The sequence below is a fragment of the Taurulus bubalis genome (assembly GCF_910589615.1).
Source record: "Taurulus bubalis genome assembly, chromosome: 10".
NCBI classification, from domain to species: Eukaryota; Metazoa; Chordata; class Actinopteri; order Perciformes; family Cottidae; genus Taurulus; species Taurulus bubalis.
The window spans coordinates 2,687,313-2,802,312 of NC_136598.1; the positions used below are offsets into that span (position 1 = coordinate 2,687,313).

A 115,000-nucleotide genomic window follows, 5' to 3' on the forward strand; every position below is an offset into this window, starting at 1 on the left:
AGGAGACCCTACTTTATGTTTTTAGCCTCCTATAGTTTAAAAAAAAAAAAAAAAAAAAAAAAAAAAAGTCACATGACTAGGCTTGAAATCCGCCAGACGGAGGTTCAAACCAAACCGTCTGGAGGCATTTCCCTCGGTGGACTTAACTTAGCTGTAGCGACCCAGCTAACTACCTGTCGAGCTAGTAAACGAATAAGCTAGTTAGCTAGTTAGCTAGTTGAAGCGCAGACATTAGCGTTATTCAACATGAGCTGCCTCAAGTGAGAAGAGCTCGGCTAAGTGGCACACTGCAGTTTCAGCCCAACAACAACACAAGTGATCACACATTGGAGGCGGTTTGCACAACTGTTTTGCCAAATAACGTCGCTGTCATAGCAGCCCATCCCTCTTCTTTAGCCAACGCTAGCCCCTCGCGCGCCGCTCTGGGGAGAACGTCACGCCAAACTGTCCAAAACATCTGACCGTTTCTACGTGACCTTGCTTATAACAGAAGACAGGCGCCTCGTAACATATCAGTCAGCTCCATTTCCACATTGCCAGAATAAATAACCCAATTCGGGATAGACAGAATCCACACAACGACGTAGTTACACGTCATTTGTGCTGTAATTGTCGTTACTAGAAAACGCTTCCTGCTGCAACCCGACGTGCATTTTGTGGAAGGAACCTGGAGAAAATATACAGTTAGCCATTGTTAAACTTAACATGTACTTAAATGCCGTAAGGGTTTCCGACATCTTGTTATGCCGAATTGATTAGTATATCCTGACGGTTCCACGGAGCCAGCGTGTTATTATTTTGAAAGACGTCTCCCTTTTCCAACATCCATGACCAGTAAAACCTCTACATTTTAATGAGAAGTCAGGACGCTCACCTCGAATGCACCGGCCTAGCCTGAGAGCTGACAGCTAGCTAAGCTAGCGCAACTGAGGTGAATTTAGCCCGTTGCTTTTCGGCTTACCTCTCTTGACTGCCTCGTCATACGACAGGAATCCAATCCTCGACTCTTTGGCCCCCATGCTCCCCTCATTTCATTGCGATGTGGAGAAATGACCGTTGTGTACGGAGTTGATCCAAATAGTTTGTCGCCTTATCCGTTTATTGTGGAATGGGTTACTGGTGTGTGTGTGGTGAACGGGTGAACGTTTTCAGCGACGCCTCCATTCTGTCACGTGACCTGACTCTACAGGTCAGTTGATCAGCTCCTCCAGACGCGTGTAAACACACTCAGCATGGCGGACAGAAACGCCTTTTTATCAACAGCAATACTTCATGAAGTGCTTCCCCTCTTTCTAGCAAATTACAAAATATGCATTTAACTCATAATGCGCAGTCACGTCAGGCTGTCAAATATGTGTGCGTATCTGTGAAGTCGAGGTTGTTGAGCCTACTCGCCACCTTGTGGCTGCCCTGCGCAGTGTTGCCAACTCAGCAAGGAAAGTCGCTATTGGCTGTCCTAAAAGTCGCTAAATGGCGTCATCGTTTAATTTGCATAATTGTAATGGAAGCTGTGGGAGAAAGGAATATAGTGATATAGCATTTTTACTGGCTGTCAGGCGCTCGACTGCTGCAATGATGAATCTTTGAAGTCTCTCAAACTGAATCAGTTTTTGAAGAAACACCTTTACCAGATTCTGAGAAGCATATATGAGCTTCACCAACACTGTTAAACACCTGAAGTTTAATTCTGACCTCTTGTCCTTCAGGTATTCATGGCTGATGAAAGATGATGATGATGATGATGAGGATGAATGAAGGACTTTGGCAGGTGAGTGAGACTGAAGCTAGAAGGAACTGTCAAATTAGATGGGCCATAAATGATGATTTTAATTTTTCTTCAGGTTGTTCTGCAAAGTGCATAATGGTGAGTAAAACATGGGCTTTATTTGAGTTGCCTAGTGTTGAGGTATAAACGTGATGACCTACAAGCACATACCTGATTAAAGTGATGTCAGCCTAAAACTGATTACTCCTTGTTGATTCAATACAGTTTTATATAGTTGGACTCATGGTATGTTTGCCCCTCCCCCTCTAACTTTAAATAGTGCATGTCGTCATAATGCAGTTTCAATGATGATGGTACTAGCTCACTTTGAACCAATGTGAAACGACAAACTTCTGAGAAACTGCGTTTTCATTTTTGATACCAGTTTAACTTGCCCTCTGGATTGTATTTTGAGTTGAATCAATCTGATTCTGTGTTGCTCTCATCCAGATAACTTGTGTATCCTGTTAGAAGTCAATGTAGGTATAGCTTTTGTGCAGTATATTCATTTCATCTTTAACCAACAGATGATTCATTGACTGCTTTGGCATCTTATTACCGCCTTAGTCTGAAAATTCATGACTGATTGGTACCCCTCTGATCTCACTAGACATAATGATGTAGTTGTTCATAAGCACACCAAATGTTGTAATTGTAAATAAATTGCAACGTGTTAAAAGTCGTCCCGTACTGTGTAACAAGCTTTGATTCACTGACTGGCATTATTTATATATTTTTCTCATCGGTTTTCCCATGGTCTCACTCGTCTGCTCACTGTCAGTCGATGTTGGTGAGTAATAAAACAATGTAGTTTAATTTTTAAGATGTTGAAGTTTTAATTTACTTGACAAATATGTTAAACATAAGTAGTAGACTAACAAGAGTCACTTGTTGCAGGATTGGTGACGCTGTCTTACTCGCAAGGTTGGGAAACCGCAGAGTCGCCTCCAACTGCTGCAGGTAAATGAGAACATAGAGTGATGTTTCTGGGATTGTGGACATGATGATGTCCTCAGATTCAGTCAAGGGATTGGCCATTTATCTTACTCCTCCAGTCAGCATCCCCTCCTGTTGACCCTGTATGGCACCGATAACCCTGACTTGTCCTCCAGGTGTAAAGTGACCTGCGGATGTTGGATGGAGCGCTAGCTGTGAGGGCACGACTGAGAATGTTTTCCTGATCTAATCCCAGAAGCTAAATCCTACAATTCTGTCTTGAAATGTGTATAACAGTCAAAATGTGGGTTATGTATTGAAGTTTGAACTGTATATTAGTTTGTGATGGACTAGTCTATGTACTCTTATTGTAGATCTAATTTTCAAAGATGTTAGTGAGCACTAGAACGAACATGTCAAAACATTTAAATGAAAGTAACTTTTTTAAATGTTGTATACATGTTGTGACTGGTATCCACCATGCTCGCAAGACGAAATGATTTTGTATTGCGTTCCCATTTTAAGAAGTGTCTTGTGCTTATGATCTCATCAGAGTCCAGCTGGATCTGCTGCCTACTGCTTTGGGGTATGAATGTATAACATAAGCTTTAATATTTTCATCTAGAAGTGATGAGTTTCTTATTACCGCCTCAGTCTGAAAATGCATGACTGATGGGTACCCTCTGATCCTAATATGACTTTACGATTGTGGTTTAACTTTATGCACCTTGTTTCTAAAATGTTGTCCTTCTTTGCAGTTTCCGGCCAGAACTTTGAAGCCTTCTTAAGAGTTGGTCATCTCCTGCTGCAGGGGAAGTGATTTAGTTTGTACATTGAACAGTTTTGTTGATTTGTTATCTGCTTTCTTGACTTGCATTTTGCAGTAACTGGAAAAAAATAATAATAAAAGTTTGCTTTCAATCAATTTGGTGGCGTAAAACAAGGTGCTAGAGGCAACTGTAAAGTTATAAAATGGTTGTCTAAATCTAAAACTGCAAACTGCAAATGGTCATCAGCTCTTCATCTCTCGTATCACTCCTATAACATGGGGCTGTTTAGTGAACCGGTCTTGAGGCAAAGCATAATCTTACAGGGTGCGTACAGTCATGGAACACATGGAAAGTCATGGAATTTTAAAATGGTTATTTCCAGTCGTGGAAAAGTCCTTGAACAAAATAGAATCCCAAAAGTTTTGGATGTCTTAAATGTTATTCATTTACGCTGAGTTTGAAATAATCAATGTGCTTTTAAGAGATAGACGCTCAAAATATAAGCAGGGCCTGCTTATATTTTGGATATATACAAATCTAAGGATCTGTTTTTATAGCTGTTTAAAATATTGTGAAATTGTAAATAGCATTATGACATTTAAGCAGACTTTGAATTCACTTTTCTCCAAAACTGTACAGTAATATCTGGAGGCCATGCACATGGGCATAGCAGAACAGTACTGCAGTGGAATTTCAAAATACAGATCTAAGGATCTGTTTTTATAGTTGTTTGAATATTGTGAAATTTAGCTGGCCTCCGTACCGTAACACCTTGAATAGAGGTGCATTTAGAATGGCAACTGAGGCTCACTCGGCGGATGTGGGCTCACTTGACCGCAGTGGCAAATTTGTAGTTGGTGATTCTGGGCGATACACAATAAATTTAATTGAATTGAATATATGTATATATTGTAGCGACCCTGTACTGGTGCCTGGCAGTGGGGAGGGGTCGCTCGATCACCTCTCGCGCTCTCCGGCCAATCATGGGGGGCAGTGTGCATGATGGTCAGGTTGCGGCCCTGTGATTGGTGGAGCAAAGCGGAGGCGGGGTGTTGACCTGTCGGGGAAACGGGACTGTCAAGTGTGTGAGACGAGTAGTTAAGTAGCAACGGTGCTTGTTAGCTGTTCTGTAGCTTCGGTGTGGATATACATATATATGAGTTCGAATCCCGTAAATTGAATTTATTCATATATTTTTTCTCTTATTTTTTCGTGTACTATAGAGTTAATTTACGTGACAGATATTTGCACAAAACAGACTCCACAGTCATTATGTGTTATTTGTAACAACTTTATTTCAAAGGAAAGGCAATTTGCTGACTTCCTGTTTCAACACATAAACAACAAGCGACGTTTCCACTCGCGTGGATTATTTCCCAGAAAAGACTCAACAACGTCTAGTCCGGTATGTTTTGACCAGAGACTTTAGACGAGAAGGTTAGACGTTGAACTGCAGAATTAAACAATGCGGCATTCACGAGGACAGCTACGTGTTCTCGTGCTATTCTCAACATCTGCTGTAACGACGACAACAGGAGATGCGTTCGGCCGAAAGTCGCCAGTTAACATGGCCGCCTGTTAATCCGTAACACCGGACATGTCGTCCTGCGAGGCGGGTTGCATCATCTTCCTTCCCCGGGATGAGGCGACGCTGCACGGCTCACAACTGGCACAGAGATGGGACTCCAAATTCTGCTGTACTGGCCCAATATTATCGGTGAGAAGCATTTGGTAACAACTTGAAGGACTTGTGTCTTGTGTTTGTCATTGTGACGATAGATAGATAGATAAGATAGATAGATAAGATAGATAGATACTTTATTTATCCCCGATAAGCAAGCAATTTACATATGAGACACAAAAAATATCAGGAATGCAAAATACACAACAAAATAAAACAGTAAAGCGTACTAATTTAGGAAATGAAACAATAACGAAAGTAAAAAATGCAAAGTATGTGCAGTGTATATGAAGTGTATAAAGAATGTACAGTGACTAACTAGACAACAAAAGCGGTGCAAGGGCTGTTGTTGATGAGTTAATTGACGGAGGATCTGGCCAGGGGTGACTTATTGTAAAGAACTTACTAAAGAGACCAGACCCACTGCTAGAATAGTATCGTATAGTAATGGTACAGTATAGTAGTATCTGTTTACATGGTGTTGGTAGAACATTGACGCTGACAGTCGCTGTATTCATTCGTATGACCTTTGCTCAGGTGACGTGAGGACAAGTCCTCTGACCTGAGGACTTCTCTCACCGGTGTTACGGATTAACAGGCGACCAAGTTAGCTGGCGACTTTCGGCCGAACGCGTCTCCTGTTGTTGTCGTTACAGCAGATGTTGAGAATAGCAAGACGTTGAATGGTCTGATATTAAACAGCTGTCTATTAGTTTGAGAAAGCAGGATATTGTAAAGCGCTCCAGGTCACGTCAACATGCTCCATGGAGTCGCAGTTGGTCGCAAGTTGATCTGGTGGCTCTCTGCTGTTTAAATGTGACTGCTGACTGTGTTGTACATGATTTGATTGTAAATCCACAAGAAAATCCACTATATCTATCGTGTCGTAGTGGTAATGCCACTGACCTGTGATCTTTTCCACCCAATGATATGAGTTTGAATCCCGTTAATTTAACGTATATCTTTTGTCTCTTCTTTTTTCGTGTACTATAGAGTTAATTTACGTGACAGATATTTTCACAAAACAGACTCCACAGTCATTATGTGTTGGGACGCGTGGATTATTTCCCAGAAAAGACTCAACAACGTCTAGTCCGGTATGTTTTGACCAGAGACTTTAGACGAGAAGGTTAGACGTTGAACTGCAGAACTAAACAATGCGGCATTCACGAGGACAGCTACGTGTTCTCGTGCTATTCTCAACATCTGCTGTAACGACGACAACAGGAGATGCGTTCGGCCGAAAGTCGCCAGTTAACATGGTCGCCTCTTAATCCGTAACACCGGCCGTCCTTTCTTGTTTGTCTCTTTCAGGATACTTTAGGATCGGCCTTGTGATGGCTGCATGGGCTTCTAGTGAGACACCAGCCCTCTTTGTCCCTCTGTACTCAACCCACATAGCACTGGATGGTAAAGGCCTTGACTCTCTTGACAGCTTCATACTGGTTTATTTATGCAACAGGACATCCCAGTAGACCACCCGCTAATTGTACAGGAAACAGACAAATAGAAGCACAGGTTTAACTAAGAACATCAAATTAATTAATTACACCTGTGCTTTACTTGCAATGACAACTTAAGAAGAAGAAAGAAACAGACATTTTGACATGTCACGGTAGAAAAAGCCGGTGAAACAGCCTATTATGCTGCTGGTAGATGATGTTTTGCGCCAAGGCAGTGTAATGACATTAATCACAGCCACACACCATGTAGGTCTCTGATACTGTGCATGCTGACTCATAGATCACAGTATGTCATTTATCAAGTTGCATCCTGTGATATCATTTAAAAGATGGGCAATCAGGTCGTCCATCTGATTGATGAAAGGTGCTACTGATGACCTGCTAGTAATGGTACTGAATGAGTGGAGTGGAGAGCAGAGTCTAAGGTTTGCCATGTAGATTACAGTTGCATCCTGTTTCGAAAACCCCCCAAAAGCCCCTCAGGAGGAACAGTTGCCGAGTGCGCAGGACGTGATGGTTGTGTCTGCAACATGTGGCGATGTCTTCTGTGCAGGAGTGGATGGCTGGATGGCCCGGAAGCTGGGCCTGACCTCCAGGTTTGGAGCCTGGCTGGACGTGGTGGTGGACAACCTGGGCAGAGGTATGCTGTGGAGTCTGCTGTTTGAGGTGCGTTGGCTGCAGAGCACTCAACACAACCACACACGGGGGATACGCATGTGCACACCAAGGGCTCACATCAGGCTGGCAGCTTCCTACATGGTTATCATAGAAGGAATATTTTCAAATGAGCCTCCCTCTTTGATTTACAGCAGCTACACATGAAATGATTGCATCCAGCTGGCACAAAAGGAGCCTCATATTTACTGAGAAATGAAATGTTTCTATGTACCCTCGCTCAGTGGGGTTGGCTGGTGTCGGCTGTGGAGTGGTGTGTGTTTGTGTGTAACCACAACGCCCGAGGTGACCGCTGGAAGAACAGTTTCACCAGCAGCCCCAGGTTCATCCGAGCCGCCATGGCGAACGGTAACAAGTCTCTGTCACTTGGAATCACGTTTGTGTCGATAAGATTCACCACAAGATTTGAACTAGAGCTGTGTGTCTGGTGCCGTCAGGGTTTCGGACACCTCTTGGCACCTGGGTGGTGAGCGGGCTGCACGGCCTCCCCCTGTGGCTCTATGGGTGCCGCTGGGGATTCCTGACCCACTGGCTGCGCCTGCCTACCTGGATCCAGGTTGTGGGGACCCTGCTGCTGGCTGCGGGCCGCCTTATGGCTCTGTCAGCAGAGGTAGAGAAAAACTTTTAATCAGCGTAAACGCCATGGTTATGTTGCAGTAATAATTTCATATTTAATAATGTTATCTCTGCAGATATGGTGTATATGGATACACATCAAACTCCTCACCAATGACGAGCCGGAGGAGAAGAAGAACTGAAAGCCACTCAGCTGCACATTGCTGATGTCATTGCTGCACCTTTTTATATTACCGCTGGCCGGAGCTCACACGTGGCTTCATCCCAATAAACACTGATTTAAAGGGGAAATGAGCCACAGTGAGACTTTTTTGTTTTGACAGAGTGAGTGTCAGCAGTCAAGTTAGAAAAATCTTGCACTAAACAATTTCTGTTTGTGGTAAGAGTATTTGTGATTGCTGTAATTTACTGTGAGGATGAACAACACATGAGGTGGTTATGAAATGTGAAGGTTGATTAGAGGTCTACCTAAGGTCTACCAGACAGAATATTTTATAAGGTTGTCAAAGTTCGACTGTAATTGTTTTCAATTTGTTTGTTTTATTATGTTTCTGGAGGAGAACCGATGCCTGCAATAAAATGCTGAAAGCCCGTCCTAATAAGTGTGGTCCTTGTCCACTGCCTACTGTACAATACGACACATTCAGGAAGTGTACCACTAGGTTGGTTGGGTTGAACGCTATCGTCTGAAACAGTGTAACGGACTGATGACATGTAATGTCATATAAATGTTATTGTGTTTACAGGAAGAAGTTGTTCTCGATGAGAAGACTGGTTTTTGCATTTACCGAGTTCAGGAGGTCAGTGAAGGTCTCATGACCTGAGAAGCTGTCAGCTTCCTCACCAAGGGTCCCTACAGTTTCACTGTATGCTCTAGCAGAGATTCCTGTTAATGGAGACCCCAAGGCAACATAAAATACAGTCTATTTTCAGACTAGTGGGAAGAAAGAAAAACGTGCTTTGTTAAATTGACTGTAGATTTCTATATAAAGCCTAATTTGCATATTTAAACATATTTCAGAAAACTAGTAAAAAAAAGTTTCATAGTGATATAAATCACATCATCTTTTTTTTTTTACCCTGTTCACCTGAAGTGTCTTGCCAAATGTTTAGAACAGGGTTCGTACGGTGATGGAAAACCTGGAAAAGTCTTTGAATTTTAAAGTGGTTATTTCCAGGCTTGGAAAAGTCCTTGAAATAAATAAAATCACCTAAGTTTTGGAAAAGTCATGGAAATGTGTTATATTCATGTGTTCATGTCATTCATTTACGCAGAGTTTGAAATAATGAATATGCTTTTTAAAGAAAGACGCTCAAAATATAAGCAGTCGTACATACAGGCATCTATATAAATGTTTATTCTTTTAATCAAACTATTGTCTCTCATTCATTTGTGTCATTTAAGGTTTACTGTATGCTTTGTATTCTCATTGTTAGTTTAAATACTACATTTACTCACTTTTTCATGTTTACACCCAGATTTCACATGGCAATTTGGTTTAAAGTCATGGAAATCCATTTGTCAACATGTTTATGAACCCTGTTGGAATTTAATTTTGAGAGAACAGCAGTTAAATCTCCAGCTCCCGTCCACATTGTGAAGCTATTCCCAGAGGGGGCTGTTCAGGGACCGTCAGGAATACCAACTGTGGTATTAAACCCATTTAACACGGCGTACCATCAACTGCTCTTTACATCTACAACGTTTGTTTGGCCAAGTGTCGTTGAACTGGGGCGTGAATTAACTCACGTTGAAAGGTGCGAACACAAGAGAAAGATGCACGTGGCGTTTGTGATCAATGATATACGTTTTAATGTTTTTGCAGCCAACAGTGAAGCAGTAACAGGACGACAGTGAAACATCCCCCCATCAGTCCTCTGACGTGTGGAGAAGACCACAGCTTTATTGAACATCTTTAACTTTGTCCATTTTTCCCAAAAAGCCCACAATGGCATTTCCTTTCAGATATCAGTATATCACCATGGCGACAGTGGGTATTGTCTCCTACATTCCACCGGACTGCTCCTTTTTCAGCGTTCGTGAGAAAATTAAAAAAAAAAAAAAAAGTAAAACAGCCTTAAAACACTTAAACAAATCACATTTCTGTATCCACTCTTTTTTCTTTTCCTGTTGGCCAAACAGAGAGCGTAACGGTGACATTTGACATACTGACAGGTACGCTGGAGCAATGTTTCCTGTTCAAATCGGTGAAAAAGGAGACTTTTCTCTTCCTTTCACGCTCGGCACATAGAGAAATCCACGCACATGATGCAGAAATCACTCGCCGTTGGCTCCAAAACAGTAGCCCTATTAGACCAGAATGCAATGCAACAGGTCGGAGCATGACCTTGGATTAAAAGCAGTCAAAGTGACTGGAGAGAACAAAATGAACCCGAGGATGGATTATGATGTCTGACAGTGGTGAGAGTATCTGAGGGTTTGTGGTGATTGTTCACGTCGACGGGCCAGAAGACATGTGTTGACCTTTAGTCACAAGCCAAGCTGTTCTGGAAATCCTCCCAAATCTAATCTGTCATCCGAGGATGGAACTTCTTGGAAGTAGATACAGACTGCAGGGAACATTCATTTCCACCTTTGTCCTGGAAACGTTTTTTTTCACCCCCCCAGAGAGAGGGAGCGCTTGTTGAGGCCGAAGCACCGAGAGTGTAGCTGAGCGTCCTTTTAAGGGGGAGCTAAGGCTGGACCTCCTCAGCTAGAGACACTCACATCACTGCTAGAGGGAGACATCCGAGAGCACTGAAGCAACAGCAAGGCAAAGATCCTTTCTTCATTCACTTCGAGGAAAAAGAAAACCGGTGGGAGACTGAACGAAGGCGACGCGTTTTCCATGAGTGTTGCAGAAATTAAGTTGAAAGCCGGACAACGTTTCCCATCAGAGGAAATCTCAATTCATCCATGACGACTCCGTGACTATTCATTCTGCTTTTTAACTTACCTGTGATGGTATTTAGCCATGCAAATATTACTTGTTTCTGTTTTCCCACGGTTTAGATATATCCATCTCTGACACGTCTGCCTCCACCCACTGACAACAAACGGGAATGGGATTTCATTTGTAGTGTTCTACGTGTCCCTGCTACTGCAGTTTTCTGAGGAACTATTTCTTTCAGTCCGATTTGGATTCAAAACTATCTGCAAGGACAGATACCACAACAGCAGGGATGCTTAAACTGTGGATCTGGACCCACATCGGGGGTCACCAAAGTGGGAAGAACACTACAGAAATGTTCCACCTTTCTAAATACTGTGTGGTTTTCACTTCTACAGGCCCAACTTGGTAACGTGTAAACTTTTGGTCAAGTGATCCGATCGTTTCAAAGTGCTACATTTAGACAAGCACCGGCGTGTGAAGCGTCTGCCAGCAAAGACTCGTGGTCATGGACATGAGTCCTTACAAACAGACACAAACTGGTGCTACTGGTTGTGTTCAGGGTGATCTCTCCCAGTGGTTCCTTGTGATAGCAGACTAGCACCCTGACGACACAACGGATAAGATTCTGGACAGCAACGATCCGGGTGGTCAGGCTGATGGAAAAACATCTGGGACTGGGCACTAACAGGATATTTGACAGGAGAGGAGAGGAAAGGCCAGATGCACAGGTCAACAGGCTGGCAACACATGCACACACCCACATATACAACATTGGTCCCCAGTGTAGTGCCCATAAGGGTAGAATAGTTTATTTAGCACTTAAGAGTACGGGTCCGTCTACAGACAGATAACTGCAAGCTGGTGTAAGGCTGGTAATCATCAGTGGAGCACTTGGGAACCCAGAGTTCTATCTGTGTGTGCACACACACACAAACACGCACACACACGCACACACACACACACACACACACCCCTCAACATTACCAAAGGGAGGCTCCTGCGCCTCTGTACATGTAGCATCTTCCTCTTTTCACTCCTATCAAGTCCCTTGTTGAAAGTAAAAGTGTTGAGCCGTTCCTCCAGGTCAGAGAAGCAGATACAGAGGACTACATCCACATACTATTTTGCATACACACTGTTGGCATTTTAATTATTGTAGGTACTAAGCTGGAAACAGATTTAAAAAAAAAAAAGAAAAAGATGAAATATATATTGAAAACAAGACCTGTGTGTGTGTGTGTGTGTGTGTGTGTGTGTGTGTGTGTGTGTGTGTGTGTGTGTGTGTGTGTGTCAATACACCCACTGGTTGAACACATTCCACGGTTTGTAATCTCTCTCCCAACAAGCAGCTCAAAACAGGAGTTCTCTCAGGGTCCACTTTCATTTCTTTGCAAAGAGATAAAAAAAAATAAAAAGTGTACAATCGGCTGTATTGTTTTACTGTACAAGTGTCAAAAATATGACATTTTTCTTCTGATCCATCAAGCGATGATGCTGATGGATGTGGGTTCAAGGTTTTTCACAGATGACGTTGGGGGAGCAGCTACTGTGGAGTCCGTAGCCCTGGAGAAACAGGGTTTGGGTCTGTGACACGTCTCGTGGAATTCATAGCTACACGGGTTCACATACAAAAGCAGGAACAAAAACAAAAACTCCTCCGATTCCAAAAAGAAAAAGGCGAGCGAGAGAAGAGAAGAGGAGAGATCATTTGTTGGTTGGGGGTTGTCCCGCCCCCCCCACGCTCGCTCAGTCACATGTCCTCTTCCTCTCAGAGAAATGCAACAGTCCGCACTGTGGGGTGAAACTGCATCCAGTCTGGAGTTGTATCTTGAGGGTTTTAAATGTCGATGAGGTTTGATAACGGTGTCTCTACTTTCTTTTTTTCTTGCTAAATGTGTGTGTGTGTGTGTGTGTGTGTGTGTGTGTGTGTGTGTGTGTGTCGGTGTGTTCTGGTATCTGCAGAGACTATGCAGCCAACTGAAATCGCCGGTGATGCTTGAATTTACTGTGCATGTCTAATAACTGTGTGCGACTGAAGCATCACATTTGGGCTCAGTACGTGTCCTCACCGCTAAAGCCCACGCGTCTCCCCCCTCTCTTCCCTCATAAAAATCAGCCGAGACAGGGACGGGTGGGGCCTAGGCTCTGAGCCAATAGGAAAGCTTGTACCACCTCCTGGGTCTGCTGGGGCGTAGTGTTGACATCCTCCAGGGCATCCGCCACGGCAAACTGCCGGTCCCTCAGCCGGTTCCAGTTGGACAGCACGTTGTGGTACTCAAACACCTTCTCGTAGTTTCCCACAGAGTTGTAGAGCTTGATCAGGCCTCGGTAGTCGTACTCCAGCCCACTGTAACCCTCTCCAAACAGCTTCTTACCTGTGAAGACACAAGCAAAATCACACACACACCATCATTCTAGAGCGCTTATTTGATCAGTCCAACGATGATCAGTTGTCAACTCTTCTGATAATCCCGAAGCTGTAATCAAGCGGCAACCTCAGAAACGAAGCAAACGCAGAAATGCAAAGAAATGGCAGTTCCCCAAATGGCCACTTGAGGCTGGCTCTAAAAGACCACCATGTTAAAAATGGCAAACTTTACAGCAAAAATAAACATCCCAGCCTGGTACAAAAAAAGGTTTTGGGCTCGATAGCCGAGTTCTCCTTTCATAACAACTGGACAGGGGGTTAATAATTACACAACTCACCCATTTAAATTAAATTGAGGCTCAAATTTAAGCATCATTTTGGGGCAATTCCATTGGCATTAACTAACTATTAAGTCCTACATACTGTGAATTTTGTAGTTGGCTTCCAGTAGCAGAGGTGAAATGCTGACCCATATTTGTGTGGAGCATGTATTACACATTGCACTGTAAGTCCAGTTTTGGCAAAACATTTTAAACATTTAATTATTTGAACTTGCCAAATGTTTTTTTTTAACTTTTTAAACTTTTTTCTGCTGATGCCAAACAGGAAGCCCCACCGTGGGCTATTCAGCCCTGGGCAGACATGACGCATCAGAGGCGAGTGTCAAGAGAGAAGCAGACTGAGCTGGTTCAGAACTCGATGTGCTCATGGGAGCAGGAAGAAAAACACTGGCCGTTTCTCAATCAGCGTTCTTCTCTGTACTTGTGTTCTCGTGGACTCGTGAAACGTCATCAGTCGCGGCCCAAGTACTGTTCCAATTCAAAAGTCCGCTTCTCGCCAAGAACGGTGAAAATGCCCGGATGTGACTTGATCCGCCCATTTTACCGGGGATGCATCAGAGCAGACTTGAGCGTTCTTGAGAGAGCCAATATCCCAGAATGCATTTCGAACCAGCAAACGGGGAACAATGACGGATGAGAAAACTCATAACTGAAAGTTGACATTCTCTGAATACTACCGTTGTTGAGTCACAAAATGTAATTTTAGGATGTTTTCAGGCGAGAAGTTAGTTGTTTAAGCATCAAATCTGTGGTCGCTTTCTCAAGAATCGGCCGACTTAAAAAGATACGCCGACGGGTTGAGGTCCTGCTCGCGGGACCGTGAGCCCCGCAGCACCGGGCCGTCAGCGCTCTGCTGCCCGCCGAGAGCAGCCTGATCTCGGCTGGACTTTTTGAAATGATCCGCTGGCTCCGATGTCTCCGTATCGATTAAACATGAGATATAATTCTGTTTCGAGGATTTAACAAGCAATCATTATTATTTATTCACAGTCACATTAAATCAGTTTGACTGAGGGAAAGGTTAAGGTTTATAACTTAAGATTTTAATTTAACTTTTACTTTGAACTACAGCGGTGTCTTATTACTTTTGACCGAATTGTTTGCAATTATATGTGTATGTATGTATATATATATATATATATATATATATATATATATATATATATATATATATATATATATATATATATATATATATATATATATATATATATATAATACATATTTATACACATATAATATATACAATTATGTGTATCTATATAAGTATTATATAAAATACATATTTATAAACACAATATAAATACAATGAGATGTGTATCTCTGTGTGTGTGTGTGTATATATACAAACATAATAGTATGTGTATATATATATATATATATATATATACACACACACACACACACACACACAATATATATACAATGACATGTGTATGTCTGTGAAACCAGTACAAAAAAAGCAGGGTTATCATATTTTGTTTGACTGTGAAAATACTTTACAGTGAAGAATCAGAGTAACCATGACAACAACAGCTGAGGTGGTGACGTCATCAAGTCAACTGCTGTTCCAATTGCAGAAAGACCGTCCTGTGTTCTCCTGTCCTTGAGAGTCTGGACTCCCAAGTCCAGACTCCAAAAGTTCACAAGTCCGTACTTGTGTACTTGGGTATTGAGAAACGGCCTCTGTTTACCAGCCTGATTCACAGAGCTAGATTAGAGAGCTATCCAGCTATCCATGAGCTTAACCCAGGCTTTGTGGTATCTATAAGTAGGCTTGTTTTTCACCATGATAACCTGTGCTGAATGTCTAACCGGCTCCGAGGTTCCCTTCATAGGATCGGATAAGACATATTCAGCAGCTCCCTGGGGATCTACGGTATGGTTTCTACGGTGGAGGGAGGAAGTAAGAACTGAAATGACCCTGTGTCTGACCGATAGCGATGGAGCGCAGGTAGAGCCTCTCTGCGTCTTCATACTGATTCATGTCGTAGTTGTAGAGGGAGGCCAGGTGACCCACAGACAGGGCCACCTCGTAGTCCTCGTGGCCCAGAAGCTGCTCCTTGATCTGGATGGCTTTGATGTGCATCTCCTCGGCCTCCTGGTTACACAAAACACACAAAGATCAAGGGAAAAATAAAAAAGGGTTTGCTTCTTGTGCAATTTAAGCTGATGTTGTTGCCAACAGAGCAGCAGAGGGCGGACTGCATGTGCACCGTGGTGTTGTGAACCCTGTGGGGAGACGCAGAGACTATAACCAGGTCAGAGCGGAAGAGCTGCGAGTAAGGGAGGTTCGTTGGTGCTGTATAAGTCACCTGGCTCCAAATCAGCCAAGAGCTAAATTCAAGTGCAATAGCTGGGTTTTATAACACAATATGTACAATTCTAATACTTACTTGCACTAAAATATCAAGATTTGAACCAGAATCCTTCAACAACACTACTAAACACCCAGATACATTGGTTTTGAGCCAAACAAATATTGGTTAGTAGTTGAGTTAGTCTTTAATGCCTAAATATTACGGTGAAAAATCCTGCGGGAATTGGTTTGGACACACAGGTACACAGAAACAAACACACAACATCTTAATCTCCATCCACCTTGAACTTCCTCATGGACTGGTACAGTCGTCCAAGGTTGCCATAGTGTTTGGCCGTCTGGACGTTGAACTCTCCGAAGGCCTTCTTTGCCAGCTGCAGTGAGGAGAGGTGAAGGTCGTGAGCCTCCTGAAGGAGGCGCTCTTCTGTCTCCTTATTGTGGCAGTCAATGGCGATTTCCTCCAGAATAAGAGCTGAGGGAAATAAAGGATGATGAAGCACATATTAGATAAATAGTGGAGCCACAGCGCTGTGTCATTTTGTTTACCATCCACCCTTTTAACTTCACGGTTACCTTCCCAATTCCTTAAAGAGCAACATTAAACTAGATATATATATATATATACACATATATACACACACACACACACACATTAAATGCACATGTGTTGCACTGATTGACAGAAGAGCTATTAAAGAGTTAAACGCATTAAATCAGATGGACTGCACATATGAACTGCCTTCGCGATCCAACAACTTATGGAAAAAGAGCAGAGAGCTAAAGTAGCGGGGGAGTTAGAGACTATTAACCGGGTTTCCTCTCTCTCTCGTGACGCGGCGCTGTCTTTAATGCTCTCCGGCTTCAGTCCAAAAGTCTAAATGTTTTGAAAAACTGATCGATGTATTTAGGCAATAAAAAATAAATAAAAAGTGGCTTTAAATCATATTTTTTGGCGTTCAGACTTTCGCAATCCCCGGTGAAAAATCACAAAGGAAGGCCCTGTATTAACGGGGTGGTCCATCAGCAATCCAACAGCACCATGCAATTACATTTATATACAACCACAGTGACACGAAATCCTATTTTCCCCATGAAATATGACGCAGACATTCAAAGGTTCATTTGAGTGAAGCCCTACACTGAACACACAGTCTGCTGCTATTGGGCTTGAGTTGATGACCTTAAGATATGAGCATATACTTGTCTGCCAAGCGGGTTTATGAACGTTTAATTGTCAATTATTTTGTGTTATTAATTAATTTCCAATAATAAATACACACACGCTTGCATAAAAAGGAAGAATATTTGTCCACTCCCATGTATTCCCAATAAGAATATAAAATACTTGACAAAACATTTTGAACAGATAAAGATGAACTGCAACTAATGTGTGCTGAACTATGGATAATCCTGCGATTAGATATTTCAATCCTTTGGGACATTCCATGATCCTGGTTTTAAGATAAGACTGCCTGGTATTCCCCACTGTGCCCTCCACACAGTGGGCAGAAGCCCAGTGTCTCCAGGAAACGGGCCTTACCTTTGACTCGCTTGGAGGAGGCCAGCAGCAGATGGTCCTCAGGCAGAATATGAGTTATGATGTCTATGGCACGTTCCGCATGGAATCTGAGGGACAAACTGCAGCTGAACCAAACATTTCATGAAACTTAAAACGTGACTGGAAACTGTATTTTATTCAGGAAAAACACTTCCAAGAAAGTAAAGTGTTTCCCATGAGGAAAGTTGTTTTGGCGCTCACATCGGGGTCAACATTTAATCAGGGACTTCGTATACAGGAAACTGAATCGGTTCAAACACACAGAGAAACACTATTGCCATCATCTGTCGCTGTGTCTAAAGGGAACATTTTGCTTTTATAACATTTGAAAATGGCCCACGTCCAGAGCATGCAGCCTAATAAACATAAATCCCATACAGGGACTAAGAGGGCACAGAACGAGTCATGTTCTTGTGCTGCATCTAGTTCAGAGTTAGGAAGAGTTACTGTACTCACAGAGCGTTGTCAAATTTCCCAGAGCTATACTGGTGCACATACGAGGAGTAGGCCAGGTCTTCATGGGCTGTGGCGACGTGGATGTTCTTCCCTCCGAACACAGACTGTCGGATGTCCAGCGCCGTCTGGGGTTTGCACACAAAGAAATAACTTTTCATTGTACTGTACATCAAAAAAAAGAAGGACTGAACGAATATAGACGAGCCAGCCCGTCTACTCACCTGGTAAATAGCAACGGATTGGCAAATGTTGTCTACATTTAATAAGTAAAATCCATAATCTAGCAGCGTATCGGAGTACTTCGGATGCTTGTGCCCAAAATGTTCTCTGTGAGACACAAAAACACGACATCAGAACTCATGATGAGGAAAAGAACAAGAATAGTGTGGAGTCTGCAGAAGACACAGCAGGTTACCTCGCTAGAAACACTGCGTGTTTGATCAGCTGCTCAGCTTTTCTGAACTCCCTCTTGACCACGCAGGCCTACAGCGGAAAGAAGAGGCATTTCTTTACCACATTGCTGTCCAAGACAGAATAACTCAATAATATCTTGGAATATAAAAGAACATAGACCTTGGAGGCTTGCCGGAGGACATCAACCACTACTTTGACAGGCAGCCCTGGACTAATTTCCTTCATAGCCTCTATACACCATCGGTATGCCTGAAAAAAGCAGGTAAAAGATACAGGTTTTACACTGAATTCATGTGTGTGTGTGGAGCATATCACAGGGTTCATACACATTTTGACCAATGGATTTCCATGACTTTAAACCAAATTTCTATGACCAAACATTTAGTGAAATCTGGGTGTAAACAGTAAAAAGTGAGTAAATGTAGTATTTAAACTAACAATGAGAATACAAAGCATACAGTAAACCTTAAATGACACAAATGAATGAGACAATAGTTTGATTAAAAGAATAAACATTTATATAGATGCCTGTATGTATGCCTGCTTATATTTTGAGCGTCTTTCTTTAAAAAGCATATTAATCATTTCCAACTCAGCGTAAATGAACGTCATGAACGCATGAATATAACAAATTTCCATAACCTTTCCAAAACCTTTGAGACTTTTCCAAGCCTGGAAATAACCATTTTAAAATTCCATGACTTTTCCAGGTTTTCCATGAGCGTATGAACACTGATAACAACACCACTCACACTCGATAATTCAAACCATGTAAATTAGAAGCACTTGCCCTAAGCAACACATACAAGAGCTAGCTTTGTCCCAGTCATCGGGGGTCAGACATACATACCTCGTCATAGTGGCTTTTGGCGAAGAGCAAGGCACAAAGCTCGCCATACAGCGCTGCCTTGTTGGCCAGGTGGCCATGTTTGGCTAGTTTGTCCATGTAAGACTGAGCGAGCTTGAAGGTTTCCTCCCCCAGGTGGTACTTACAGTTGCCGTTGCGGACATGAAGCAGCCTGTGCACACAGCAGAGGGACACTTAGGTACTGGATGTCAACATAAATATAAAACACTTTTGAGGAGCGACACCCACCCAAACAATATTGTACTTTTTACTCCACTACTTCTCAGAGGTAAATATTGTACTGATTTGTTCTCACACAGCTGCCTCTCTAGGAGTTGCTGGATGCCACCATTGGAATATTGATATGACTTCTGCATTACTGAATGGGAAGGCCATGGGACGGATACCATTCTCACACACACACACACACACACACACACACACACACACACACACACACACACACACACACACACACACACACACACACACACACACACACACACACACACACACAATTTACTTTGCCAAAACAAAAGAAAGAGCCAGCAACAGCAGTTGCACGGGTCGAGGTTGCACCACTAAATAGGACAAACGTGGAGGAGAGATGGCAGAAGTGAAGGAATCTGCCGTTTAGGGATTACTGGGTGTTTGGCTATCGAAAGCTTAACGAACCCACCAAACGGACATCCCGAGTCTTGGGTGAGAGAATTCCTGGGAGATACAAGCAGACACAAGACGTCCAGAGCTTCAGAGACTGACCTGACGCAGCATTCCACCGCCCGGAAGCAGTGGAGGACCTCACTGTGGAGCGTGCACAGCTGCAGGCATGACAGAAACACTTTCTCTGCATCTCCATACCAGCCTGCGTCCGACAAGAAGCCCCCTACAATCAAGAGGCATCAGATTAATCCCACCGCCTTCAAATCAGAAGGGAAATAGATTCAGCATCACCTGTGGTCACTGGTGGCTATATATGCTCAGTATTAAAAGTATTATTTGAAATACTCCATTCAAAATACACCTTACAGTGCAAACTATGTGGAGAAGCAACACATCTTCAGAGAAACTAATTTCTAGAGCAGGATCACCAACCACACATCTAGTGTATCATTATGAGAACAGAGCACTAACAGATGTCCCACTGCCTCGTCTTCTGGAGACGAATGACGACAGATTCCACAACATCAAAGATTAGAAACCCTCCCTAGAACACTGTGCCGGCTTTGGATAAATGCACAGGTCTAGGGCATATTTTTTTTCATATCATCAGCAATTATATGAGGAGGCACGGTTTTATTATATGTAACGTCTTAAGTAGAATAGACTTGACATTTCCCCAACAGTGCATCATGCGTCGTCATAATAAATGTGGAACAATTGAATATATTTGAAGACACCCGATGTATTTTTCACCGGAGTTATAATAACATCAGTGAATGGAAGGAAGGGCTTCTAGAGATGCACTCGTGCAATTCTCTTGGCAAGTTCACATTTGGGATATTTACGATAGCCTGGGAGAAAAATTCTGTGCGTGTGTGCACGACGCAAAACCCTCATGTACATCTGACCAGTAAAAAATGAATGTATAACCCTGCTGCAGATCTTATGACCACCACTGTTGGAGATCGTGTATGAGACACAGCAGTGACATCGGCTGTCCCCTTCCCAAACCATTTACCCAGCACGAAGCCAAACTGGATGGCCTTCTCTTTGACATGGGCGTCCGACTCTGCGATGTAGGAGCAGCGACGGCTGAAGGAGTTTGCCAGAACCGAGGCCACTTTCACACCGTGGTCCATGAGCGCTTGAAAGCAGTGGTGCAGGAGGTGTCTGCAGTGGAGAAGACCAAAGAATGGGCCGTGTCAGTGGAAGGCATAACTATAAATGGTCATGTGTTGCTTGTTACATTTAACTATTTCACTTAGAAAAGAAACAACTCAGTAGTGTGAACAGACGGCACAAACATCTGGCTGATGAGTGCATAACAATGCTGAGGACGGCTGCCCTGCTGCTCTCATTAAGCCATCGGTGAAGGTTGAAAGCAAGAACACAGCACACATTACATTGTGAAAAGAGCATCAATAATGTACCTTCACCTGAAGGGTCACCTTATTGTGCACAGTGCGTTACATTTTACCCCGCTCCTATAGCAGTGTGACATTTGTTGACTTTCACAAACCCCTTTTCCTCCAGACTGAATGGCAGCAGAGTGTGATACAGAACTTAAAATGGCTTCGTTAAACTCATGGGCAACTGGCACTTAATGGGTTTGATAAAAACAGCTACGTGAAAGTAGGTCAGGTGAGCGATGGACTGGGGAGAATGAAACATAAGAAAGCCCACGTGGACAAAAGTTCAGTTTGGATGATCAATGTCTCAGAATGTATTCTTCCAAATGAATAATCATATGAGCTAAACTGAAGATACTGGAGATTATCATTCAATTCAGTTTATTTTATACAGCCCAACATCACAAATACAAGTCATCAAGTAATGAGCTGATTTTCCTCTCGATAATCGTTCCGTCTATAAAATGAAAATAGTGAAACATTACAATTCTTCAAATATCTTGTTTTGTCCAAATAAGTCATAAACCTAAGAGGCATTCAGCTTAACATCATTTAAGACAAGGAAAAGCAGAGAATCCTGACATTTGAGAAGCTACATTTTTCTTTTGCTATTTGTATAACTTTTTCTTTTGTAGTATTTTGTGTTTATTGCTTTGCTTGTAATTGGGCAACACAGTGTTTGTGCGGTTATACCACCAGAAAGTTTTAGGCAGCAATAGCCAGGATTTATTTGTTTGCTTGTTTTTTTGAGAAGAAAGAAAATCCTGACAAACACAGAAACTTGCATGTACACTGACATTTGGCCAGCTTATACCCATGATGCATCAGTGGCCCTTTGATTTAAGTTTGATTTAGATTGTTCTGACAAATGGCCACCACAAGACATGCTTGTCAACAGTGGTTTTGGTAATGTCCATACACCAAACCGTACCCACTATTTAATAAATACAGCACATAGAGCAAAAGGTGCTCTGTTAACTATCTTGTCAACACCATCTTGTTAGGACGTCCGATGGCCGAGTGAAAACGGTGCCATCTTTCAGGCACAGCTTGGTCCCATAATATTCTTACCTTTTGTCTGAAGCCCGCAGTACTTTAGCAAACACCTCCAGCTCACAGAACTCTCCCCCCAGCTGGCAGAGCCGGCCCTGCTGGTAAAGCTGAGGGACAATAATACATCCGTTAACTTTTCCATCAGGAGCACAGTGATGAGTCGACAGTTAACCGATTAGTAGCATGTGAGGTGGAGAGGTGCAGAATGTCCCGTCTGAAACTCGGGCATGCACTCTCATCTCAGGTGGCTCAGGTCCCTATAAAACTGACATGGATCCATTATGCTATGACAGGAAAATTGTAAACAATAAGATATTAATGGGATACTATAATTATTGCATTGGAACGAGTGTCAGTGCCAATGTAAATGACCATCCCTTCAGTAATTGTTTCATCCTGTTGTGCGTTTGCGTCTATAAGGCAACAGGCACCGGTGATCGGCACATCTGTAGTCAAAGTGTCACTTAGCATGGTATGTTTAAGGGTTATTTAAAGTATTTGTACAGGTGGACTTCTGCTGAAGACTGACTGCTGCTCCACAATCTCCTGAACATGCTTTGAATATTTGCCACCAAAAAACCCACATATTTCCATAAAGAGCAGAAGAGTTCTAGAGTAATGAAGTCTTTTGCTGGCCAGTATGATGGAAGGTTCTCCAGCGTAACCCTTTTGATTTCTCAGTTGCTTTCAGTCACGTGTACTCAGAGACCCGACTACTGTGGTTTTGTCTAGCGGCAAGAGGCCATCCAGGTTCCTGCACAAGGACTCAGCCTTGGACCCAAGACTGAAGACACATGTGTCAGATGCAGCGTGGAGCAGACGAGAGGAGGAGCTGTGAGCCTCATGATATTGGTCATCTTTTACTCCTCCTCCATTGGAGATCAATGTCTAAAACTGCCACTTTCTATTGAATTCAGGGCAAAGGTGAAATGACCCCTGGCCCCCGCAGATGCAACAGGAGCTTGAAGAGACACCGGGTGACTATGGTGACGACTTATCGACTGAAGACACTGGTAGAAACAGATGTAGACATCCTGTTGTTGTAAAACCAGTTTGAGCGTAAAAATGCCAACATGTGGAATCATCACACCAATAACTTTAGGGGAAACCACATTTTAGTTAATTGGTTTATTTTATGTGATAAAACTGACATTCGTCTTTGGATTTTTGTGTTTTTATACTGTAATTGAATAATATTTTAAAGTTAAAAAAATATACAGTTACAGTTACAGTTTAAAATTACTGTAGATAGACTGTGCATTCTTTTGTTACCACCCAGAGACTAACCTGGAAGGTACTTGTTTTAATGTATTGAAAGACAATATCTCTGTTTTCCCATGGTTTAATATATTAACAATACTATATTGTATATTATAGTAATTCAATTCATTTTAACTGTGAAACCTGATTTGTATTTTTACTGTTTACTACATGGTATTTTGTAGTAAACCTAGTTAACAGTGCTTTGACCTTTGTGTGACCGTTGTCTGAGAGAAACAATAGTTCAATCCACTGTAGGAAAAGATTTCCCTTTGGTTTTCCTCTTGCTACCTAAATGTTACCAACGTTAGAGGGTAGTATCGTCACGGCACAGCGCCATTGGGAGTGGTTAAAAAAAGACAGTTTCAGGTCACTTTGTTTGCTGCAAGTTCTCGAAAAACCTGTTCCAGGAATAAATGATGTGTATCTAGCTGTGTCAGTAGACATCATACATGAGCAGAATAGGAAAGTAGATGTCGGTACAGTTATCTATCCGAGGGCTGAAGAAACAGATCAGCTTCCATCTGTGAAGTTTTTGATCTCAGTATTTCTAATTATGGCTCGAAAGCAGACGTGTAGACCTCTTACTTCAATGTGGCATTCAATTAAACGTGGAGGACAAATATTCATGTCTTCAAAGTAACAATATATTTTTGTTTAGTGTTATTTATCTGGTGGCAAAATGACACCTCATTGCTCGTCTTAACATTTAAAAGGCTACTTCAAAAGAAGCGGGTCAGAGCAGACCAGTATACGTTCACTTTACAGGACGACGCTGCCACACGTCATGGACCGTTTAGCGAGCTAACGGTTACCGTCCATGATGGCGCTGCTGTCAACAGACACGACCGAGACGCGGACGGACACACTAGCAGTCTCGTGCTTTAGTCAAATGGACGGCGGTGTGAGCGGACGGTCAGCTAGCTTAGACCCCAAACAACACACCAGCGCGAGGTCCGCCGACAGCTAGCCGAGCTAACGTTAGCAGCTAGCGGCGGATGACACGAACCCGTCGGAGCCTCGCGGCTGTCAGACACGCAGCTCGCCTGCTCGGCCTCACCTTGTAGTAGACATCGAACTGGATGTTTTCCGGGAGCGAGCGGATGTCCCTTCTTGAGCGGCTGTAGTTGTCCACAACGGCCGAGATAGCGGTGTTGTACAGTGTTTCTGGGATCCATTCGAGCTCCACCGCAGCCATGTTGTTTTCCCTCTCCAGTGAAGAAATCCCAGCAGCTACAGCCTTCCCCGACTCGCCCTACATTCGCTCCCTCGCCGCGATGAAGGCAGACACCACTCGCTTCGGCGCGAGGCCACGTGGAAAGTGTGCTGTCGCCAATTTACCGACACGATTCTAAACCCGCTGTTTCATCTCCATCTTTCTGCCTCACCTCCAGTTAGTCGTCGACCCTACAGCAGTTCCGCTCGCCCGTCCCGACGCTGACGCAGTGACGTAATCGTGCAATTGATGCAATATGCTCGCGAGTGCTGTGGGCTGAAGCTGAGGAAACAGACACATTCGAGGAGAAAGGCATCCACACAACAAGAACACATCACATGGGTTCCTCTGTAGTTCAGCATGTCGTTATTTGAGTGTATGTGTATTTTACTGTCGTTCTGTGATTGATCTGGTGTAGATGCAATCATACTCCAATTAAAGCTGGGAGTTGGTCAGTAGTGACAACAATGTGTCACAATCCAAATACTCACTCACTTTTGGAGATTCAAGTAATATAAAAGACAACGGAGGGTTAGACCAAGATCATGGTACTGGTAAGCTGAAAATGTGTTATACTGATCTAAATGTACTTTTTTATAAAACGCACATTTACGGTCCTAGTTCTGAGGCAAAATGATTTATCTAAAACCAGAGTTATAGACCAATTTAGTCAAGTCCTGTCCAAGTCAAGGCCAAACTGAGTCCTGCTCAGGCAACAGTGTCCAGCAACAGTGTCGATCTAAAAACAATAATGTTTCTCTCTAATATCAAACCAATAAGTGCATATTATTTAGGTTTGAGGACCATTACAGTCAAACCTTAGATTCATTAATAAACATTGGATTTGATCCAGCAGCTACACCCCAAACATGCCTCCTAAAACAAGGAACTATCGATCAATAAAGGTGAAACATAGTGTTAACACTTTAGTGTTTTCCCCTTTCCTTCCTGGGATACATGCCATATGTAGTACACAATTTGATTCATTTATATGTTTATTATCATATGAGTCCATTATTCCTTGTGAGGCAGACTCAATAGCACACAATATTAAGGAGAGAAAGAGATAAAGAGCGCCTCAGTTACTGCAGTTCACAAATGACATTTGATGATGTTCCACGGTGGCGAAGGGAGGAACGAATGGGAAGAGAGGATGATCAACCTGTCATGGGATTATTATGTTTTTGCTTCATCCTCTCATATCTCACTCTGGGCTCTCTTCCTATTCGTTCCTCCCTTTGCCACCAGGGCGCGTGGAACATCATCAAATGTCATTTGTGAACTGCTGTAACTGTGACACTCTTTATCTCTATTTCTCTCTCTCTCTCTCTCTCTCTCTCTCTCTCTCTCTCTCTCTCTCTCTTTAATGTGGTCGAAAGGTTTGATGGAGAAGGAGGAGTTTAACAAATGACTCCGCTCAAACTCACAAATATATAGATCATGTACACGGTGTGCTGTAGATCATGCATGTGGAATATTTGGATCGAGTATCACATCACTTTGTCGTAACTGTGAAGGCGGACACAGTACTGGTGCTGTGGAGCGTAAAGAGTAAAAGAGTCCCTTGCTGAGGCGGTGAGGAAGACTGGACTGAAACTGGTTGACAAGCGGGGTGTGGCAAGGAGAAAATGTGGGATAAGTGTTGTGCAACAAGCTGAAAAGGTGTTGAAGGAGCAATGGAAACCGGTGAGGTTCAAAGGTCAAAGCAGCTGTCCATCATCTGGATTTGAGAGGTGTAAGATTGGAGGAAGTAAGAGATGAGTTAAGTGCAGGCTAGTCAAGAAACACAATGTATTGGGTAATATTATTAGCAATCCTCCAGTGGAACACAAGCAGCATGATTGCTAATGGCCAGGATTTCTGTTCATACACAGTTAAAAGTAAAAGAAAAAAATAGACCTTTGTATCCAGGAGTCACGGTTAAAACTGAGTTTATGTGTCGTAATAAATGGGCATGTGTCTATCTGAAAGGGACTGGGACGATGGGGCAGGAGTGTTTTTTATCACCCTATAGAGTCATCGATACTAGAACTGAGATGGAGTGTGGTTACAGAAGAAGAAAGAAGCTGCTGGTTATGCAGAAAGTTAAGGGATAAATACATAGAAGGGCTAAACAGAGGGAGCACTGGGTGGTGTGGAGACTTTAAAGCACATAAAACATTATGTGGGGAGTGATTAAACACATGCTGGTTCCAAGTAGTGGAAGGATTGTTGGATGGGAATCATGTAGTTTGCATTGATGATGACATAAACACAAGAGTAGAGGTAAATACAGGCGTGGGACTGCCATGTGCATCAAGAAGGGACTATAGGGACCATTATCCAGTATAGAGTAAATACATACAGCACCAGTACAGGCACCAGTACATTGTAATGGGACAGGGATGAGAAGAAACTGGACCAAAAAGGATGATGTGAACATTTCCAACAGACACCACATGCATTTGAAAGAGTTTGAATATACAAAAATTGGCAGCAGCAGAATAAAGGTTAAAAACAAGAGGAGCATGAGGATATGGCTGACCGCTTCAAAATACCATGTCTTTACATTGTTTCAGAGTAAAAAATAACCAAATTCTGTAGGAAGGTCAACAGGACTCAGTAATGAACTTTGGGGCCTTGTGGTGAACAGGCTTCTGCCTGACACAACAGATGGAAAGCAGAAGTGACCCTATATTCTGACCTGTATTCAGATAACTGGATGCAAGAAGTTCAGATGTTTAGACAAGATTAGATCTCTCCGTGACTCAGGAGGCCCCAGAATCTAGACTGCAGGATTCTCTGAGGGTTCAGGGTCATACATTAGAATAGGGAGAGAGGTTTGGTTCTGCAATGTTAAAGGTTAAGGTTTGTTCCGTGTGTTTTAATTTCCTTAATATAATATAGTGATGCATAGGGTGGAATAGAGTGTGTCTGCTAGAGACCGTGATCCACCTTGCAGTACAGCATATTGAGAAGATACTCTTGACATATCAATGCTTGGCACGTTTTAATGTGTAACCTGAAAAGGTTAAAATTCTTGTGTTTCTTCAAATAACCTTTGTATTAAAGGGATGTTAAAATGTTCATTTATTTTCTGTACAACCATGTGTGAGGACTGTAAAGATGAGCGAACACGAGGCTGGTAAAACTGCAGTGTTAAAAAAGGCAGGAAAAGTGGGGGCTTCAAGAAAGCTCATTTCCCTCAGCACCTCTGTTAGGGGGGTCAAGAGGTCAGATATATTACCAGAATCATGAGTTTTATTGAGTTGCGTTTGGGCGAGTTAGGTGAATAGTCGTAGCAATACGTAGGTTTAGTTGAATCAATTAATTTCTCCGCACTTTCAGTAGAGCCTCAGTTCTCTGAGCATTCTCTGCGCACCTGTCACCTGTCGGGCCGTTCAAGCCTCTCTCTCTACCTCTTTCAAATTAAAGCATTGAAAGTAAATTAAATAAAGGGTTAACTTGTAGGACTAACACTTTCACTACAATGATAAAGAGCACCAGCAAACTGTTTAACAGCATCAAGAAGGGACCATTATCCAGTATAGAGTAAATACATACAGCACCAGTACATTGTAATGGAGCAGCGATGAGAAGAAACTGGACCAAAGAGGATGATGTGAACATTTCCAACAGACACCATGGATTCGAACAAGTTTAAATATACGGAAATTGGCAGCAGCAGAATAAAGGTTAAAAACAGGAGAACGAGGATTTGGGTGTCAAATGAGAGGGAAGAATCAAAACGCAACATCAGAAGTGCCGTATTCAAACAAAAGCACTGAAATCCAAAGGCACGTCCTCAGCATGAGAACATTGTGGGATGTCACAATCACTTCAGAGCAAACACAGCAGAAGAAATGCCACAGTAGTCACTTTACTTCAGAAAGCTTTTTATTTAAATAGGTTCATTTCCAGAGAAGTATTTTTCACATTTACACTGTACACATGCACTTTTAGGCCGTTAGCACAGCCATCTGAATCAGGGACGTGAGTAAATGAGTACACCAACATTTATGTGAAACAAAAACAAAACAGAGAAAAACATGAACGTCATACAGGGATCCCGAGCAAAGTAACAGACTTTATTGACAGAGGAGGTGTCGAGTATAAACATTATCGCTCCTTTAATATTTTTGAAGCAAACCACAATGCTGCTAATTCCTGTTAATTGCACTTAGCTAATTGACAATACATGATCACGTAACATGGTCTTACAAAGATTGAGACATCATTCGTATACCTTACATTATTTTCCGAGGAGCGATTAGGAGCGAGGAGGGGCAGTGAGGAGAATAGAAGAGGAACAACATGGAAAGGGACGAGGGAGCAGGATGGACTTGGGACGTAGGGACCGACATGCTTGAGGTGGTCCAACAACCCAACACGACCAGAGCTGGCAGCACAACACAATCCTGCAAACTGGTAGTAAACACCAGCTTTAGTGTCGACCCCTCAGGGTCAGAGGAAGTCTACCTCCCAGAGGAGTGATGTGCCTGGAACAGACACAGCACTACCTGATGTGTGACCTGGTGGAGCTGGCTCAGGGGAGGGGATGACACCAAAAAAATAACTCAACTGTAATGCTTCATTACAAATTCCAACATTGTAATATGATGAAGAGAATGGATCTGTCCCTTAAAATGCATTGTGTAATTAAAACCTTAAAACCTTTGCAGGGATGTGTCATAATTATGCATACTTTCAGAGATTAAAAGTGCAACCAACACTTATCACATAGATTTATATATCAGTATACACAATGCAGTAGCTTACGGGTTTGGGACTGTAGCAGCACCTTCAGTTCATATTCAAGACAAATCTCCAGTGATTAAATAAAATGAGGAGGATAAAAGTACATACACATGTTTAAACCCAGGGTGTGCACACAATGGTATACGGAGAGCGTGAAAGCTGTTGTGGAGCTCATCTTAATACTCATGTTTTATCATCGAACAATAAAAGAATGTACAAAAATATATATTTGTTTTACATGGACACTACGAATTACTTTATACTCAACTGTAAAATGCATAATAATTGCACCGGCATTATTAATCATACGTATTTCTTACAACGGTTACCAGTAAGAGGAACCATTAAGACACCTTTAAATCGGCATTTCAGGAAGGAATTATTTTTGTGTGTGAAAATGAGCACTCCTTACGTTTTCATGTGTGTATCGTCGAAGACGAGTCTCTCCACAATCTTCACAGCAAGGCTGGTTTGCACTGGGAGAATGTGTGGGACACTTTGCAAACATAAGGAACAGAAATGCCACTGGAGACATGGTGGACTGTGGAAGGCAGCAGGTTTATGTGTGTGTGTGTGTGTTTCAGCACACACACACCGTGGTCTTGTTATGCTGCTGGAGAATGGGCGAGACGCTATTGGACTCCTTCTGTTTCTTCTCTGTGTTGTGTTGGACCAGCGGCAGCCTGTCAGCAGTCCTGCGCTGGGCCTTCTTAGCCGTCTGGCCTGATGGGGACCCGTCAGTAGTTCTTTTGCTGCCGACTGTCCTGCCGCTGACTGTCCTGCCAGTGGGACTGGACTGACTGGGCAACTCAGCGCCACCGTTTGGACCCAGTGGAGTCAGAGTGAACAGGTCAGACAGATCCATGTGGTACAGGCTGTTGCTCCCCGACAGTCCGTCCCGTCGCTCCAAGGCAGGGAGGCGCTCACACATGGCGGAGGGAGAGTCTTCCTCCAGAGACCGCTGCAGGAGAACAAGTGAGATTACAAACGGTGAGGACAAACTGCAGCACTAAAATAGAAATAAAAGGAGAGGATTCTTCTTCGTCAATAGTCACAATACCACACAGCTATTCACGTCTACTTAAACTGGAAAAACACTTGTGGTTTGAACAATAGGGTTAAGAATAGTATAGGACACAACGCCTGTGTGTGTGTGTGTGTGTGTCAATGTGTTATGTTACAGTTGTTACACAACACCTGTTCAGCCCTAACCCTCGGGGAAAAAGCCCACCTAAAATAACATACCCAAGATGCATCATGAATAGTTCCTTAAGTATAAGGCTTATATGCATATTTCTCTTTTGAAAGGTAAGAAGCTAAATAATATGAATCCATTGTAAGAAAACATATTTCTATGACCACACCTGAGTAAATGGAGATGCAGAACAAAAGGAAGGAATTAGAGTCTTATCCTAACCTCGCATATAATCTACATTTCAAAGGCAGCATCACCATTTTGAATAAAGATCTATGGATAATGAGGCAAGTGAATGTCCTCTACTACTCTTTCCTATGACTGGGACTTTAAATTTGATTAAAATATACTAAAATACACCATTTATGAAGATACAATCAGGTGGTCTCCGAGTTTTGGCAAAGTTTACTGCTTACATGTCAACTGTTCCTGGGAATCTGATTTCAAAACACTATTGATTTCCAGATAGCGCTGTAGAAAATAACACAAATCTTCCAGAAACCTTGAAATAGTAATAAACACAATATTCATATATGACTGAGGAGCTCCATGCTACACAGGCACATACACAGTGCTTTATGAGGTGTCCACAGACTCAGAACGATTGCAGGCTTGTTGGAGCAGGCGCTCCGGTACAGACACCAGCTGGCCGCGAACAACCAGGGCAAGTGAGGCCAACTTGAATGAGGCACTTGGTTCTCACTAAACCACTAATACTGCACTACATTACATTTAGTGATGCATTTTCTAGTGCAGAGTGAAAGAGGGGCCTTACTTCTGTTCAAGATGGAGCTTTCAATTTCCAATGCTGGAGAGTAAAATGAATAATAATTCATCATATCTTAATGGCATATGTATGTGGGAATAAAATCTGAATCCGCAATGTAACCAGGAACATCGTTACACATGTTTAAGTGCACCATAATAGATCTATAGCTGGTTGGAGCCCTTTTAGTGTGGGGGCCACAGGCCTACCTTCCCAAACAATAAGGTCAGGCCCTGGAGGTTTCCCCTCCGATGTTTCTGACCATAATCAGAAGTGTCTTGGGTGTGTTTTTGGGTATATTGGATTTACTGATTTGGGAGCCCCAGGAAAGCCCCGTTTAGCTTTACTTTTCACCCGTTCGATAAAAGGCAACGCAACCCCACAAAGCTGTATGTAGGAATTCAACACGTTCTCAACTTATTATTGAAAATTAACTGATTATTGAAAATAAATCGGAACCCTCTCTCAAAAAAATGCTTACATTTTGTTATAATCCCAAATAATATCTCAATATCCCATACATTAGAGACGGCAAGTGGTGTAGAATTGTAATTGCATTTTCGTTCATTGAATTATCCCTCCTCTCTTACCGTAGTTAGTTACTTTGTTTCTGATTCTACTGAGAGGACATGCTGCAGCTACTTTTCACTCTCACGGTTTGGTAGTCTTTGAAGGTCTAAGTCTGTAAGTATTTATATATGTTGCATGTAAATATCTTCTACAATATATTCTCTGTGCGTTTACTGTTTTGGTATAACCTTTCTATTGTAGCAATATATGCTAGTCGCGATTAGCATCTCTCTATTAACATCAATGTTAAAACTAGCTTAGACGATAACTAGTCAGCCGAGTCTCGTGTTGATGGCTACTTACCTTATCTGGCATAATGGCTTCATGCTGAATCATAGCTTAATATTCACTTATATGGACAGTTTGTAAGGTCTTTTCATGTTATGTTTCCACAGTTTTACAAAAACAAGAAAGATCCTCACTAAAAACCCTCTACTCTGGATTCCTGGGTCTTTATTTCATGGATCTGCTGCTAGCTATCAGCTAAAGTAACGTGCAAAAGCAAGAGCCGAATACTGTGGTTTCATAATCTTGGGAACTTTTGGGTGCAAATAAAATTTGTTGTCGTCCTGCCCTCACCTGAAGGAGAGGAGTGTCAGCACGAGATATGGAGGTGGGAGGACACTGGGACACCTTGGCTAAGTCCAGCAGCACCTCCTCATGGTGCAGCACGTCCTGGGAGGACCCCGGCTCCTGCAAGGCGATAACGATGGCACTGGTGTTGTCAGCACGCAGCATGCGCTGGCGCCACCGCAACAGAGCATGGCTGACCAGCTGCCGGGCACTCGATACCCCGCATGGTGCCTGCAGCATGGAAGGCTGTTATTAAACTGACACAGTCTGGCATGAGGTTGACTATTACTCTGTTATATTAGCATTCAAATATCAGTATTATAGAGCTTTTGGATCATATTTACTTGGCTAGCCCTTTAATCTACAACAGACTACAAACCGGTTGGCTAGGAAAGGACTGCATGCATCTAGAATGATCCCAAATGATAACAGCTAAAGAGTAAGCAGCAGTTACAGAAACAGGTCTTTGCTGCTGTAGCTCCTCACTCACCATCGCCTCATCATTGTTCTGGCACATGGAGACCGCCTCTTGAGGTGGCACCATGTTCCACAGACCATCACTGCCCAGGATGATGTAGCGGTGTTTTCTGGAGTCAAGGGTCACCACACTAGTGTCTGGCTCTGGGGAAACCACAAACTCCCCACTGTAGAAGTCGTAGCTCCACAGATCACCTGTGTAAGAGAGGAGAAACGTAGCTGTTTGAACATACAGTCTCCATGATGACTGCTGGTGGTGGCCTTTCCTCTCTTTTACGAGTTTAAACATTCTGCATAAAAGCCAGCTTGCTTTCCAAGAAGGCACTTACATAAAACTATGCTGCAAAGCGTTTGATCAACAGGATGAAAGAGAGCTTTCACCAGATTTGTTTTATGAATGCGATTAAATCAAAGTGGCCATTTCTTCTCTGACTCTAGCAATCAATCCCTATTTTCCTGAATAAATAAGTCATTTAAACTAGATTGAAACATAATGGTTATTGATCACTGGGGTCCAAAACTCTGGAATGATTTACACTCCTTTGTCAAAACTCTCTGAATTCTCTTACATCCCTGATGATAACCGATAGCTCCTTGTTACAAGACAAGATATAAAAACAACAATATCATTCCAGTCATTCATTCTTGCTGCCTTGCAAACAGTTTTTTTCCTGAGATGGCCTTGATAGTCACTTATCCTACCTAGAGCTCGGGCTACAGCCAAGAATGGGATCTGGTCAATGACAGTGCTCCGACGGACTGGGCCGTTGTGACTCAGCCGTGGCCTCTTCCAGACAACCCGGTTCACTCCAGATTTTTTGATAACACTGTTAGCAGATAGATAGAGAAGAGAATGGGTGAGAGAAGCCACTGATTGAGTAAAGTATCCAGACAGTTCACAAAGGCAGTTTTAGAGATTATGCGTGGGGACTACACTATGCTGTCAGCTGGGTAGAATGAGCTAAAGCTAATGCAGTGTGGTTTCATCTCTACTGTAAATCCCAACTTCATGAAGGTTACAATGTTCAGTTCTTGTTCAAATTGGGTTTGGGAGGTGTTTGTTTGACTGTTTTTGAGGAATTTTCCACTTCCCCTTCCGATTGGAGAGGTTTAGAATTGAAGCAGTTTAGTTCAAACTGGGCTGAAACGAAATTGAGTTAATCGTGCTGCTGGAAAGTTAATCCTGGTTGGTGCAATTTACCCCGAGGCATTCTGGATGCTGTGGATAATGACAATTGACTAATACACCAAAAGGCTGGAAAAATTCAAACTTTGTTCCGCTCTAATACATCTTAACTTGATTGCAGGAAACTGGAGGGGCAAGTAGGAATATACAAAATAAAACTAGCAGTGCTGAAAGTAGTGTCTTCCAAAATGTGTCAAAAATATCACACTAATGTGTCTGATGAAAAAATAAATTTGTACATTTCCACAATCTCCATTCCATTTTCCTACGACGGTACTAATATAAATCAAAGAAATAAAAGCTTTCCCTCATTGCCTGTTAGCTTATATAGCATATGTAATATTTATATATAGCATATAATGTGTATCGAGCAATAATCTGGCAGGCCGACAACTGTTAATGATGTTTTTCTCCTCCAAAATGTAGAGTTAGCCATAACCACGTGGATAAATGATCTATCCTGTATTCATTTCAAAATCAAATGAAATAAAGGGAAGGGCCTGTCTTATGCTCCCAATAATAGATAGATAGAAGTATACTTTATTTATCCCCAAGGGGAAATAAGTCTGTCACAGTAGCAAGCAACTTACATAGAAAACACAAATATCAGGGATGCAAAATACTCAATATAATACACACAACAAAACCGTATTCATTTAGGAAATTAAACAAAGAAAGTACAAAAATGCAAAGTATATGAAGTGCATAAAGAATGTACAGTGACTAACTAGACAACAAAAGCGGTGCAAAGGCTGTTGATGTTGAGTCAATTGACGGTGTGAGTTATTATAAAGTCTAATGAGTCTCTTGGAGAAAGTGCTACGCTGTCCCTGCAGTAGGTGGTGGAGAGGGTGGTCCGGGTTATCCAAGGGACAATACTTTAATCAGTGTCCTCCTCTCCACCACCTGTTCCGGATACACTTCTGCTTGCAGCCCATGATGAGGGAGAGCCTATAGACTTTGCAGACATGTTGCTGCTACACGTTCTGCCTTCACCAATTACACTACGTGCAAATCTACAATGACAAATCAATCATGGTCACTCATGTGGTCGGGATTTTACTTAACGTGTAGAGGTGAAGTGGGATAAACTAATATCCATGTATACCAAATATGATTGACGTTACATTCCATGGGCCTACTGCCCAGGCCTAAGGTGTTAGGCCTGGGCAGTAGGGCCATGCACGCTGACATTCCCATTAACATGACGACAACCTGTCTTGTTGTCTAAATCTTGTTATGTTATGCAGTAAAGCTGCATTACAGCTGAGCAGTTAAAGCACAACTATAAACCCCTTTTAAAGCATGCCATGTCAGCATTAAAGCATGGTTGTTGTCAAGCCAGCCAGGCTCCAATCACTACAACAACATCTTATCAGTAGACATGTTAACCGACAGCATAAAGGACATTGTCCTCGAAGCAGATAACACTTTGATATGCTGTTGCGTAAAAGAGGTTACAATTGCCTTTTTGTTTTAAATGGAGTCTGGTGGGGGTCGTGGGAATGAATAAGCTATTACTAAGTGGCTCAGTGCTGAGCAGGGTCAACCTTCAATCAGAGGATCGGCGGTTTGATCCCCGGCTACGCTAGCCCATGTCTATGTGTCCTCTTAAGACACGTAACCCCAAGTTGCTCCCGTAGCTGTGCCTATGGTGTGTGAATGTTGTATGAATGTTAGATACTCCTGATGGGCAAATAGCACCTCAGCCCCTCCCATCAGTGTATGAATGGGTGAATGATGTCATGTAGTGTTAAAAGGGCCTTCAGTGATCGGAAAACTAGAAAAGCGCTAGTACAGGTCCATTTACTTAACTAGCATTGGTCTTGTTCCAGGAAAATAACCCTACTTTTACCCTGAATTTCCACCATCTGCTACAGTGTGTGCTTCATCAACTTACAACTGTGGTTTACCGTCACAGCAAATTATCAACAATTTGCTTCAAATCAGAACCCTTATTGCAGCTAAATCCTAAAAGGACTCTCCAACTGAAAGGTTTGTTTTGGTTATGTGTCCTGAAGAATGCTGTGGCGGCCTGGCTGCAAAAACACCCTTTCTAATGTTAGTACTGCGTAAAGGCTGGGCGATTTGTTGGTTACGCCTTACCTTCCTCCCAGACCTTCAATACGCTCCCTCTCTCTGGGGAGTTCAGGTTTGTGGTCTTGTGTGACTTCCACGGCTCTGATGAACGGGTCTGAAGGGTCATCCTGGACCCCTAGAACCACTGCTGAGTCCCCGACGTGAGCCACATACATGCGGTTTCCGCGGATGAACACCACGCTGGCTGTAGTGCCCGATGTGCTGGGAAGGCCTGTGAGTGTCTTTGGCCATTCAGCTGAGAGGATGAAAGAGAGAACATGTACTGCGCGCGCATATATATATATATTTTTAATCTTCACTGCTTATTAACGGTGTGTTGCATATGTTTCTCAAGTAAGTGGAACCACACATAACAGCACAGCAGAATGATGGGCAGAGAATAAATGCTCCTAAAAACGACTTTGCATTTATTTATTGCTAATAATCAAAATGGTAGGAACTGATTAATTGTACCGAATCGGCCATAGATTTAAGTTTAGTATGAGAGGTATGCACTTACAATTGTGTGCTGTCATGTGGGCTACAGACAGTGAGTGTTGACAGCGTTGTGTGACCAGCTGTAACGCACCATGACATGCCCAGGCATATGCAGGGTGCTCTCTCTGTGTGACGTAACTAGCACACACCGGCTCCGTCATGATTTAATAGGTTTTCTAATGGGTAATAACAAGATATGCGTGTGCAACTAAAATAAACAATATCCACAATATATGTGGATTATGAATATACTATATATATATATATATATATATATATATATATATATATATATATATATATATATATATATATAGTCCGAGAAAACAATAAAATATTGTCCGACTTCTGGGTGGTTTCCGGTATCCGCTGTGGCGGGCTTTGTTTGGAGCCATGGCTAACTGCTAACCTCGTTAGCTCGGCTGCTAAAACTATCCCTCCTCCACCAGTGTACATTTTAAATGGCAACACGCGGAAGCAAAGGGTTAAAGTTAGCCGAATTAGATTTAGATGGGCATTTTTGTAAATGCACGGTCAAAAGGACAACGACTTTAATGAGCCAGGAGAATATTCTGGCAAATTCGGCTTTCGCGTCTGAGCCAGTAACGCGCGAGCAAGTAACGTGAACAGTTAACAACTTTTAGGATGTAACGCGAGGCCACAGACTAACTTGGAGATGGTGGAGATGTTCTTTCTGCTCGGACCGAGGGAGAGGCACGCACAGACAGCGCGTGGCGGCTTATGTCACGAGCTGGTTAACTTACGTAGCTTCTTCCACATCGCGTGATGGCAGGCTATAAATCCCTTTCGTAGAGCAGCGCAGACCTCCATGTCACAGTCCGACCAGAACCCCCGCTGCTTCTTGATAAACTCCCACAGATAGTCTCGCGCAAACTGCGCAGCCTCGCGACCCCCGTGCCCGTCGAACACCGCGAAGAACGCGACGGAGCGGCGGGAATGAGTCTCCGGGCTCGGCTGGGCTCGCGCCGGGCTCTGACCTCCCGGTGAAGTCGTTTCCACTAATATACACTGGTCCTCCGTCCGCACAGGCTCACGCGACGCATCAGAAACCTGCTGCGACCCAACGGGTTCAGCAGTCAGCTCCGGATGCGCGTCCGCAGCCAAAGAGCGGGACGGACAGTCTCCCCCGCGGGTCTCTTCTGGCTCACCCGACGTCGCCTCGTCTTCTCCCGGCTCGGGCTCTACGATGACTTCGGTCACATCTTCCATGTATTTCCTGCCTCCTTGGTCGGTAAAAACACTCACTCGCATCAATAATGCGTTTTCCATAGCGCCAGAAATAAGTCGCTCTCCGATTTGTTGGGCAATGTTAGCATATAAAATACCTGGAGAGCTGAGTTTATTGCTGCCTTTGTTTATGTTCGAGCGTAGTAGGCACGCTCAAACGCGTTGACGTCACGATCTGTCTTCTTCTAGCACGTCGACGTGGCAGCGCCCACGCAGCTGTTGCCCTCTAGTGGTGGAGGAACAGACCAAATCCACCACAGTTCAAGATCAGAAGGAGATCAAATAAATTGAGAACTACTTGGATATGAAAGAGCCACCGTGGGAACAATTCAAAAGAAGACTTGAGATAGATGGAAAACTGGAGGGCCTTGGAAAAAGGACTGAATGCTTATTCATCAATAAAACGCAAGGAGTTTTGTAGCAAATGGTTGCTACAACAGGGATTATTTTGCATTTACAAATAATGTATTCAGGATTACGACTTGTGCTGCAGGAATTGAGACACAAAACATAGATTTTAGTGATCCAGAGTCTTGGGTACTGCCAGAATCAATCCTGCTAGTACTCAACAGTGTATATCAAGCAGGGGCAGTGACCAACATACATATTAGTGAGCATGGAAGTAAAGGACAAGGAATAATAGGGCTGCTTGACTTCTTGAGAGACAATGGTTACATAAAAAAGTGATCTAGTATGAAGATGGCGCAGTAATAGTTGAGCTCCAGAAGGGGGCAGCAGTGCAACACAACGGATGCCGACTGCCGTTTACACCAACGAAGAAGAAGGTACTCTCAGAGCGGGAAAGATGATGCGGAGAGAATGAACTCATGGAGTTTGTGGTCTCACAGCCGGCTGTCAGAGTACCGTGTACTAGGTTAACAATGGCGTCCTTTTAATAGCAGCGGGTCCGAGTCACGGGGACACGTAGCATTAAGCTAATTCTGGCTAAACACTCAGTAATGCAGTTAACGCCAGCAAACACGTGACTCCTAACTCTCGGGTAGGTGACGTCTCACACAGACAGCACAACAGGGACACGTAACGTGTTGGTGGAAGTAACGTAACGGGTGTGACGTTAGCTGACAGCAGGACGCGTCTCCGTGGAGCACGGACACGAGCATGGCTGCAGCCCCAGTAGAGTACACCATTGGCGGGGTGAAGATCCACTTCCCCTGCAAGGCGTACCCGTCCCAGCTGGCTATGATGAACTCGGTGAGTAACACCACCACCACTGGAGAGGCCCTGCTTCAAACGGGTTATAAGGAAGTACTCGGTCGTCCCCTGACTACTAATGACGTATTACGGCGTAAGGAAGTAATTGACATAGTTATGGGACACATAAATAATTTGATCAATTACACCTGTATTTACCCTGCTATGACATTTGAAGTGGGCTGCTGTGAAAATGGGCCTTTTGTAACAGCATCCTTCCTTCCATTAGTTATATTTATAACTACGTAATATAATATACACATAATGCACACAAGCTGTTCACCTCCCCTCTGCAAGGCGCTACAGAGCAAAACCCACCAGACACAGAAACAGCTTATTTCCACTAGCCGTCACTCTGATGAACAATTATTCACTCCTCCATCTGCACGATCTGCACTTTTTTAACTACTGTTGTCTTTAATGTCTTTTTTAGATTGATCTTGTATATTGTGTATAAGTACGAAGAGCAAAATGAAACCAGAGTCAAATTCCATGTATGTGTCAACACACATGGCCATTAAAGCTGATTCTGATTCCAATATTATTAGGGTATGGTGCATACCCTAAAAGTATGTATGGAAAAGTGAAAATATCCTGGATAAAAAAACAGTTGTACTTAAAATGGTTTGTGCCTGTACCTTGTCTGCAGATCGTCCGAGGACTGAACAACGGGGAGCACTGCTTGCTGGAGAGTCCCACGGGAAGTGGAAAGAGCTTGGCTCTGCTTTGCTCCGCTCTGGGCTGGCAGAGGGCTCAGTGGGGTATGTCTGCTCTAACCGAGATCCAAGAAACCAAACTATTGTATCGGCAAGTAGGCCTGTCCTCAAACTAAATGTTGAACCCTCACCAAGTGTCACTTGGATGTTTTCATGTTGGGATGTTTTTTTTCCATTTAGGTTTTCATCAATTACGACATATGAACTGAAGCCAGATGATCTATGTTTTACAATATTTCTCTAGTGATGTGAGGCTAGATTATACTTGAATTTATGTTATTGTAATGGTTTGATATAATTTGTGTTTTCCTAGTTTGTTAACCAAGTCCACATTGCAAATATGTTGTTTTTTATGACCTTCTTGTTTGCAAATGGTTTCAGATTTTGCTGACATGGCCTACACCGTGTACCGGCTGAGAACCAATGTCACTGATAGCTATATCTGTGTTTCAACGTGTGATGACAGATAAACTCAAAGAGGAAGGAAGCCTTTTGGAGGACAAGAGCCAGTCGGATAAAACCTGTGGCGACGATAAGAAGTCCGATGTCACCACGCCCTGTCAGTGTGTGTGCCACAGCAAAGTCAGCAGTACCGCAGCAAACAGCCAAGCAGCAGCCACACCTGCTGTTGTGGACCTCACAGTGTCACCCTGCAAAGAGTTGACACCGCTGCTGCTTCCAGCACCTGAACAGAGTAAGACTTATTCAGCCCTTAGTTTCATTCATGGGGGCATTTAAAACATGCATAACTGTTTTATTACCTCCCCTACAACACAGTAATACTTGGTTATTTCAAATAGAGGAAAATTATAATTTTTATTTTGTTCATATTTTATATTTCTAGTTTAAATTTGATCAATTTGTGAAGATTTCTTCATGTTTTTTTTCATCGCGGTTAAAATACAATCCTCATGACGCCCACTGCAATAAGGGGCTGTAACGATACAAAGAAGTCGCGGTTCTGGAAAGACAAAAAAGAGCAAATGCAAAAAAAAATACTTATTTTCAACAGACAGATGTGTAAGTATAAAAGGCCGACACTATCCCCTACCTGAGGTACCACTCCGCCCGCTGGTTACTTTGGTGAACGACGGAACATTTAAAACACTTCTGCATTACACTGGACGCCCACTGAACAAACTATTTCCCAAAAGGCAACGGGTCACAGTAGCCTATGAAACTAATAAAACATCTCTGATGCTATAGAATTGAAGTAGAACAATACAAAATAAAATGTGTACATTAGGTGGAGTATTGATTGGCACATCTGGATAATCCTGTCAACTCTGCATTAGTGTGTTTTATGTGTTCATTAACAAACACAATGGTAGAGCAACGCAGACACACTTTCCTTGTCTTACACACAACTTTGTCTGTTGCTGTTCTAGCTGACTGTTTCTGTTCCTGCGTTGTTGATCCAACTGGACATAGTACAGGCACGGAGACAACAAAATGCACAACGACAAAACTATTGTAATTCTTTTATTTTGTCTCAAGCAGGCTTGATTGAGCTGAGCTTTCAATCAGCTGAATTGACCAGTGATGTATTTTTGGCATTAAGCAGTGGATTTTAGTCTTGTACCTTTTAAGGAATATATTTCTTCTGGTTTTCAGTCTTACCATCAAATTAAGAGCACAGAAGCAGAACTAATGCACACACTGATGCAGCATCAATGCCGTTATGCCTCTTAAATGCATCAAAGCAGCCATGGATTTCCTTAAATTCTGTACTTTAGTAGAAGTGGCATCCAGTATTGCAGGGTTTCATAACTTTTGTGGCAGCACATTATCTGCAACAGCAATGTCTGTGTTTTGACCCATCCAGTGAATTAAATACCAGATAAGTGAAAGTTATTAATGTAACAGTTCTGTTTGTACAGTATGCTAATGGGTCTATTGTCCGCCCACAGAGCTAAACGTAGATGAGATTCAACTGAGGACTAGCTCATTTCTGTGACTGTATAATCTAATATTGTACTTGCTGTGTTTCAGTGCCATCACCTGAGGAGTTGCTGCCCAAGAAACAGTCTCTTGCCTCTCGCCTGTCGCAGAAGTGTCAGTCCAGCTCAAGCCCAGTCCAGGACCACGACGATGACGATGACTTTAAAACAGAAGACAGGAAGCGCTTTCGCACTCCCCGACCGGTAGCGTAGAAGCTGTTGTACATTCATACTGAATGTAGTGGGTGAAGATGTATCTTTTTTTTGGGCCTTATGACTTAAAACAAAGGATTATCAATATCTGCAGTGGTTTGATGATTGTTGTATTGTAAGTACTATAATTGGTAACTCACAGTACACTACTGGCAAGAGTGTGTGGCCTATCATGCATTCTATCATGGTGTTGAGTCAGAAACCCTGACAAGCTCCCTGCAAATCTAACTTTTAGCGATGTCCCAATCCCGTTATGTTGCCGCTGATACAGATGGTTGATTAGCTAATACAGATCTTTATTTGTTGTTGTTATGTCTTATTATAGCAGCTGATACACAAGGCTTCCTAAAAAATTATTTCAACCGTCTCAAAGTTAGTGAAAATAGTAAAAAAACTAACCTAAGTGCTATTTTACTTGGTTACTGCCATCTATGTTCTTTTTGCAAAATATTACCATTTAAAAGAATTACCATTCTAACAATAGCTTTGTTGCTGACAATCCAACATTGTGTTTCCCTGATACAAACAGAGCATTGTTCTCTGCAGTAGGGATGTTAATCATGAATTGTTCACCCGTGCTATTAGTTGAACAGTTCAAAGAAATATATTTAAATAAAACTAAGCCACACACACACACACACCCCCCAGTAACATTCCTGCTAACTTCAGTTTCACCGTCACACATGCTCTTCCTCTCTAGACCGGACACCTAACGTTACGCCAGACTCTCAATCACTCACTCTCTCTCAACGTGATGTTGCCATTGTGGTATCAGTGTAGTTCTGTGAGTATGAGCACATGAACACAGTATTGGGCCCTAATTAGGAAATGCAAGATTGTATTTTTATTTATTAAACATAACAACCTTTGCAATAGTAGTTGTAATGATATATTATGATGCTGTTAGGAGGTTTATCAGGTCATGATTCCCTCTCTAATATCTGTTTTTTATTGATGTTAAAACATCTTCAAACAACTGTTTTTATTCTAGTTTCTCGCCAAAAACTACATTTCCCAAAATGATCCCCTCTCCCGCCCTCCATTAATCTTTCTTCAAAATAATATGTATTGAGAATAAGAAAGCTGTCTTGTGAAGTAGTCAAAACGGGCTGTTACTGGCTGAGTGATTGTTGAGTAATGTGCGGCTCAGTGGAGTAAAGTCTCTGTGCTTGTTTCCCAGCAGCGCAAAAGGCAGCGTCTGGACCAGGGAGTCACTTTCATTGACGATGAGCTGGAAATGAGTTCGACCACGGAGCCAAGCGCCCAAGCGGCGGGTCTGTCCTCTTCGTGCTGCGTGAGTTACACCAATAATATTGCTTTACTGATACAAGGGGCAATCTTTCAGAAGATATTTTGACATGTGACGAGGTGGTTAGTTTCAATTAAAATATATATATGTATATATATCTATATATATATATATATGTATATGTTTTTGTACTTGTGTGTCTGTGGCTAATCTCACATTCTCCTATGGGTCAGATCCGTCTCAATATACAATTCAGTATCACCATGCCAATCTTGTCACATCATCAGGTAGTGACAAATGTCTTTTGGCACTGTTGGGTAGCTATCGTTGCCTCGGATGCAGTGATGCAGAAATATTTTTTATTGAAAAGACATTTGAGGCATAATGCATGTTTGCAAGAAGTTAATCTGTTCTCATTTGTTTGGTCTGTTAAAGAGTGCTACACTCATCAGTCATCTTTTCCATGAAACACAAAAGGTTGCGTCAGTACTAAAAAGATCCATAGTGGGAGGGTTTCTCTGAAGCCAATTTTTGACATGTAGCCATAAAAATGGCGGTCAATATCCCTTTTCCAGTTCAGGCTCCAAATACTGAGAGAGAAATGAAAACCTCAATACCAAAGCCTAGTGTTGCTTCCATTAACTGTCCCATTCTCTACCAAAGCAGCTGAATGCATCGGTAGTACCAACATCACATGGTCCACCTCTGCTGACCCACACTGTGAAAGTGATGTATTTTACAAATATTAATTACTAATGGGAAACATTTACTATCTGTATATTCAATACAAACATATTATCTATATATTGATCTTGACAGACCGTCCATGGTATACACAGGTGTACCTCGTTTTGTTAATGATGACTCGGTTCTTTAAATCAGTGGTTTCAGAGATGAACCCCATGCAAAATATTTTTTGTACACAGCGCTGTGCCATCAGTGTCTGATTTAATATAGAATATTTACAATGCAGTTTATGGACATACACCTATATTTTGTTGAATATTTATTATATAACAATTTTTAAAGGATTTTTGAATGGATGCACATTTTAAATGGATTTAAAAAAAAATCTCACGTACCCCCTGGAGTGCCTCCACGTATCCCCATTTGACAACCACTGTCTCAGCAAAGCCGTTCCTGTGAGGCAGCATGCACAACATTCAGGGTAAACCGGACACCTCAGTGGAATGCAGTCAGCATTAAAGTCAATACCTACACCTGTGCTTTTCTTGTAGTGTCAGTAGATCTGCGGTGAAAAAGGTCCAATGTGTGCTGGCTCGCTGGTAGAGTTTACCAAGACATTAAAACAGAACGAAGCCATCCTTATTATCATAAGTGATGTGTGTGCTGGTCCTTTGATGAAATGTTAAAATGTCTGTTGTGAAAGAATAAGAATAACTATTTATTAATACAGTCTGTTGCTCCCTGTCAGTGTCATAAATGATCCATAGAAACACAGCTTGGTTCATCTCCTCATGTTGTTGATGGAGTGGTGTGTAGTCCAGCTTGTTTTGGACCACTTTATTTTATGGTTTCAGTGTTAACATTCACTAACACCACTGGGTGGCGGTATACTCCACCAAATTGACAAAGGCTGTGGTTAAAGTTTCAAAAATGTATGCCTTAAAACGGAATAATTTTGAACATTGCAGATTATTCATGTTTTCACAAATGGCTATGTTTGACTTAACGTAACACACATTATATAAATGCAAGGTGTGTGTGTGTGTGTGTGTGTGTGTGTGTGTGTGTGTGTGTGTGTGTGTGTGTGTGTGTGTGTGTGTGCGCGCAACTTTGTAAGGACCAATTTGATTTTAGACCTTCAGAATGAGGACATTTGGGCAGGTCGTCTTTTCTTCAAAGGCCTGGTTGAGATTTCAGACTTGGTTTCAGACAGGTTTGTATTTGGTTTAGGTTCGGGTTGGGCTCAGGTATTTAGTTGTGATGATTAAAGTTAGAGTATATTAAGTCTATATCATTGAAACCTCCTAGTGATAATGACATTTCTTGCTTCATCCGACCTTCAGTCAAAACACCGTCAGTTTACTAGCGTGTATAGCAATGAACTGGTAATGTTTTGCACACCGTAACTGTCAAAATAGACACTGATTTATTTTCGGGGGTCCTCAATGAATTGACTAGTTGTTTCAGCTCTAGGTTTATTATAGGACTTTTTATTCGATCACATTGGTTTTAGTTAAGTGGAGCTAATGAACTGACAGAGTATTTTGAAGCTGCATTTCCACAGTCCGACACAACTGAACTAGGAGCATCACGTAACACCTGTGTTTCCTAAAGCTATCTACGAGGCGGTTCCTGGTGAATTATCCATGTTCCTGAGATCTCTCCAATCCCCAAAGACCAACAGGTTAGCCATAATCACTAGACGTGCTCATTCACAGAATGCTGTTCAGAATGGTTGAACCCTCACAACTGGGTCTTAACTTGCCACAGGTGTGTGGCTTGGATTTGGAGCCGTGGAAAAAGAGGAGGAGGGAAAGTGAAGTCGAAAAAGCGCGTCCGTCTCTGGTTTCCCTGCAGCTACATGACCCTGGCTCTTTTGTCCCGCGAGCGCTGACTGACGGCCTGAATGGGGCCCTTTGAAGCAAGCTCCAGTTTTAATTAAGAGGGTTTGCCTCGCCTGGACCGCTGATCTGTGAAAGCCACGGGGATAAATATTGAATGGGGTTCACCTGCTGGTTACTGCGCCCGAGGGATAAACAGGTGCTTTGGAGGGCAGATATTTGCCAGGGCCCCCTACCTGCACAGTGTGGTCATGTTGGAAGGAGGGGGTGTTCGGTGTCATGTCTTCCGAAGTATCGTCTATTGAAGCCTTACGCTTATTGGAGTGAATTCCAAGCCCTTGAAAGCTGTGGAATGAGGAGCAAATTGGCGTCCAGTGAGAGGCGCCAGTGATACCCAAGTGATCCACTGCTTGCGGCCCCTCACTGCCCTCTGACTGGCCCCCTGGAGTGTGAGATTTCCATCTCTCAGGTGTTGGCAGGGAGTAGAGCAACAGAAGCCTACCTGTGAATATTCTGAGGTGTTCAGTAACACCACTGACCTCTGTTCCGTCAGTTCCAGAAAGCTTGAGCTGTTGCATACACTTACCCCTGGAAGTGTGGGTATTTCAAGCGAACTACGTTTACCTGTGCTAAGGAAACGTAGTATACCTGAGGAAACATAGTACACCTGTCCTATACAGTGCACCTGTAAATGCTATCTTAATGAGAATAACAGTTTGCTCTCATGACGTATTGTTTGACAGACAAAGCTAGCATTCTCATTGCTAGCGGCACTCAAGCAGCAACGCCAATGGAGCTGTTATGTTCTTGCTGCTCGCAGAGCTGGCGTCTCTATTGCCCCTTTTGCCAGTTATCTGCATTCCTTTCGAGGGGGTGTCTGCTCTGGGCTGTGGGGCCAGGCTTGATACCTTGTTGTCCTGGCATCTGAGGAGGCAGGCGCGTAAAAGGATACTCTTGTGTCAGCTGTTTCCTGCTGCAGCTTTTGACAAGGGCCTCTATTCATCAGCAAGCCCTTCTACACTGAGCCCAACCAACCCATCCTCCCCCCCACCTGCCAATGAATAAGTAATTATTAGCCATCTTTGGGCAGGATATTTGGATGGCTCTATTTAATGTGGCAGCAGCAGGTAAGGTGATCGGGCTCAGGGCCCAGGCTGTGGAGCGCAACTGTTCTAGAGGAGAAAGGTAACCTGAACTGGTGTTGGGGCCCTGCAGCACCTCTGTTTATTTTTCACATGGGCTCAGGGCTCGTTATCCCTCTTAACTCTGAGAGTCGACTCGCTAAGGGCTCTCTTTGGCCTACACTCCATCGCACATTGTAATATTTGATGGGCAAACATGCTTGGAAAATCTGAGCCGCCCGGTAACTCGAGCCACTCGTCTGTCATCAGAAGTGCTACCTTCTGATCTCTATGATAAGCAGCGATGCCTGACAACACAGACCATTCATTCTTACGTGGAATCGTTCGGGTAATTTGTTGAGGTTTTATTTCATTTGCCAAGCTTGCAAGTTTTGTTTATTCAATATTAAGAACAATTTGGTAATCTTTGAAGAAAAACATCTAAAGATATTATCATGCATTGGTGACGAGGTGCGCATATCAGTGTTGACCCATTGGTCTGACGCCATTAGATGTTTTACTCAAGGCTCATCTGATAGTAAAACTGCCTTGTGGAGATTAATTTCAGGAGGTCAGCAACCATTAATATTTCAATCAAAAGACAATAGTGAGTGGACTGTAGTTACACTTCTGGAAAATCAATTGAGTTTATTTATGAGGAATGATTGCTGGATAATTTGGCAACTAAAATACTGTAAATTGCATATGGCCATAAAGAGGGTCTGATCAGTGATTTACAGTATAGCCCACATTGGCTGATATATCCAAAGATAATAAAGGCATCGCTACCTTGATGCAAAACGCATGGCACAATCTCAAATGCTTCACCAATTGTCTCACAGTATGGTGAAGAGGATGCAATCTTTTGATATGAAGTGCTGGTTTAACATTTGTTTGTTGTTGTTTCAGTGTACAATATCAGCACAGAGGTTAACATTCAATTTAATACTAGGAACTTTCATTTTAACTTTCTATTTCATATAGTCTTCTCGCTGATGGTCTTTTTTTATTCATCAATTGAGACGTTTTTTATAATCAGTTCAAAGTTCCTGACAGTAACTTGAAATGTAATTATGACGCCTCATCAAAATTCAAATCTGCAATGGATCTTTAATTCTTTTTCATCCATATTGGCAACATGCATAAAAAAAAAATCTCTGATAATCAGGACATTGTAATTATATTTGAGAACGCCTTCTGAAAACATTCAAATCTGAGTGGAAATCATTAACCCTACCAACCCTCCACCAACTTTGTTCATCAGCAATAAACTTAAGAAGCCAATCAGCGGACGGGTAGGGCGGGTCTTCGGGTAATGTGGGTGAGAAAAATGAATCAATCTGTAAAAAGAAAAGAAAAGAAAACGGCCATGCATCTGCCAATATCTGTGGATGAGGTAATCGGCATGCAGAAGATGGGCCTTTCTTACACTTGCTGCTAGTGTGCTATTGGTCGTCAGTTTAACGTGAGACTTGCTTCTGCTGAACAGCATCCACTGAGATAACAAGTGGACTTTAGAAGATGGTACATTCTGAAATGTAGTGTAGCACAAGAGGGGAGTCATAACGCTCGGCTACACTGCCTGCAAATCACCTTTTTTATATTAGTGCCGTATAGCTTAGAAATGACTATTGATGATATATTTTAGACCAGAGAATCTTAACGTCCTCATACGGGATTGGAGAGGCCTGTGATTGGATGGTATGTGTGAGCCACCAAACAGTCAAAGAGTACACCACTTAAAAGAGCTCAACACATAAGCAGGATCGGTTTCATAAGCGTTGCCGGTTACACTTCAGCTGTAAGGACGGTGGGGGGGGGGGGGGTATCCGCCACGTCACCGGGCGGCCAATTTTGAAGCAGCTAGATTTTCTCCGTCGCCACAATGGTGGCCTATCATCTTTCAGACTCCAAAGGTCATCTGGCGGAGAGTGACAGAACATGATGCAGATTCTTTATGCTGCTCCATGTGTTGATCAGAAGAGGATACAAGGCAGTCTATCAGGGAGCTGGATAATAGTGATGAGTCCTGGATGAGCCTTGTGTATCATAATACACTGAATAGCTAAATGTAGTACAGCATTCAGAATAAAAAGAACATTTTCTGTGTTTAATACCTCACATCGTAACATTAGATGTGTGTGTACATGAGATCCAGTGATAAATTGATCTTTACGTCCAACCATGGGTTCTGCTCCGACGTAAGCAACGGCAGCGAGGGCCCCGGCAGGGCTCACCTCCATGGCGGGGCTCACCTCCATGGCGGGGCTCACCTCCATGGCAGGGCTCGGGAAGAACCCAGCCAGACGTTCCTTAGCTGAGCTGGATGTCTCTCAGTTTAATTTAAGGCATAATTTTTAAGTATTCAGAGTTTTTGGTGTGTTAATGATTATTGGCTGAAAAGCAATTTACAAAAAGATTGCCGAGTTTTAGGCATGTTTGCAATTCCAAAGGGTTAAAACGACAAACAAAAAAACCCTGAATACCAAAATCATATTCAATGAATATGTTAATTGTTACAGTGCTTTCAGTCCAAGCATTTTCACATTCTCTACAATGGATGAGCAATGCAAAAACACATTATTGGGTCTTCCAGCATTATTATTTTGTGCTTCTTCTCAATTTACTCACTCGGACAAAATTAATCCGCTAATGTTGCCTGCTTTACCGTCATGAAAATCTATTTTTATTTTTAAACATTGTTTTAAAAAAATGAATTCAAATATATTGATACACTCGATTCATGGCCCAGCTCTTTTGGAAAAAACATTAGCCATGTTTTCATTCAATTGTCAAGCAAATTTTATGACTTTTTATGCACACTGATTGGAATCCAGTGTTTACATAAAAAGATTAGATTTATGATGTTCATTTAGTAACAGTAGCTTTATAAATAAATAAGTACCACTACTGGTTAGGCCTTAGAAATGGACGACAAGCCAACCGTCTCATTATTAAACAATGCAGCATGTGCATGTATGTTTTGTTGGCGCGATAGTGTGGAATCGTTGGGCCCGGCGGTTGGTATCGGATGCAGACCTATATATTTAATGCCACAAGCACAACGAGCATGTTGTTGTGTGATTTTTACTTTAATCACACAACACTGGACAAAGCTCTGCCTACTTTTATACAGTATGTTGACTGCCCCACAAGAAACAATAAAACTCTGGACCTCCTGTATGCAAATACTAAGGATGCATACAGGGCCACTGCCCTTCCCCCCCTTGGCAGGTCTGATCACGACCTGGACCTGCTGACATCCAGGTATGTTCCTCTGGTGCAGAGGCTGCCTGCGACCTCCAGGACTGTTAGGAGGTGGTCTCAGGAGGCTAACGACGCCCTGCAGGACTGCTTTGAGTCGACGGACTGGGATGTGCTGTGTGGACCACAAGGGGAGGACATCAACAGCATGACAGACTGCATCACTGAATACATCAAGTTCTGTGAACACACCACCATACCATCCCGGACTGTGCGCTGCTTCCCCAACAACAAGCCCTGGATCACCAGGGACCTGAAGGCTCTTCTTAACAAGAAGAAAGCTGCTTTCAGGTCTGGGGACAGGGATGAGCTCAGGAGAGTCCAGCGCGACCCCGAAGGTGAAGATCAGGGAGGGCAAGGACTCCTACAGGAGGAAGCTGGAGGCCAAACTCCAGCAGAACAACACAAGGGAGGTGTGGACCGGGATGAAGCAGATTACCGGCTTCAAGGTGGGAGGAACACAACCAGGGGGCTCCCTGGAGAGGGCCAACGAGCTGAACTGTTTCTTCAACAGGTTTAGTTCACAGCCCTCATCCGTCTCCTCCTCTCACCTCACCTCCACACCTCTCCCTCTGCCCCCCTGTTGAGCTGCACTTTCGCTGAGCCCTCAACACCCGGTGGCTCGCCCAATGAGCCCTCAACAACAATGGGCTCCTCCACCCTCCCCCCTCTCTCTGTGACGACTGACCAGGTGAGAAGACAGCTGGAGAAACTCCACCAAGGCAAGCTGAAGGACCTGATGGCATCAGCCCCAGGGTCCTAAAGACCTGCGCCCGGTGCTGGAGGTCCCGGTGCTGTAGAAGACGTCGTGCCTGGTCCCTGTCCCGAAGAAGTCGATTCCATCCGTCCTCAACGACTACCGACCGGTAGCCCTCACCTCCCATGTGATGAAGGTGCTGGAGAGGCTGGTCTTGGCTCACCTCCGACCGCAGGTGAAATCGTCGCTGGACCCTCTACAATTTCCTTACCAGCCCCATGTGGGAGTAAATGACGCCATCATCTACCTGCTGCAACGAGCTCAGTTGCACCTGGATGGAACAGGTGTCTCTGTGAGAGTCACTTTCTTTGACTTCTCCAGTGCATTTAACACCATCCAACCACTGCTACTGGGTGAGAAGCTGCGGGTGGTGGGGGTAGACTCGTCCACCATCTCCTGGATCACTGACTACCTCACAGGCAGACCACAGTTTGTCAGAATGGGCCGTGTGCTGTCTGGGACGGTGGTCAGTGATGCTGGAGCCCCACAGGGAACTGTTCTGTCTCCCCTCCTGTTCACCCTGTACACCACTGACTTCCAGTACAACACGGAGTCATGCCATCTGCAGAAGTTCTCTGATGACTCTGCAGTGGTCGGGTGTATTAGGGATGGACGGGAGGAGGAGTACAGGGCAGTGGTGAGTGACTTTGTGAAGTGGGCCGGTGAGAATCACCTGCTGCTGAACATGGCCAAGACCAGAGAGATGGTGGTGGACTTCAGGAGGAAGACAACAGCTCCAAGTCCTCTGAGTGTTCTGGGAGAGGATGTGGACATAGTGGAGGAGTACAGGTACCTGGTGTCTCCATCATAAGGTGGAGGAGTACAGGTACCAGGTGTTTCCATCGACAGCCGACTGAACTGGAAGGCCAACATCAACGCTGTGTACAAGAAGGGGATGAGTCGACTCTTTTTCCTGAGGAAGCTTCGATCCTTCAATGTGTGCAGCAAGATGCTGGAGATGTTCTACCAGTCGGTTGTGGCCAGCGCCCTGTACTTCGCTATTGTCTGCTGGGGGAGCAGCATTGGAGCCGGTGACACCAACAGACTTAACAAGCTAGTTAAGAATGCCGGCTCCATCATCGGCTGCAAGCAGGAGTTTCTGGAGCAAGTGGTGGAGAGGAGGACGCTGAAGAAACTTTTGTCCATATTGGACAACCTGGACCACCCTCTCTACCACCTGCTGCAGGGTCAGAGGAGCACTTTCTCCAAGAGGTTCCTCACGCTCCGCTGCACCAAGGACCGCGACAGGAAAACATTCCTGCCGACAGCAATACGGCTTTACAACAAGTCACCGCTTGCTAGTGCCTCCTGTGAATTAAACACTGTAAACACTGTACATGTCCATAGTTACCTACACTTAACACTTAACATATCATATTATATACATTTATTGCATTTTTGCACTCTCCTATTGTTTGTTGTTGTTGTTGTTGTTGTTTTTATTTTTATTTACACCGTAATATGCACATACATATTGCACTCTTGCACTTCTACTGTTTAAGTTTAAGTTAATTCCTAAATTAATACTCTGTTATTCTTTCTTTCATACAGCTATTTTATTGTTGTTGTTATTTTATCTTTATTCTATTAGTATTATTATTGTATATATATTTCATCCCTGTTGTTTTTATATCTTATCTTATTTTCTGTGTAAATTGCTGCTCCGCGACACTAAATTTCCCCTTGGGGATTAATAAAGTATATATTCATTCATTCATTCATTCAAAGCGGTCGGTCTCGAGTACACGAGCTGCGTGTCACCTCCATACACAAAAAGACCAGGCGAAGTGGAAACGGCGCTTCTTCAGGAAAACGTTGTTGCAAAGCAAACATTTAAATAATCATACAATCATTTATTTCCTCATCATTTGAGTTGTGTGTTTTAATGCAAATGACCAATTGTCTTTGAGTTATTTGGCAATGTATTTGGGAGGCGTGGATTTAGAGTCAGCGCTGTAAAGGACAGTTTCTAGTCTTTTATAATATTTTGTATTTAACGGAGCAAGGTTTGGGACTCGGCTCCTGTACTGAGCTGTTGAACTGTAGCAGCGAGCAACCGCTCAGTATTTGTGTCTTTTTTCTCTTTCCAGTCCCCTGAACCCTGCTCCCTGTGCCCGTGCGCTTCTGGCGTGAAGGACAAAGACAGTGGTGGAAAAAAGAAGATTCCCAAGATCTACTTTGGCACTCGCACCCATAAACAGATAACTCAGATCACCCACGAGCTGAGGCACACTGTTTTCTCCAAAGTGCCCATGACCATCTTATCCAGTAGAGGTCACACATGTGTCAACGGAGCGGTGGCGCCTCACGCCAACCGCAATGAACGCTGCAAGGATCTGCTGGATGCCAAAGATGTGAGGACGAACACTTGCATACACACTTCAGGCTTTAAAGTAATGCCCGACCTGAAACCGGCCTTTTGATATACAATAGTCACTCCCATGTGTCATCACTCATACAGAACCTCATGAAGATGACAATGTTTAATTTTTGGACACTAATTTAGTAATTCAGTTTACCTAAAGCAATGCATTTCAATATCGTCCTTAATCTTGTCTGTATAAGTCAATACAAGAATTCTTCAGACATGTTTTGTATGTTTGAGGCCATTTGGAAACATTGTCAGTGGAGAAATGCTCACTGGTCAACACAGTTAATTGTCCCGCTCACGGCGGCATAACTTAGTCCCATTTATTTAAGAACCAAATTTAAAGTATTCTCACACATTTTTGTTGTATTCTAATTAAAAAACAACTGGTATTGACTTTCTAAACTCAGTACATTTAACATGTGGCTTTTATCCCACTAAGGCATGTCTGCTATAGTTCATTACTTAGGCCAGGTCAACCCCTGCTATTTGTTTGCATCCTCTTGTCTCCAAAATAACTGTTCTGGACGTGAATCGGACTCCTTTGACCTCCTTCTAGCTGTGAAATCCAACGCCACATGACACACTTTCTCCACGGAATCAAACTTTTATTTGCTGGTTACAAAAGCTGGTGAATGGTAATCGTAAAACAGACCTAACATATTATTACAACCTTAAAAGCCCAATTGATTTCTCTCCCCCGCACATAATACTCACCTGACCTCAAACCACCGTGTACTGTGAACAGACCTTTTCACCCTGTAACACAAACCCACAGGTAACTATCACTACCAGAAAAACTCCTTCAACAATGTAGCCTCAGTAGCAATCATGCGACTACAATATCCACAATTGGTCCAGCCGGCTCTTTTTGACACACAAAAATGTTGAGAAGAGACATGAGACACTTGTAAACTCCTGTACTGTCCTAAAGTTGATGCTCCTCCTGCAACAAGGATGATTACGCTGTCAGTGGAGGTGTTTGCCTCCCAAGCCTCATGTTTAATAGCCGGCTGAGTCATTACCGCTCACTGGAGTGGTGTTACTGATGCTCGGTCTTCATCCCCTCGGGGTCCGGTCTAGTCAGTGTCAGGTGGCCATGCTGTGTGGACGCTCAGTGATTTCTACACATCGTCTTCAGTCAAAACACCTCCCACCTGTTTAAACTGCACTGTAACCTGTCCTGACTTTCCCAAATGTGGCTGCATGTCTGTTAATCTCCCCAACTCCCCTTTCACTGAGCAGACCGTGTTCAGTTTCAGCAAAGTGTAAAATCTTAGCACGTGATTGTGAGAGGTAGACCATTTCTTCCAGAGATTATTACCGTGTCCCGAGGTTACCGAGTCCACCTGTGTACAGACTTTGTGTTTGACCGTGTCGCCTCAAGCTGTAAAATCATAAAGAGCAGGGTGGGACATCTGAAGCAGACACCTCTGTTGACAGTGTAATTGGGGCTCGGTACATGCGATGCATTCACTGTATGAGTCGGGACATGTCAGCCACTACAATAACTGGAAGCCTCTGAAGTACTGTATGTCACCTTTGGTTAAATGTGACACTAGAGATAAGAAAAATAAAGCAGTCTGTTGAAGCAGCATCAGGTAGAAACCAAAGGAAGCGTCCACACGTACTGTCTAGTCCACATGAGATGAGCAAAGCGTCGTCAGTGTCTTCAGGTGGGGTGGTCATCCAATATGTGCCAACTTCCATAAGTCAAACTGCATCTTCCATGATCCGTTGATGCTGCCGATTTTGAATGAAACATTTGTATGTTACAGGGCAGGTCATGCAGCTACTTCCATAACGTCAAAAGGATTGGGGACCAGCACACACTACAGCGGGTCCACGGACTCCATGATGCCTGGGACATTGAGGACCTTGTTGCACTGGGCAAGCGGATCCGGGCATGCTCCTACTTTGCTGCCCGTGAACTCAAGCAGGAAGCCTTCATCATCTTCTGTCCATATAACTACCTGCTGGACCCAATGATCAGAGAGAGTGTGAGTAGAGTAGGGAAGAGAGGAATTATATAACAATCTTAACAACATCTTAACAAAGGATCACTTCCTCTGCCCTCTTCTTCCGCTCCCCTCTTCTTCCTCTCTTGCTTTCAATCTACATTTTTAACAGATGGAGATCGACCTGAGAGGCCAGATCGTGGTGCTGGACGAAGCCCACAACATTGAGGACTGTGCAAGGGAGAGTGCCAGCTACACTTTGGACCACCACAGTCTGCTGAACTCCAGGATTGAGCTCGACAGCATGGTCAAGAACAACATCAGACGCTCCGAACACGAGCCACTCAGGGACTTCTGCTACGGCCTGATCAAGTTAGTGATTCAGTGAAGGAATCGCTCATCTGAGGCGCTTCTAGTTTGAGTAGATGTTTACTAGAATGTCTTTTGGTCCATGGTACAGCTGGATCCAGGAGAGCCAAAGCCTGATGTCTGAACGGGGATACGAGAGCGCCTGTAAAGTCTGGAATGGAAAGGATGTACTGGGCATCTTTCACAACATGGGCATCACTGCTGCCATCTTCAACAATCTGAAGGTACACCAGATATCTGCTTTACTTGTAGGTGTGTAATGGGACAGCAATCATGTTTACTGGGCACAGTAATGCCTGAAAATGTCCATAAATAGATAAATAATTATAGCCGGCTGTATAAGATATAGTCTGTATAAGATTGACAGGAGCAGTAGCTAAATCACCTATATCAGATGTTTCTAATGCTATTTCCCCAATAGTTTGCTGATTCCCAGGGCAAAATGTCATAGTAAAACGTTTTGTACTTTACATGTGTATGCCACATTTAGTGCCAGATCTTTTGGTTTATTTTAAGGTGGGACAGTGGTTTATTGTCCTGACACTTCCCAATGTCAAGGAGTAAAAACACACAAAATATTGACCATGCTCAGTGTTTGCAAGTGTCTATTGCAATGTTTAGTTTCACTGACATAAGTTTGACACCAAAATGACGACCTGCGTGTTGGTTTTAGATGTCCTGTAATAATCAACAGCACTGTGTGTTTTTTGTGTGTGTCTGTGACAGATAAACCTGGCCGCAGTGTTGGAGAAAGAGAAGCGGTCTTTTATCAAGGGTAAAGAGATTGTGGTTCAGGTCCCAACCATCAGCTCGGCAACCTCCATGGTCCTCAAAAATCTCTTCATGGTGCTGGGCTTCATCTACTCTGAGAACGACTGCAGGTCAGAGACAAACCAGAGAAATCCACGTAATCAAAATCCTGTCATGCCAGCGCCTCAGATGAACGCTCAGGTCTCTGTGTGTCTGTAGGGTGGCTGAAGACTACCGGATAGCTCTGCAGAAGAGCTACGCCTGGACGAACCAAGTCCCACCCGATACACCTGACGCCCAGGGCTTTTTGGTCCTGCCACACCGCAGGCAGCGCCAGAGCGCCCGAGTCAAGACAGAAGTCGTCACACTCAGCTTCTGGTGCCTCAACCCCGCTGTGGTGAGATGTTAGAGATGGCACATCATGCCATGTAGGCCAAACTGATCGATTACTGGAGTCTATAAACAAAAATGCATGACTTAATGAGTCTGAAATGAAGGTTACCTGCCAAGTGCTGGTAAAATATGTCACAAAAATATTATCAAAGGACATGTGTATGGCATAAATTAGAGCTGAAACAGTCCTTGGAGGTTCATTGTGTCTGTATCTCCTAGGCTTTCTCTGACTTCAGTAAGTCTGTGCACAGCATTGTGCTGACATCAGGAACCCTGTCACCCATGGGCTCCTTCTCCTCTGAACTTGGGGTGAAATTCACCATCCAGCTGGAGGCCAACCATGTTATCAACAAGTCCCAGGTCAGTAGGAACATGTGAACAGCAGATTAGATACAGAGTTTAACCATTATCGTGTGTTCATAAGGTTTTACTGCCGTCGTTATTGGCCGGTATTCAGCAGAAAATGTGTGACGTGGAGATCTGCATTAGTCCTTTGTAGTCGACGATCCCTGATAATACCACATTATGAACAATGAACCTGTGTTAACACTGGCAGCACCAAAGCTAAGCGCTAACGCACGTATGTGCCACTGAGTCACGTTAATGTGCGTTCAAGCTTTGTTCAGTAAAAAAATATTATAAAGCAAAGGTAATTTAAAACGTTATCACGATTTCTTCAAATTTACTCAGCAATATAAAATGGATATGAGAGCAGCAATTATGTTTATCTGCCTAACTCTAGGTCTCAACAGTTTATAATCCAAAATGAAATCTACTAATGCCAAGATATTATTTATCAATAAATATACAAGCTTTAATTTCCTAATAATTTGACTGTAACAACATGAAAAAGATAACGCAAAAGTCAAAACAACTTTTGACAATTTACATCTGGAGCCGTGTATCGATCTGTATTGGTGGATATGGCTTATCAACGAACCCCTAAAAGTTATATTTGCTCCCTTTTTTTTCCTGCTGATCCGATCTGTGTCTCAAAAACGTGATCCGCTGCACCCCTTATGCTTACCAAGGCCTCTGGGAACAATGGCTTCTTTGACAAAGTAAATGATGCATGAAGGGATATTTAGCTGCTCAATGTCTAATTTGATATTATGACTCTGAATCATGACTATGAACTTAAACCTTCCACCCTCAGGACTCATTGAAATCCCTAAGCTTCCTTAAAGCTACGTGTCAGAAAGAGGTGAATGATGGTATCAGTCAAGTTTAGGTTTTAAGGTGCAAACTTTGACCAGGTCTCCACATCATACCACCTTTGTCCAGCAGATGTCACAGTCTAACCATTTCATTAATAATGTTGTAACTTGGGTTTACGACTCTGTGGTTTAGCTGATCATACAAGGAGATATTTGTCTTTGGGCCAACATGATAATGCCCAGATATATTTATTATATGAAGTACATTGGGATATGACCTCAGCTTTTCTAATGCCGTCTCCTCAGGTTTGGGTGGGCACGGTTGGTTCTGGACCCCAGGGCAGAACACTCTGTGCCACCTTCAAAAATACTGAAACGTATGCCTTCCAAGACGAGGTGGGTGCGCTGCTGCTCCATGTCTGCCAGGTCGTGGCCAAGGGTGTGCTCTGCTTTTTGCCTTCTTACAAGGTAAATACCACCAAGACATTCTCTACTGAAACAGTAAACATGTTGTGAAATGACTGGTCTGAAGGAATATGTTTGATATGTATTAATATGTCACATTGGCTGTGTTGGATACTGTTAAAATATCTCACCACTAACCCTTCTGGCACTTTCAGAATTACGTTGGTTAGCTATTTGCGGTGTTTAAAAAGTAACAAATTCATGTTTTGACTCACATTTTCATTAGATCACAACCATTGTGAACAAGGTTTATGAATTGCCACAGATCTTCAGTCGGCAATTAACGGTACAGACTGTCCTACAAAATGAATTCATATCAAATGTTTTGATTATTTTTCACTCTGGTAAGCACCTTGTACTTTGCTTGAAATGTGCAATACAAGTTATTTTGCACCTGGTCCTTTTACGTATGCTTTGCGTGATGAGATACAATAGTAAGCCTGTCTAACACTTTGAATTATGTTTTTAGTGTGTGGAGGAATAAGGCTAAAATATTTTCACAATTTCCATAACAGGAAGTATCTTCTGTTCTACAGATGAACTTAACGGAATACACAAATATAATTATAGTCAGGTCTACTTTTATTTATTTTAGTTATACATATAAATGTACTCACAATTACATTGTTACATTGAGGTGATGGTGGATGGTTTGCTGTTAGAACATTTGTTTCCACATTCTGCCACTGGGAGGCGCTAGAGACCACACATTGGAGTCCGGTCCAGAGTTTTGGTTGTTTGAAGGTATTTTATTAATTTGCCTTGCGAAACAAGAAACAGTTTTTCTAAGCCGAAACTGGATTCCAATAGATGCCACTGCTGAGACGCTGCTCTTGGTGGTGTCATGTGTTACAATGGATCACAACCAATCAATATTGGTATTTGTCAAGGTCTTGTTAAAAGCCGTCATCGTCATGGAACTGTATCCTCTTTCAGTTAATGAGGGCGCTTCTTAGAGGGCACTCATAGACACTTTGTCCCCCTTTGTTTGTTATGCGTTTTTGGTCATGAATGATTAATGTCCACTGCAGCTCAGTTGTCACATTAGCTTACTTAGGGACAAGTGGATTTCATTTATCATTGTGTTTGTTCACATTGCACATGTTACGTGTGACTTTGGTCAGTAAGCAATTTTGGTCAATAATCATGAGAAACACAATACGTTTGCTTTTAAAGTCATAACGACCACACATATACTATAATTCTTTAAACTGTATTTTAATGCAGTGCTGTGAGGTTCATATCCACAGTCAGCGTATTACACTCATTAGAAAACATAATGTACTGCCGTGTGGCAGCAGAAGAACGTATTATGAGAGTGACCTAAGAGTGAGCCCCTTTTCATTTGAATAGATTCTGGAAGTCTGGAAGTGTTTTCCATTAATTTCAAAGGGGCTAAAGGTGGTTTAGTGGCCGCCCCTGTCGCCTCGCAGCAGGAGCCAGGTTGGATTCCTGGGCCGCGTGCTTCCTGTGTGGAGTTTGCATGTTCTCCCTGTGACAGTGTGAGTTCTCTCCAGGTTCTTCGGCTTCCTCCCACGGTCTAAAAATAAGCAGCTTTGGTTAATTGAAGACTCTAATATTGCCCGTAGGTGTGGATGTGAGCGTGAATAAATAAATATATATATATTGAGCTGGCCTTCGCTCAGAGTCAGCTGGGATCGGCTCCCCTACGACCCTGAACAGTACAAGCGGTGAAAGACAATGGATGATTTGTCTGCTTTCCAATACAGGACTGTGTTTAATCATCTTTCAACCTTCACGGTTGTTAGTTTTGCCCTTGGCAAATTGAGCTTTTTCCTTTTGCATGCTTGCATAGATCGGCTTCAACTTATATTTCAACCCGTCATATGCAGCGACCATTGGTTTGGTTTCCCTGCCGTCCTTGTTTGCTTGCTATCCAGTTGCATTCTCAAACAGCTGATGACACCGCCATCCAAACTGTGAGGGAAAGCTAAGACTCTGGGCCTTGTTGTTTTCTCATTTTACCTTCCTTTTTGTCAGCCTGTGATGCCAGCCGAGGAGTGACTATGAGCTGTGGGATGTTTTTCTTTATTTTTTTATTATTGATAGCCATGTAGGAGTCTTCTATCTCTCTCCCTCGGCTGATGCATAAATATTTAATCTGCAGTCAGCTCTTAAAGATGAGGAGATGAGGGGATATGAAGGGCTGGGGTATTAATTGGAGCCCGTGGAGGCCTCGTTGGTGCCGCTGAGTCCCGTCTTCCCTGTGATTTGTGTGTGTGTGTGCGCACCGGCAACACAGAGAGGGTAGGTCATCTTCAGACATCCCTGTACAGTGTGTCTCGGCGATGGCTATCAGGCCCTCACACACAGCTGGCTCAGTCAAAAAGAGAGCGGAGTGAGGCGAAAAGGCCTGCAGGGTCAAGGAGAAGTACCTCGAGGCTCGTTCTCTGCTTCCACAAACGCACACATGAACACACAGTCTGTTAAATTCAATCTTATTATCTTCTTATAGCGGGTATATTGACAAATTAGTCATAAAATCACTCCTTCTGTCCATAATATGTCTTTTTGGTCAACATTGAGAAATTAAGTGTATTTATGTCATTTTACATTACAATTAATTTAGCTGACGCTTTTATCCAAAGCGTCTTACATCTTTGCTCTATTCACCGTAGACACAGCAACGGGGAGCAATTAGGGGTTAAGTGTCTTGCTCAAGGACACAACGTCATGGATTAGCGGAGCCGGGGCTCGAACCACCGACCCTCTGATCGCCCATTTTCCTGCATTGGCTTTGGTGCCGTGCAGTAAAATTTGTTCAAAGAAAACTCAAGAGAATGTTGTGCACTAGCACAGAGCTCAATACATTTCTATTGTATGTAACACACACACACACACACACACACACACACACACACACACACACACACACACACACACACACACACACACTGTATGTTACACACACACACACACACACACACACCTGGTCCCTGCTGCCAAAGGAAGGGACCAATGGGAGAAGGGGACTGATGGTTTATTTTTTTTAAAGCGGGTTTTTTGCAGAGGTGAAAAAATGGCGGGGAATACAAGATGCTTTTAAGGGAGATGGAGATAAGGGGCCATTAGGTGATGTCGCCTCGCTGTCTGTGTGAAGACGCACCCGGCGCTGGCGCCTGGGCTCTGCTGAGCGCGTGTCAAATAAAAGTCAACCCGGACTGTTGGGTGAACACCCGCCAGCACACACTGTCTTCAGCAGCTCAGAGGTATCTGAAGCACCAATCGCACGGCTCCAGGAGCCCTGGTATCTCAAAGTGAGACTGTTTCTGTCTGTGTTTGGAAGCACTTTGGATTCATAGGTCAATTTGCCCAGTGTAGCATATGCCTCCTGATTATTTTAGAGCTGAGGTCATGTTTTATGAGTTTTTACAGTGGAAACTTCAGTATTACTGCTGTGTGACTAAGCTGGAGCCTTTTTGGGAGGCTTAGAGTTTCAGACTTAACGGGTCAAACGCAGCCTCAGTCGTCTCCTTGTTCTGATACCGCTTCAACCACAGTAGCAAATTCTGTCTGTCATTAGGTTTGAAATCCAATTAAACATAATGTGGACACTTTAGGGATGATAGAAGAAAGAAAGAAGGGCTGCAACAATAACTACTATTAAGTTACGTATTAATCACTTGATCATTTAATTTAACAGTGAAAAACATTCATCCCAACCTCTCCGAGTCAAAGTAATGTCTATAAATGGTTGTTTTTCTGCAGCCAGTTGATGGTTTTTCTTTGGCAGAATTTCACATTTTGAAAATTAAAATAAAGATGAACAATATATGTAACAAACGTCAAATTATTATTATTTTTAGCCTGTAGGGAATAGAGAAACGGTCTATATACAGTGTTTACATAAGAGGAATACAATACTGTAACTCTTGTTGGAGGAGGTTGGCGATTTTTTTTTCATGTCAACAAAGTCTCTGAAACGATTTGCCAATATGACCACATAAAAATAAAAAAAATCGATGTCTATTCATACTATCCGATATACATTCATCTTTTGAAAAGACACGCTTCATATCCAGCTCTGATGAATACTAACAGGGAAAGGAAGCCGTGATGGTGAGTGTCTTCTTCTTTCGGCAGCAGTGTTTGTGCGGCGCTCTGTCGTCACCACAAGCGTGGCCGGGATGTGTGGAGCAGACGACGAGGGAGAAGTGGGAGGCCAGAGGTGGCAGGTGGCTTCTTGCCACCAGTCTTGGCGTGATGGTTACTGTGATATTTTGGGGCTGAATAATTTACGCCGCAACAACACGTCTCCCCTCGCCACTGCGAAATGTGGCTCCTGGCTGCATGTTTCATTAATGCTGTCGCCTCCAAACCCCTTTCATAATTCAGCAGGCACTAGAGGAGCTGCGATGTGTCGCCACACAGCTCACTGACACCGGGGACACAGGGAAGGAGATTGAGAGAGGCCGGATGCAAAGGAGGTGAAAGATGGGGAGATAGTAGCGGGTTGGGGGGTGGGGGGAGTGTAGAAGTGCGAGAAAGACTACAGTTCACTGCTTCTATCTAGTTGTTTCACCACATTGTCCCAATTGGCAGGAAGATCTGGCCCACTTTACTGTGTCACTGGCAGCGGCTGAGCATAGCACCTACCGTGCCTGGAAAAGGCAATAAATAATTCACACTTTGTTGTGCCCTCTTATGTGCTAAATACCACTCATTCCCATTTATGTTGCCTGGGCATTGTAACTGTGCTCCTCTTAAGAACTGCTGTCCAACAAATTAATTCACTTTTAATTGACAATTTCACCGTCTTTTGAAGACAAGTACAGCAATAGCTTATGTTTCTGAGATGCACTGATATCCTTTAAAGCTAAGCGCTTTGTATGTACATAACTGATACTTTCTGATTATACATTACCATTTCTAAAATACAGTGGAATATCATTTATAGTGCTTAACCTATTTGGCATATACAAACGCTGCCATATTTGTTTGTAAGGTGGTTCTCAGAATGTTACATTGGAAGGCCTTAAAGAACTGCTACCTGCAATTTCCCTTGAAGAATACAAAGAGGTGTGTAGTTGAGCATGTAGATTGTCATTTTATAGCTCAGCCCAGTGTGCCAACTGAACACCAGGTCTCTGTCAGATGTTGCTCCTGAATTATTCATGAAGGTGCTCATTTCTGTAATTTTTGTGTCTGTAATGTCTGTCCAGTGTCAAACACTCGCATGTCTGAAAGCCTTTGCTGAAGGTGCTGAAGATCCGTTTGACTGCACAACAAGATTCTCTGCTTCACACCTACATCAGTGCAGTTGGACTTATCAGACTGGTCTGACTGAGGCAAACACAACTTGGTTGAACTTGAACATAGTCTAATGTAAATGGTTGAATGTGTTGTTGAACCAAGCACATTTCCTGTATGAGTGAGGCTTTAGAGTTAGCAAAACGGATGGCTAGTTAGTTGAAATATTTGATCATAGGTGTCCTGAAAAATATTTTCAAGGTCTTACCAATACTTCAAAAACATGTAGTGATTTATTATCCTGTGAACAACAACACATGGTCAAAGAAGAGGTGATAATCATGCTAACAACCACCACCACCAAAGGAACACATTGTAATTCAACATTGTTGAACAGAACGGTATCTCAGATTTACCACTTTTATTGTGCTCAACTTAATGTGGAGGAGTTTTTGTGTACCTAATTCATCAAATTTTGGCGATGGGGACAACCGCTCTTGCTCAGGCCTCCTGATGGATCAGACAGAGTCATTCAAAGACCACTTTAGAACTTATAGTGAGGAAACTGGGGGAAAGCTGCTGTCGTTAGTGCAATACCAACTACATCTAGCCTTGTTAAGGTTGCCTCTACACTAGAGATGCAACTCTTTCATTCTCAATTCTGATATATACACCTCGGTATCGTACCGATCCAACACCAGTGTTTCATTAATACGCCGTATGCCTTACTGTGTGGAAGAGAATGGGATCATTCTTTTTGTGAAAGGCAACATTGCCGACCAAAATGTGTGAAAATAAATGCTACAAATATATACATACTAAGACAAAGACTAGTAAGTTAGTTGTGGCATCAGCTCTGCGGCAGCAAGTCTGAGGTAGAGAGAGTCCCCTGTCCGCACGTTTTCCTACTGAGTTCTCTGGAGTTTTTCCTGCAACCCAGGCAGATGGTTGATAGTAGAGATTGACATTTACATCCCCAAAGGGATGAGCTTTTAGTCATCATACATTTCTCACATCAGAATAATACTTACAATTATCATTTGGCCTTTCGTCCATGGCTGCTTTGATAGTACTGGTCCAGTCTGAACGTAGACACCTAGTTTTAAAAGGTCTTTGTTGCCCTGTTAAATCCAGTTTATATGATTATGGTGACTGCAAGACTGTCATTACCCTCTTGCATGTTTTTGTTTTATCAGTGAGAGTGTTTTTCCTCGGTACTCTTTGCATCGTGGAATCGGCTCCTTTCCAAGTGCAGCCTGGCAGATAATGGCTGTTTTGTTTAGTAGTAGATCTGCCTCAAGTACATAACATGCATTATTCATCTCCCACTTAAGATTGCACCGGAAAGCTATTGGAGGACAAGCAGTTTTCTGAGTTGAAGACGCACATAAGGTGGTGGTGGGGGAGGGGGGGTCTTTGTCGATGTAACACTGCATATTTAGTGACTGTGCAATGTTTTATTGATGCAAAGTCCTGACCAACTTGCTTTAGGAGGAACCAACCTGATGAAATCCTCCCCATGCTTCATTTCATCACTATGAGGCATTCGCACTGGCTTGCAAGGTATTATCAACACTCTTGTGTTGTAGTAAATGTTGCTTTCTGTATGGCGTTTCTGAGGAACACTTGAGTTGGCTGTTGATAAATTGAATGATGTACTGTTGGGAACAAGATGTCATCGAATACTCCCCACCTTGCTCCCATATGGTGGCGCCATCTGCATCTGGCCCAGGCTTTACCGCTTCACTCTATCGGCCTGTTGAGAAGTTTTCTGCTGACTACAAGAAGAACTTCTACTTGACCCTTATAACACATTTCCAAGCCAGTGGAGCTGCTCTTTGATTGTGAAGCCATGCTTATTCAAGGATGTAATCTGCACGGCACAGATATGAGTGGGGCCATGCTAGGATGAGGGCTTTTAGATCAATGTGCACCGACAATAGTACGAGAACAAGGATTTTTTGACAAAGGGGGTCCAAACATATCAGCTTTTCAGCAAGCTGTGCAAGGACACAGGAGCAAACACAGGGAGCTAAATGCTTCCTGTTCTTGGTTTCAAGCTTAATGTTTGCGACGTGGAAATGTGTTTACAGACGTCTGACAGAACAGATATCCTCCTATTTCGATCAATCCAGTTGTCTATATGAGCCATGTTACAGTGTACTTTGACACTTCAAAGTCCATTTTCCCGCTCGTAACTACAGCCACCTGGAGTTTCCCTTTCCCCCGTTATGGGGCCCAGGGACTGTGCTTCCCACATAGATCATACTTTTAACGATTATTATCATATTACGATCATATAATGAGGATCAGCTCATGACAATATGCTGGAGCTTCTTTTCCTCTTATTACATACAGTTGTTTTTATGCATAAAATGGTTTGACAGCTGAAAGAGACTCTTCGCTTGATACTTATTAGAAAGATTAAAAAAATATATATATATATAACAGGCGTGCGCTGCACTCATCTGAGCAGCTGATTTACTTCCACTAAGTGTATGAATCTTTTCCTTTTTTTTTTTAATCTGATTTCAAAAGCAAATCTAATAAATCCATCTGCTGATAGGGAAATCCGTTCAGGAAGCTATCTCATACTTGATCTGTCTATTGCCATATATGTGGCCTATCAATGCAAATCAACTTTTCAAAATGTATTAAAATTGCTGTGACATGCGGTCTAATAATACTAAACGGCTATGATTGTTTATTTTTTTGTGACAACAAAGTACATAAATATACAAATTGGAGGCCACTTCTGTCCGTTCCTGTAGTTTGAGTTCACCACATGGGTCCTGATGGCCAGAACAGTCCGATCAGCAGGTTACCCGTCAGTCTGTATACCTGCATGTTTACTCCACTGCTTTGTTGGGTAAAAAGTCATTGTGAACAGGAACTAAAGTCCAGCCCGGACTTGTTTTTAGCCTTGGTGAGTCAACAATGTGAATGAAGCTTTGAACTGTTCGGTACGGCCCTTGAAACGGACGGTGTTAAGCGTATGATTAGGTCTGGAATCTGGAGCTAGCTATCATCAGCTCATATCGTCAAGGCCATAACCCTGTGGAGTCGGAGGTCATTTTCTCGATTTTACATAATTTCTTAAATTCACCCTTTAAAGGCACTTGCATATGATGGATACCCATGTGTTTTACATAAAAAATTGCAGAACAATCTCAGCTATCTATATAATGAGGCACCATTGTCCTAAAACACAAGTGTAAAGTGATAATATGGCCCTAAAGCTGAAAAATGTAATCTCGATTTTGGAAATTCTTCATATCTCTTGTGAAAACATAACTTTACTCAGGTGGACGAACTGTTTTGGTGCTAGAAATTGTTTTACCAAAGGTCTTAAGTTCACAAAAGCAGTGAAATATATGAATGAAATGGTAGACACATGTAAATAAATGTCTAAAACCAAATGGACTGCGATGCTGCACGTTGTCCTCTGGACCCTCTCAGCTGTGAATCCTCTTTAAAATAAATCACTACTAGTTAGAATTAGTTCACTGAAAGACGATTACACACCGACACCTAACGGAGATCCAACACTGACTATGCTTAAGACACTGCTTGAGATACGTGCTACGTTGCTAAGTTAACAGAGATCCATCTATGCTCATGACATGAGCTAAAAATGCTAACGTAATGTAAACACTAAGGTATTAAGGATTACTTACCGTGTCGTTTTCCGAACACGTAACAGAGATACAGCAATTACCGTTGCCAACATAAACAAACTAACGAGGGCTACGGTAGTAAGGATTACGTACTGTGCCGTGCGTTTTTCAGTATTACAGACAGCTAAGACAACATCCAACACAGCTACGTGCTAACGTTGCTAAGCTAACATCAAACTATCGGCGTACTAAATTCACTGAAAGAAAGTTAACGGGGATAGTGACAATATTTGATTAAGCACCGTTCAGCCTGTAGGCAGCTATCGCCTCGTTAGCTACCGTTAGCTACCTCCCGCTAGCTTCCTGTTCGCAGCAGCGCTAGCTGGCTCCCATTACTAACATAAAAATGCTATTGCAAAGTTCAGTAAAAACACTTACCCATCTCAAATGGATCCCTTTTATTGGCGTTGTCCTCTTCATCTCAGAAATAGAATCCTCCAGGAATAAATAAATAAATACAGGAATAAATAAATACAGGAATATATAAATATAAGTTATACCTAAACAGGACATCATTAAATAAATCTATTTCCACATTTCTGTATTTATTCATTTATTTATGCCTGTATTTCTGTGTCCTTGTATGCAAATGAGCTGGGGCGGTCCGAACCTCTGTCTAAAGCATGATTGGTCACAGGAGTGTTATCGCACCTGGTATGTTATGCTCTACTACTTTTGCCTTGAACATGTTGTCAAAGTTGGCAAGCTCAGCTAACCGTTAGCAGAAGTACTGCTGAGGGGCTAAACCTAACATTATTTATTATATTGTTTTAAAATATGAATCGACTATCTAAGTAAAGCTTTAAAATATGTATGTCCATCCAGTAGTTCTTGGGATACAGTCCAGACCATCGTGATGGACTGACATTAGCGTCTAGTTTTACGTGATACCTCCTGTGATTTAAATAGATGCTGGACAAGCTGCGAGAGCGATGGACCAACACTGGTCTCTGGGAGAAGCTGGAACGACGGAAAACCGTGATCGCGGAGCCCCGCGGTGGTGGCAAGGGGGATTTTGATGAACTGCTCCAGAGGTACTACGATGCCATCAAGTACTGTGAGGAAAAACAAGGTGAGACATGTTTCCGTCGCAATGACCTTTGGACCAGCTGATGGTTTTGCGGGCCCTCTGTATAAGCTGATGTCTATTAATTTGTGCGAAATTACATTAATTTGATGGAGTTACAGCAATTCTTTCTTTTCTTAACAAGAACAGCAAGTGGTGCTACTTCATCTGAACTTGTCATTTGTACAGCTGCAGACATCATCATAGTTTACAATGGAATAGTTGTTGTTCAAAGTTGCACTTTATATTGCATTATATTTACAGCATTGACACATACTGTATATGATGTGTTTGTGATAGATGGAGCGCTGCTGATCGCTGTCTGTCGGGGCAAAGTGAGTGAAGGACTAGACTTTACTGATGACAATGCCAGGGCAGTGATCACCATCGGAATTCCCTTCCCAAACATCAAAGATCTCCAAGTAAGTAGACTTAAAATACACCTGCTCGATAATGGCAAAAATGATATTGACCATTCCAAAATATTCCATCAACAGTTTTGCCTCTTGTTTAAAGAAGCTAATGTGTGAATATGCAACCTCTTTTTTGTTAACATTTGGAAGTCTTTACAATGTTAACACAAACAAAGAAGTACTTCCTGGTATAAAGGAGAGGGACCAAATATCCGTATATGGTATTGGGCAGCCTTTAGTATCATAAATGGGTTCTCGCACGCTTGATGCAGCAAAGTTGTGCCTGCCCAAATGTTGCACACGAGGTCAGGGGTAGCACTCCGTTACATTTCAAAGAGGTTCAGTTACTAGAATTTACTCCCAGCAAATATCCGAACCTCAATGTGTGAATTGGGTCCTATAGCCTTCCCAATCGAATACATCAAATCAATGTGCATTTCCATATCATTGCAACAATCTTTATTGTTCATTTTCAAAGTATGATTCTCTTGACATTGTGCCTCATTCATCAACTGCTCTCAAGAATAAATATCTTCTTAAAACCTACTTTTCACTTTTCACGAAGATTCTGACATTCACCAATGAACACATTTGAGTGCTGACATGCATGTGGGCAAACATCTTCTTCAGTTGTACATTAGATGAAGAATTTTAATTACAATAATAATTTTTTCAGAAGTTATGATCAGCATCCTGTTTAAATGGTTAATATGTAAAAAATGTTTTGCAAAGAGCACAATAGTGTTTTCGGCTATAGTCCTAATATTTTGAACTACAGTTAACTATATTTTAAAACAGAACTGTATTGTACTGTATTTGAATTATACAGTGTACAGTAGTTTGAAAAGAGCTTGATAGATAGTTGATACTGAAGCTGTCTGTTTCAATACTTTATAATCATACAATAAATATACAATGTCAGTGAGATGGTAATCTGCTCTGATGAGAAATAAAGAAAAACAAAACATGTTATAATAATCCGCTCATAGTTATTAATTTGATCCAGACAAACGTGATTACTATAAAATAATCTGTATTTTAAAAGCATAATGTTTTAAAAATATATATAAAAAAATGCATTACGGATATAAAATATGACTTCCTGCTAAAGTGCCTCCACTTCAGAACTATTGAAGTTTTTTTTGCTTTAGAGTCCGGTTCTCCACCCTCATCATCATGGTCCTACAGTCTCATGCCCTTATATGGAGATTGGCTGGGCGTTTACTTATGCTAATTCGAATCAACTGGCACACGCCTTCAATTTACGAGGACAATGGGATTCATCATCATAAGAACACAGGGACAAACAATTCTTCATACCAAATTTAAGAAACATTTTTGGAAGATATTTGTGATGTTGAATGGAAAACAGATAGCTGTCTTGCCCAGCCATTGAACGTAATACTACAAGTAACACACAACTAAACTGAATCTTCTGAATGCATTAAATATTAAATGCCTCTTTTAGAAAAAGTGCATACAGTGCTTCGAGCAGTCCAGTCTTTATTTATTTGTTCATATTTGTTCTACTTCCTGAGAGAAATGGGCCTGTGACTGCCCTTCTAGTAGAATCTTGTCACTTGTCGGTGCTAATTGGGGAGACTCATACTTGGATTTATTAATTTTCAGTCCGACTGCTCGACCAACTACTGTAGACCACTTGTGTTTGATGTTCTAACCAATGGACATCACCAGATAAAGGTATCTTTAAAGATGCCTGCACTAATGCATCATCAAATAGAACAGAGGATGGAAAAGAAATCGCAGTACTTCTGAAGCGGCTGCCTGTATACATGTTAAAACTGGCAATATGATAACATTACTGTCTCTTTCTGTGTCTGGAAGATATTCATCTCTTCTCTTCTCTCAACATTTTAAATACGATGAACACAAAGACATATCTCACATACACACAAACGCACACACCAAATAAAAGCGTCTCTTGGTGATCAGTAAAAAAATAATAATCCCAAAGCGATGTTGCTGTGTTCCCCGTCTTTAGCAGAGAAAGTTGACCTTTAAATTTAACTCTCCCCGATGCCCACCTCTCCTCCCCTTTAGTCCTCCGCATCCCCCTCTGTCAGAGCACGACGAAGCTTTCACTAACCTGTTCTGTCAGTGTGGCACGGCGTGTGGGTGATTGAAGCCTCCCAGAGCCTCTTACCTGAGCCAAAGCTGTCAGTTTCACCACTGTCAGCTCTCAGGCCATTGTGTCTTCTTTTTGATCAGATTATTTTTTTTGGATTAGAGATATTGTGTTTGCACTGGTGTTTCTGTTCATGGTCTAAAGCATCCCTCAAAGAAGGTCATATTAGAGTTTTTACCTTATGTGGTTTGACCATAAGCGGACTTTATTTATTTTATGAAGCCATGGTGGCACGAGGTGAAAGTCTTTTATTTTACAGTGACAGGGATTTACGCTACTATGGAACACTAAAGCGCCTCACTAATATAACCCAGTGTCTAGTCAAAAATGTCCCAATCTATGATGTATGTACATTTGGATAAAACAAAATGATATATACCACTTTATAAGGTCCACATAACAATGGTGGTTCTAATTGAATCCAATGGTTTCCATAAGATACATTTAAGATACAGAGCAATAAATACATTGGGGTTTGTATCAAAACTCAATGCGTGTATGGTATTGATATGGTATCTTTAATCAGATATCAACTTATTTTAAAGATAATTCTGATGATGTTTAATATTTTTCTTAATATCAACAAATCCCATGAAAAGACCAAAAGCTACACTGAGTGTATCTACTAACATTATTAACATTATTTCATATGATTTTTTTCAGAATCTTTTTGCGAATTTTATATATATATATATATATATATATATATATATATATATATATATATATATATATATATATATATATATATATATATATATAAATGCTTTTATAGTATTTTTGGACCTTAACTATGAACATCCAGCATGATATGAGCTAGATTCCCCCAAAATGCCTCCTTGAATGCCTCCTTTTCAAACTGTATGGTTCAGGGCCTTAACAACAGCCCACATACTAATAAGACACCTTTTTGGAAAGATTATCACCTAAAGAATTAGAATCAAAACAAAGCATTGACATTCAGTCAAAAAACTGTGTCGTTCGGTTAAAAAATGGAAAAAACTACTTATTTTATGGCAAAACATTGGCCGATTTGGGCATGCTGGGTACCGAACTGTTCATCAGCTTCCGCACTTGCTGTATGATGCGGTTTTAGAAATGTGGGGCGGACCAGGAAGGCTTCAGGACTCAGAAATATGCGCCGGTTTTGTGACTTTACAGGTACTAGTATGGAGGTTATAATGATTCATATTGGTTTGTTAGACCCCCACAAGCCCATAGGGTTACGGGGATGTGTGTTTTATTGAAATCCGATGTTGTAAGGGATACTTATTAACGTTTTAGTGAAACGTTACGATCGGCAAATTTACGGAGTTTACGTAAGTACTTAACTGTAACGGTTACTTTAACCGTTGATGTAACAGAGAGCAGAGACGGCATGACCGGCCTCAACAAAGTTATTTAATTTATTCATTTTATTTATATAATTTAAGAGTAAAAAAAAATCTTTTAAAAATGTAAAACAATCCATTCCCCTCCAGAAAATAGCATTGTGTTTATTTTTTACATAATAATTCGAGAACGAGGTCTCGGATACAAGCGGCCGAAATGAGCTTCCTCTGTAGGGTGGCCGGGCTCACCCTTAGAGATAGGGTAAGGAGCTCGGACATCAGGGGGGAGCTTGGAGTCGAGCCGCTGCTCCTTCGTGTCGAAAGGAGTCAGCTGAGGTGGTTCGGGCATCTCGTCAGGATGCCTCCTGGACGCCTCCCATTAGAGGTTTTCCAGGCACGTCCAACTGGTAGGAGACCCCGGGGAAGACCAAGAACATGCTGGAGGGATTATATCTCCCGGCTGGCCTTGGAACGCCTCGGGGTCCCCCAGAATGAGCTGGAAAATGTTGCGGGTGAGAGGGAAGCCTGGGTCGGCCTGCTGGACCTGCTGCCACCGCGACCCGACCCCGGGTAAGCGGTTGAAAATGGATGGATGGATGGATAATAATTCTTGTATTTTAATAACCGGGCTCTATTTATTCACTTCACTACCATGACAGTGAGCTAGACGGCTTTTTCATGTCACGAATATATGTTAATGAATGAATGAATCATTTAAATGCACAACGTTCAACTGTGCTTTTTATCGCAATTCGCGAAAAACGATATCGTCCAATCCCAAGTGGTACGTAACTGGTTATGGAAGTTATGCTTTGTTTGTTTTTAAGAATTCCTAAGCACGTTTAGATCAAAATAGATCAAATAACGAGCTTTTCATATTAGCCCTATTGTATCCAACCATTTGCCAGTACCACCGCGGTCCACTAGATGGCGGTCTGAGGCCCACCTGTTGCAAATAGCTGATTTAATAATTAGTAATTTTTGTGGCGATATGCGTGGAAGTGCTGTTGCAGAATTAAGTCTTTGTGAATAGGGTTGACCTCTGATAGTAGTTTATAAATGACTGACGGTGGCCATGGTTACGCTTTTCAGTGCGACTTTTGTCACCCGATCGTCCCAGAATGCATTAACTGTCAAGTCCGTACACGCCGAGATCGGATCTCGCTCGCATTGGGATCCGATAGGCCAGATCACACCAAGGGACCCTCTTCCGAGGAGAGAAAGGGAAAGAAAGGAGGAGAACCTTGGCTGGAGCACAGTGGCGTCTTGCTCTCTGACTCGTCTTTAGTTACTTCAAAAGTGCCTGACTCTTTATGCTTCAAAATAAAAGCCTTTAAATAATAAAATAAGGGGGACTTTTATTGTAAACGAATGTATAGGTTTATCACTTAGTGGAGCGTTGTTTCCACCTTTTCATCAACAAAACAAGTATACTAGTAGTGCAGGGAGGAAGATAAGTGTGGACACGCGTATGTAGACTCAGTTGATGCATCTGGTCACAACATTTGCATTGAAAAGTCAAGACCAGTGTAACCACAAGGCTTGCATCTTAATTCTGCAGTGGTGCAGAGATTATTTCCTGTATCTAAATGGGTCTGACCCTCTTATGAGCAGAATTTGATGACTGTCGTCTACGTCTTATGATCCCGTCAAGTAACAGTAAGTAAAAATATCATCCTCAAGTCTGTAGAACTCGTCCTGCCTTTATTTCACATGCAGCTCTGTCTTTTCTTTCCATCTTAATCGTCAGGGTTGTTCCTCTTCAGTTTCTCACTCGACTTGTCTTTTCCTCCCCCAGTAATCTCCTCTTTCAGTGGTAGAGGCAGTGTGACCCCCAGAGAAACCGTGGAGGGCTGTAAAGGTCTTTGAGCTAGCCCCATTACACTGCTGAGAGGATGGAGACACTGACACTAATGACTGTCAAAGCTATGCAGCTAGCCACCGTAGCCCTCGATGCTCTGTTAAAGGAGCACATACTGCATACTGATGCAGCACTCTGTCAGAGATAAGAGGTTCTTTTAGGCACATGCATAGGCACTAACGCATGTAATGGTGTAGTCACTATTGGATAGTCAATACTATTACATGGAATGGTCAATTCCTGTAGAAGAGGCATTCAGGAATCAGTGTACTCTCTGAGTAATGATAAAGGTTCTACATGCAGTCCTCTGTACTGAGCTGGTTCCAAACCAGTATTGCCAAAGTAGCCACAACCTTTTATAACACAATGCAGCTCTGCTCATTGACTTGCTGACCTCTGCCGTCATATCACTGTTGAAACTGCTCGTTCCTATTTGTTTATTCTTTTTGCTCGTCAGTTAAGCTGCAAGTTTAAAACACTGGAAGGCGAGCCTGGACAGAAAATGCATTGTGTGCTTTAATATTACCGATAGACCGGCCAAGTGATCAGGCCGATACGTGCCAGTTTGGGATAATCGGCATCGGAAGATGCCTGCGATCATAAGGCCAATTTAAAAGAAAATCAGCAGGCAGCGTTCTTAGTGTGGCTACTGTGGAACGAAGTGAGTAAACACCAGGGAAGCCATCGCTACAGACGCTACAGACGCTACAGACGCTACAGACGGACCGTCAACCGAAGCCTATGTGCAACCAACACAACATGAGATAGGGATTTCTCCTTTGTCCTTGAACAAGACACTTAGTGTCTGTGCCTACAGTGTGCGAATGTTGTATGAATGTTAGATAGTCCTGATAAGCAGGTGGCACCTTGCATGGTAGCTCCTCCCATCAGTGTATGAATGGGTGAATAATGACGAGTACTGTTAAAGAGCTTTGAGTGGTCGGAAGACTAGAACAGAGATGTTCAAGTCCATTTAACATTTACCATTTACGACTAACTCGCCGTACTAAAGGACAACCAATAGTTTTGATGGTGATTCGTTTGTAGTGGCCCGTCTTGATTTAATCATCCCCAAAATGCTGTTGTCAGTGCAACAAAAAACAGATTATTTCGGATGTTTTAACCTGCTGACCAGCGGTGCTACTTATGCAGTGACTGATGCTGCTATTCTTCGTGCCTAAATCTTTTTCTAAGTTGCTGGAATGGCCTTATGTTGCTCTCATTAATTACTGCAAATATACATTGTGATTGATGAATCTTTGTCACCTGCTGAACTACATCAGAGCAGTTCTTCTGATGAATCTTTGCCGATCGATTCAGTGACTAGAGCTGTTAAAGTATGAATTTTAGTTGATTAATTGTCATACAAATATTTGCAATTAACAATTTAATTATTTCTCTTCATTTTATACCACACAATGCTGCTATTTGGCTTAGCAGTAGATCTAAACTCATGTTGTTGACTTCAATGGCTGCTCATCAAAATGATGTGATCGTTTGTAGTGGACTGTCAATTTAGTGTTTCATCATTTAATAGTCTGCTGAACAGATTTATTTCAGTAACCGTTCTAAAATGGTTTTGTAGGCCGACCTAATGCAACGAAAAAGACATTCAGAACGTAGAATAATGCCTTATTTCTGTTTCCAATATTTTACCCAAGGCCGGTGTTAGCGGTCCTTTTTCAGGGAAGACTTTGTTTTGCCTCCAGGGTCAAAGTTAATGCTCACTTCGTGGTTACACTACATTTACTACCACCCGACAGCTGCTAATTTCTGCTGCGATCGACATCACCTGCATGCTGTGTGCGCCATCACCACTGTCACTCCCAAATGAGCTGAAACATAAGAACAGCAGTGAGATCTAGACAGCCAAGTTTCTACATGACATTGAAACCATGTGCTCAGGTAGACGCTATATATAATAACTTTTTTATTTGTCACCTTTTTTGTAACAATCGGCTCTAAATTCCCTTGATTAAAGAATCCAACTATTTCATGCAAAATGGTCATGGTCCGCTCAAATAATCAGGCAATTATTGATTATAATAGTGACGGGCCTATCTGTGACTACATGATGGTCTGAACAACGGATAAATGGCGAGTATGATGTGGCACCTCTGCTATTTTTCTCAGCAGGTGTGTAATTTCTTCCGGCTTAAGCGGGGGCCAAGCAGTGGGCCTGAGCAAAGGTTGTGTTATTGTGTTTACTTTAAACACATCTACCCCGGCATGAATGCTTCGTATTAGCACCATATCGTAATTACACCATCTGTCTCGCTCTGAAACTGATTCCCTCAGTGTACACGTACGACGCACACATACGTGTACCTGGCGTGACGTTGTTCCTACGTTGTCACGTCCATGCACCGGTGCTAACGTGCACATTCTCTCAAGCGCACACATGGACCCAGACATATTAATTCATTCGTCCTATGCCACACTCACACGGCAGCACCCCGTTGCTAGGATAAGAGGTGTAGGCCCAGCTTCTCTCCATTTAAACTGCTCCAGCACTTTAGAAGGCTGCATGGCCTGCATTCCCAGACAGGCATAACTCTTAGAAGCTACAGCCTAAGCACATAGCAAGGCATTTTACTGGCCTGTTGTGTTATTGTGACAAAGATCAAAGGTTGAACTTGAAAAGTCCTCTGCAGAGAAAGGCCTGCCAAAGGTGGTATTGCATTTATGTTGAGTTTTTCCAAATGGCATGTTTTACAGTGAGCAGTCACGTCCTGCGTGAGTGAGTCAAACAATAAGTGGCTTTAACAAGCAATAAAAAGATACTTACAACTGATAAGGCATCTCTCTTAGTTTAATGATGGGCTCAGTCAACCTCTTGCTGCTGCCCCTTTTATTAAAGACAACCACGAGAGCTTTTTAATTCTGAGGCCCGCAAGCATGTAAAACGGATGGATAAAGGGGATTTCGGAGGAATGTTGAAGAGTTCGTGGAAATCATAAAGAAGAGGGGATGATGGATGCTCCAGGCACTCAAGACTGTACATATGGCTTTATCATCAGCCACTGAAGGGAGGCTATATAATGCATGATCACCACTTGTGCCGTCCTTGTCAGCACCACAGGTCAGCCCTAGAAAGACTTTTTAGTCAACATAATTTTTTCTTAATGCATGTTAAGCCCTGCAACCGGCCTCTGTTTAAAAATGTATCACGTCCAGACAGGGCTCAAAATGGGACTCGAGTAAAGACTTGAGTCTAAACATGGGCAACCTTATGCCGCGTTCACCGCGGCAGTTTACTCGCGTGAGTGAAACGAGGGTGTTCACACCAGACGCAAAAGATCACGTCGCGAAGGGGGCGTGGCTTAGCTCCGTTGCTTGTCTCTGTGAGAGACAAGCAACGGAGCTTTCATTTCCGCTATCGACCATGGAATAAATAACCACTAGTTCTACTTTATACTTGTTGTGGAAGTCCCAAACATGTCGGAACATGAAACGCCCTCGTATTTGGGTTCATAACATCATCCGTAGCCGCACACAGCTCGGTGAATTTCACCGACTCCTCTAGGAACTGCGTCTCGCGTATCTCCTTAAAACGATACCGATTTATACTTGTTGTGTAAACTACACATACGTCGGAACATCAAACTGGTGTCTGGGTTCATAATATTATCAGTAGTCCCACAACAGCGTCTCAATGAAGCCGCTGTCAGCGCTGGTTCAGGCAGAGCAGCAGCAGTTTCATTCAGCAACGGCAGGACGGCGATGATGACTCCGCCGGAGTTGGGAGAATTCAACTCACGCGAATTCACGCCGCGTCCTTCGCTCTGTTCGCCCCAGGTTCTGTTTGCAGCGCCTCAAACGCGTGTATCTCGCCGCCCCGCGAATAAATCGCCAATTCACGTCGAGGCGCGTCTGTGGATTGACTTGAATTAGCATGAAAATGCATTTATACTTAATTTTCTCTGTCAGCAATACTGGTAGTAAATATGAATAGTACCTCTATAAGTTTGCAAGACTATAAGCCTTTTTAATAGGTATATAGTGTATATATATATCAGGAATATTTTCAGTCTCAAAATGAAAAAACGCCTAGACATTTCATTAGAAAAACATGTGTGAAATATTCATTTTCTGTGATATTGTTATCTGCTTTTTACTTTTGGCTTCATGCTATTGTTCCATTGTGTTTTCCAGTCCATAAGTCCCATTTATAGTCATCTACAGGCATCTATTTACAAAGAAATGTTCAGGCGGAAATAACAACCTTATTCTTTAGTGTGTTCAAACTTATATAACTCAATGTCAGCAGCACTCGCTTCAGAGTGTTACCTTTCAAAAGAGACCAAGACCATGCATTTACTCCAAATAGTTCAAGTACAGCTTCCAATTTACTTTGGGTATACCTGGATAGGCGTTTTTCGTCAAATTTTACAGGAAAGTTAAGAGGTTAATGTATTTGCATTGTAATAAAATGTGATCATTTTCAATGGGCATATATGCAGCTGAAACGGGTAGTCTAGTGCATCCCACATTTTTCAACATAACATTTTAAAACATTATAGTCATTATGGTCTTTATAAAAATGATTGTTTTGGGGAGGTGGGGTAGTGCACTATAGGCCCCTGAGACGCGGCTTAAGAGTTTGTCCTTAATGGAAAAAAACATTCCCCTTACATTACTTCTACTTTTATACTTTTAAGTAGTTTTGAAACCAGTACTTTTACTTAAGTAAAAGGCTTGAGTTGATACTTCAACTTTTACAGAAGTATTTTTAAACCCTAGTATCTATACTTCTACTTGAGTAATGAATGTGAATACTTTTGACACCTCTGAATGAGTTCAACTCAGATGTGGATGTTTTCGTGAATATGGCGGCCTTCTTGTTCACTACTCATTTGTAATATCGATATTAATAATTTATAATTTTGATGTGTTGTCATAATTAAACTTAATTTGAACCTTAATGAAAAAGTTGAGTCAAAAACCCAATGAGACAAGACTGAAACATGACAGATAATCAAAACATTTCCTTAAGACAGATACCACACCCCAGTACGACAGCCCATGCTCTCAAGTTAACTTTTTAGTGGAACATAAGAAAGCAACTATCAAGGAATGAGTATGATTCTGTGTGTAGCCTTGCTGTGTGCTGATCCATGAGCATGTTTGCAAGCAGTGTGATGCGCGCACACACACACACACACACACACACACACACACACACACACACACACACACACACACACACACACACACACACACGTGGACACTGTCTTCCAGATGAGCCACTCAGCTGTCAGCTCGGCATTATGTGGCAGACGAGGCGCTCAGCAATCTCCGTGACAAGCACAAGATGTCCCGGACTGCTAGAGGCGTGCACACTGACACTGACGCGCACATACACACACCCGGCCCAAAATGTAGCTCAAACAGATGCGCTCAGCTGCGAATCATGCCTACTGGTCAAATATATGTTTATAGGGATGAACAGGTTGCTGTAGAGGACGAGGCCAAAGCAAGCGAGTGATCTCTTGACATTTTAACTAATCCCTTCTAGCTTGTGGTTTCTTGCACATTTGCTAGCAGCCAGAATTGGCTTTTTCACATATGCAACCTGTCATGTTAGATCGGACGATGACATGGTACGCACCGGGGATGTGATGGCTCCAACGCTGAAATGGACTGTGATTGGATTTAGATGACACCAGCGGCTCGAGGCTACTGGCCTTTCCGTTCAAGCTGTGGGTTTAGAAGTGGATTCTTTAACTCCTCTGGTGTCTCATACATTCAGACAATGAAATCTCACCATGAAGCCAGCAGCATTAACGAGGCTTCCCGTGACACGGCTTTATGAGCATGAGTGCCATTGACAGCCTGCACTGCTATCTCATCGTCGCAGATAAAACCTGTGATTTTAAAATCTCCTGACCCGCCTGGAGCTGCGTCACACAACGGTAAAAGTTTTCCAGCGTGGCGGTAGCTTCTCCGTGGTGTTGCTCAGTTGTTTACATGCTTCTTCAGTGAGGTGTTATTAGTCATAGTCCAACTTTGTGGCAACATTTAGGAATTCCTGTGACTCTGCTTGTTTTGTTTATGTACACAAGCCCAGACAGGCCACAGTGGCATTGCGTGATCCGCGTGAGGGAACAGGCTGTACCTGCCACGGCCCCGTGTTTGGTGGCTCGGGGCGAACACACGGTACCTGTCAAAAGCAGTTAAAGCCCCGTTCAGCAACCTGCCCTGCATGGCATCCCGTCAGACGCCAACTGAACTTTTCACTTGTCAATTCGGAAAGGTTAGCGCTGAAATCAGCAGCGACGGATGCAAATGGATGGATGCTCTCCTGGCATTTTTGTGCAGGGATGCTTCATGTCACCTCGGCCACCTTGTTGTCCCCCTCCTACCTCCACTCTACTCTGCCATGGCCTCTCTTTAGCCCCTCTGTTCACCTTTCAGAACACATCTGTCCGCGAGGGCAAGTAATACCAACCCCTTCAGGTCCTGAGACCTATTTGTTTGGTGTTTAGTTTGCCCTCGTTCATCGTACACCTGTTTTTTCCTTTATATCCATGATTAGAGCAAAGACCCTCTTTGCCAGGTGCTGCCACAGTTATGACTTTTGTTTTGGAGAACAGGTTTTTTAGTTATGTTCAGTATTCATTTGGTACCAGTCACTTCATTTTATAAATTCTTTTGGGCATTTTTCCTTTTTCTTCCTTTTTTTAACAATAGAGACAGCGAGAGGAGGTGAAATGTATCCAAGGACGTGATTACATGATACACGTCTAAACCACGAGGCCACCAGGATGCCCTGTGATTAATGTTGATACCACAAACCTCACTCCTTTTTATCTGACTTCATATTTGTATGTGTTCTTGAGACGATCCACTAAACAACAATGTGATGTTTCTGAAATATAATGTTCAATAATGTGTCACAAAAAAAAAAGCGGCTCTTAAACAACATTTATAGTTACTAAAATGCTTATGCAGCTTGAGTAATGCTTGAAAATATATCACATTTTATTTTTCCCATCCTGATCAAAGTCTTTAAAAGAAACCCTCACCATCACCATCTGTCTTTTCCAGGTTATTCTTCAGTGTGACTTACAAATACTTAAGAAAACACACAGTGGGGCGCAGACCATTGTGCGTTCAAGCGAATCTCTCAATTATAACGCATCACACAACTCTTCTTCAATTTATTATATCAGCTTTATTCCCTAAACTGTTTTCGTTTGTGAAATCCCTAACACAGTGAATCACTTTGTAGCCTCCACGAGTCTCTATAGATGATGATTATGTTGCCACGTGTACCTGTCTCATTACTCTTGGATGGGATGAAGGTACCAGGCACCACACTGACAAAATGGAAAACGGTTATGCAACATGTTTAATTTTGATGTCCTTGAATCCAAATACCGTCCCAAAGCAAATTTGAGGTGACAATTGCTATTTTTGAGGTACTGCTCTGTCGTTTCAGGTGGAACTGAAGATGAAGTACAATGACCAACACTGCAAATCCAGAGGTCTTCTCCCAGGCAATCGCTGGTACGAGATTCAGGCCTACAGAGCTCTGAACCAGGCCCTGGGAAGGTAAACCGGACTGCTACGGCTAGACTGTTTTTGAAGATGTACTTCTTTCCCTCACTCATACTCTGAAACCCTAAAACTTAATTTCACAGATGTATCCGCCACAAGAATGACTGGGGTGCCCTAATTCTCGTGGATGACCGATTCAGGAATAATCCCAATAGATACATCACAGGTACTCCATAGTGTGTGCTGTGTGTCAGCCTTTTGTCCTGAACACTAGATGGCAATGGTTATCCATTGTAAGATTATTATTTTTTGTCTCAAATGTGTGCGTTTGTGTGATCTCAGGTCTGTCGAAATGGGTCCGCCAGCTGGTCCGGCATCATGACACCTTCAACAATGCCATGCAGTCTCTGGTAGCATTCTCTCAGGTGCAGCAGAAGGTGGAGGGGCTCAGCTCTACTGTCTCATCTCCAAACGGGGGACCTGGTCTGCCCAATGCTTCAGACCCCCAGATACCCCACTCATGCGTCAAACCGCCTGAACCCCAGCAGGACACCAGCCCCTCGGCCAGCCACTTCTTTTCTCATACACAGTTGAAAGCGGAGCAAAGGGAAAAAGCAGGTGAGCTAAATTGAAAGCTGAAAGGAGAGTGTTGGTGCTGCAAGGTCAATATCTCTGCCACGTATAATCCAAGGCCCCTCAAAATCTAGCATTTGCATATTTATTTATGTGCGTCTACCTTTTTATTTGGATCCATCTAATAAAAATCACTGTTGAATTGATGATGAAAGTTTTGAATTACCAGTTTTATGTCACAGAAAAATTGGGTGAAAGATCAGGCTGGCATAATTCTGTATTTTCTTCATTGTCAACAAACCACATGGAAAAAGACCAAAACCATGGCTGGCCTCTTTGTACCTGGATGCCTGCGTCAATACAAAAACAAGAACTTAAATAACCTAAATGAAATACACTCAGGTCACTGTACAGGGTTCATACACGTCCTGAATAACCTAAAAAACATTTGACCTATTTCTTTATTCCTGGAAAATTAGAGAAAGTAAAATGTCCATAAAAAAGGTATAAAGGAAGATGATCTAAACATTCTCCTTTTGGCTAAGAATAAACTGCATTGCCATGTGAAAAGGCCAAGTTATGTTCAGGGTCATATTCACGTTCAAATGGTAGTTTATGGATGAGAGTATTTTGAATTTTGTGGAGACGCTGTGAACACACCTCCACGTCACGGAGCACGGTTGCAAAAGCAGGTCGGATGACAAGAAGCAACATTGCTTTCTTTCCAAATGGTTTTAAATGGTTTCATAATGTTTAATTGGTCAGCATTTTGGGTTCAGTCTCTCAAGTTGACATGCCTGCTAGCATCTGCATTTATTTTTTTCTTCTTCATTATTCTATGATAATCTTGTCATCATTTTTAAGCATGTAAGCGATGATTTAAGTCATAGCCATATAATGCATATCTTATGAAAAATACTTCCACATAAAAGAACATGTTAGTGTATGGTACGATCCCTGTATGTCATAGCAGCTAGATTAATATCCTGACAAAACGTCCTGGAAAATGACCTGAAAAGAGTGGGAGCCCCGCTGGAGAGCCAGAAAACATTTGATGGGGACTATTTTATGCAGCGGATTGAAACATATTGGCTGCTCTGGTAAATATTTCCTGGAGCAGGATGGTGCATGTTGGACATAGTCAGAAGTGTGTGTGTGTGTGTGTTCATAAAAAGAACATTAATGTGTTTAGGGATACAGAGGAAGGAGATCTATTTAAAACCACACAATATTGCATTATTGTGTACATTTCAATATCTGCTTTCAGTCTATTCAATTGATGATACCGATGCAATGAGATCTCTTGTTCCTCTACTGTGGCTCAAGCTCTGATAAATACATGCATTTAAAAACAAAAACAAGTGAATGGAACCATGTTTCCCACTGTCTGAGCCCTAGTGCTTCTCTCCTGGCTTCATGAATTATTTAAAGTATTCACTTCTCAAAGGCAACGATCAAAAGGTCCATTTAATTTTTGTGCTCAAGGATGTATGAGCATGACATCACCACAAGACAATATCGTTAGGTGACGTGTTTGCACATTTCCTTGGCTAGCACCCATTGTCTTTGGGGTCATGACAAGGTTGAGCTGTTTGCCCAGTTGGGTCTGTGTGGTGGATAGGGGTGGCAGCAGCAGACCCCTCCCCCTCCCCTTCCTTGTAGTTGGGGGTGGGGGCCATGGGATCAGTTGAGTGGCTCGCCTCATTACTGTACGGTCTTTTGCGTGCCTGAGTGGCGCTGGAGCGAGCTGATGAGCAGATGTTGGACTGTTGCTTTTAATTAAATCCCCTTGACCTTTGTTTGAATTATATTGAGCGTAAGCCTGCGTTTATATCTTTCTTTATAAGATGGCCTCTGCATACCGGGCTTACTTAAACGCTTCTTTGTGAGTCTTAAAGTGTCTGCTCTGTTGTCTTTGTCAGAGTTCAGTTTGTGCCAGTAGTAGTTTGAGAAACATCCACCCGAAACTGATTTTGAACGTTTTGTTTCCTTGATGCAGAATGGCTGAGTCCCCCAGCACAGCCCTCATCGCATAAAAAAACAGCTAACCCTCCGTACGGCATTTTCACCTTCAAGAAGTCAATCTTTAAAGAAAAAGCAGCCAGTAATTCCATCCAGCACTTGGAAACATCTAATCACTCGGAGCACCAGGACAAACGGCAGATCTCCACTCCACAAACAAAGACTGGAGCAATGTGTCTGAAGCAAGGGGTGGGAGACGGGTCCGTTGAAATCAAAGTGGGGCCTGCTCCAGAAACGAGTCCTCTCAGCTGTGAGAGGGAACTGCCATCAAAAGACAATCCTGACAAAGATGAAGAGGAGGAGGGTGAGGAGGACCAAAGTATTTTCTTTACACCAGAACTTTTCGAGGGTGAAGACAACGTAGGCAGCCCAGAGAATGAGACGCATACCAAGTCACCTCCCAGGATGCGTTTGGGGGCAGAGAGCCCGATCGTGCCGTCAGAAGAACCTTTTGGCTCTGAGCGGGCCCGAGGGCAAGGGCCAGCCTCTGCTTTTGATGGACAGAGTTCTATTTCAGTCAGAAAGGAGAGCACAGAGCTGTCACAGAGACAGCAAGAAGAAAATATAATACAGAAGCATGGGGAGGATGGAGAGCAGGTGGATAACCAGAGCAGGCAGACAGGCAGGAGGCCTCGCAGGTTGTCCAGGTCCAGAAAGCCAGATGCCTCTACTCCAACAGGTAACTAACAACCTGGACATAAGAAATATGTTTTATATGCAAATAAAGTGCATATAACATGTCAATGCATGTTTGTCTGTAGATTGACATTGAAACAGACGGCGGTGCAGCGTACCATATTCAGTTCAACCGTTGCTGCACAAGTTTCACAGTTCATCTCGCAGAATTTCCTAAACACTACGTTGTAAAGATCATGTGTTACAGCTGCCTCAGGCGACGAGCCCACACACTAACCATGCATACAGTAGCCGATGATCTCACATCAGCTTCTAATGTAGTGTGACAGCACATCTTATTAAGGCCACGAAGGCCGGTTCTCAGTTAAAAAACAACGCATAACTAACCAACAGCATTGAAATTGCAGCGCTCATTGAATGTGCCTTTTAACAAATCATTAAAATACAAAACTCATTTGTTCTCCTCTGAAGTAGGTAATCATTTAGTCGTTTTAATGATGTGTTTGGAGATAATGGATGACGAACGTGCTTTCGACATGCCTGATTAAACCAAAACATGAGACCTTAATGTTTTTCAATAATGTAAATGATATCTGCCGTAACTCAAATGCATAATAACATTTCTGTTAATTCACAATAAAATAAAATGTTAGCATTTCATTGATATTCATTTCTCATCATTTTTTATTTTATTCTATGATATATAATTATAACTTTCCTGCATTAACATGAAAGAAGTACTTTACGGTTGTATCTGGTTGTGGTTGAAATCATTTAACTACTTTATATACTGTTGAATCTAGCAACTTCATACATTTTAAAGTGATCTGAATAGCTACTACTACTAACTCCCAATTAGACCTTTCTGCACAGTAAAGACAAAATGTGACAAAATGTGAAAAATGACCATGAAGTTGAACCAACCAGTCTCTAAAGCGGTGTCGGAAAAAACTCCACCTGTACGACCTTCATGAAGGCATCGTTTGTTGCAGGACGGTTCTATTAGTTGCCGTTAGTTTTATCTCGGAAGACTTAATACACTAGCAACGGAGTGGACTCCAGCATATGTTAAATATGTGCACCAATTAAATTAATTGCATATGATTCATCTAAACGCATAAGCCAGTGATATTTATTTACAGTGTAGTTTCCGTATTTTGTAGTCCTGCATAATTCACTGACATTTAGATCTTGACCTCTTTTGTATTAAATTCGTGGAGGAACACCGTGTAATCAGCAATTTAATGGCCATATTTGATTGTTTGAGTCTGAGGAGCTGCGGCCCTTTAATCGAGCCAATGCTAAATGCAGAATCATCAAACGGGCTATGTTGAAGGGAGACCAAAAAAAAACAAAACATTAAACATGATTACACTGATGTGATTTGTCTCATTACAGTGCAAACTTCACCAATGTGTGATTTGCGCAGCCAAGCAGAGTAGACAAGTGTTCCATTAAAGCCTTTCTCCGCTCATCAACTGCCTCCCCAAGACCCTTGTATATGTAATCGTGCATGGCCACTCGTTAGCGTCATCAAAACACAGAGCGTGGAGAGGCCGGCCAATGTTTGTTAAAAGCACTTAATAAGGAGCCCACATTACTGGAAGACTCGGTAATGGCTGTGAATTACTGTGCTTTTTCCCATTACTCTAATTCAGCTTCTGCCCTTAACCCCAAATCATTAAAGCTACACTAAGACAACGTTTTTATAAAAAAAAAATATATAGAATCACAAAGTGCAAAAGAAAAAGCGCTCCTTCCACACAGGCTCTGTCTCCACAAAGTGACGAATCAAAAATTTAGAGTGAAATGCGAACGTACCCTTTTTTCACAATCTTTTGTTTGAAAAAGGTGGACTCGCTACTCGTGTAATTGAACGCCGACCTCAGTTAACTACCAACCAGGGGTATGCGCCCACCAGTGGGAGGAGGGTAACACTTTTGGAATATAAAACGTCATTAATAAATGGTAAATTGATGGTCAAACTTTAGTTAATAGTTATTTTCCTTTTAACAAACAATGAAATTGTTATTTATCATTTGTTTGTGTAATATTAAGTGATTTGTTTATATATTGTATCATAGCTGATACGAGACAATAACTTTTACATTGTGGTCGCTCACAATATTTAATTGAATAAACTATATTCAGTGTTTGTTTGTGATCACCAAATTGTTTGCAAACCTTTTAGAAATTGTTTTTACTTAGATCAGGGGTCAGCATCCAAAGAGCCATTTTGCCCTTTTTTCCACCAAATAAAAAAGTGTCTGGAGCCGCAAAAACTATTTGATATCACTGCTTATAAAGTTTTATAAATAGTCATATTGTATATACAAAAAAACTATAGTTTGTTGTATTTATGAAATTATAGAACAATAATAAAGACCATTTTTGACATTGTATTGCTATTTTACCTGTTTATAACTATCAAACAAAAAATAGTCATGTGTCAGCGACATTGAGGTCCATTAAAACCACAACTATGCGGACCTTGAATATTGTCTATATATGTGGCTCATGAGTGTTCACCCTGTAGCAGCAAGGTAGCAGGTTTGATACCGGTCCTCTTCACGTGTGTTTTACATTTTAAACCAAGAAAGAAAAAAAAGAAAATATATAATGTTAACAACACCCTAGTTACATTAAGCGTCCTCACAGGGAAAGAGGCTTGACAGCGACGTAACAGGATGTGATGCACATTTTAGCTAAACAAATATTTAAAAATGTATTTTTATTTTCAGTGACCCATTATCACCTAAAACTCCAAGATAAGAGGAATTCCCTTTGAAAGTTTTTTCACTGGGCAAAAAAAAAAGAATTAAAAAAAAGAATGTCTTTTTTTTTTTTATTAACAGTGTGACAATTATCTATGTAATATTAATAGATGTTTACAAACAACTTCTTAAAGGTCTACAAATAATTTAGTAATCATTAACAAATACTTAGTATAGTACATCAAATGTTATAATTTGTGCAACAATATTACTAAATTATCGCATTACTAATAATTGGTGAACATTAAAGCAGCAATATATGACACTCAGAGCATTAATAAAGCAGCCAACAACTATTCTCCATGTAGATGCAGTGCAGAGGTCTCCCCTGTTGTCTGAGTTTCTCCTGGCTCGGTTAACACAGCCGGCCCGTCGTGCACGTGAGCGCGCCTCACTGGTTAGCGACCGGCCGCCGCTCTGCACTGCTGTCATACTGAGCTTTAAGGTAATAACGCCGTTAGCACCTACCCTCCGGTTCCCATGGGGTAAATCCAGGATCACTAGTTATTGTATGAAATAACATCCACTTTTCCATAATCAATAGTGTGACAGAACATCCCATTTAAAATCCATTTCACTGTCGTCTATAGTTGCCAGTCTGTGACGCTGCCTAAAGCAGGTTAAAATCAGCAGCTGCTCTGACTACTTCTCGAATAACATCACGGTTGATTTCAGCTCAGAGAACCATGACGGATGTATCTCTTTGCTAAAAGTGTTGATTGATGTTAATTGACAGGTAGAGGCCGTGGAGCCGAGAGTGCAGGGAAAGTCAGTCTTCAGCAAGTTGAGACCAGGAGCAGCCAGAGGAGGACTGACGAGGCCAGGCCAGATCATGAGCTAAAGGGGAATAGCAGACCATCCAGAGCCAGACTAGTAAGAGGATCCAGCTCAAAAATAGAGAATGTTGTTTCGACACATTATTTGAAACCAAGAGCGACTGAGTCAGGAAGGTCCCCTGTGGGTGTGGGGGAACACAAAGCTCTTAAGAAAGGGCCTGCCACACCTGGTAGTTCCACGAGGACTGAGATTGACGAGGAGACTTCAAAACAAGACGCCATAGGGGGTCCTCAAGAAGCCGGAGCAGCACGCTATAGTCCTACTAGTCCAGCAGGGGATGGTCCAGGATCTCAACACACCAAAGCAAGAGGTAAACTAATCTATATAGAATGCAGTGGTGGGCCGTCAGGGCCCGCTAATGCCGTGTTCACACCGGACGCGGCGCGAATTTTCGGGGCGCGTTTACCGCGGCAGTTTACTCGCGTGAGTGAAACGAGGGTGTTCACACCAAACGCGAAAAATCGCGGTGCGAAGGGGGCGTGGCTTAGCTCTGTTGCTTGCCTCTGTGAGAGACAAGCGACGAAGCTTTCATTTCCGCTATCGACCATGGAATAAATAACCACTAGTTCTGCTTTACACTTGTTGTGGAAGTCCCAAACATGTCGGAACATGAAACGCCCTCATGTTTGGGTTCATAACATCATCCGTAGCCGCACACAGCTCTGTGAACCGACTCCTCCAGGAACAGCGTCTCGCGTATCTCCGTAAAACGATACCGATTATGCCATCCACCATGGAAATAACCACTAGTTCTGCTTTATACTTGTTGTGTAAACTCCACATATGTCGGAACATCAAACTCCATGGTGTCTGGGTTCATACTATTATCCGTAGTCCCACAACAGCGTCGCAATGATGCCGCTACCAGCGCTGGTTCAGGCGGAGCAGCAGCAGTTTCATTCAGCAACGGCAGGACGGCGGTGGTGATGGGCGGAGCTTCTCAACGCTGATTCTCAACGCTGATTGGCTGCCGCAACTTTGCGTCACGCGATTTCTCCGCCGGAGTTGGGATAATTCAACTCACGCGAATTCGCGCCGCGTCCTTCGCTTTGTTCGCCCCAGGTCAAACGTTCTGTTCGCGCCGCCTCAAACGCGTCTATCTCGCCGCCCCGTGAATAAATCGCCAATTCGCGGCGCGTCTGTGGATTGACTTTACATGTAATCTGGTCGCGCCGCAAATTCGCGCCGCGTCCGGTGTGACCACGGCATAAGCCTTCTCTGCTGGCCTAAACAGAATCACAAAGTTTACATTGAAATATAAATTTTTTATAATAAAAATGTATAGCTATTTTAAAGTTTAATTGTTTTTCCCTATTAGCTTATTTTCTCATTGCACAGCTGCTGTGTTCCTCTGTTGCCTTCAGCTTTAGCTACTGCATGGCGCGGCGCAGCCGCTGGTTAACAGCGCTCATCCAATCACATTTCACTTCTGTTTATGTATGAACTCGAGAGCTGATAAAACTATATGAGAAGGCCTTCTAGCATCTGTTTTGCCACAGGGCCCGCATGACTATTAACGTGCGCTGTGACTGGTGTGCCAGTACGCTGGGAGTACATGGCCACCTGTTAGTGGAACTGAAGCACACTGATAAACTGTACAACCGCGTCGCTGAACTTTTTTTTAAGGAGAGTGGATGGACTTTGTCTTTAATGAACAGCATCTGGTAAGTTTCCTGCTTTTTTGCGCAACACTGCGATCAGCTGTTAAACTAAACCGCAGGCGTAGGTACCAAATCCACGGCCCGCCACTGATGGAATGTAAACTCATAGGTTGTACAGTCTGAACACTCAATGCGTGTACATGCCAACGTGGGTTTGCACACTGGAGACGGTTGAACACAAGTAGTTTACATGATGTTACACAAATACTTTACAAAAGGGAGCAATTTCTGGGGTTTACAAAGAATGGTGTGAAAAGGGAAAAACATCCAGTATGCGGCAGTCCTGTGGGCGAAAATGCCTTGTTGATGCTAGAGGTCAGAGGAGAATGGGCCGACTGATTCAAGCTGATAGAAGAGCAACTTTGACTGAAATAACCACTCGTTACAACCGAGGTATGCAGCAAAGCATTTGTGAAGCCACAACATATATATATTCAGATGGTAGAGTCAGAATTTGAACAGAATGAGAACATGGATCCATCATGCCTTGTTACCACTGTGCAGGCTGGTGGTGGTGTGGGGGATGTTTTCTTGGCACACTTTAGGCCCCTTAGTGCCAATTGGGCATCGTTAAATGCCACGGCCTACCTGAGCATTGTTTCTGACCATGTCCATCCCTTTATGGCCACCATGTACCCATCCTCTGATGGCTACTTCCAGCAGGATAATGCACCATGTGACAAAGCTCCAATCATTCTTAATTGGTTTCTTGAACATGACAATGAGTTCACTGTACTAAAATGGCCCCCACAGTCACCAGATCTCAACCCAATAGAGCATCTTTGGGATGTGGGGGAACAGGAGCTTCGTGCCCTGGATGTGCATCCCACAAATCTCCATCAACTGCAAGATGCTATCCTATCAATATGGGCCAACATTTCTAAAGAATGCTTTCAGCACCTTGTTGAATCAATGCCACGTAGAATTAAGGCAGTTCTGAAGGCAAAAGGGGGTCAAACACAGTATTAGTATGGTGTTCCTATTAATCCTTTAGGTGAGTGTACATCTTGATTTAAAGTGCTGAATACATCTTTCTGAATGATAGCTCAAGTTGTCGCTGTGTCAAGCATCTAATTGATCAGCCAGTAACATTCAGTGCTGCAGCCCATCGGCCCGGAAGGTTTTCAAGAACTACAATCCAGAAACCTGACAACCGTGCTCTTCAGAATTCTGGTTTCTAGATTCCTGGGTTTTTGAACACTAATCAGAAGGAGCTTTAAAAAGCTGTTTTGCTAGTTTTCTTTTGCTAGTTCATTTAGAGAAATGCTAGCCAGTCCCAGCCGTCATGGTCTCCGAGTGTTCTCTGTTGTGTAGTTCCACCTTTGCACCTCATGAAGCATACATCAAAATATTTCTCAGAGTGCTCCAGTCGGTGCTGCATGTTTTCCAGAGGCAGCATAGCAAGACACTTTCATTTGTTAGCTTGTGTTGTTGTTGAACAGCATGTGACATGATGATTGTAAACTAAACTGCATGTCTAAGTAAGTCATTACACATGCAGTTTGGTTTGGATAACAGGGACCTTTTCTCTCCATCCACACACAGTACATGAGAGCACTACCAAAACACAGCTGTGAGCAAATTAAACCAAGAAGAAAATCAAGAGTTTTAGCCTCTGCTGTATTTGTTCATATTCAGGAGTTCATAATAGCTGCAGCACTGAAGACAGTTGGGGACTTTTTCTGGGTTCGGATTACACTCTATCACGTCATATAATAATGTATTTTTATTTTTATTATTATTGTATATGTGGATGCTTTAGGTCTTAATCTTTCTAAAGAGGTGCAGTATTACTCTGGGAGCGACCGAGGACTAATTTTTTGAGCAGACTCTTGACTTTTGATCATACTTATGCAGAAAATAAAGAATACATATTTTTTTTATTTTTTTAAAGGCAAGGAGTTGATGATTCTTTAGAGATCAAGGACAATAGGGGCTGGTATTTATATCAAGGTAATGTGAGCTGTAGAACACCTGTAGAAGCCCTAGGTTCCCCCTATATGGGGACCCTAGGGCTGATGAGGTTGGGAGGTTAACCATGACATGCTGTAACATATTGAAATATTCCCTTTGATGCTGTCCAATGTTTTTGGTAATATATCTTTTTGATATATCTCGCTATATTGGTGTTGTTTCTAGGCATGCACGTCATTTATGTAAAATTAAACTTAACCTACTTTTCTTTCAACCAAGCTATTAAAGTACGGAGATCTTGCAGGCGGAAAAGCAGGAGATTTAACAAAACCTCTCCAAAAAGAAAGGTACGTGTCAAGGAAATGTTTTTCCCCAGCAAATCACAGGTAAAGGATAAACAATTTCTTAAAATGTACTGTACTTTTCTATCTCATTATTTATTTGTTTTTCTATATTCATGGTTGTATTAAATGTCATAGCAGCAACAGATGTTGACACTGATCAGCGCTGCCGTACACATGCAGGGATGTAGTCACACAGAAGCGCATAAAGAAAACACAGTGGAGGGTAATGAGTCACATCACCACATTCTGTGTGAACACAGTGGGCACGTCAAAGGGTCCGACAGAGAAAAGGCTTTCTAATGTCAACATGGCCACTAAAAGCAATACGGTACGCTTCATGACCAAAGAGGAACAGAGAAATAGAAAGACGGTTTAGCACTTAGACACATTAGCACTTAGACACAAACAGATCATGTGTTCTGTCGTGTGTGTGTGTGTGTGTGTGTGCGTGTGCGTGTGCATCTGTCCATCTGTCCGCGGCTAATTTCGCATAGTACTAGACCCATCAGCCAATTTATGGCCGTATGCTCAGTGGTTGTGGTGATTCACACTTTTTGAAAAACATATGTCATTGTCTGTTTTTTTTTATTTTCTTATACTTGATATTTTATTTAGGCGTTATTTAGGCAAACAGAACAACCTTCAAAAGTAGGAAGGAATATAAGGAATTAACCAAATAAAAGAATTCAAGCAGGTAAATAACTAAAAATAAGAAAACAAAGCAATCAAACAGCCATGCAACACTTCAAAAGCATCGTCAGTCAATCGTGTCAACCATAAATTAAATCCAACATACAGATATATTACACAAATTTACATTCAAAAAGTTATATTCACAGGGTTTCATTAACTTAGTTTTAAACTTATATATATGGGTTGCATCTTGATGAAACATAGTTCTTGTCTTTTTAAGAGATACTGAGCTTCTCGAGCCAACAAAATCCAGAAACCCGTGAGGTTAGAGAGGGCGAGTCATCTGCCCATTTCCTTCTTTTGACATATATTTGGTCCATTTTGTCCATCTGGCCATCTGTATATCCCTTCTCAGTCTCAGAAGGAAGGTCATTCTTTCCATCTCGTGGATTTCTTTAATTATTTCAGTCCAGTTTTCTATTGAGGGTGGGTTGTAACCAGTTACGAGTGATTGCTTTTTTTGCTGCTACTGTTAATATTTTTAGGAGGTACCTGTCATTTCCTGTTATTTCTTCTGGTAGATCACCCAAATAAAGTGATTTGCATGTAAATTGTATCTGTTGCCCCAGAATATGTTGCATCATTGTCAAAGTGCTCTCCCAGAATATTATGTCATTGTCTGTTTTATGTCGTTGCTTCCTACTTGAGTAGAAAAGGGTCATTTCTGGCAATCAGCCATTGTTGGCCTTTTGTCATGCCTCAGAAACTGATTTACTTTTCTGAAATGTTTTCAGTTCATGTGCCTGAAATGCTTCACATGATATAAAATAAACATTTTGTTGTTGTTCCACTATCAGATAGTCAAAGACCACCAGCCCTGCTCTTTGGGCCTCTACTGCTCTCTGTGTGAGAAGGAGCTACTTCCTGTGGCACATGGTAATTTCCTGTTGTTTCACTTTACGACTAAACCATCTGAGTCAAACCATTACTCAAAGTGAATGAGTTTCCTTTCATTTTCACTGCCATGACTTCATTTTTCAGGTGCACTGCAAAGTGCCGTCTGTGAATTTGAACATCTGTCTTTTCTGAGAAAATTCAGTCCCGAAACGCCGACCCGCCACTGCCACTGTGCACCACATCAGCCTTCCATTTTGGACCAGTCGGGCTCATTGCTGCTGGTCCAAAGTCTCGCATCAATGAAGGCCCTGAGGACTGCTCTGCAACCCTACTGTGATGGCAGTTTAACTGGTGGGTGCACAGCTGGTCTGATCAGACGAGAGCAGTGTTAAAGAAGCGGTAGTGACACATTGTTTCATACAAAGAAGGTTACTAAGCAGTTCATGTGACATGTTTTTCCCATCCCTATTCTTTAAAACAGACTTTTAACATTCATATGAAGATGTTCACCTTTGATCCTTTTTATGGCACATTTCCCCCCTCTGAAGTCAGTGAACTTCCATGCTTTCCCACTGCTTTCCATTCATGCAGCATACAATGCCATCTGGAATCCTGAGGAGGGCTCCGTTACCAGATTTCTGCAGTGCAAAGGCTGTTGGTCTCAAAGCCCCTTTCTGTCTGCGGCGTTAATTGCAGCAGAGATCCAGTACCCTCGAGACATGGCTCAAGATCAGGTAAACTTTATGAACCTGAATACGTGTAAAGATGTACAGTACACAGTGTCATTTGGCACAAAACACAATCCAAATTATTAACATCCCGTTATGTTTATATATATATATATATATATATATATGTATATGTATATGTATGCGCGCCTGGGTTTAGTTTCACAGTCTAATACTAAACTGAGAGGAAACTGTTGGGAATGGTACATTCAAATGGCTGAGTATGTGACTACATTTCTGTCTGTGATTATTCAAGGTTTCTATTTAAAAAGTGAAAATCATGTTCTTCACTGTTAACTCTGTACTCAAATCAGCCAGCCATTAGTTCATTGTATATGTATGTAAATATCTCTAAAGTCACTTTCCTTGAAGGAGGTAAACAATGATTATTGAGCCGGCTCATTAATGAAAGTATTGCAATATTTCTACATCTGCAGTATTAAAAACTGGTTGTCTGCAGTGGCATTCCTGGGGTAAAATGCGATATTACAGTTTTTCTCCATTGTATACAACAAATAAATGTAACTTTGCACATCATTTTGAAAACTTGAAGGCCATGTATCAACACCAAGACTCCAGACTGCTGAGCTCTGAGCACTATTCCATTTGGTTTCGCTCAAATAGAAGTTCTAAATCAAGCAGGACTGAAATCTCAAGGATTTGTGCTGAGCCATTGGGTGTTGTACATGTGTCTTATCTTTTGTCTCACTGAGAAAATGCCTAGTTTGTGGTAAATATGCACAAGTTTGCCGTGTGATTTCTTTAGTGTCCCTGGCAGTACGGTGTAACTTCTTCAGCAATGAGCTGTGTCTCAGAGATCAGAACACCAGAACACAATACATGTTAGAAAGATACATTCATTGTCGGTTTCTTCTTTTCTCTTTTCAGTATGTGTTGACAATAAGAAAAAACAACAACTTTAAAACAAGAAAAAGTCTGCCAGTGAGGGTGGATGATTCAATTTGTTGCCAGTTGCAGTTTGCGCTGTTTCCAGGAGAGTTTTGAGAATGTGAGAACGCTAATTTGACAGCTGGAGTCGGCTTTCTGACTCCTATCGACACCACAGCGCTGTACTGGTAATGTCCTCAGTGATCAATGAGCTCCCAGTGGAGCCAGTTACTGCGTACTCTCCCGATATGCTGCAGGTTTCACAACGTGACTCCACTGTTTCCCCTGTTGTTTGCCACTTGTACCTCTAACTTGTACAAATTGGACACATGCTGTGTCATAAGGCATATTTCAATCAATAACTACTCCCCCACACAAACCCCCATAATCTGATTAACGTGGTAACAGAACAGGCACTCATTGATTTGTAATCCTTAAGGTGATTTATTTTTTTATTTTATTGATTTGCTTCGCAGACTGGGAATGCTCCTGGGCTCCATTGTCTCCGTCTATGCGTAGAGCTATAGATGGAGAATAAACCCAAACTTTGCTTTTGTTGAATTATGTGTCGGCTTTAAAATAATTTGGAGAAACTGTTCGGGTTAAAAATGTAGGCATGATGCATTCATCAAAGGCTAACATTTATTATTAATTTAGGAGCAGTCCGTTATTTAACAAAGATTTCTACATAATGGAAATCTGCTAATTTTGACTGAAAGTCTATTTCGGTGCAATGTCCACTTTTATTGATTTGTATTGTATTTACATTATGTTAAATATTTGTATTCTAAATTGAATTTACTGTTGCTTTTTATTTTTCTCCGTCACCGTTTAGCTGTCACTGCTCGTGTATCATTCAAACGTAACGTCTGCAGCAATCCAAACTGTTGCCAGGAGTATTAGTGTCGTCCTCATGTTTGAGTGTCAAACGCTGTTGAGATTATCACTGTGACCTGTCAGATTACATAGATTTACCCGATTGACCGGTAGATTCAGGTTAAACTGTAACTTTCCAAACTCTGTTACTTTCAAACCGGCGTTATCTTGTTATGTTGGTCCAATCTTTTTACTTTTTCATGAACAAACAAAACACATTTCTTCATGGATTTTATTAACCGATGTGACATAAATGCATTTTTGTTATTATCAAATTGCCGAAATGAGATACATTCACCAAGATGGTGATGCTTTTACACTAATTACTGTGGATTGTGTATTTATCAAAAACATTTGTCATTTGTTTTCAGAAAGTTTAAACTATACTTTACTAACTAAGAGTAATCTGATGCTTTTAAAAGGGAAGTGTTGACAAGTAATGCAGCATATACATTGTCAATTAGTCAAACTATCTAGTCTCCATCAGGGGAAAGCATCCTCACCTAAACACCAAATCAAGAAAAAAGAACAAAATTAATTTGTAGGCTACGGAGGTGATGCTCCCGTCTCCATCATGAGACACGTATGTCAGGCCAGCGTCTCGTACACATCAGTAAATATCTCTGGGCATGGCTGTCCGCAGCTCTGCTCCTATTCTTGTTGATGCACACACATCGTTCTTGCTGTGACAAAATCCAGATCTTGTGGAACCAAAGAAGAATATTCTGTTCAGTCCTGTTCGTCTTGTGTTGCAATTCTAGATTTTGAGATTCGACGATAGCCCTGTTTGTAAAATTGCCTCTTTAAGGTTCTGGCCATCTGGATCACAGTGTGAATCTGACTAAACCCACAAGCTGAACACACATCTCTGCCCCCCTCTGCCACGAGGGCTTTAGGACACACTTTGGTCCACCCTTCACTGTTTCTTGGACGCTTGCATGATGCGTTTTCAAGTTCCTGCTGTTCAGCTGTGAGTTTGACAGACACCATATTGCACGCAAAGCTTTGGAGTCTGTCTGGGTGCAATCGCCAGACACCCAAACTCCAGTCTGCATGGAGCCACTTAACAGTCCCCAACACTCTTGGCTTGGGGCACGACACACTCACAACAACTTTACCGACATCATCGACCACTGCCGTTTTGACCTGCTAATCTCAATTTGTCATTGTTGTCATAACCCCCCCCCCCCCCCCCCCCCCCAATCATCAATTGCTCACTCATCTGTTTCAAAACATGTCACTCCCCACTTCCCTAACACCTGCCTTCAAAACGCTCTATCAGACTCACCGTAGTTATTTGGTAACTGTTCGTGTTCAGATAATAGGAAGTCATGCAGACACCATGTGGGTTTAATGTGCTTTGTTCTAGCAGCGAGGAGATCGTAGGCCTGCAAGCTCTGATATAGTGACCTTTCATAACTCTCATGCCCCAGTGGTTATTAAAGGTGATTATGTTCATCTGAGTGATTTTATTTGTAGCACAAAATGAATTCTGTTCAGTTGTTGCATTTGAACGCAAGACAATTCCTCCTGTGATGTGAAATTTCAGTTATCATTTTATTTATTACTACAATAAGTTGTTATGTCCGTATAAATGCATAGCATGTCCTGCTGCATGTCCCATTACACAGAATGACACAACAAGTGGATGTTTTATAGAGATTTGACAATACAACTGTTTACATTGTTTGCTTCCCAAATGAATCAATCGATACATAACCTTTAGGATATAATTTTCTTCAATCACGTATTTAAAAAAGCAAGTAAATAGCTTCAGCCACTGCGGTGCATTGGGTGAATAGCTAATGAAATTGATTTCTTTAAGCGTGTGTAGCCTGATAAGGATTGCTTGACCGGATCATCTGGTAGTAGAGGGTCTTTAGCAATCTGTCTGCTGGAGCAGCTGTTAGAACTTGGCTTGAGTCATAGGTTTGGAGCTCCTTTGATAATAAACCCAGATTTGTTTCAGGGGGTCAGTGGAATTAGACACCTAATCTGCCTATGTGGTTTTATAAATTGACTAATCTTGATATAGACATCCGTTGTTTGGGCTCATCTTCCTGTGCTTACACCATAAGCTGGTTAATGCTATAAGTGTGATTGTGGCAACCATTTATTTGTCAGCTGAAAGCCTGATGCCTTTTTAGTGTGCATATTGTAGGTCTCAGCAGGAGAGCAGTAAGTACTGGCAATTAGCCATGTATGCAACCGTACCCGGTTTATGGTAGAACACTGACCGAGATAAGAATCTCTGATCCATTAAACTACTTAACTTCTTTGTGTCGTATTATGTTGACGTTTTTTAGTAGCTGCTGTACAGAATGTTCCACATTAATTAGTTCAGGTTTGTTTAAGAGACCATGCTTTCATGTAGGAATTCATCTTTATGGCAATTGTTCACCACTTGGTTTCGACACTTGTGTTGATTTTGATGATGTGTCAGCATGAGCATAAAATAGTTGGAAATAATTATACAGCTCCATTCTCATTGATCTTTGAGTCATTGAGTCAGTATCCTTTTTTGAATCATTGGATTGCTTGATCATTTGGGATGTTATGAGATGTGTCACTCTGCTACAGAAGTAAGAGTTAACTTAAGGCTAAGAGCATTAATTTAGACTCTATTATAATGTTCTCCTTTTCTCTACTTGCGCTGCCTTCTCAGACACGCTGGCGTCATGGCAATGTCAGCCGATCTGCCTCTCTGATGGTCGGTTGCTCGGTCCACCACTTTGGTCCAGACTGAAATGTCTTACCAACTATTGGACACTTTTGGTCCTCAGAGGATGAATCCTGCTGACTTTGGTTGTCCCCTGACTTTTCCTCTAGTGCCACCAGCACACGGCTTTCAATGAAATATTGGATGGATTGCCATGAAATGTCTTAACATCAGGTCAAAAATGTTTGTCTATTTCTTTTTTTTTGACAGAGCCAGCATTAAGCAATGTCATTCAGCTTGGTGTTTTGTGCTAATTTGCACACTCATAGATCAAATTAAACGCAAAATGGTACACATTATACATGCCTATCAGCAGCATGTTTGCATGTCGATGTTAGTATTTAGCTCAAAGCAACTGTACCAAAAGACAGCCTCACAGATCAGCTGATGTGGCTGTAGACTCTTATTGTCTCCAGAAAGTCTTCCAAACAAATATAGAAACATACTGTACTATTTGAGCCTTTTCTGATGTGATGGTCCTGTGAGTTGAGTTACCATAAGATATTCATTCACCCATAGGTTGACATGACTGACAGTATTGTGTTTTGCGCTAACATTATATTAAGATAATCAATTATCCTTGTTACTATAACTTCTAAAACAAAAAAATCATACATAAATCTTTTTTGTCTTAAAGACCATGAGAGCCTCAACTAAAATGCTACCATCATGGACAGGTCTACAACATGACAGCTGGATTAGTATGCCATTCTTTTGATTGCCTGCCTGCTCTTATCACCATATGTTTTCCTGAGCTCCATGCTGTACTTTGCGTTACTTGAAGCGACGGTGTCTCGTAAATCTGTCCTGGGAAACATTTGCTTCTCATTTGGGAACAGCACTTGGGTTCGAGTAGAGGTTTTGCTCCGTGGAGATGAGCTTTCTAGTTTAAGCAGCGCTCCATTAGCCTGGTATGCCGTTAGAAAGAAAGTGAACGGTCTCTCCCTAAGACCTCGTGATTTATTTGCTCATAGGCTCTGTATCTTCCTGAGTCGCAGACCTGTTTCATGGAGATGACTGAAAATCCTTCGCATGCTTCTTCCACCTGCCATTAGATGGTAAATTACCAGAGTCCCTGTAGCTTGGCTGTGAAGATGGCAACCGTCCTAACAGACAGAATGGCATGAGGCTGTGGTCCATCAGGACCAATACGTCGCACACAAACAAACAAAAAGTTTCTTTAAATTATGTCGGGGAGCCGTGTAGTTTAAGATACCAGTCAACCATCCAGGAAGTCCAGTTGGAACAACAAAATGTGTTTAAAGGTTTATCAGATGCAAAAGAAAGATGCACGTTGGTTTGTAATACACAAAACAGGATTTCACAGCTATTGAATGTTTTAATAAAAAAAAATAAAAAAAATAATAAAAATATAGCCGGGCTCAAATTGTTCGGAAAAAAATAGTTGACCTTCTGAGATAAGAGGTGAATGTGATTTGCTAAAGCAAAGTGCAGGAAGATGCGTGTTGCCAGAAGACATTCGATAATGTTATGTTGCATTAGTAAATCTCATCAGCACTTTATCTCAGGAATTCCATTCATATCGGGTGATTCTGCAGGTCCATACCAACAAGCGGATGCAGGACGCACTGCCCTGTAGAGAGGCGGGAAGTACGGCTGTGGTGGTCGGGTCGTTGGATCGGTGTATAGTGTATCTGATTAACGCAGCAGAGCAGAGTTTGCATTCTGTCGCAGACCGACGATAGGCTTTGTTTTATTAAATAACCACCAGCATCCTCTAGCCTCAGACAAGTGTGTTAGCGTGTATTATTCATACGTTATTTCCATAAGCATGATCTAACTTCCTCACCAATGCATACTTTCCTTACAGAAATAAATAAATTCAACAGTGGCGGTGAACGTTACACAATGTCATTAATAATAATGCTGGCTGTAGGGTTGCATTGGATTTGGATGAAGACGAATAATATAAATGTTTAGAGTGCAGTTCTGATCCCTGGAGTTCGGGCTGACACACTGAGCAGATGTGGGGAAACTCCCTCAGAAACGCTTTAGCACTCCTACATTTGGGAATCCTTCTGTAAATATTCCAGCAGATCAAACATGTTACTTCTCACTCATCTCCCACTAAATGCTCCGCTTTTCTCTTTTCCAAATGATGGATCGCCTTTCTTTTTGCAAAGTGAGGGTAAAAGGTGAGGCATTAAAAGCTATCAGAAAGCTACTTCTCAGAATGTTGGGTTAGAGTTAAGGACTTGCAGATATGCGAGGTGAAAGATATGCACAAGTGAAAGCACTGTGTGTTGGTGGTCCAGGCCTGTGTAAATATCCTAAGTGTCGTGACATTGTGAGTCAAAAAAGGTTCGCTAATGAATGTAAAATCCTTCAAAACTGTCTCTAGAACTAAATAGATGCCCTCGACAGATGTGGGGCTGGACAGAGCACCGGCCCTCGATGGTTGTTTTTCTCCAAACATTTTTTTATATCCTCCCCGTTCCAATTATCTCACACCTATTCTCACCACACACAGCCATTCAAAGCGGTGAGGAAAATCCCAGCAGAGTAATGACGTGAACGTTCTTTGTTCTGGCCTCTTAGTGGAATATGTTAGTGCTGACAGACAAGGCTATTTAAGAACAGGAGCTCCTGAAATCAAACAGGACACATCCAGTGTTTAATTCTGTGGCAACACACTGAGAGCTTGCCCTGACTCATCACTCTTTCAAAGCTCGCTGGCACACCTCGCCGTGGGAATGACACTTCTCAACCCATCTCGGTTTGAACAAGTCGATTCCACTTTCTCTGTGCTCAGCTGCTTTTCCGATTCATAATGGAGAGCCGGCTGAATGCTCCAGCTCAAACTTCAAAAAGGGTTCATAAGTGTTGAATACAAGTCCTAAGTGTGCACACGAATGTGCCTCCCCCTCCGTTTGAAGTATGACTTAATCCTGTTTTATTGTTGACGGGTTGTTGCTGGCAGGTTCCCACAGAGGTGTGGACAGATGGGCATCAATACAACTTGGTGCTGTGCTCTCTGAATTCCCCTCTGGATCCCACACGTGTATCTGGGTGGCGTGCTGCTCACCCTAAACGTGGCTCTGTCATAACAGATTGAGATTGATAAGAGCCATTTCAATTTGTCAACTTTGTGGCCAAATTGTTGTGAGAACGTGTGATTCTATCTGATAGTGGTGTGAATATAGAGAGAGAAGCTGGAACAAATGAATACCTCTGGCTCTAACTCACATGTGACATGCATTTTGTTATGAATAATATATTTAAATACATATATGTCCAATTACATCACCAACAATTACCTGCTTATTTGATTAGTGGATTAATGAAGTTGATTATCAAGCAGAAAAGCCCAACGTTCATTGGTTTGAGCTCCTCCAACCTGAGGATTCTCTGCTTCTTCCTTTTTTATTTGAGGATGTCCTCCTTGAGCTCTGGGGAATTGAAAATTGTTATTTCATCAATACTCTATTTTATAGACTGAGAAATCAGTTAATCATCCCCCAAAACATTGCTCATAAAAATAATCATTAGCTTCTCCCATAAATTAAATAGCTGCTGCCATTCTTCAAATATAAAATGCAAACTCCTGCTGTAACTACAAACTTGTAAGGAACTCATAAATGATAATACATCTGAGTTCAAACTCACTTCTGAGCTATCCTGTTGGTCAAAATGTGTCTTTTATCTACTCGAGTCAACATAATCGCTCCTGTCTTCAGTAAAGATATTAACTTTTTGTTTGTTCACACATTTAATATTCAGCTGTTTAAATGATGATTCGTCATTTGAAGTCCAGAATGGCGTGAAGACCGACCAACCATTCAAATGTAACTCATAGAATAGTTTCTTATTTTATTTGTATAGTGTATAATATTCGCATAATCAAAGTAATTGATTTTCCAAGGCGCTCCACTGATGAAGCATTTGCTTTTTACCATTTTTATTTTTCAACGGCTCTGGAGCTATTTGTGTTGTAAAACGTTTTCATCTAAATACTTCCGACCTGTTTAACGGTGATGAAGAGAAAAGTAGTTGTTCTCAGAACATGAACAAGACTGAGTAGTCCTGATATTTAACATGACCAGTTTGAAGTCAACTTGTAGTGCTTCATCTTAAAAATAATACATTTATTGCTATGAGTCACAATCATACCAGAGTTTCATGTGGCCCAATGCTAATGTGGGTATGAATATTGGACACTTATGTGCTTGTTGTATTTGTACACATAGTCCCCTGTGGATATTAACTTTGTAATGATATACCACAATTTCATATTTCTTTGCAAATTATTTCAAGTTCCCCGGACCGCACTTTGAGATCCCTGATCTAAAACGCTTCGCTTCGAGGTAACAGGAAGTCAAGGTAAAAGATGCACCATTAAGCTAGTCTGGAAACTGTAATGGATGGTTTCCACAAACACTTTGGATAATCATTTTCACCACTTCCCTTGTTTTGTCTTGCAAATAAATATGGCTAACCTGGGGATTCGTTCAAAACCTCTTCATGTTTCCTGACTCATGTGAAGCAACGTTGTTGAGATTGAGAACATCACAACCAGCATTTAAGTATAGTAAACCATTTTCCCTTTACCTCAATCACACATGTTCAGTCTAAAGAGCATATAGCTGATGTTGAATGTGTCCTTGAGATCTTTCTCAGGCGTACTAGGATGTCAGTCACGCATCACTCCCTGTTCGTGTCAGAAAACAAAGGCCGCGGGCGTCCCTGCGATGCATAGCCGCTGGGGCAGCCAGACAACACCTCTAAAGCAAACAAGCTCGCCCGCTCTTTATAACAGCCGCATAATGCTCGGCCTTTGTCCCTTACAATCCTCCTCCCATAACAGGTGCCACTTGAAGTTGCTTTGTTTCTTCAATTCCAAAAGCCCATCTCTCTTTATATTTGCCCTCCTAGCTGACTTTGTTGGTAACTTTCTCTAAATGTGCTCAACAAAACAAACGGTCTTTCATTTTGTGTGGTGCAATAAACGCATGGCTTAGCTAGTGTGCATTAGTGTGTGCACTTTGTGATGCCACTTTTATGAAAGGAATCCGGTTCTTCCTGTGACAAATGACACTGCTTTATATCTGCCCCGTTTCACGGGATGTGGATGGGACAAATATTCAGTTAGATGTGGTGGAAATCATTTGCGATGTGGAGCATGAAAGCTCATTCCTGACCTTGGAAACAGTAGTTTGACCAAACATCTTCACTCCATATCCGCTGACGGTATCGGTGGTATCGCTGTTTCAAAGGTGTCGCTTCTTGCCTGTGTCGCTTCTTGCCTGTGTTTTTGTGACAAAACGTAGTTTGGAGACCTCTTCTGGGTTTCCAGATGAAGGATCTTATAGTGTGTGACCCCCTGATGCCGGCCAGTCATGTCGTGTTCAAAGTAAACCACAACGACTTCAAGACTCCTAATTACAAGATGGCAAGTTGCATAGCAACCTACAACTTTGAAAGTAGTTTAGTGGTAATTTGGTTTCAGTAATGGCCATCTTTGACAACATATCCTGTTAAAGCTCCCTCATCAGGCTTAGCTCACAGTTCAGTTGAGGTGTACAAGCGCAGTACTATCAACGTCACAAAGTAATGCAGTCGAGGGCAGAGTAGAGACTTTTCACAGTTTAACCACAGGTCAGTTACTAATGACCATGTTAAGCTTACACAATTATTGTTTCCTTGCTCAGCTTCTTTTCCTTAATCTTTTGGTGCTCATCCATAGGTGATAAAAAATAACCAGTATTTACAGGTATTAATGTTATATTTGTGCTGTGGAAATAAGCTAGTTGAAGAACACACACATGCTTGAATCGATATGTGGAGGTGTTATCCCCCTAATACATCATTTGACCCTTTTGCTGCCCCCTTTGACCATGAGCTTGGGGTCACGGGTCATATACCTGTGTCACTGTGCATCGTAAACCTTTATTAGATCTGCATCGGTGCAGCCTTAAACTGCTTCTGTCCATGAAGCCATTTTATTTGCGCTTTCAAAAGTTGCACAATAGTCAGTCATATGCACTGCATTTCATATTGTTGGAAAGAAACAGTCTTCATTTACTGGACAGTTGAGGTGGTAAGTATGAGATGGCCACACATCTATGTTTACAAATTCAATATATCCTGTCAATAGAGTTCCAACATATGTGGCCGTTGGAAACACTATGACACAGTCATATATTTATTTTACATTTTTGCCTTTTCATGCGTTAGAAAGTACAGAATTTACAGGAAATGAGGCCTGCGAGAGAGTGAGACATGACATGCAGCAGAGGACTCTGACCAGAATCTCATTTTGTGGCATTGTCATCATAGTCTATGGGAGCCATCTGAACCACCAGGCTACCAGGACGAGAGCCTTCAGTGTGTGTTTTTGAGTGGTCGTCCTGAAACCGCAAGGCACCCGGTTCGATCCCCAGTCCCCCCCAGCTCACATGTCGAAGTGTCCCTGAGCAAGACACCCAACCCCCAGCTACTCCCCGGGCGCCTCAAAGGGCTGCCCACCGCTCCCTAATCAGGGATGGGTCAAATGCAGAGAAGAATTTCCCCAAGGGGATTAATAAAGTGCATGTTTAAGCTTCTTGCATTTTAATATTGTAGGTGTTTGGGTGGCCTGTACAGGTTAAAAGAGCATTCTCAAATGTGTTTGTGGCCTTCAGGTTTCAGTCGTGTCATGGGGGCCCAATTTGAATTCAGGGCATGAGTCCCATGGGCTCAAATAGTGTGGTTGCCATTGCTCGAATAATTTCTCCTTCCTAAATACAAAAACTCTGTTTTTAATCTGAACTCTTTTCATTGTCTGCCTTGGCACTGAATCTTAATATTTGATGTTTCAACATATACATAAGCAGTCCATTATTCTGAGAGAGTCCCTTCTTCACATGCAATAAGTGTAGGCATAAGTCTGAAGATAATAGATTTAAAACAACTTGGGACACAATTATGGGTGTTAAGTACAAATGAAACATAAGCTGTAACATGGCCAGTGTAGACAGCTGTATTGATTAAGTGTACTTTGCATCACAAGCTTAGAGATGAACATCAAAATGCAGCTGAAACACATCCGGTGTAAGAAAACCTGTGCAGTCAGGTTCTATTTGAACTTAACTAAACATCTCAGTGACACACCTATCTTTAGGCCTAACATGTATTGCATTCGTAGTGTTGGAATACAAAAAGATGGTCAAGACAATAAGGCAAGCAATGCCAGTTTAAACTTCAACAAAGAAGCATCTTTGTCCCTTTTTTTGTCGTTGTTGAAATTTAGTTACATTTTCACTTTTAATTTGTCAGAATCTTTCAAATTGAAATCTGAGGACGGGTTCTAGTGTTTTAGAAACTATTTAGCAGTTACTTAGTAATATGTTACTTGTTAATGTTACTTTACTCATGACCCATTACTTATTGACTAATGTGTTAATGCCAAGACAAAGCCCTCTATTGGCCAGAGGAATTTTGACTGGCGGGTGTAAAGGAGGAAGGGAAGTGACCTTATCATGGCGTGACAAAGGTTGGGGTGGATAGTTGGATAAATATGGGAGACCAATATAATAATATAACGTTGCATTCCTAAAGTTCTCAAAACAATGTAATCTTAAGGATCTCACAACGTTCTATTCCTGAACGTTGTACTCTTAACGTTGTCAGAATTACATTCCAAGCGTTCTTGGAATGTTATATCCCTAACGTATATCAGAAGGTTTCTTAATGTTCTTGGAGCGTCGTTCTTTTCAACATTCAGCGTTTTATTCTTAAAGTTCTCTGAATGTTATATTACTAAAATTCTGAAAACATTCTCGGAACGTTGTATACCTAACTTTCTTAAAACGTTAAATTCCTAACGGTCTCAGAACGTTGTAATCCTCACTTTCTCTGAACATTGTTAGGTAAACACACTTGGAATATAACTTTCTGAGAATATTGTTTTTGTAGCGTTTTTGGAAAACTATATTCCTGATGTTCTTGGAACATTAACATCTTGTTTTCAAAACGTTTTTACTAACGTTTACAAAAAATATTATATCACATTATATCGTAAAAGTTCCTGGAATGTTGTTTACCAAACACTCTCAGAACGTTATATTCCTAGCTTTTTTCTGAACGCTGTTTTAATGTTCGCAAAACATTGTTTTCCAAATGTTCTCTGGACGTTTTATTTTTTGTTTTGCCTAATGTCATTTTCTGGACATTGTGTTACTTACATTTTTGAAGCGTTACATCCCTCACGTTTTTGGAACGTTCTATTCCTAACATACTAAGAATGTTGTTTCATTAACAATTACTTTTAATTTGCCCACTTCAAAATCTGATTTGATGAAGTGATCAAAATACAAACCAAATATCTGTATCATTCTGTATTATAAAAGCAGTCACTCCCAAGTGTGATTATAATATAAAGGCACTTATGTTGTTGATACGTATGAGCCTCCAAGCTTTTCTCCTTTTATTTTCACTCGTACCATTTTTAACATACATTGTTTGCTTAAATTCTGTAAAACTGGGAGGCAGAATAAAAAGATGAAAGGCAGCAAAGGAAAGAAAACATGTCAGTAACTGCTGTGTTGATCCCTGTGTGCTATAAAGTCAGACATCAGTTAGGTGGTAGAGGTGCAGCACCTAAGCCGTAGGATCATGAGCGTGCAAACATGATTGTTGACAGAAACACAAAAGGAGGTTTAAGGTTAGTCTCATCCAAGCTGTGTGAAATGTCGTCCACACACAGCCGTGTGCAAAGAGGGTGGGCAGGTGACTGTGTCGCGGAACACGAGGACCTACCCCCCACAGACCAATTTGTAAGCAGAGTCCTCTATTCTCTCTCCTTGTGGTTTTCAATCATGACCCAGTTTTGGGGGGACAAAGCACCCCTGTTGTGCTCATAATAGCCACGGCTCCAATTAATAGGGCCGTCTGTATTTTCCTGTGCGTGCATCTGTGTACACTGATCATGGGGAAACCTTCTAATCCTTTTTCTGTGACGCAAAGGTGTTGCAGACATGCTGTCTTTGCCTTTGCCCAACTCCTGCTCGAGTCTTTAAGCCTTATTGCCCTCGACACTCTGCCCTGCAGAGAACCAAGTCATCCTATTTGTCTTCCTCGCTGCGGACAGAGTGGGGCACTGTTTCCCTACTTTGCACGACCAGACTCCTGTGATTAAGTGGTGAGTAGAATTCTAGCCACCGAGAGCTCACCATTGGGCTTTGTTGCTAGGTTTTGCTCACTGTGATGTCTATTGTGTCTGCAGCAATGAAGAGACATCTGTTTCTTAAGCTAATTCTGCTCATTTGCCATCAACAAAGCTCTCTAACGTGAGTGGCTTACCCAGAGAGAACAAGACACTGCCATTGTTCAGGTCATTTTGTCACTTTTGTTTTACCAATCTGTCCAAACGGATTTACCGTCGCTGAAATTAAGTACATGAAAGAATGTCGAAAGAAGTTAATGAGACGGCCGAGTTATGGAGACACCATTTATAATGACACGAGCAGAGCAGAGCCCAGCCTAAACCAACACTGCTTTCCCTGGGGACGAACCATTAACAACACCAGTTAGCAGGGAAAGATTGGTCACTGCTGTGTGTGTGCAGCTGATCCACAGTGTGGAGCCCCCCGCTAAAAAAACGCTTTATTTATACTTGCACCATCTGCGGAGGCTCGTATTGCGGTGCCACGCGCAAGCTCCAGCACACAGTTATTTATACTCACTGTTCGCTGTATGATTCCCTGAGGCACCAGAGGGCGTGCAAACAACGTGTACTGTGAAGAATCAAAAAGAGTAATCCAACCTGCAATGGCATAAACCAACTTCCACAATGCAGAGGAGGAATTGTAGTTATCTGGAAACTCATATCTCATATTCACGGACTACTTTATTGCCTTTGTACAAGCCCTGTAAAGAACCGAGTCAAGTATTTAATGCATTATAAAGAAAGGAAGGTTTAATAGTCTGTAAACTATTTGATTTGGCTGCTATATATATATATATATATATATATATATATATATATATATATATATATATATATATATATATATATATATATTTAAGACCACCTGTTTAAAGACTTTTTAAAATGTCTTTGTAAAAGTTATGAGTGCTCTTAACAGTGAATCATTTGTCATTATAGCCAAAGAAAAGCATTTTTTAAGACATTTTGAGACCATTTCAGAGACGACCGAAACACTGTGTTGTTCGTTGTGTGCGAGAGAGAGGAGGGTAAAAGAAGGCAAAGTGGACGTTGCAGGCAAGGTTTTTGTTAGTTCTTCATTATATTAATTAAAATATCTTGTTCCAGTCACAACTTTTAACCATGATGAGCTTGAAATCCACAGAACCTTGAAAATGAATAAAATCTGAAATGATTGCATGAGTCTATCAGGTGAGAGTCCGAGCTGGCTAAGGCTGCGCTGTGATTGGCCAGTCTGTGTTCAAGGCGCGGGACTTAGCGAAGGGTCAACTGGCCGGGTGTGCAGAGGTGTCAAAGTGAAGCAGGGTTTGAACTTCTCCCCCAAGCTTCCTTTTTTCATTCTTTTTTGCCTGCGTCGGCAATTGCAACACCATGAATGCCGTATTGCCGAATTTGAGGATACCGTCCATGAATTTGTGCTTCATGATCCTCATTTGTGAGGAGATTGCATAGGCATGCAAGAGCGGCCATTTGGGAACCGGTAAAGACACAGTTTGCCTTTTAGACGTGGTCGTATGGACATGCTAAACAATTAATTTGAAGCAAGTTGTGACCTTTAGACCAGTGCAATATTGTGTAGCTTTTATTATTCTTTTATTCTCTTACTCCTGATATGTAGCTGCCTTCCGAAGTCAGGTTTGATTATTTATTATTATTAACTTTGCCAGCAACACAATTATTTTGTTTGAATAAACTTACTGCTTGTGACTGATAAAAAAAAAGAAAAAAGTAATGTCACTAAGAGTGTCAATACCTGACCTGTACAAACTTAGGGATTCCCCAAAATAAACACATGTCATTGGAACAAAAACATCCCCACACACTCTCACCTAGTAGGCACACACTTACGGCACAAACAGCAGCGAGTCAAACAAAAAAACACACCAGCGAGAGACGAGAATAAGCTGCAGAGCAAACAAGGGAGTGGAGCCTAGAAGCATTCTCAGGCAGCCGGGCCTGTGGGTGTCAGGCCGAGCGCTACCTCTCACCTGCTGAATTGTGTTTGCACACACATGTGTTTACTTGCCTGTCTGTGTGTGTCTGTTTGCACGTAGGTATGGTTCAAGGTGTAATGTTTACTCTTTTAGGCTGGCTGACAGGTGTCTCTCAGCCAAAGCCTTATTCAGTTATGGCCTTTCAGCAGCACCGAGTGCTAATGGAAAAAATAAGCTTTGTAAGGAAAGTAAATCTGAGAGAAGTCATTCATTTGCAGTCGGGCCATTGTTTCCCTGACTTTGAGAAACGGGCTGTCACGGATCGCTGCCCTAATACGTTGTCCTCCACCCATATTAATGTAACAAAGGTTATTTCATGAATACCTAAACGAGACACTAATGTGCCTGTTTGATCACAGTGGAGCTTGATAATGTTCAGCATCATTCATCCTGAATAACCTACTGATGACATCTGCGTTTCTCTGTTTTCACTTCAGCCTCCAGTGGCATTGTCTGCTCGGGTGCATGGGACAAATTAAACGACAAAATGCACTGTTTATAACTGCTTCTAGAGCGACACATGACAAGTTAAGATCAATCTGTTTTATGATGGACTAAAGTTAAGTTTTGCTTTTGCTTTTGCTTTAGGCATAAATACGACTTAGTTTAGGACAGTGGTTCTCAAACTGTGTGGCGCGACACTCTAGTGGGGCGCCGAGGTATTACAGGTGGGGTGATGCTGTTTTTTTAAATATTAAAAATGTATATTTAATTATATCACGCTGGATTTTTTAAGATAATCCTTTATTAATATCACAGTGGGGAAATGATTCTCTGCATTTTACCCATCCTTAGTAATTAAGGAGCAGTGTGCTGCTGTGAAGCACTGGGGCTTCAGTGTCTTGCTCAAGGACACTGCAACATGAAACTATGGAGAACATGGATGCCTTGTGTTTTCAGGACGAACACTCTCCATGAACATGATAACTTTACACAGTACAAAAGTACAAAGTACAAGACGATTCTTGGCGTTTTGCTAAAAGCCTCCGTGAGGTCTTTTCTGCTGCTGCGTCTCTCAAAACCGAATATAGATCTAAGCTCAACATTGAGCATGAATTAAGGGGCCGTATCAAATCTACCATTTAAAAAATATTTGTAGAGGAAAGCAGTTCACTGCAGCCACTAATACTGATACAACGTGATGCTCACACATCTGCACTCATTTTGTTTTGCACAAGTTGAACGTTATTGTTATTATCTTGAAAATATATTCAACAAGTTATTTGGAGCCACTAAGTATTTATTTAGCCAAATATTAGTTATTTTTTTGCGACTTTATTTGCATTGTTCTAACAAAGTGATTGCACATGTTATTAGTTTTTGTCTGATGGAGCAATCTGGTTTACTTAAAAGGATTGTAATTTTTTTATTATTATTATTATTTGAAAAAGCACAGAGGGAGGAGTCACAAAAAGTTGGACCATTTTGTTACAATTTTGTTGGGGCCCGAACATTTTTCTTCCTCAAAGTGGGGCCCGACCGAAAAAGTTTGAGAACCACTGGTTTAGGGACACACGTGATAATTAACAGCTGGAAACAGAAAACGAACAGCAGCCTCCTGCGTTCACGCGCAATGTTTTATTTGATGCATCCATCCACCCGACTTCCTCCCAGTCATACATATATCAACAATAAATGACAGATTATGTACAATGAATTAAGGACTTCTCTCGTGCAATATCGTCTACGATATGCCAGAGATGTTTTGATGTAGTTCAAGGTAGGGTTGCTCATTTTCTTTAAAAATTCAACTAACTGACCAACTTTCAATGCTATTGGCTGTGTTGTTGGAACAGCAATAGCGATATAATAACTTTAATTAAGCCATAGAATCAAGGAGCTTTAACGTATGGATTCATTTTAGACAGTTGTAAGATGTGTTGGGATAGAATGGCAGATGATTGATCCTTTTGATCCAAGTTTCCTTCTGAATGTTTACAGACATCCCAGTTATACATAATAAAAAGTGCATGTTTCTCAAATGTATCAAGTATCTTTCATGTGAACCTTTCACTTTTAATGCAGCAGTAATAATAACACTAACACATGAAAGGATAACTTTTTGATATTTAAAATACCTTACATTGTGCCATTCCTATTTTTACTTGGGTAATGGATCTGAATATTTCTTCCACCACTACTGGATGTCCCAGTTGTCATCTCCAGACCCAGCCATGGGGTGTCTGTGTGGGTGAACCTCAGCACCCCTCCTCCCCTCTCACATACAGTGTAAGATGCATGCTCCCGCTGCAGCAGACACGTTGTCTTGTTAATTTCCTGATTGTGTAATTATATCAGGATGCTGTTCGTGCTATCAGTAATGTTGCCAGTTATTGTTTGGTCTGTGTGTGTTTATGTGAGATGAGGGCCAGTGATAGCAAGCCTTGGCTCCATGCTTGTGCTATCCAAGTCATCTGAGATAGCAGTTCCTACACTGACGTCTTCACAGAGAAAAACCTTGTTGAAAATTATTCATGTGGTGTCAGGAAAAGCGTACATTTAAAGCCGTTAGAATCTGACGCACCCTGCAGAAACACCAGGAGAAAGTGTGTCTGCGGGGTGAGTGGATGTTTTCCCATGGCAGAGCGAGGAAATGTTTCCTATCCAGCCCACTAACTGTAATTGCGCTTGTTTAGAGTTCATTTAATGAGGAGTGGGGCCTGTAGGAAGAAGGCAACGGAAGGGGAGGTGTCATCCTCTCACATCAGACATGAGGCTCTGGGCCCAGAAGGAGAGGAGGTGCAAATGAGTTTAGGTCACAGGGAAAAGGGACTGGGAGATGAGCTTGATAAGATCCACTGCGGTTGCCCGCCCTTCCTGTCCCTGGTGATGATAATCACTCACCTTGTTTTGCCTTCGCTACCTCATGATAGAAGCCAAGGGCTACGGGACACGTCTCTAAACAATCACTTGAGATGATAAAGGACAGACGGTTGGTTCGCACAAGTGAGACCAGCCATGCTCTAAAAAGGCTTTTTGCACTGGAGACACTGAAACTCGTCGCTTCCACTGCATGACCCTACGTCCTTTCCTTTCTGGAAATCATGTAACACTCAAATAATCCTGTTAATCTGCAGTGAAGATGCCATCCGCTTTGTTTTGTGTCAGGAACATGCCCTCGAAGTCCAATGCGGACTATCGCACTAACAAGCGCAAAACCTCTTTTTGATACTGGAATGAAGACTGGGTGAAGGGGCTTTTTTATTTACAAAGCAAATAATCCAATAGTCCTGTTGACGGGCCGTATGTGTGGAGATGTGAAAGTAGGCCGTGTTCTCTTTTAAGATCTCTTTTCCAAACACCGTACCACTCTGTGCCTCGTCAGACTTCGTCACTACAAAGTGAACAAACCTTGCTGTTAAATATCACAACCATTGGCTCCTGTTATGGATCCCTCCAGCTGGAATCGTATTGCAATCAGCACACCTCATGTAGGATGTAAGACAACAGATTGGCACACAAATCGTCTTAAAGTGTGAACAACACATTTTGAAAAGTCCAGTGGTCTGCAAATAGCTCCTGTGACCTCTGTTGAACCTTCTCTCAGACCAACACCACGGCCGTTTACTCCGTCCTGCATGATGTAAACACCCTTGATACGGGTTAGCATGGGTTCTGTAAATGTTTCCTGCCAAGAGCGGCTGTCAGAATTCTTCCTGGACCTGCTTTGGAACACATCACGGAGTTTCCAATCCAACATAATGGGATCACCCTTTAAATACCCTTTCAAACAGCTCCACTAAAAGGATGTGCGGCCCGTTTCTTAGCCATTTCCTCCATCAACCTGGCTGCACTGCGTTAAGTAGACACCTGATTTGATGGTCGAGCTTTGTCAGATCGTCACAGCCTAAGCTCTCAGAGGATGAGCCACAAATCACCTGCTAAGACTCTTTAGAGACGGAGCTGAGGACTCAAATCCCCAAGTGTACCTTTCTTACCTGTTCTTAGTCCTCTTACTGCACACTCACACAGACCTGCGTCCTGAAAAGGCCAACTGGTAATCCAATCCAACACCTGCTGTAAGGACACCTGGTGTCCAGATTGACTGAGATTGCATTGCAAGGGCAAGGCCTGTTTTTGTTTTTACACCTTAGTTGCTTAGCTTTAGAGCCTAGGTTGTGTTGTATTCATTAGGAAATGAATGCAAATCAAGATGTAGCATAAGTAGGCATTACTTACAGGCTTAAATGGCACCGTGGCGCTCTGCATAATTGATGCGCTGTTTGAGATCTATTTTGAGGGTCAAGGAGGGAAAGTTTGCTGTGATTTTCGGAGTTTCTGGTGTCAATGTAACAAAGATCGACGGTATTTTTGAAAGGGAAATCTAGTCTTTTACACTTCCTCTCCAAGGTTTTATTTGAACAACATTGTTGGTAATTATTTTTGACCAGCACTACAAGGAAGATTCCTTTTCGTAATTTGGTAACTTGACAGTTATCGAACATTAACTCTGACGGTTCAGAAGCCTGGAATGTGTACAAGGATGGGAAGGACTGAGGAGCTCTGGTGTAGCCAGTGAATCTAGTTTCATTTCCATGACATGATAATGAGGCATGCACGAGCCGGAGACAGCTACACATAGCAAATGGAATCAGAAGACGTGAATCCAGCGTATTCACGTGTTATTTGACCACACGGCGTGTAACATTGTGAGAGCAGAGGAAGCAGGTTGTTTA

General features: G+C 42.2%; 5 protein-coding genes across 5 annotated transcripts in view; 2 read left to right on the forward strand and 3 right to left on the reverse strand.

Moving 5' to 3' along the window:
* Positions 1-1,096, reverse strand: part of usp32 (ubiquitin specific peptidase 32) — a 46,187-nt gene extending 45,091 nt beyond the window's left edge. The window contains exon 1 of the mRNA XM_079224748.1: positions 962-1,096. Coding sequence (XP_079080874.1) covers positions 962-1,019 — 58 coding nt within the window. The 5' untranslated portion in view covers positions 1,020-1,096. The remainder of the gene's footprint in view (positions 1-961) is intronic.
* A 3,720-nt stretch (positions 1,097-4,816) lies between these two features.
* Positions 4,817-8,828, forward strand: LOC306742761 (uncharacterized protein). Its single transcript, XM_079225173.1, has 6 exons — positions 4,817-5,188; positions 6,467-6,562; positions 7,169-7,281; positions 7,515-7,638; positions 7,728-7,900; positions 7,983-8,828. Exons 1-6 carry the CDS (start codon positions 5,149-5,151, stop codon positions 8,046-8,048), a joined length of 612 nt encoding a protein of 203 aa, XP_079081299.1. The 5' UTR covers positions 4,817-5,148; the 3' UTR covers positions 8,049-8,828.
* Positions 8,829-11,562: 2,734 nt separating this feature from the next.
* On the reverse strand, positions 11,563-24,662 carry appbp2 (amyloid beta precursor protein (cytoplasmic tail) binding protein 2). Its single transcript, XM_079225505.1, has 13 exons — positions 24,510-24,662; positions 22,208-22,296; positions 20,746-20,897; positions 19,827-19,950; positions 19,068-19,236; positions 18,377-18,466; positions 18,219-18,286; positions 18,025-18,130; positions 17,804-17,928; positions 17,330-17,415; positions 16,071-16,261; positions 15,405-15,570; positions 11,563-13,135 (listed from the first exon to the last, which is right to left on the reverse strand). Exons 1-13 carry the CDS (start codon positions 24,645-24,647, stop codon positions 12,873-12,875), a joined length of 1,767 nt encoding a protein of 588 aa, XP_079081631.1. The 5' UTR covers positions 24,648-24,662; the 3' UTR covers positions 11,563-12,872.
* A 3,897-nt stretch (positions 24,663-28,559) lies between these two features.
* LOC306742242 (protein phosphatase 1D-like) lies at positions 28,560-38,045 on the reverse strand. The gene is made up of 6 exons (XM_079224590.1): positions 37,511-38,045; positions 36,276-36,504; positions 33,686-33,810; positions 32,997-33,178; positions 32,513-32,737; positions 28,560-30,363 (listed from the first exon to the last, which is right to left on the reverse strand). Exons 1-6 carry the CDS (start codon positions 38,034-38,036, stop codon positions 29,983-29,985), a joined length of 1,668 nt encoding a protein of 555 aa, XP_079080716.1. The 5' UTR covers positions 38,037-38,045; the 3' UTR covers positions 28,560-29,982.
* A 1,068-nt stretch (positions 38,046-39,113) lies between these two features.
* brip1 (BRCA1 interacting helicase 1) lies at positions 39,114-97,280 on the forward strand (the record flags this gene model as incomplete). Its single annotated transcript, XM_079224395.1, is given in 25 exon segments — positions 39,114-39,206; positions 39,856-39,956; positions 39,958-39,962; positions 40,389-40,616; positions 41,915-42,066; positions 43,256-43,369; positions 53,085-53,348; positions 55,141-55,362; positions 55,493-55,692; positions 55,781-55,913; positions 56,416-56,570; positions 56,659-56,836; positions 57,052-57,192; positions 58,296-58,457; positions 68,252-68,414; positions 68,709-68,830; positions 81,604-81,716; positions 81,806-81,888; positions 82,005-82,280; positions 84,235-84,936; positions 92,684-92,751; positions 93,914-93,992; positions 94,098-94,304; positions 94,545-94,687; positions 97,254-97,280. Coding segments are annotated over 25 exon segments (4,131 nt in total).
* Positions 97,281-115,000: the final 17,720 nt, after the last annotated feature.

What these genes read in the sequence shown, in the direction of transcription:
- LOC306742242 (XM_079224590.1), bottom strand. Translation starts at nt 38,036, where the DNA reads ATGGAAAACGCATTATTGATGCGAGTGAGTGTTTTTACCGACCAAGGA. An exon ending in CGCGATGTGGAAGAAGCTAC is followed by an intron (nt 36,505 to 37,510) that starts GTAAGTTAACCA and finishes TCATCCTCTCAG; the next exon opens with CTGAATGGCCAAAGACACTC. An exon ending in CTGACACTCCTCTCCTTCAG is followed by an intron (nt 30,364 to 32,512) that starts GTGAGGGCAGGA and finishes GTTCTCCTGCAG; the next exon opens with CGGTCTCTGGAGGAAGACTC.
- LOC306742761 (XM_079225173.1), top strand. Translation starts at nt 5,149, where the DNA reads ATGGGACTCCAAATTCTGCTGTACTGGCCCAATATTATCG. An exon ending in AACCCACATAGCACTGGATG is followed by an intron (nt 6,563 to 7,168) that starts GTAAAGGCCTTG and finishes TCTTCTGTGCAG; the next exon opens with GAGTGGATGGCTGGATGGCC. An exon ending in TTATGGCTCTGTCAGCAGAG is followed by an intron (nt 7,901 to 7,982) that starts GTAGAGAAAAAC and finishes TTATCTCTGCAG; the next exon opens with ATATGGTGTATATGGATACA.
- appbp2 (XM_079225505.1), bottom strand. Translation starts at nt 24,647, where the DNA reads ATGGCTGCGGTGGAGCTCGAATGGATCCCAGAAACACTGTACAACACC. An exon ending in CCAAAAGCCACTATGACGAG is followed by an intron (nt 18,467 to 19,067) that starts GTATGTATGTCT and finishes TGCTTTTTTCAG; the next exon opens with GCATACCGATGGTGTATAGA. An exon ending in GGGAAATTTGACAACGCTCT is followed by an intron (nt 17,416 to 17,803) that starts GTGAGTACAGTA and finishes TTTGTCCCTCAG; the next exon opens with ATTCCATGCGGAACGTGCCA.